The 144179-nt window shown below is 43.6% G+C and overlaps 1 protein-coding gene across 1 annotated transcript; it reads right to left on the bottom strand.

Annotated features, from left to right (window-relative positions):
* Window positions 1–68291: 68291 nt before the first annotated feature.
* Window positions 68292–127747, bottom strand: LOC115165292 (nociceptin receptor-like). Its single transcript, XM_029718337.1, has 4 exons — window positions 127216–127747; window positions 126094–126331; window positions 85846–86201; window positions 68292–68881 (listed from the first exon to the last, which is right to left on the bottom strand). The coding sequence occupies exons 2-4, from the start codon at window positions 126321–126323 to the stop codon at window positions 68355–68357; spliced, it is 1113 nt and encodes a 370-aa protein (XP_029574197.1). The 5' UTR covers window positions 126324–126331; window positions 127216–127747; the 3' UTR covers window positions 68292–68354.
* Between the last annotated feature and the right edge of the window lie 16432 nt (window positions 127748–144179).

Raw genomic sequence — 144179 nt, 5'->3', positions numbered from 1 at the left:
CTCCAAGTCATTAAGGTTTCGAGGCTGACGTTTGGCAACTCGAACCTTCAGCTCCCTCCACAGATTTTCTATGGGATTAAGCTCTGGAGACTGGCTAGGCCACTCCAGGACCTTAATGTCCTTCTTCTTGAGCCACTCCTTTGTTGCCTTGGCCATGTGTTTTGGGTCATTGTCATGCTGGAATACCCATCCACGACCCATTTTCAATGCCCTGGCTGAGGGAAGGATGTTCTCACTCAAGATTTGATGGTACATGGCCCCGTCCATCGTCCCTTTGATTTGGTGAAGTTGTCCTGTCCCCTTAGCAGAAAAACACCCCCAAAGCATAATGTTTCCACCTCCATGTTTGACGGTGGAGATGGTGTTCTTAGGGTCATAGGCAGCATTCCTCCTCCTCCAAACACGGTGAGTTGAGTTGATGCCAAAGAGCTCCATTTTGGTCTCATCTGACCACAACACTTTCACCAGTTGTCCTCTGAATCATTCAGATGTTCATTGGCAAACTTCAGACGGGCATGTATATGTATTCTTGAACAGGGGGACCTTGCGGGCGCTGCAGGATTTCAGTCCTTCACAGCGTAATGTGTTACCAATTGTTTTCTTGGTGACTATGGTCCCAGCTGCCTTGAGATCATTGACAAGATCCTCCCGTGTAGTTCTGGGCTGATTCCTCACCGTTCTCATGATCATTGCAACCCCACGAGGTGAGATCTTGCATGGAGCCCCAGGCCGAGGGATATTGACAGTTCTTTTGTGTTTCTTCCATTTGCGAATAATCGCACCAAATGTTGTCACCATCTCACCAAGCTGCTTGGCGATGGTCTTGTAGCCCATTCCAGCCTTGTGTAGGTCTACAATCTTGTCCCTGACATCCTTGGAGAGCTCTTTGGTCTTGGCCATGGTGGAGAGTTTGGAATCTGATTGATTGATTGCTTCTGTGGACAGGTGTCTTTTTTACAGGTACAGCTAGCGATCCTCAGGAACAACCACACCAACAGGACAGAGGAAATAAAGGTAAACTAACGATGTAATGGAAGGATGAGGAAACTAACACTAAAGAGACAGTTATAAATGTGACAGCTGTGGGGGCAATATCATACACCACAGTGTCACATACGTAAAGGTCAATGCGATAAACCAATATTGTTAATAGTGAAAAGAACCGGACCAAGAATTGATCCCTGTTATGTCCAGAAAACCTGATTTAACACCGTCAATAAAGACACACTGCATTCTTTAAATAATTGTCAAACCAGCTACACGCAGCCTGGTCCAGACCAATTTATGGAAGCCTCTGAATAAGTAATGGTCAATTCTAGTGTGGAAGGCTTTAGACAATTAAGAACATAATTTAAAACCCAAAGAATTAGCAGAGATGGTGATATGACCTGGTCTGAACCCTGACTGGTGTACATTTAGAATACATGTTATAGTTAAAAAGGGATCTAAATTGAGTATTTAACATGGCTTCTATCATTTTTTTCTAGTCAAAAAAAATAAAATATTTAGGTCACCCGGGTCACCACCCTTGTGATGAGGGAGTATATAGGCTGCCTTCCAGACCCGGGGAATTGTACCAGAAATAATTGTAAGGTACAACATATGTTTTAAAAGATTCTGCAATCAGAGGAGCAGAAATCTGCAGCAAGAAAGGATCAATCAAATCAAGAAAGGACCCAGTGGATTTTTTTTTTTACACCAATTTTGCACCAAAGGCGTCTAGCACATCTCAAGTAGAAAGTTGTTGAAATGAAAAAGTAGACAGAACTTCCATCCTGCCAATTAGCAGCTGGGGTTGGGGAGGAAGGCAGTCGACTCCAGGGTCAATTCAACCACCATTTATTTCAAATAAAAAGCCTGCTAAGATAAAATGCTGATTAAAAGCATTCACTTATTTAATTTGTCTCAGTAATGATGCAAGTCTGACTAAATTTGCTTGGGTAATAAAGGAGAGGAATCTAAACGCTTCAGTGCATGAACTGTTTTCCAAATTCACCAGCAGAATCTGAGATAAAACTTAGAAAGAAGCTAGATTCAGCTTTCTTGATTAAGGAAGTGCATGTATTTCTTAATTGCCTGAGAAGCTGCCAGACAGCTACAGAGTCAGTTTTTCTAACCTTGGCCCAGGAATGATTTCTCATCATAAGATCTGAAAGTTATATAGAGAATTTGTTCAATTTTTTTTTTTTTTACTCTAAGGCATTTAAAGGGTGCGTGTTTGTCTGCCAGAGAGATATCAATAGATGAGAACCATTGTAGATCTGATTCAGGGTCAGGATGCAGCTGATAGAGGAGAAGGCAGAGTAATACACGTCATGAAGAAAAGCTTGTGGGGAGAAATGTAAAAAATGTCTCTTCCCTAATTATATTAACTAATTGTACGAGGAAGTGTGTTTTTCTGTTTGGTATCACTAATACAATAGGACAGTGATCACTGATTAGTAAAGTCACCACTGGGGGTCAATCAGAGAAGAGTTTGCGCAATTTTTTAATTTTTTTTACGTTAATCCATGTAGGTTTTACAATCAGTTGAGTCAGGTTAAAGTCAAGACAAATATTCTTAAAATGTAACAGTTTTCTATCATACTGGAACAGTTTCACACAGTGGGAATTGATATATAGTCGAGGAGATAGGAAGAAGCTGCAATTGTTGCTATTTAGCACATTGCGGCAGTACGGTGCTTATTTCCTGATTCTACTTGTCTTCCAAACAGGATGTCTGGGAAAACCTGGGAATTTTGGGAAATCTGTCAGAATTTTGCAAACCAATACAGTCATTTTTTTTTTTTTGTTAATTGATTTATGTTTCTGTTTTGCAACCCTAGCAACAGTTCCATAGGTGGAAAACAAGAAATAGAAGCATGAATAAATAAACGAATCAATAGTACAACAGTATCGGACAGCATGTGAAGTTTATTCTCAGCAACACGTTACAGCAGTACAGAAAAATACATATATTTTTTAAATGTATAAATGAAGGAATAAGTAAAGAGTGTACCCCCTATGGAGTCGAGGCATTCATGTTTCTCTTTGATGTTTGTGGTAGCAGGAATAGCCTTCAGCTAGCTGTATGGCTCTGGCGCTGCCTCAGCACCCCTCTCCTCTCCCCAGTCGATAGTGCTGTGCCGTGTGTTTGTGTGTGTGTGTGTGTGTGTGTGTGTGTGTGTGTGTGCGCGTGCCTCTGCTTCCTCCCTCCCCAGTCGATGCTACCGTGTTGCTGTGGCTATAATGCCTACTCCACCATTTTGTTTTCAGATATGAGTTTGGAATACCATTTTTGAAGTCATTTCAAACACTTTCTGTCCTTAATTGAATTTAACACAACAAAAAAAAACAGTGTGAAGTGCAGTATAGGGGCTCTAACACTGTCTGATGGTGTACACAAGGGCTCTCCAACCCTGTTCCTGAAGAGATACCCTCCTGGAGAGCTACCTTCCTGTAGGTTTTAACTCCAACCCTGTTCCTGGAGAGATACCCTCCTGTAGGTTTACACTCCAACCCTGTTCCTGGAGAGAGACCCTCCTGTAGGTTTTAACTCCAACCCTGTTCCTGGAGAGATACCCTCCTGTAGGTTTTAACTCCAACCCTGTTCCTGGAGAGATACCCTCCTGTAGGTTTTAACTCCAACCCTGTTCCTGGAGAGATACCCTCCTGTAGGTTTTAACTCCAACCCTGTTCCTGGAGAGATACCCTCCTGTAGGTTTTAACTTCAACCCTGTTCCTGGAGAGCCACCCTCCTGTAGGTTTTAACTCCAACCCTGTTCCTGGAGAGCCACCCTCCTGTAGGTTTTAACTCCAACCCTGTTCCTGGAGAGCTACCTTCCTGTAGGTTTTAACTCCAACCCTGTTCCTGGAGAGATACCCTCCTGTAGGTTTTAACTCCAACCCTGCTCCTGGAGAGATACCCTCCTGTAGGTTTTAACTTCAACCCTGTTCCTGGAGAGATACCGTCCTGTAGGTTTTAACTCCAACCCTGCTCCTGGAGAGATACCCTCCTGTAGGTTTTAACTTCAACCCTGTTCCTGGAGAGATACCCTCCTGTAGGTTTTAACTCCAACCCCGTTCCTGGAGAGCTACCTTCCTGTAGGTTTTAACTCCAACCCTGTTCCTGGAGAGCTACCCTCCTGGAGGTTTTAACTCCAACCCTGTTCCTGAAGAGCTACCTTCCTGTAGGTTTTAACTCCAACCCTGTTCCTGGAGAGATACCCCTCCTGAGGTTTTAACTCCAACCCTGTTCCTGGAGAGATACCCTCCTGTAGGTTTATACACCAACCCTGTTCCTGGAGAGAGACCCTCCTGTAGGTTTTAACTCCAACCCTGCTCCTGGAGAGCTACCTTCCTGTAGGTTTTAACTCCAACCCTGCTCCTGGAGAGCTACCCTCCTGAAGGTTTTAACTCCAACCCTGTTCCTGGAGAGATACCGTCCTGTAGGTTTACACTCCAACCCTAATCTAGCACACCTGATTCTAATAATTAGCTGGTTGATAAACTGAATCAGGTTAGTCATAACTGCAGTTAGAGTGAAAACCTACAGGAGGGTAGCTCTCCATGAACAGAGCTAGAGAGCCCTGGTATAGTCTATAGTGTATCTGATATGGTAGACTGTACTGACCCTAGAACAGAGATAGAGAGCCCTGGTATAGTCTATAGTGTATCTGATATGGTAGACTGTACTGACCCTAGAACAGAAACAAACCAGATTCAGACCATTAAACAAATAACTGCTCAATGAATCAAATCAAATCAGTTTATTTGTTACATGCGCTGAATACAACAGGTGTAGTAGACCTTACAGTGAAATGCTGAATACAACAGGTGTAGACCTTACAGTGAAATGCTGAATACAACAGGTGTAGACCTTACAGTGAAATGCTTACTTATAGGCTAAAGAAATAAAAACAACAGTAAAAAGACAGTGAAAAATAACAGTAGCGACGCTATATACAGTAGAGAGGCTATATACAGTCGAGAGGCTATATACAGTAGAGAGGCTATATACAGTAGAGAGGCTATATACAGTAGTGAGGCTATATACAGTAGAGAGGCTATATACAGTAGAGAGGCTATATACAGTAGTGAGGCTATATACAGTAGTGAGGCTACATACAGACACCGGTTAGTCAGGCTGATTGAGGTAGTATGTACATGTAGATATGGTTAAAATGACTATGCATATATGATGAACAGAGAGTAGCAGCAGTGTAAAGAGGGGTTGGTGGGTGGCGGGACACAATGCAGATAGCCCGGTTAGCCAATGTGCAGGAGCACTGGTTGGTCGGCCCAATTGAGGTAGTATGTACATGAATGTATAGTTACAGTGACTATGCATATATGATGAACAGAGAGTAGCAGCAGCGTAAAAGAGGGGTTGGGGGGGGGGGGGGGCACGCAATGCAAATAGTCTGGGTAGCCATTTGATTACCTGTTCAGGAGTCTTATGGCTTGGGAGTAAAAACTGTTGAGAAGCCTTTTTGTCCTAGACTTGGCACTCCGGTACTGCTTGCCATGTGGTAGTAGAGAGAACAGTCTATGACTGCGGTGGCTAGGGTCTTTGGTGTAGAGGTCCTGGATGGCAGGCAGCTTAGCCCCAGTGATGTACTGGGCCGTACACAATACCCTCTGTAGTGCCTTGCGGTCAGAGGCCGAGCAATTGCCGTACCAGGCAGTGATGCAAACAGTCAGGATGCTCTCGATGTTGCAGCTGTAGAACCTTTTTGAGGATCTCAGGCCCCATGCCAAATCTTTTTAGTTTCCTGAGGGGGAATAGGCTTTGTCATGCCCTCTTCACGACTGTCTTGGTGTGTTTGGACCATTCTAGTTTGTTGGGGATGTGGACACCAAGGAATTTGAAGCTCTCAACCTGCTCCACTACAGTCCGATCGATGAGAATGGGGGCGTGCTCGGTCCTCCTTTTCCTGTAGTCCACAATCATCTCCTTAGTCTTGTTCACATTGAGGGAGAGGTTGTTATTCTGGCACTACCCGGCCAGGTCTCTGACCTCCTCCCTATAGGCTGTCTCGTTGTTGTCGGTGATCAGGCCTACCACTGTTGTGTCGTCTGCAAACTTAAAGATGGTGTTGGAGTCATGCCTGGCCATGCAGTCGTGGGTGAACAGGGAGTACAGGAGGGGACTGAGACCCCAGTGTTGATGATCAGCGTGGCAGATGTGTTGCTACCTTCCCTCACCACCTGGCCCGTCAGGAAGTCCACGATCCAGTTGCAAAGGGAGGTGTTTAGTCCCAGGGTCCTTAGCTTAGTGATGAGCTTTGAGGGCACTATAGTGTTGAACGCTGAGCTGTAGTCAATGAACAGCATTCTCACGTAGGTGTTCCTTTTGTCCAGGTGGGAAAGGGCAGTGTGAAGTGCAATAGAGATTGCATCATCTGTGGATCTGTTTGGGCGGTATGGAAACTGGAGTGGGTCTAGGGTTTCTGGGATAATGGTGTTGATGTGAGCCATTACCAACCTTTCAAAGCACTTCATGGCTACGGATGTGAGTGCTACGGGTCTGTAGTCATTTAGGCAGGTTGCCTTTGTGTTCTTGGGCACAGGGTCTATGGTGGTCTGCTTAAAACATGTTGGTATCTGAACTGGATGAAATGTTGCTTACCCCAAGGATTTTATCCACCTGTTGTTTTTGTCATTGTGATTCTGTTTGTGATTTAGATTGTTGTATGTATTTATAAAGTCAAGCACTATGTGTGGTGATGCTGTGCTGTTGAGTTTGAGATGAGACAGATTTCCCGACACAATAAAACAGTAACGCTTTACTTGACAACCAGTGTGATAACATGGTCATAACCATGTCATCATGTGTCATAACCATGTCATAATGTGTCAACCATGATGTCATAATGTGTCATAACCATGTCATAATGTGTCATAACCATGTCATAACGTGTCATAACCATGTCATTATGTGTCAACCATGATGTCATAATGTGTCATAACAATTTTATAATGTGTCATAACCATGTCATAACGTGTCATAACCATGTCATAATGTGTCAACCATGATGTCATAATGTGTCATAACAATTTTATAATGTGTCACAACCATGTCATAATGTGTCATAACAGCTGACATAACTTGTCATAACATGGTCATAACACTGTCTTGACCCATATATTTACAGGGTGTCAAAACTCACATTTATTTAAATTCATTTTTTCCCTGCCAAGAAGTTTCCTTTCGTTTGAAAGTTTGTTTCTTAAATCCTTTGTTATTGTTGTAATGAATTCTTTACATGTCACGGGCGTCGTAGTGATTGGACCAAAATGCAGCGGGGATGTGAATGCTCATTTTCTTCTTTATTAAATAAATGAACACTGAACAAAAAGAACGACGAAAACAGTCCTGTCAGGCACACAGCTAAACAAGGAACAACTACCCACAAAACCCATACAAAAACACCCCTACTAAATAGGACCTTCAATTAGAGGCAACGAGGAACAGCTGCCTCCAATTGAAGGTCAAAACAATAAACTAAACATAGAAATAGAATAACTAGAAAATAGAACATAGAAATACAAAACATAGAACACTACCCAAAACCCCCGACAACACAAAACAAACACACCCCTGCCACGTCCTGACCAAACTACAACAACAAATAACCCCTTATACTGGTCAGGATGTGACATTACAGTCATGTTTTTTAAGCATATTTTAAATAACTTGTAGAAAATACACTTTATGACACTGTCAAGAAGCATTATGACCGTCGTAATCATATAAGCCAGAGAGGCCAATCACGTACATGTTCTTATAACAGTCATCAGTCTAAAAGAGGGCGTCTTGTCCCGCTCCTGAAATCTGCTCCTGCATTCATCCCAGTCATCAGCAACAGAGCATTGGGGTAGGTGCAGGCGTCGGCGTAATTACAATGATAATTTAATATGGTCAATAAAAATAAAATGTACTGTGTATAACATAAATATACTGTTGACAAGTAGGCTATGGTGAACTGGAATGTTTTGCCTTGTGTGGTAGGATTTTGGGGGTTTTGACACTCTTATGTAGGTGTCATAACCAGCCATAAAATAACACAATATGTCACAACAGGTGTAAATATATGGGTCATGACAGTGTTATGATCATATTATGAAATGGTTATGACAAGTTATGTCAGCTATTATGACAGGTTATGACAATTTATGTCAGCTATTATGACAGGTTATGACAAGTTATGTCTGCTATTATGACATGGTTATGACCAGTTATGTCAGCTATTATGACAGGTTATGACAAGTGATGTCTGCTGTTATGACAGGTTATGACAAATTATGTCAGCTATTAGGACAGGTTATGACAAGTTATGTCTGCTGTTATGACACGGTTATTTTGACATGATCATTTTAGCAGACTCTCTTATCTAGAGCGACTTACAGTGCATTCATCTTAAGATAGCTATGTTGGACATACCACATATCACAGGCATTAACACAGCTAACAGTAAAGTCAGAGCTAGTGAAGTGTTACCCAATAAATAAATGATTAAAACCCAGTGTGAACCACAGTGCAGGGATGCTAGCTAACTCTGTCTATCTGTTGCAGTGCAGAGGAGACAGTACACAAGACAGGACACCTCCCCTCCTTCTCCATCCACTAAGGGACCTTACAGACCGAGACTCTGTTAGCTATAATTGCATGTTTAACATGGTTTTTTTTTTATGACTACCTCATCTCTGTACCCCACACATACAGATAATTGTAAGTTCCCTCAGTCAAGCAGTGAATTTCATACACATAGTTCAACCATAAAGACCAGGGAGGGTTTCCAATGCCTCGCAAAGAAGGGCACCAATTGGGTAAAAAATATAAAAAGCAGACATTGAATATCCCCTTTGAGCATGGTGAAGTTATTAATTACACTTTGGCTGGTGTATCAAAACACCCAGTCACTACAAAGATACAGGCGTTCTGTCACGGTTGTCATCTGGAATGGAGGACCAAAACGCAGCAGGAATGTGGATGCTCATCTTGATTTATTTATAAAATAAAGTGAACACCAAAATAACAAACAACGAAGACCTAACGATCAACACAACAGTCTTGTAAGGCTCACACAGGCAAAACAAGAAACAATCTCCCACAAACACTACACCAAACACATACCCATATATAGGACTCTCAATCAGGGGCAACGAGAAAGCACCTGCCTCCAATTGAGAGTCCAACCCCCCATTAACCTAAACATAGAAATACAGCAAACCAGAAAGAACATAGAAATACCAAAACATAGAACATAGACCAAAAACCCTGAAATAATAAATCAAACACCCTACTACATAAAACACCACCCCAAACCACATAAAACAAATACCCTCTGCCACGTCCTGACCAAACTACAATAAAAAATAACCTTTATACTGGTCAGGACGTGACACGTTCTTCCTAACTCAGTTGCCGGAGAGGAAGGAAACCTCTCAGGGATTTCATCATGAGGCCAATGGTGACTTTAAAACAGTTACAGAGTTCAATGGCTGTGAAAGGAGAAAACTGAGGATGGATCAACAACATTTTACTTACGCAACAATACTGACCTAATTGACAGAGTGAAAAGAAGGAAGCCTGTACAGAATAAAAATATTCCAAAACATCCATCCTGTTTGCAACAAAGCACTGTCAATGCCACTCCGACATTGCTCGATCTAGTATTTAAATATTAAATTAGTTCAATTTTTTTACTTTTAGATTTGTGTGTATTGTTGTGAATGATTTTTAGATACTACTGCACTGTTAGATACTACTGCACTGTTGGAGCTAGGAACACAAGCATTTTGCTACACCTGCAATACAAATCTGATAAATATGTGTATGTGACCAAGAATATTTGATTTTAAGTAATACTGTAAAAAAATGTGGTAAAGCAATTAACTTTTTGTCCAGAATACAATGTGTTTGGAACAAATCCAATGCAACACATTAGTGAGTACCACTCTCCATATTTTCAAGCATACTGGTGGCTGCATCTTGTTATGGGTATTCTTGTAATCATTAAGGACTGGGGAGTTTTTCGGGATAAAAAAAGAAAAATAATACAGCTAAACACAGGCAAAATCCTGGAGGAAAATCTAGTTCAGTCTGCTTTCCACCAGATACTGGGAGATGAATTCACATTTCAGCAGGACAATAACCTAAAACACAAGGTCAAATCTACACTGGAGTTGATTACCAAGAAGTCTGTGAATATTCCTGAGTGGCCGAGTTACAGTTTTGACTTAAATCTATGGCAAGACTTGAAAATGGTTGTCTAGTAATGATCAACAACCAATTTGACAGAGTTTTAAGAATTTTGAAAAGAATAATGGGCAAATATTGCAATATACAGGTGTGAAAAACTCTTAGAGACTTACCCATAAAGACTCACAGCTGTAATCACTGCAAAATATGCTTCTACAAAGTATTGATATGTCTGTAATTAATTTTCAATACATTTGCAAACATTTCTAAAAACATGTTTTCATTGTGGTGTATTGTGTGTAGGATGGGTGAGATTAATATTTTTTTTAATCCATTTTGAATTCAGGCTGTAAATGTAGAAAATGTAGAAAAAGTCAAGGGGTACGGAAAACTTTCTGAAGGCACTGTATATAACCATAGAAAGGTAATAAATGTGCGTATGTTGTGAATGTTGTGAATGTTGTGAATGTTGTGAATCTTGCGTATGTTGCGAATGTTGTGAATGTTGCGAATGTTGCGTATGTTGCTAATGTTGCATATGTTGTGAATGTTGTGAATGTTGCGAATGTTGTGAATGTTGCAAATGTTGCGAATGTTGTGAATGTTGTGAATGTTGCAAATGTTGCGAATGTTGTGAAGGTTGCGAATGTTGCGAATGTTGCGAATGTTGCGAATGTTGCCCTCAATGAAAGAAGACTGAACAAGATGAAATGGAGGTCAAATAGAGGACCAGAGATATTGGATCAATGACCAATCTTTTCTCTATAAAACATCTGCAGTAGGTAGGCCGCGAGTCTCCTGCAACTGGCTGACTGAATCTGTACGTTCCCTTTATACTTTCTGCTGATTCTCAGGAAGTGGCTTTCGGAAGCACAAAGAAAACATCAGGGGACCTCATTGTGTAGAAACTATTCTAAAATACTACGTACAAACAGAATTTAGAATGTTCATATGCATAGAAAAAGTGTGATTTATGAAACAATCCCACGAGCGTTATAGGAGATAACCATTGATATATACCAGTCGTTCTCATCCTCAGTGCTGGTGCACAAACTAGGATATTTGTATTCTCGAAAACTCCACTAGTTAACCATATACGGTCAAAATCATCCCTTTAATAAAGCCCGTGGAGATTATATACAACTCTGTACCATGAAATACATCACGACACCCAAAGAATCAATCAAAAAAAATCAAGGTTTTAATTTGACTCGTTCAGTTGTGGTTTGACCAGTAATAATAAAAACATAGCTACAAAGAGATGAACATTAGGACCATTCAATCTGCTTCAGCGATGGTAAATAAACTTCAAATGAGTAGTCAATAGTCACCAATTAAGCCATCCATCCTCAACTGCTTCCTCCTGTAGGTGTATAGGCCAACATTGCTGTTCTTGCCAACACATTTGTACATCACATAACCTACGTATCACCTGCACATTAAGGGGCAGTTTTCCCAGACACAAATTAAGCCTAAACATGCTGACCACACCGCTCACGTCGCCGTCCTCGAGCGTTGCAAAATCAATGTACACATACATGCTATTCAATGAAGTTATCCACACTGCTCACGCCTGACAGTCAGCGTCTGCATGGCCAGGCGCTAAAATAGTAATTGGTTCTATTTGTGACGCTCAACACGCTTCAAGTCCGGCCTTTCTCATCTCCTCGTCGGTTTATACCCACATCCCATCTCCTCATTGGTTTATAGGAGCATAAACCCACGTGCCATCTCCTCATTGGTTTATAGGAGCATAAACCCACGTGCCATCTCCTGATTGGTTTATAGGAGCGTATACCCACATCCCATCTCCTCATTGGTTTATAGGAGCGTATACCCACGTGCCATCTCCTCATTGGTTTATAGGAGCATATACCCACATCCCATCTCCTCATTGGTTTATACCCACATCCCATCTCCTCATTGGTTTATAGGAGTATAAACCCACGTGCCATCTCCTCATTGGTTTATAGGAGCATATACCCACGTGCCATCTCCTCATTGGTTTATAGGAGCATAAACCCACGTGCCATCTCCTCATTGGTTTATAAGAGCATAAACCCACATCCCATCTCCTCATTGGTTTATAGGAGCGTATACCCACGTGCCATCTCCTGATTGGTTTATAGGAGCGTATACCCACGTGCCATCTCCTGATTGGTTTATAGGAGCATATACCCACGTGCCATCTCCTGATTGGCTTATAGGAGCATAAACCCACATCCCATCTCCTGATTGGTTTATAGGAGCATAAACCCACATCCCATCTCCTGATTGGTTTATAGGAGCATAAACCCACGTGCCATCTCCTCATTGGTTTATAGGAGCATATACCCACGTGCCATCTCCTCATTGGTTTATAGGAGCATAAACCCACGTGCCATCTCCTGATTGGTTTATAGGAGCATATACCCACATCCCATCTCCTCATTGGTTTATAGGAGCATAAACCCACATCCCATCTCCTCATTGGTTTAAAGGAGCATAAACCCACGTGCCATCTCCTCATTGGTTTATAGGAGCATAAACCCACGTGCCATCTCCTCATTGGTTTATAGGAGCATATACCCACGTGCCATCTCCTCATTGGTTTATAGGAGCATAAACCCACGTGCCATCTCCTGATTGGTTTATAGGAGCATATACCCACATCCCATCTCCTCATTGGTTTATAGGAGCATAAACCCACATCCCATCTCCTCATTGGTTTATAGGAGCATATACCCACATGGGTGATTGAAAGATGATCTGAGGTCCTCACTCCTGTCGGTTTTAGCAATTTACCATAAAGTTGGTTGCCAACCGTCATATGAAGTCCAAAGAAGAAAAAGAAGCCTGAATGAAGGAGGCGAGATGATCGGAGAAACTAATATGGTTTAACGTTGTATCTGTGGATTAATAATCGGAGTTTGGACCTTGTTGCATTTCAGGTAAAATAACAACCCAATGTTTATATGCCAGGACAAATTAGGTAGCAACAGCAAGCTAGCTAGCTAAATAGGACAAATTAGGTAGCAACAGCAAACTAGCTAGCTAAATTGCCATAAATGTTTCATGTTTTTTTCGACCTGTCTACAAATTAATATAATTGGTTCAGAGTTCATTTTGATATTTCAACCTGCGTTTCAAAATAATTCAAATCAACGTGCGTGCGTTGGCATAAACCTATACTACAAATGATTTCCAATGGAGATTCTCCATTGCACATGCTTTTTTTTAGTCCAGGACTAGGATTAATCTACGTTTAACTGTTTTAAAGCCTTTTCTGCTCACAGAGTTGAACTCTGTTTTGGGATGGTGCTCTTTTATGGCGACGTTGGTGCAGTCTATTTCGCCGTTCGCATTTGGGAACCCGTTGATGACAACGAAACCCTTGTTGACATCAACCTGTCGTGCGATGGTGTACGGATGGCACTTGGATGTGCACCGGAATGGCATGTGTTTGCCTTTCTAAAGTAGTTGTCAAATTTGAGCAAAAAATGATATAAGATTGGTTTTGGGAAATTATATCTGATGAGCCAACATGTACTTTTTGCAACAACAACAAAAAAAGTCCCAAATCTTCCAGCAGAGCAGCATCAACGTCTCATCTCTGTCTTTTATAGGATCTCAACAATGGTTTCCCTTTCACACGTGCCTTTAATTTAACAAATGACTGTAATTTATATGGATTATTATCATTACAAATACACTTATGTGGTCAATTATATGCCTGTCAAGATATGTTGCAGGAATTCACAATGGAAATCAAAAAATGCTGTAATTATTTCTCACATTTTCCAGATATTTTCAACATATCTTTTCCCCATTCTACGCTTGACAAGCAGTTCCCTTATTCCACCACTTGGCACTGTGTGTATGCATGGTCATGGCTGTGCATAACTGCACACACTCTGAAAGAAAACGTTAATATTGATAAATCATACTTTGTATGGAAATTATTCCACGCATGGTTTATGCACAGATTTGTGCCTGATTGATAAATGAGGCCCAGGTCTTGTGACATGTTTCTCAGGAGGTTTGAAATAGAGGAGAAAAAAAATACAGATTTTTTTTGGGTGATCTGAAAATGTTGGATCTTAATTTGAGCCAGTTTGCTACAGCAGGAAAATAATCATACAGCTACAAGAAATGTAAATTATTATGTGGATTATAATAAATTAAACATTTTCGTAGGCATTGATACATCTTTCATTAGGACAAATCAATTCCGACATTTAAAGTACAAATTACAAACTTTAGAAGCCTTTATAAACCTTGAATAAACTACAAGTTTGCATTTTCATTTCTCAGCAACAAAAGAATGATCAAATTAAGATCCTACATCCGCAATGCTATCACCTCTAAAAGGTTTGCAAAATTACTGTAACTTTTCCAGAAATCCCAGTTGGAAGAATGAAGGGAATAGGCAAGAAGGGATTAGGCAGGAAATCTGAACTCTTCCAACCAGGATTTCTGGAAATTCTGTTAATGGAAATTTGCCACGCTAAACGGTCCTAACACGCTAATCACTAAAATAATCACCATGTCTTGCTTAATGTTCCAAGGTTGTGCTTTCGCATGCATCTTTTTATCAGCTGAGGAGGAAGAGGAGGAGGAAGGTGATGAGGAAGAGGATGAGGAGGAGGAATGGGGAGGAGGAGGAAGAGAAGGGGGTGAGAGTTAGGAGTCGGGGTGAGGTGGAGGAGAGAAGGAAGAGGAGTGGCTGAGTTAGAAGAGTGGAGGAGGAGGAGGAAGAGGAAGGGTGTGGAGAGGAGGAGTCGGGGTGAGGTGGAGGAGAGAAGGAAGAGGAGTGGCTGAGTTAGAAGAGTGGAGGAGGAAGAGAAGGGGGTGAGAGTTAGGAGTCGGGGTGAGGTGGAGGAGAGAAGGAAGAGGAGTGGCTGAGTTAGAAGAGTGGAGGAGGAAGAGGAAGGGTGTGGAGAGGAGGAGTGTGGGGAAGCAGAAGGAAGGACAGTAGGAGTGTGGAGAAGCAAAGGGAAGGAGAGGAGGAGTGTGGGGAAGCAGAGGGAGGGAGAGGAGGAGTGTGGGGAAGCAGAGGGAGGGAGAGGATGAGTGTGGGGAAGCAGAGGGAGGGAGAGGAGGAGTGTGGGGAAGCAGAGTGAAGGACAGTAGGAGTGTGGGGAATCAGAGGGAAGGAGAAGAGGAGTGTGGGGAAGCAGAGGGAAGGAGAGGAAGAGTGTGAGGAAGCAGAGGGAGGGAGAGGAGGAGTGTGGGGAAGCAGAGGGAGGGAGAGGATGAGTGTGGGGAAGCAGAGGGAGGGAGAGGAGGAGTGTGGAGAAGCAAAGGGAAGGAGAGGAGGAATGTGGGGAAGCAGAGGGAGGGAGAGGAGGAGTGTGGGGAAGCAGAGGGAGGGAGAGGAGGAGTGTGGGGAAGCAGAGGGAGGGAGAGGATGAGTGTGGGGAAGCAGAGGGAGGGAGAGGAGGAGTGTGGAGAAGCAAAGGGAAGGAGAGGAGGAATGTGGGGAAGCAGAGGGAGGGAGAGGAGGAGTGTGGGGAAGCAGAGTGAAGGACAGTAGGAGTGTGGGGAATCAGAGGGAAGGAGAAGAGGAGTGTGGGGAAGCAGAGGGAAGGAGAGGAAGAGTGTGAGGAAGCAGAGGGAAGGAGAGGAAGAGTGTGGGGAAGCAGAGGGAAGGAGAAGAGGAGTGTGTGGAAGCAGAGAGAATAAGAGGGAGTGTGGGGAAGCAGAGAGAAGAAGAGTGAGTGTGGGGAAGCAAGGAGAAGAAGAGGGAGTGTGGGGAAGCAGAGGGATGGAAAGGAGTGTGGAGAAGCGGAAAAAAGGAGGGGAGGAGTGTGGGGAAGCAGAGGGAAGGAGAAGAGGATATGGAAGGAGGCTGAGGAGATGAGGAGGAAGGAGGATAAGAAGGGTGAGGAGCAGGAATGAGGGGGTTAGGAGAGTTAGGAGCGGGAGAGGGGGTTGGAGGGTAAAAGGAGTGAGAGTTAGGGAGAGAGGGGTTGACTGATTCCCAATGCTAACTGACAAGCTGTGGGTGTGGAGGACTGGACCTCTGGCATCGTGACTGAAACGCTAATCAGACCAGCCAGCCGTTGTGTGTGTCTCAGGCCTGTCTGATGGGGTTCATTTAGAGCTGTTGAATGCAGAGTTGCAGCCCTGCTAGTGACGTGTGCTCTCTGCTCCCTCACATCCCTGGCAAATCAAAGGTAGCAAGGCTTTCATTTAATGTATGGTTTGTTGCATAGCCTGGTAACTCTTTTGTTTAATGTATGGTTTGATGCTTAGCCTGGTAACTCTTCAGTTTAATGTATGGTTTGATGCAAAGCCTGGTAACGCTTTAGTTTAATGTATGGTTTCAAATCAAAATCAAATAGAATCCCCCCCAAAATGACTTGTCACATGCGCCGAATACAATAGACCTTACAGTGAAATGCTGAAAACAACAGGTGTAGACCTTACAGTGAAATGCTTACTTACAAGCCGTTATTAACCAACAATGAAGTTAAAGAAATAGACTTTAATTTACTAAATAAACTAAGGTAAAAAAATTTAATAAAAAGTAACACAATAAAATAACAATAATGAGGCTATGTACAGGGTCACTCTGCGGGGGTACAGGTTAGTCGAGGGGTGACGTGACTATGCATAGATAATAAACAGCGAGTAGCAGCAGTGTAAAAACAAATGGAGGAGGGGGTGTCAATGTAAATAGTCCCGGTGGCCATTTGATTAATTGTTCAGCAGTCTTGGGGGTCGAAGCTGTTATTAAGGAGCCTTTTGGACCTAGACTTGGCGCTACAGTACCGCTTGCCGTGAGGTAGCAAAGAGAACAGTCTATGACTTGGGTGACTGGAGTCATTGACAATTTTTTGGTCCTTCCTCTGACACAGCGTAGTATGTAGGTCCTGGATGGCAGGAAGCTTGGCCCCAGAAATGTACTGGGCCATACACGCTACCCTCTGTAGCGCCTTACGGTCAGATGCCGAGCAGATGGCATACCAGGTGGTGATGAAACCGGTCAGGAAACTCTAGATGATCTGAGGACACATGCCAAATCTTTTCAGTCTCTTGAGGGGCAAAAGGCGTTGTCGTGCCCTCTTCACGACTGTCTTGGTGTGTTTGGACCATTATAGTTTGTTGGTGATGTGGACACAAAGGAACTTGAAACTCTTGACCTGCTCCACTACAGCCCTGTCGATGTTAATGGGGGCCTGTTCGCCCCTCCTTTTCCTGTTGTCCACGATCAGCTCCTTTGTCTTGATTCACGTTGAGGGAGAGGTTGTTGTCCTGGCACCACACTGCCAGGTCCCTGACCTCTTCCCTATAGGCTGTCTCATCATTGTCAGTGATCAGGCCTACCACTGTTTTGTCATCAGTAAACTTAATGATGGTTTTGGAGCCATGCAGTCGTGTGTGAACAGGGAGTACAGGAGGGCACTACGCACGCAACCTTGAGGGGCCCCATGTTTTTATTTTTTATTTTATTTAACCTTTATTTAACTAGGCAAGTCAGTTAAGAACAAATTCTTATTTACAATGATGGCCTACACCGCCCAAACCCGGACGACACTGGGCAAATTGCGCGCCGGCAGTGTTCAGGATCAGTGTGGCAAATGTGTTGTTGCCTACCTTTACCAGATGGGGGGCGGCTCATCAGGAAGTCCAGGATCTAGTTGCAGATTGAGGTGTTTAGTCCCGGGGTCCTTAGCTTAGTGATGAGCTTTGTGGGCACTATGGTGTTGAACGCTGAGCTGTAGACAATTTACAGCATTCTCACATAGGTGTTCCTTTTGTCCAGGTGGGAAAAGGCAGTGTGGAGTATGATTAAGATTGTGCTATCTGTGGATCTGTTTGGGCGGTATGTCAATTGGAGTGGGTATAGGGTTTCCGGGATGATGATGTTGATGTGAGCCATAACCAGCCTTTTAAAATACTTAATGGCTACTGACGTGACTGCTACAGAGTGGTGGTCATTTAGGCAGGTTACCTTCATTTTCTTGGGCACATGGTCCATGGCGGTTTGGAACATGTAGGTATTACAGACTCGGTCAGGGAGAGGTTGAAAATGTCAGTGAACACACTTGCCTGTTGGTCTGTGCATGCTCTGAGTACACCTCCTGGTAATCTGTCTGGCCCCACGGCTTTGTGAATGTTGACCTGTCTAAAGTTCTTGCTCACATCGGCTATGGAGAGCTTGATCGAACAGTCGTCTGGAACAGCTGGTGCTCTCATGCATGCTTCAGTGTTGCTTACGTCGAAGCGAGCATGAAAGGCATTTAGCCCATCTGGTAGGCTCCCATCACTGGGCAGCTCACGGCTGGGTTTCCCTTTGTAGTTCGTAATATTTTGCAAGCCCTGCCACATCTGACGTGCGTCGGAGCCAGTGTGGTAGGATTCAATCTTAGTCCTGTACTGATTCTTTTCCTGTTTGATTGTTCGTCTGACGGCATAGCGGGATTTCTTATAAGCTTCCAGATTAGTGTTCCGCTCCTTTAAAGCGGCAGCTCTAGCCTGTAGCTCGGTGCAGATGTTGCCTGTAATCCATGGTTTCTGGTTGGGATCTGTACGCACGGTCATTGTGGGGATGACGTCTTCGATGCACTTATTGATGAAGCTTGTGACTGAGGTGGTATACTCCTCAATGCCATTGGGAGAATCCCGGAACATATTCCAGTCTTTGCTAGCAAAACAGTCCTGTACCGTAGCATCCTTGTTTTCTGACCACTTCCGTATTGAGCGAATCACTGGTACTTCCTGCTTTAGTTTTTGCTTGTAAGCAGGAATCTGGAGGATAGAATTATGGTCAGATTTGCCAAATGGAGGGTGAGGGAGATCTTTGAATGTATATCTGTGTGTGGAGTAAAGGTGGTCTAGAGTTTTTTTCCCTCTGGTTGCACATGTGACATGTTGGTAGAAATTAGGTGACTCAGATTTATGTTTGCTTGCATTAAAGTCCCCGACCACTAGGAGCGCCGCTTCTGGATGAACATTTTCTTGTTTGCTTATGGCCTTAGGGCTCCCGAGTGGCACAGCCGTCTAAGAATGTGTTCTTAACTGACTCGCCTAGTTAAATCAAATATAAAGCTCGTTGAGTGCGGTCTTAGTGCCAGCATTGGTTTGTGGTGGTAAAAAGTCAGCTACGAAAAATATAGGTAGATAGTTGGTCTACAGCTTATCATGCGGTACTTTTCCTCAGGTGAGCAATACCTTGAGACTTCCTTAATATTAAACATCGCGCACCAGCTGTTATTGACAAATAAACACACACCCCCATCCCTCATCTTACCGGACGTAGCTGTTCTGTCCTGCTGATGCATGGAAAACCCAGTCAACTGTATATTATCCATGTCATCGTTCAGCCATGACTCGGTGAAACATAAGATATTATACATTTACATTTTTACATTTTAGTCATTTAGCAGACGCTCTTATCCAGAGCGACTTACAGTAGTGAATGCATACATTTCATTTCAAACCTGGCATTGCACACACCATGCTGGCGTTGCAAACACCATGCTCTACCAACTGAGCCACAGGGAAGACAGTATAGTTTTTAATGTCCCATTGGTAGGATAGTCATGAACGGAGCTCATCCAGTTTATTCTCCAGTGATTGCACGTTGGCTAATAGAACGGATGATAGAGGCGGGTTATCAACTCGCCGGCAAATTCTCACAAACCGAACTCCACCCCCTTTACCAGCGTCTTTTCTTCACAAGAATGATGGGGATTTGGGCCTGGTCTCTGAGAAACAGTATATCTATCACGTCGGACTCATTAAAGAAAAAATCTCTGTCAAGTTCGAGGTGAGTAATCTGATATCCAGAAGCTATTTTCAGTCATAAGAGAAAGTAGCATCAACATTATGTACAAAATAAGTTACAAACAATGTGAATTTAAAAAAATAAAAAATAGCACAGTTGGTTAGGAGCCTGTAAAATGGCAGCCATCCCCTCTGGCGCCATTCAGCCTTCCCTGTAGCTCAGTTAGTAGAGCATGGTGTTTGCAACGACAGGGGTGGGTTGTGGGTTTGATTCCCATGGGGGGCCAGCACAGGAAAAAAAAAAATATGTATGAAATGAAATGTATGCATTCACTACTGTAAGTCGCTCTGGATAAGAGTGTCTGCTAAATGACTAAAATGTAAATGTAAAGTATGCTTAGCCTGGTAGCTTTTTAGTTTAATGTGTGATTTGATGCTTAGCCTGGTAATGATTTAGTTTAATGCACAAAATGGTGATGCTTTATTTTAATGTGCAGTTTAATGCATGGTCTGGTGGTGCTGGTATTTTAATGTGCAGTTTAATGCATAGTCTGGTGGTGCTGGTATTTTAATGTGCAGTTTAAACGGATCCGCCCCTTTTTTTCAATTTTCACTTAAAATGACATACCCAAATGTACCTGCCTGTAGCTCAGGACCTGAAGCAAGGATATGCATATTCTTGGTACCATTTGAAAGGAAACACTTTGCCAAAGGCCATAATGTATTATTCCAGCCCAGGTGCAATTTAGATTTTGCCACTATATGGCAGTAGTGTATGTGCAAAGTTTTAGACTGATCCAATGAACCATTATATTTCTGTTCAAAATTCTGTATTCAAGACTGCCCAAATGTGACTAATTTGTTTATTAATAACTTTTCATGTTCAAAATTGTGCACTCTCCTCAAACAATAGCATGGTATTATTTCACTGTAATAGCTACAGTAAATTGGACAGCACAGTTAGATTAACAAGAATTTAAGCTTTCTGTCAATATCAGATATGTCTATGTCCTTGGACATTTTCTTCTTACTTACAAGCTCATGCTAATTGCATTAGCCTACGTTAGCTCAACCGTCCGCACGGTCTAGTGGCGCTGGTATTTTAATGTATGGTATAAAGCATGGTACTGTATAGTGACACTTCAGTTCAGGGGTGTCAAACTCATTCCACAGAGGGCCCAGTGTCTGCAGGTTTTTGTTTTTTCCTTTCAGTTAAGACCAAGACAACCAGGTTCGGCATATTTATTTGTTTATGTCCATCTAAATGTTAGCTATTAAAATCAGATCCAACAAGAACAGCAAGGGGTTAAAAATCCATCCGTTTCAAAAAAAGATGTCAATGTATGCCGATGACTTTTCTTAAGTCTGCAATCTGGATCCCTGCACGGTTTCATTGAAGATAACTTTTCTAGCCTCTCTGGACTAAAACCCAATTAAGTGTGACATATTAGGTATTAGAGCGTTAAAATAAACAATGTTTATACAACCTTGTAGTTTACCAATACAATGGGCTGATGGTGAAGTAAACATACTTGATATTCTTATCTCTAAAGATATAAATGAACTTACCAAAACCAATTTTAATAAAAAGGTGGCAAAAATAGACAAGATTCTGCAAACATGGAGAGGTAAATACAAGTCTATTTTATGGTAAAATCACAGTTTAATTATTTACTCATGGCGCTGCCTACTCCAGACAACTCGTTTTTTTAAATCATATGAGCAAAATATATTTCACTTAATTGGAACGCTAAGCCAGACAAAATTAAATTGACCTATTTACATAATTAATACGTGTTTGCGGGGCTGAAATGATTAAATATTAAAGCTTTAAACCTCTCACTTAAAGCTTCACTCATTGATAAATTATACTTAAATCCAAACTGGTTCTCCAGTAGATTATTAAGAAAGGCTCATCCTTTATTAAAAAAATGGCCTTTTTGTCTTTATACAGATTACAACTTTTAATTTCCAATTAATTGAAAATGAAACTTTGTTCAAAGTATTGCCCTTTCTTAAACAAGCAAAGCTGGTTACAATTTAAATGTTCTCCTCCAGAAAAGACAGAACAAATATTATAACAAATGTTATGGTTAAACTCAAATATACTGATAGATAAAAAAAAAATTCTTCATAGATTTAGAAAACTGAATGGTTTTGTATGTATTAACGATATTATGAATAGGAGGCGTTATGTCATACAGTACCAGTCTAAAGTTTGGACACACCTGCTCATTCAAGGGTTTTTCTTTATTTTACTATTTTCTACATTGTAGTGAAGACAACAAAACTATGAAATAACACATATGGAATCATATTTTAACCAAAAAAGTGTTAAACAAATCCAAATATATTTTATATTTAAGATTCTTCCGAGTAGCCACCCTTTGCCTTGACAGCTTTGCACACTCTTGGCATTCTGTCAACCAGCTTCATGATGTAGTCACCTGGAATGCATTTCAATTAACAGGTGCGCCTTGTTAAAAGTTAATTTGTGGAATTTATTTTCTACTTAATGCTTTTGAGCCAGTCAGTTGTGTTGTGACAAGGTAGGGCTGGTATACAGAAGATAGCCCTATTTGGTAAAAGGACAAGTTCATAAAATATAAAATATTGCAAGTCAGTTAAGAATTTTTTTTTATTTACAATGATTGTTTACCAAAAGGCAAAAATCCTCTTGCGTGGACGGGGGCTGGAATTATAGATTAAATAAATTACATAAAAATATAGGACAAAACACACATCACACATCACAACACAACACTACATAAAGAGAGACCTAAGACAACAACATATCATGGCAACAACACATGACAACAACATGGTAGCAACACAACATGGCAGCAACACAAAACTGGGTACAAACATTAGTGGGCACAGACAACAGCACAAAGAGCAAGAAGGTAGAGACAACAATACATCACGCAAAGCAGCCACAACTGTAAGCAAAGAGAAACTACAGTCCATCATTACTTTAAGACATGAAGGTCAGTCAATTCAGAACATTTGAAAGTTGAAAGTTTCTTCAAGTTCAGTTGCAAAAACCATCAAGTGCTATGGTGAAACTGAATCTCATGAGGACCGCCACAGGAAAGGAAGACCCAGAGATAAGTTCATTAGAGTTAACTGCACCTCAGATTGCAGCCAAAATAAATGCTTCACAGAGTTCATGTAACAGATACATCTCAACATCAACTGTTCAGAGGAGACTGTGTGAATTTGGCCTTCATGGTCAAATTGTTGGAAAGAAACCCTTACTAAAGGACAATGGACATTAAACCGGTGGAAATCTGTCCTTTGGTCTGATGAGTCCAAATGTGAGATTTTTGATTCCAGTGTCTTTGTGAGTTGCGGAGTAGGCGAACGGATGATCTCCGCATGTGTTTTTCCCACCATGAAGCTTGGAGGAGGAGGTGTGATGGTGTAGGGGTGCTTTGCTGGTGACACTGTCTGTGTTTTATTTTGAATTCAAGGCACACTTAACAAGCATGGCTACCACAGCATTCTGCAGCAATATACCATCGCATCTGGTTTGCGCTTTGTGGTACTATAATTTTTTCTTCAACAGGACAATGACCCAACACACCTCTAGGCTGTGTAAGGGCTTTTTGAACAAGAAGGAGAGTCATGGAGTCTTGCATCTGATGACCTGGCCTCTACAATTATCCGACCTCAACCCAATTGAGTTGGTTTGGGATGAGTTGAACCTCAGAGTGAAGGAAAAGCAGCCAATAAGTGCTCAGCGTGTGTGGGAACTCCTTCAGGGCTGTTAGACAAGCATTCCAGGTGGTTGAGAGAATGTCAAGAGTGTGCAAAGCTGTCATCAAGGGAAAGGGTGGCTACTTTGAAGAATCTAAAATCTAAAATATATTTAGATTTGTTTAACAATTCTTGGATTACTACATGATTCCATGTGTGTTATTTCATAGTTTTGATGTCTTCACTATAATTCTACAATGTAGAAAATAGTAAAAATAAAGAAAAACTCTTGAATGAGTAGGTGTGTCCAAACTTTTGACTGGTACTGTATGAGAATTGGGCTGCCTGTGTAAACACAGCCGTAGTGGTCTAAAGCGCTGACAACTCAATCGTAAAATCCCCTGAGGCAAAGAAATAGAACTATATATTTACAACATTGATTACTCTTTCCTAATTGGTTCCAGTGTGTGTGTGTGTGTGTGCGTGTGTGAAGACACGCACACACACACAAACAAACACACATATTTACAGGTTTCATCCCAAATAGCACCCTTTCCCCTTTGGGCCCTCATCCAAAGTAGTGCACTACATAGGGAATAGGGTACACACACACACACAAACACAAACACACACCCAAACAACCTTCATCCTCCATGCACGGCTCTATCGTTCAGTGGTCAGTACTCTGAAAACTAAACCAGTGTTACGGTTACTAAGACGTCTGTTACTAAGACGTCTGTTACTAAGACGACGGTTACTAAGACGTCGGTTACTAAGACGTCGGTTGCTAAGACTGTCACTGTGACACGAGTCCATCAAGATGAACACAGAAGACCTTGTGGATTGACACACATTCGTTGCGTCCTAAATGGAACACTATTCGTTACATAGTGCACTACTTTTGCAGCAGTTCCCAGCCAATAGTAGTGGTTTATAAAGTAAATTGTTAATTATATAATGAGATGCTTTTTACATGATGAGGGTCACTCTGAAATAACAAAAACACAACAGTAATCTACGACGAAGAACCCAGGTACATTACAGAGTCAGTCTGTATGGTCTAGCCAGAAAAGTCAGTTGGTGTCTTCGTGTGACTGATTGGCTGTGTGTATTGTCATTTTGCACGTTATAGTGGTTTGGTCAGAGCCTGGAGACTCCTTCAATAGTCGAGTGAACTCAAGTCTTTTGGCCTCGTCTCTTGTGGCGTCGTCTCTTGTGACCTCGTCTCTTGTGACCTCGTCTCTTGTGACCTCGTGTCTTGTGGCCTCGTCTCTTGTGACCTCGTCTCTTGTGACCTCGTCTCTTGTGACCTCGTCTCTTGTGACCTCGTCTCTTGTGACCTCGTCTCTTGTGACCTCGTGTCTTGTGGCCTCGTCTCTTGTGACCTCGTCTCTTGTGACCTCGTCTCTTGTGACCTCATCTCTTGTGGCCTCCAGGCTGGGAACGGTCATAGGGTATTCAGATGATACGGTAGCATCTTCTACGAAGGCCTCCCATGTCTTTAATTAGGATGCCATTTGGGAAGCAGATATTGTCTCAGATTTCATCTGCCTTGCCTGAATTCTGAAAACCAATTGTCAACAGATGAAAATGTGAAAGAAACCAATGTCATCCGTTACTTTGTCCTTAAATACCCAGAATGCCCTAAAGCTTGTCTTGTCTTGTCTTCAGCTTTACATACTACATCAGTTTCTCTACTCATCTAGCTGTTCATATTCCTTCCTGCATCAGTTTCTCTACTGGTCTAGCTGTTCATATTCCTTCCTGCATCCTTCCTAAACAGATGTCATTGTCTCTCAAGATATTGATATTCAGAACCTTTGCTCCTCCTTCCCTCCCCACATTCTAATGGATGTGTGTGTGTCTTAATGTCATTGGGAAGAGAATTTAAAATTGTACCTTTATTTAACTAGTCAAGAACAAATACTTATTTACAATGACAGCCTACCGGGGAACAGTGGGTTAACTTCTTTGTTCAGGGGCAGAGCAACAGATTTTTACCTTGTCAGCTCAGGGATTTGATCCAGCAACCTTTCGGTTACTGGCCCAATGCTCTAACCACTAGAACACCTGCCACCGGAATGGAAAATGTTCCAAAAGATGACAATATTCCATTCCTCCACCGTGGCTTATAGCTATGCATTATTCATCATGGGCTGCTGTGCCTGGGTGTTTGTGTTAAAATGTTTAAAAAGTGTGTCTTTCAATTTTTCTTCTTAAAATATGATATTAAACCTAACCCTAATCCTAACAGTAACCACACTGCTAAACTGAATGCCTAACGTTAAACTTAAATTAAGACCAAAAAGCTAATTTTTTGTTTTCATAAATATTTACGACATGGACAATTTCGACTTTGTCGCTTGCTCATACTGTTTAGTGGCAGCCCAAGGCTCAGGGAACGATAGATTGGCTATGGATGAAGTGTTCTGACATAATGAAGCTTCACACTTGGTACTTGACCTCTGACCTATGACCCTATTTGACTTAAGATACAAACAGAACCTAAATAGATGTAAGAAGATGACACGATATGGGCAGATCTAGCTATCTGTCCTCACGTCCGTTTGTCTGTCTTACCGTCTGTCCGTTATTGGTTCCCTGTCCTGACCAATAGGATGAAGAAAAATATAAAGAATAAATATACATGAGGGGCGAAGTTAGTTAAATTTATATTGTCCTTTAGAAGCTACTTATATAGGTCCAGAACCTTCTGTACTGTGAGAGATGATTGTTGTACTAACCCATGAATAACGCATGTAGCTAACCTCTGTGTTGTCATGGAGGCACAACAAATGAGCCCAACAAAATGCTGACGCAAAGACAACAAAGTGTAAGACGGTGTGTGGCAGAAAAGGTCCAGGCGGTGTGTGGCAGAAAAGGACCAGGCGGTGTGTGGCAGAAAAGGACCAGGCGATGTGATGCAGAAAAGGGCCAGGCTCTACGGGCCACGGTGGCAGTATTGAGAATTTTGAAAAAAATACGTGCCCATTTTTAACTGCCTCCTACACCAACTCAGAAGCTAGGATATGCATATTATTAACACATTCGGATAGAAAACACTCTGAATTTTCTAAAACAGTTTGAATGGTGTCTGTAAGTATAACAAAACTCATATTGCAGGCAAAAACCTGAGAAAAATAGATTTAAAAAAATGAGAATTTTGTGGCTGTACTATTTAGTGTCATTGTTTATTAGATACCATAGTGAGAAAGGATTCAGTTCGCAACTCCTACGGATTCCACTAGATGTCAGCGATCTTTATAAAGTTGTTTGAAGCTTCCATGATTAACAGGGAGCAAATTAGAATGCATTGAAGTTGACGTCCGTGGGATGTCGTCACTTCCATTATGGCCTGCACCTGCTCAATCATGAGACACGGGACATTTTTAAAAAACGTTTTTCTAGACACAGGTGAGGTCGGGTTGAAACATTACTGATGTTTCACGTTAAAAATGGCTCTAAAGATTGATGCTAAACAACGTTTGACATGTTTGAACAAACATAAATAGATTATTTTTGTAACTTTTTTAACTTTTTGCCGTGACTTCACACACCCCCCCGCGCTACTTTTTAGTAGCCACCGAAGCGCTAACAACATGGAACAACTTGGAGTTCTTTGGACATCAATTATGAACTTTGTCAAACGAAACCACATTTGTTGTGGACCTGGAATTCCTGGAACTGCCAATGGATGAAGATAATCAAAGGTAATGGATTATTGACAATAGTATTATTGATATTACATGGTTACAAGATGATGCTAAGCTAATTAGGCTAGCTTATTGTTCTTAGCACAGCACCTGGTTTATTGCAACTTGTGATTTCCCAGTAAAGTTATTTTGAAATCTGGCAAGACAGTATCATTTACGAAATGTTAAACTATAATTATTTGAATGACAATATTATAATTTACCAATGTTTTCGAATAGTAATTTTGAAAATTGTAACGTTGTTCACCGGAAGCATTTCAGAGAAGAAAAAAATCAGAATTTCACAGCTACTGTAAAATGCGGTTTTTGGATATAAATATGAACTTGATGGAACAAAAAATGCATGTATTGTATAACATAATGTCCTAGGAGTGTCATCTGATGGAGATTGTCAAAGGTTGGTGCATAATTTTAGTTGGTTTCTGCTTTTGGTGACGCCTGACCTTGAATTGAAAATGGATGTTTGTACTTTTGTGGCTATGTACTGTCCTAACATAATCTAACTTTATGCTTTTGCCGTAAAGCCTCTTTGAAAATCGGACAATGTGGTTAGATTAAGGAGATGTTTATCTTTTAAATGGTGTAAAATAGTTGATTGTTTGAGAAATTGAAATTATTAGATTTGATGTTTTGAATTTCCAGCCTTGCTAGCAATCCCGTCTCAGGGTTCATTGCTAACCCGTGGCCTCAACAGGTTAATCAACCTTTTTTAGTTGAGTTAATCCTCTATCATTTTAATCTATGTATGTTAAGTAATGCATGTGGAGCTGCTTTATACAGTTCCAGTCAAAAGCTTGGACACACCTACTCATTCAAGGGTTTTTCTTAATTTTTTTTCAAGCCATGTGGGCTGCCTGGGCTTCATGGTAGTAGTCATAGGCAGAAGAGGGGGCAGTCTTTCCATAGCCTCCATGAAGGCTGAGGCTGGGAGATGAAGACTTTGGGGACAAGAGTTCAGCAGATGGAGCAGAGAAACATAGATATATAATCTTGTCCTGTTGTGTGTCTGTATGTATGTACAGTAACAGTCAAAAGTTTGGACACACCTACTCATTCAATGGTTTTTCTTTATTTGACTATTTTCTACATTGTAGAAAAATAGTGAAGACATCAAAACTATGAAATAACACACATGGAATCATGTAGTAACCAAAAAAGTGTTAAACAAAATATATTTTAGATTTTAGAACCTTCAAAGTAGCCACCCCTTGCCTTGATGATAGCTTTGCACACTCTTGGCATTCTCTCAACCAGCTTCAACTGGAATGCTTTTCCAACAGTCTTGAAGGAATTCCCACATATGATGAGCACTTGTTGGCTGCTTTTCCTTCACTTATCCCAAACCATCTCAATTGGGTTGAGGTCCAATAATTGTGGAGGTCAGGTCATCAGATGCAAGACTCCATCACTCTCCTTCAAATAGCCCTTACACAGACTGGAGGTGTGTTGGGTCATTGTCCTGTTGTAAATCAACTGACAGTCCCATTAAGCGCAAATCAGATGCGATGGTGTATTGCTGCAGAATGCTGTGGTAGCCATGCTGGTTAAGTGTGCCTTGAATTCTAAATAAATCACTGACAGTGTCACCAGCAAAGCACCCCCACACCATCACACCTCCTCCTCCATGCTTCACGATGGGAACGACACATGCATAGATCATCCGTTCACCTACTCTGCATCTCACAAAGAAATAGTTATATACAATTAAAAACATTACATTTCACATGACATTAAGTGATAATGCCTGAGAAGCCGGCGTTTAGAGGATATATTGGCACAGGTATTTTCAAACCTTGCCAAGTTATCCTCCAAACACTGGCTTCTCAGGCATTATCACATAAGTAGAGTGGTGGCCTGAGGGCACACAGTTAATGTGTGGTGAATTCTGTTGTGAAATTTAATGTTTTTTTTAATTGTATATTACTGCCTTAATTTTGCTAGACTCCAGGAAGGGTAGCTGCTGCCTTGGCAGCAGCTAATGGGGATACATAATAAATACAAACTATAAACTCTATGGTACTATCCAGGAAACATAAATCCTAATTGAAGCATTTATTCAGTATGGATTAATGGTAGCATGGGTTTTGATAGACAACTGTTTTTTTTTGACAAATAGATACAGTACCAGTCAAAAGATTGGGCACACCAACAACGAGTTACCAACATATTCAAATAATGATTGACATATTTTCCTTAACTTTATTTTGAGTAATTTATTCATACTATTTCATCTATTCCACAAGACATAGTCCCGTCACAAATCTAGGGTTGCTCAAGGCGTGACCCAGTCGTTTTTGTTCTGTATCTATGGATGTGACCCAGTCGTTTTTGTTCTGTATCTATGGATGTGACCCAGTCGTTTTTGTTCTGTATCTATGGATGTGACCTTGTCATTTTTGTTCTGTATCTATGGATGTGACCCAGTCATTTTTGTTCTGTATCTATGGATGTGACCTTGTCATTTTTGATCTGTATCTATGGATGTGACCCAGTCATTTTTGTTCTGTATCTATGGATGTGACCCAGTCGTTTGTTCTAAATGTTCCATTGCCTTACTGGCTGGCAACGTTCTTTCCCCTTGCTTGCTAGCTAGCCAACTACGGCTAACTTACAGTCACGTCAAAAAGCCAGAATAACAGCAAAGTAGCTGCATTTGCATTTGTTTAAGCTGTTTTCTATTGACATTTATTTGGATACATGAGGCGCAACTTTGCCTGGCATTGAAAATGTTCTCGCTCGTCAGGACACTGTCGTTCAGAGGAGCTAGCCAACAACACAACTATAGTAACACAATCACTTAAAACTGAAGCTGGAAAGACTGCAAATTAGCTGGATTTTCATCGTTTTTTGTTGTTGTTGTATATATCCACAAAAATGACGCCAGCTGAATCATTATTTAGACTGGCTGAGAAACGCTGCCTGCCTGTCTGTCTCGTCCCGACTCCGACACGTTCTTAGGTAGCAGAATGACTTTTAATTCCCTCCAGGCCTGAGGGCACACACTCTCTAGTAGGCTTAGATTGAAGATATGGCCAATAGGAGTGGCAATATCGTCCGCTATCATCCTCAGTAATTTTCCATCCAAGTTGTCAGACCCAGAATAGACAACAATAATTATTACTCCTCTTCCACACTCACTTTACGAAATAAAAAAATTCCAATGCTTGTCGTTCATAATTTAGTCAGTTCCAGGATAGTACCATTGAGTAGAAATCACTGCATTTAGACATATTCTTCCCCTGGCTGCAGTCAACACATCCGTATCATTGAATACGTCCCTTCCTGACGTATGGTATTTCCTGTTCTGAGAACCTGGAGGTGTAGATGGCCATTTAAGTTAATGCTTCCTTCACATATGTGACTAATTTCAGGAAACTAGGCATATGTCACACGTCACTACTTCACAGGAGTCAAAAAAAAAAAAAAAAAAGGTAATCAAAATGCATATTTTGGGGGGGGGGGGGCAGAAATGCCTTGTGGAATATGTGAACTTTCATGTTACTTAATTATTCAAACTGTTGATGTCCAAGGGTCTCTCTGTGTTCCACAGTTTACATTCCAATCTCGAACACTACAGAGCATATGGACAGCGGATTTTATGACCGACCATAAAACAGTTGACCCACCCCCACCCCACCCACCGCCCCCCAGCCTGATCCTTCAGATCGTCAAGTTATAACATTACTCATTGTGTATTTATTCCTCATGTTATTATTACTAATTCTATATTTTTCTCTCCCCATTGTTGGGAAGGGCCCGTCAGGAAGCATTTCACTGTTAGTCTAAACCTGTTGTTTACGAAGCATGTGACGAATATATATATATATATTTATTTAGAACTGGTAGGTTCATATAGAAAGTCTTGCCTTCTTACATATTTTTAAAATCTCTATAGCTACTGTACTTACACATTTCCATCCATGGCTATACAGTGAACAGCTATTTTACGAGTATACCAAAACATTAGGAACACCTTCCTAATATTGAGTTGCACCCCCTTTTGCCCTCAGAACAGCCTCAGTTTGTTGGGGAATGGACTTTACAAGGTGTTGAAGGCATTCCACAGGGATCATGTTGACTCCAATGCTTCCCACAGTTGCGTCAAGTTGGCTGGATGTCCTTTGGGTGGTGGACCATTCTTGATTTAAACGGGAAACTGTTGAGCGACATAAACCCAGCACCGTTGCGGTGCATGACACACTCAAACCGGTGCTCCTAGATCCTACTACCATACCCCGTTCAAAGGCATTTAAAATGATATCCACCCGACCCCCCTGCTCACCCACACAGAATAACATCCACCCGACCACCCACTCACCCACACAGAATGACATCCACCCGCTCACCCACACAGAATGACATCTACCCGCCCACCCACACAGAATGACATCCACCCGACCCCCCCGCCCACCCACACAGAATGATATCCACCCGACCCCCCCCCGCTCACCCACACAGAATGACATCCACCCGACCCCCCCCGTCCACCCACACAGAATGATATCCACCCGACCCCCCCGCTCACCCACACAGAATGACATCCACCCGACCCCCCCGCTCACCCACACAGAATGACATCCACCCGACCCCCATGCCCACCCACACAGAATGATATCCACCCGACCCCCCCCCGCTCACCCACACAGAATGACATCCACCCAACCCCCCCGCTCACCCACACAGAATGACATCCACCCGACCCCCCCGCCCACCCACACAGAATGACATCCACCCGACCCCCCCCCGCTCACCCACACAGAATGACATCCACCCGACCCCCCCCGCGCACCCACACAGAATGACATCCACCCGACCCCCCTGCTCACCCACACAGAATGATATCCACTCGACCCCCCCCCGCTCACCCGCACAGAATGACATCAACCCGCTCAACCACACAGAATGACATCCACCCGATCACCCGCTCACCCACACAGAATGATATCCACCCGCACACCCACACAGAATGACTGACAGACAAACAGATCAAAACAGAACATAAACAACACACACTGATTTAAAGGCCTGATTGGAAGGTTCACCCACTAGGAGACTGATTTAAATTCCTGATTGAATGGTTCACCCACTAGGAGACTGATTTAAAGGCCTGATTGGAAGGTTCACCCACTAGGAGACTGATTTAGATTCCTGATTGGAAGGTTCACCCACTAGGAGACTGATTTAAAGGCCTGATTGGAAGGTTCACCCACTAGGAGACTGATTTAAAGGCCTGATTGGAAGGTTCACCCTCTAGGAGACTGATTTAAAGGCCTGATTGGAAGGTTCACCCACTAGGAGACTGATTTAAAGGCCTGATTGGAAGGTTCACCCACTAGGAGACTGATTTAGATTCCTGATTGGAAGGTTCACCCACTAGGAGATTGATTTAAAGGCCTGATTGGACGGTTCACCCACTAGGAGACTGATTTTAAAGGCCTGATTGGAAGGTTCACCCACTAGGAGACTGATTTAAAGGCCTGATTGGAAGGTTCACTCACTAGGAGACTGATTTAAAGGCCTGATTGGAAGGTTCACCCACTAGGAGACTGATTTAAAAGCCTGATTGGAAGGTTCACCCACTAGAAAATGCAATCACTATGTTTTTGTATTTATTTTTTCTTTGTAATCCCTGCCAGCAATGCATAGACTTCAGAGCCTCACAGAAATCACAAGGACTAATGCAGAAGATCTGTCAGAGAGATAGCACATGGAAAGGTCTGTCAGAAAGATAAAACACAGGAAGGTGTTTCAGAGAGATAAAACATGTTCCCATCCATCATATCTCAGACTCCAGTACTGTTCAATTTCATCGCCATGATCTAAGGCATCACATCATCTAAGGCAGGGCTGGGGAAACTTTCTGCCATCAAGGGCCATTTGGATATTTATTAATTAATTCAGGGGCCATATTATTAAAATTGTCAATTTTCTGCTTTATTCATGTTTTAATGTGACATTAATCACTGATAGTGGTTTTATGGTTTAAAACATGACATGTATGATGTTTCTTGTGTCCTTGAGTATTTAGAAAAGTGCTAGTCCTATTTAAATATATATTAGTAAATAATGTTGTTGTTGTTATTATGATTACTTGTTCAAACTCACCTCTAATGCGATGGCTGAAACTGCTCATCTTTGACGAGGCGTTTGATGTCAGTTGGCAGTGAAGTTAACGCTACTCGCTTTCCGGGTTTTTCCCAGATTTGTGTCAGTCAGTCTTTGAGCGGAATCGAGTATTTTTTTTGCAAGAGTCAGTTTGAAAAAAGAACTGCTCACAGCAGTAGGTCGTCCCGCAAAAATAAATAATAAAAAATAAAGTACATGTCTTCTCAGAACAGGAAAATGCTCATCTTTAACGTACATTTTGTAGAACTCAAGGAGAGGGAGGTTGTTGTACCTGACTTTGAAAAGCTTGTCATTGCTCAATGACTTCGTGTTGTAGGCCATCCGGCACATCCGCTGGTTCGACCTTAAACGGGAGTTGCAAATATGTTCAACACCAGTTGTTTACTTTTCACATCCTTAAAACCTCTCACAAAATGACTTTGCGAGCTTTCCACACTCACTGGCATATTCCGACGTAATCTCAGGCTCTTGTCCTTGCAGAGTAGGAAAATGCACTGGTCATCAAAGTTAACCATTTTCACTGTAGTGTCCAAAACATCTTTCAAGTTGTCAGGCATTTGCTTGGCAGCAAGAGCATCTCCCCTTTCTAGTTGGACTTTAATTTAGCTTCGAACGATTTCACGTTTGACAGCAGATTGCTTAGAAGCTGGTTCGGCCCTTGGAACTTGACGTTCAAGTCAGACAGATACTTGGTTATGTCCACCATGAAGGCCAAATCACACATCCACTTGTTATCATTCAGTTCTGCGACAGGTTTCCCCTTCATCTCCATGAATTGTTTTACTTCATCCTTCAGTCCGTAAAACCGCGCGAGCATGTTTCCACGGCTCAACCAGCGGTAAACCAGATCACCATACTCCGATTCAAGATCACTCAATAGCTCCTTAAACTGGCGGTTGTTCAGCCCTTTGCTTTTGATAAAATTGATGGTCGACACTACAGTTGTATTACGTTGTAAAGATTTTTTTTTAAATTGTTTTTGTGAAAAAACAACATCTAGAAGTTTTTTTTAATTAAAAAAAAAAGGTATTTATGAATTGGCTCGGGGGCCAGATCAAACAGTCTCGTAGGCTGTATATCGCCCAGAGGCCTTACGACCCCCACCCCTGATCTAAGGCATCACATCATCTAAGGCAGTGGTTCCCAAACTTTTTATAGTCCCGTACCCCTTTAAACATTCAACCTCAAGCCGCGTACCCCCTCTAGCACCAGGGTCAGCGCACTCTCAAATGTTGTTTTTTGCCATAATTTGTAAGCCTGCCACAAACACACTATACCATACATTTATTAACCATGAGAATGAGTGTGAGTTTTTGTCACAACCCGGCTCGTGGGAAGTGACAAAGAGCTCTTATAGGACCAGGGCACAAATAATAATATAATAATAATCAATAATTTATTTAACCATCTTACATATAAAACCTTATTTGTTCATTGAAATTGACAGGAACTCACCACAGGTTAATGAGAAGGGTGTGCTTGAAAGGATGCACATAACTCTGCAATGTTGGGTTGTATTGGAGAGAGTCTGTCTTAAATCATTTTCCACACACAGTCTGTGCCTGTATTTATTTTTCATGCTAGTGAGGGCCGAGAATCCACGCTCACATTGGTACGTGGTTGCAAATGGCATCAGTGTCTTAACAGCGCGATTTGCCAAGGCAGGATACTCTGAGCGCAGCCCAATCCAATCCAGAAATCTGTCAGTGGCTTCTGATTAAATTTAATTTCACAGAACAGCTTATTGCAATATCGATGAGGCTCTCTTGTTCAGATATCGGTAAGTGGACTGGAGGCAGGGCATGAAAGGGATAACGAATCCAGTTGTTTGCGTCATCTGTTTCAGGGAAGTACCTGCGTAATTGCGCACCCAACTCACTCAGGTGCTTCGCTATATCACATTTGACATTGTCCGTAAGCTTGAGTTCATTTGCACAAAAAATCATGTTAAGACCTGTGTGTTGTCCTTGTTATTGCAGACAGAGAAGAGCTCCAACTTCTTAACCATAGCCTCAATTTTGAATATAGTTTCGGAGAGTCCCTGTAATCCTAGATTCAGATCACCCAGATAGGACAGTCGTGTGAGAAACTCGTCATCATGCAAGCGGTCAGACAAGTGGAAATTATGGTCAGTAAAGAAAACTTTAAGCTCGTCTCTCAATTTAAAAAAACTTGTCAATACTTTGCCCATTGACAACCAGCGCACTTTTGTATGTTGTAAAAGCATAACATGGTCTCTGCCCATATCATTGCATAGTGCAGAAAATATACGAGTTCAGGGGCCTTGCTTTAACAAAGTTAACCATTTTCACTGTAGTGTCTAAAACATCTTTCAAGCTGTCAGGCATTCCCTTGGCAGCAAGAGCCTCTTGGTGGATGCTGCAGTGAACCCAAGTGACGTTGGGAGCAACTGCTTGCACGCGCCTTACCATTCCACTATGTCTCCCTGTCATGGCTTTTGCACCATCAGTACAGATACCAACATGAGCAGCAGCTACGTTTGGCTACATACGGACCGTTAGTGGAATTCTCTCAAGAGAGTAACGGTTAATGTGATTGGATGTGAATTATTTGACTAGGCTTCCTGTTTTTGACATTGTGTTGTTATTTCGCTGAACACTAGATGGTTTCATTTTATTTTTGGCAGTGAAACGAGGCTACTCAGGCGAGAGAAAAAAAACTCACCCAAATGTACAGCCCCATTAGAAAATATAAATGGACAGTTTGAAAATGTGAAGATTGATCTAAAGGCATCACGTCACCTATGACATCCCCTATGGCTGGACCATCTGAAGCTACCAAGGTCAAGTTGTTATTTCTTTCTTTCTTCTCCCTCTTTCTTTTTTCTCCTGAATGACTGTCATATGAAGGAGAAAATACTATCTCAGAGAAGAACGAGGAGAGCTAAGGAAAGGGCATTCATCCGCTGTACTGTATATTACAAAAGCGTTACAGGGCCAGCACATCTCACCACCCCAGCGGGAAGGATGGATGAAAACCATGTCATACATACAGAGAGGGATGGGGAGGGAGAGGAGAAAAGTGTGTGAGACTGAGAGAAAGAGAGAGAGAGAGAGAGAGAGAAAAATAAACTCTTTCAAGTCCGTATGATATGAATTCGAGCCTGAAGTTCCAAACACAATCTGTTGGACAGATTGGAAGTTTGGATTAGAACTCTCTGTCATGGACATACCTCATTTCGAAAAGATCTTTTCACAAAATCGACTGTCCAGACCGAAGCTACAAACGCAGTAAAAATTCTCACAAATAGCCACAATATTCTTTATTAAGAGGAACTCGAGTAGCAGAACATTTGAGCTGCCCGTACTCAGCTCCGGAGAGCTTCTGCTCAAATCAAAGACTGGATAGTTAGTATAACTAAGCATCGCATCGGCTGTAGTTTGCTACTGTATGCAATACTCAAACTTAATGTCAGTGTCACGTTCTGACCTGTAAAGGTGTGATTTGTTAGTGTTTAGTTTGGTCAGGACGTGGCAGGGGGTATGTGTTAGTGTTTAGTTTGGCCAGGACGTGGCAGGGGGTATTTGTTAGTGTTTAGTTTGGCCAGGACGTGGCAGGGGGTATGTGTTAGTGTGTAGTTTGGTCAGGACGTGGCAGGGGGTATTTGTTTTATGTGGTTCAGGGTGGTTGTGTGTATGTGTCCATGTAGAGAGGGGTATTTGATTTATTAGTCCAGGGTTTTGGTTATTGTTCTATGTTAGTTTATTTCTATGTTCTGTCTAGTCATTTGTATTTCTATGTTTAGTTAATTGGTGTTGGGGCCTTCAGTTGGAGGCAGCTGTCTATCGTTGCCTCTGATTGAAGGTCCTATAATTAGGGGTGTGTTTGTATTGTGGATTGTGTGTAGTTGTATTCTGTTTTGTGCTTGTCACCTGACAGAACTGTTAGTGTTGTTGCTGTTAATTGTATACGTGTTTATTTTGTTTCTCCTTCTTATATATTAAAAAGAGAAGATGAGTATACACTTCCCTGTTGCGTCTTGGTCCTCCACACACGACACTCGTTACAGTCAGACTTGAACTCAGTTGGGTGAAAGCAAAATGTATCCTCTCTTCATAAGATACACCCAGAGACCTCCTTGACAGTACGTGTCAAGATGTGGACTACATCTGAAGAGAAATTATAAAAACCCGATGGATGATTCTGTCAAGTGTATAAAACTTCAGAACAAATTACACAGCGTTTTGTCTGATATACCCTTGAGTAACAGGTTGTCTATCAGTTTCAGGTGACAAATGATTTTCAACACTCCAGCACCATCACCTTCTGAAGATAATGACACTGAGCATTTTTCTAAGATATTGTATTGAGACTGGAGAACACATTGGGAGAAATCTTAGACCATTCCACCATACAGAATAGACTATCCTTTATGGACTGCCCTCTTCAATTCAAACCACAGGTTTGCAGTTGGGGTTCAAGTCTGGACACTGACATGAACATTGGCAAAATATAGATTGTTTTTCGTGGTCAATTAACTATTTTTTTGTGGATTTTGATTAGTGCTTGGGGTTATGTGATAAGTGATCCTGGCAGTGGCAACCCAGTTTTGGGTTAGAATGTCCTGGTGTGTCAAGGCTCAGGAGAAGACCAGATGCAGACCGCTTCGAAGAAACAACATTTTATTACAAAAACGGGGGGGGGGGGGGGGGCAGGCAAACAACAGGTCAAGGACAGGAAGAGGTCAGTAATCCAGAGCAGAGTCCAAAAGGTACAGAACGGCAGGCAGGCTCAGGGTCAAGGCAGGCAGAATGGTCAAAAACCGTGAAAGCTAGAAAACAGGAACTAGAGACAGACAAGAGCACGGGGGGGGGGGGGAACGTTGGTAGGCTTGATGAAACAAAACAAACTGGCAACAGACAAACAGAGAACACAGGTTTAAATACACAGGGGATAATGGGGAAGGTGGGCGACACCTGGATGGGGGGTGGAGACAAGCACAAAGACAGGTGAAACAGATCAGGGGTGTGACATGGTACTTGCTAAAGTTCATGATAACGTTGACCTTACTAACAAGGGCCCCACGCAGGACCAGTGGAAGCAAAATAGCCTCATAATATCAAAGATCCACCTTCACATTTGACCCGTAGGTATGAGGTACTTTTTTTAGCGTACGCTTCTGTTTTTCTGCTAATGTGCGTAGCCAAAGAGCTCTATTTTCATATCATCTAACCATCGCACCACCTGGAGTTTGATAAACAGCATTGGAAAAGGAGGAACAGGCCATGGGCCAGATGACATGAAAATAGACATAACCCACAGGGACCCTATAAAGGCAGCGCAGGCAGCACTCTCTGCAGAGCTGGTTGATGAGCCCTCTGGTCTCACTCACACAGAACTACCCTACGTCTTGATCTCTTTTCTCGCCTCTCTCTCTCTCTCCAGATGAAATCCTGCGATTAGTGACGTACGGATGACCAACAACCTGCCCGCTCGACCCCATCCCCTCCTCCCTTCTCCAGACCATCTCCGGAGACCTTCTCTCACTTCCCTCCTCAACTCATCCCTGACAACTGGCTACATCCCCCTCTGACTTTAAGATGGCCAGAGTCGCTCCACTCCTCAAGAAACCAACACTCTGACGTGTAAAACTACAGACACTCTCGTTATCTCTCTCACAACGATTTTCTTGACCCTAACCAGTCAGGCTTCAAGGCGGTTCACTCAACTGAGACCACTATCCTTTGTGTCGCAGAGGCTCTCCGCTCTGTCAAAGCTGACTCTCTCTCCTCTGTTCTCATCCTCATAGATCTATCCGCTGCCTCGACACTATGAACCATCAGATCCTCCTCTCCACCCTCTCAGGGCTGGGTGTCTCAGGCTCTGCCTCTTCTCCACCCTCTCAGGGCTGGGCGTCTCAGGCTCTGCACATTCTTGGATTGCATCCTACCTGGCAGGCCGCTCCTACCAGGTGAGATGGAGAGGATCTGTGTCTGCACCACGTACTCTCATTACTGGTGTCCCCCAGGGTTCAGTTCTAGGCCCTCTTCTTTACACCAAGTCACTCTGCTCCGTCATATCCTCACATGGTCTCTCCTATCATTGCTATGAGTAGGACACTCAACTACTTTTCTCCTTCCCCCCTTCTGACACCCAGGTGATGACATACATCTCTGCGTGCCTTGAAGATATCTCAGCTTGGATGTCACGCCCACCACCTCAAGCTAAACCTCGACAAAATGGAGCAGCTCTTCCTCCCGTGGAAGGTCTGCCTGCTCCAAAAACTCTCCATCATGGTTGACAACTCCTCGGTGTCCCACTCCCAGAGTGAAAACATCAAGCTAGTGACTCCCTCCTGCAGGGTCATGTCCTACGACATCCATAGAGTACGACCATTTATCCCACAGGAAGTGGCACAGGTCCTAATCCAGGCACTTGTCATCTCCCGTCTGGACTACTGCAACTCTCTGTTGGCTGAGTTCCCCGCTTGTGTCATCAAACCCCTTCAATGTATCCAGAACACAGCAGCCCGCCTGGTGTTCAACCTTCCCAGGTTCTCCGTCCGCACGCTCCACTGGCTTCCAGTCGAAAGATCGCATCATCTTCAAGACTCTGGTGCTTGCCTACAGAGCAGCAAAGGGGGAACTGGCCCTCCTTACCTTCAGGCTATGGTCAAACCCTATATCCCAACCGGAGCACTCTGTCCCCCCCCCTCTGGTCTCCTGGCCCTCCCACCCCTATGGGAGGGCAGCCCCCCCCTCAGCCCAGTCAAAGCTCTCCTCTATTCTAGGCACCTCAATGGTGGATCAAGCTTTCCCCTACAGTTAGGACAGTTAGGACGGTTAGGACGGTTAGGACGGTTAGGACGGTTAGGACAGTTAGGACAGTTAGGACAGTTAGGACAGTTAGGACAGTTAGGACAGTTAGGACAGTTAGGACAGTTAGGACAGTTAGGACAGTTAGGACAGTTAGGACAGTTGGGACAGTTGGGACAGTTAAGGACAGTTGGGACAGTTGGGACGGTTAGGATGGATAAAACAGTTGGGACGGTTAGGACAGTTAAGACAGTTAGGACGGTTAGGACGGTTAGGACGGTTATGACGGTTAGGACAGTTAGGACGGTTAGGACGGTTAAGACAGTTAGGACAAATCAAATCAAATCACATTTTATTTGTCACATACACATGGTTAGCAGATGTTAATGCGAGTGTAGCGAAATGCTTGTGCTTCTAGTTCTGACCATGCAGTAATATCTAACAAGTAATCTAACAATTTCACAACAACTACCTTGTACACACAAGTGTAAAGGAATGAATAAGAATATGTACATATAAATATATGGATGAGCGATGGCCGAACGGCATAGGCAAGATGCAGTAGATGGTATATAGTACAGTCTATACATATGAGATGAGTAATGTAGGGTATGTAAACATTATATAAAGTGGCATTGTATAAAGTGACTAGTGATACATTTATTACATACATTTTTTCATTAGTAAAGTGGCTAGAGATGAGTCAGTATATTGGCAGCAGCCACTCAATGTTAGTGATGGCAGTTAGGATGTTAGGACGGTTAGGACCGTTAGGACCGTTAGGACAGTTAGGACGGTCTCTGCTCATCTTCTGAAAATGTCTGAAACCCTACGTAAGAGTATCTTAAGGAGGTAGGGAGGGAGAGGGGTGGGGGGGGAGAGAGAGAGAGAGGGGGCTGAGGTAGGGAGGGAGGGAGGGGGTGGAGGTAGGGAGGGAGAGGGGTGGGGGGGGGAGAGAGAAAGGGGGTTGAGGTGGGGGGGAGGTAGGGAGGGAGGGGGGTGGGGGGAGACAGAGAGGGAGGGTTGAGGTGGGGGGTGGAGGTAGGGAGGGAGGAGGGGGTGGAGGTAAGGAGGGAGGGAGAGGGGTGGGGGGGAGAGAGAGAAAGGGGGTTGAGGTGGGGGGGAGGTAGGGAGGGAGGGGGGTGGGGGGAGACAGAGAGGGGGGGTTGAGGTGGGGGGTGGAGGTAGGGAGGGAGGAAGGGGTGGAGGGAGGAGGAGGGTGGGGGGTGGGGGGAGAAAGAGAGGGGGGGTTGAGGTGGGGGGGTGGAGGTAGGGAGGGAGGAGGGGGTGGAGGTAGGGAGGGAGGGGGTGGAGGGAGGGAGGAGGGGGTGGAGGTAGGGAGGTAGGAGGGGGTGGAGGTAGGGAGGTAGGAGGGGGTGGAGGGGCTATGATATCTCTGCAGAACTAACAGGTATGTTATTTCTGCTCTCCTGTTCTACATTTAAAAAGAACACCTTGTTCAGGGACTTCGTCCCACTTCTCTTCGTCAGAGAAGGTACACATTCATTTATTTTAATTTCTTCACAGTCTGTCTTCCACTGTGACAGCTCATGCTAGCTAATAGCTGGAGGTAGGGGCGTATATGGGGGGCATGTGGATGCTGAGAGTGAAGGAGGGGGAATGGAGGGATGAAGGGCTTGTCTGGAGTTCTGTGAGCGTCTTCTGAACAACATGAAAAACTGAGAGAGAGGAGGGAAAGAGAGGAGTAGAGGGAGGAGGGAGAGGGAGGAGGGGGAGGGAGGAGGGAGAGGGAGAGGGAGGAGGGAGTGGGAGGAGGGAGAGGGAGGAGGGAGAGGAGGAGAAGGGAGGAGGGAGAGGGAGGAGAGGAAGGGAGGAGGGGGAGAGAGAGATGAGGGAGAGAGAGGAGGGGAAGAGAGAGAGAGAGGAGGGAGAGAGTGGCGGGAGAGAGAGAGAAGAAGAGAGAGAGAGAAAGAGGAGGGATTTGGGTAAGAGAGAGAGAGAGAGAAAGAGGAGGGAGAGAGAGGAGGGGAGAGAGAGAGAGAGAGAGTGAGTATCAAGAATGGTCTACCAACCAAAGGACATCCAGCCAACTTGACACAACTGTGGGAAACATTGGGAGTCAACATGGGCCAGCATCCCTGTGGAACGCTTTCAACACCTTGTAGAGTCGATGCCTTGACGAATTGAGGCTGTTCTGAGGGGGTTGCAAGTCAATATTAGGAAGGTGTTCTTAATGTTTGGTAAACTCAGAGTATATTTTGTATCTCGACATCTGCTAAAGTGTTAGTTAAGATCAAAAGGCATGTGTTTGTATGTGTGAAAACAGGCGGAATGGATTCCATAAGAAACATTACTATGGCAACCCAACAACGGGAAATATCAAATACTGACGCGAAAATGCAACAGGCGGCCCATCCCCTGCATGAAACGTTACTGTGGCAACCTCCAACAGGCGGCCCATCCCCTGCATGAAACGTTACTGTGGCAACCTCCAACAGGTGGCCCATCGCCCTGCTGCGAAACGTTACTATGGCAACTTGCAACAGGCGGCCCATCGCCCTGCTGTTATACGTTACTATGGCATCCTGCAACAGGCGGCCCATCACCCCGCTGTGAAACGCTACTATGGCAACCCATCACCCTGCTGTGAAACGTTACTATGGCAACCTGCAACAGGCGACCACTTCGCCAGATGATTACATGACCCATCAAGTTAGCCAGGTGTATCTGGGGGTGAATACGGCCATCTATTGTATTTCATGAACACGTGTACAATGTCTAGACAATAGTGACTCATCCACTTGCCCAGATGTGGCTGGGGTGTGGTTATTGCATTTCCTTTCACATCACCCATCAATTTAGACAAGTGTATCAGGTAAGCGTCATCTAATAATTATGAATTATTTCTAAATTATTTTCATCTGGACACTTTCTGTTTTTGACATTGCTAATATGCAATTAACCATTTCACTGTACCGTTTACGCCTACCAGAGACAGTAATGTGAAGAACAACATGAAAGGCACCCAAGTCAGTTTAGGATATAGGCCAAGGGCGAGATAAATTGTATTTTTACCTGGAGTTTTTCCTCATTGTAGGCTACTACTTTTACCAGTTTTAGTCTTGGAAGCTTTGGTTGTTTATGAACTACTCTCACTGTTTAGCACATGGCCTCTTGTGAATCCTTAAAGAGATCGGTGGGGCTAAAGCTTAAGAGGGTGTGAACGATGCTGAATGGGTGGAGACAATGAAGAGCTCTCCAGCAGGTTTACCAAAACATTCAAGTGCCATTTTCTCAAAAGTGAGGTTACAACTTTATCAACTTTCAAAGCAGAATTACTTTCCCATTGTTTTTTCAACTGCAGTGCATAATATACCATTTTCTAGCTCTGAGTCTCTACAAAATGTTGCTACATAAGACCGAGTCACAAATGTGATTTTCCTTTTTTTGTATGATATTTTCACACTATGAGGTCGAAATAACACTTTTAAATGATATTGTAATGCCCTTTTTGTGTAAGAGCTGCCAGAAAAAAATGCCTGGAATTTCAGCCTGTTCAAGGTGGGATGGAACTTTTGACCCACATCATGACGTCACAATGTGATCTGATTACAATAGACCAATGACTGTTCATCTGGGTAAGGGGATGGGCTCTAGATCATAACATCAGCCAATCAGGGCTATGTATGTAAATATCTTCAAATTTGTTTTCTAATACCCACACGATCAGACTGAGCATTTTAAGGGCCAAAAGAGGCTCAGGGAAATAAATGATTTAAAAATATAGTTCTTTCCGTTAAATAACATACAGTGATTTATTAGACCTACTGTAATTATAGATAAAATATTTAAAGACTGCATTGGGGCTTTAAACTGTTTTGAATATAAAAGCGGAGAAATGAAATGACTTTTTTTTCATTGAAGAGTGTATTGTCACCATATCAATTTCAGAGACTAATGTGGCACTGCTTTGAAGCATATGTTTCCTTTGATATAATGTGATAGAATCTGAAAATAATGACTAAAACTCACAGACCAAACTAATCTTCAGTTGGGTAAATACACTGCATCTAACCCTAGCCCTAACCTCTAACCCTAACCCCTAACCCCTACCCCTACCCCTAACCCCTAACCCTACCCCTAACCCCTAACCCTACCCCTAACCCCTAACACTACCCCTAACCCCTAACCCTAACCCCTAACCCTAACCCTGACCCTTCCCCCTAACCCTAACCCTAACCCTACCCCTAACCCCTAACCCTAACCCTAACCCTACCCCTACCCCTAACCCCTAACCCTACCCCTAACCCCTAACCCTAACCCTAACCCTACCCTAACCCCTAACCCTAACCCTAACCCCTAACCCTAACCCTAACCCTGTTACATTTTAGTTACCCTAACCCTAACCCTGTTACATTTTAGTTACCCTAACCCTAACCCTATCCTAACCCTAACCCTGTTACATTTTAGTTACCCTAACCCTAACCCTAACCCTAACCCCTAACCCCTAACCCTAACCCTAGACGTTCCTATTATCTGATCTATATACAGCAGCTAAGGCTGCAAAATTCAACTCTATCTCAAGCTAACGAGGAGATACCGAGAGAAACGCTGCTTGTGAATAATGTAAAGTCTACCCTAGCCGGAGGAGGCTGGTGGGAGGCGCTGTAAGAGGACTGTCTCAATGTAATAGCTGAAATGGAATTAATAAAACACATCATTTAATTGAAACCAACTCATGTTTGACTCTGTTCCATTCCAGCCATTACGACGAGCCCGTCCTCCTAAAGCTCATCCCACCAGCCTCCTCTGTACCCAGCAGGCATTCAATCGCCTGGCTATTCTGGGGCATTAATACCACGGTATCGAGCAGAGACATGTATACTGTATACAACCTGTATATTGTATATATACATATATATGTATATATGTATATTGTATATATGTGGCTCTGGGACCATATTCATAAAGTAGAATGCTGATCTAGAATCAGATGCCCCTCCCCCCCATCCATTCATTATAATCTAAAAGGACAAACTGTTCCTAGCTCAGCTCTCCTACTCTCAGGAGATCTATGAATATTATAGACTCAACGATAGTCACGTCTATATTAGAGAGGGGGGGGGGGTTGAATTATTTGCATTATCTCACAGGCAGTTTTGAAAAAACGACCAAGAAATTCCAGAAAAGTTGTCAGCAGTGACAGTCGAATCACAGAGAACGGAGTAATTATGACCGCTTGAATGACTTTGTGGAAGGTTGGCAGAAGGAAGGGGGTATCTGTGTTGATCCTCCTCAGTCTCCTCATGCAGTGAAGATGGTCTTGGAGTAGGCCAAGCTTCAGGTAATGTCACGTTTCAGTGATACGAACACGCTGTATCTGAAGTGGAATCTTGGTGACCATTAATTCTGAGCCTTTGGTTGTCATCCTCAGTGGTACACTGTCACCGTGATCCCCTGATCGGGTCAACATACAGCTTAGTGGTACACTGTCACCATGATCACCTGATCGGGTCATTCTCGTCACACAGCTTAGTGGTACACTGTCACCATGATCACCTGATCGGGTCAACATACAGCTTAGTGGTACACTGTCACCATCTGAAAAGACATATACACTACATTGCCAAAGGTACAGTATGTGGACACCCATTCATATGAGTGGATACGGCTATTAGAGCCTCACCCGTTACTGACAGGTGAGTATAATCGAGCACACAGCCATGCAATCTCCATAGGTAAACATTGGCAGTAGAATAGCCCGTAATGAAGGGCATCAGTAACTTTCAACATGGCAACAACATATTTCTGCCATGCTAGAGCTGCCCCCCTGGTCAACTGTAAGTGCTGTTATTGTGGAAGTGGAAACGTCTAGGAGCAACAACTTCCAAATGCTGAAGCTCGCGGCGCTTAACAATTGTCTGTCCTCAGTTGCAACACTCACTACCGAGTTTCAAACTGCCTCTGGAAGTGAAGGGAAAGTCTTAACAGTACAGCATACAATGACATTCTAGATGATTATGTGCTTCCAACTTTGTGGTAACAGTTTGGGGAAGGTCCTTTCCTGTTTCAGCATGACAATTCCCCCGTGCACAAAGCGAGGTCCATACAGAAATGTTTTGTCGAGATTGGTGTGGAAGAACTTGACTGGCCTGCACAGAGCCCTGACCTCAACCCATCAAACACCTTTGGGATGATTTGGAACGCCGACTGTGAGCCAGGCCTAATCGCCCAACATCAGTGCCCGTCCTCACTAATGCTCTTGTGGCTGAATGGAAACAAGTCCCCCGCAGCAATATCCCAGCAAAGGGGGGACCAACTCCGTATTAATGCCCATGACTTTGGAATGAGATGTTTGATGAGAAGGAGTCCACATACTTTTGGTTATGTAAATACAGGTATGATTTTATTGATAAGGAATCAGTAGAAGTACAGGTATAGCAGCAAGGAATGAGGTAAGGTAGCCTCGTAGTTAGGGCGTTGGGCTTGTAACCGCAAGGTTGCTAGATCAAATCCCCGAGCTGACAAGAATCTGTCGTTATGCCCCTGAACAAGGCAGTTAACCCACTGTTCCTAGGCTGTCATTGTAAATAAGAATTTGTTCTTAACTGACTTGCCTAGTTAAATAAAAACATACTAAATATAAAATAAATAAATAAAATAATAACAATACGGCAACAGAATTGTCTAAAAACAGAATAACGAGCTGAATGGAGGACAAGTTGAACAGGCATTAGACACGGGAACGATTGTTCGTGTGCGTTTGTGTCACAGTTTGATATTTTGTGTCTTTGTGTGTGTCTCACAGTGTCTGTCACCAGAACGAAGCCCTCTCTGCTGCTGTTTCCTCTGTCCCAGTTCTGATTGCTTTGTCTGTGAATACACACACACACACACACACACACACACACTTTAATACTCAAGGCTAAAATGCTTTGAACAACATTTGTACTCCTCACTTACCATTCGTTTCTGAGAGAGAGAGAGAGAGAGAGAGAGAGAGAGAGAGAGAGAGAGAGAGAGAGAGAGAGAGAGAGAGAGAGAGAGAGAGAGAGAGAGAGAGAGAGAGAAGCAGTGCCTTTGGAATAATACTTTTTTTTCCCCTCAGCAATCTACACACAATACCCCATAATGACAAAGCAAAAACAGGTTGTTGAATATTTGTAAAATAATAAATAAATAAAAAATACCTTATTTAAATAAGTATTCAGACCCTTTCGCTATTAGATTTGAAATTGAGCTCAGCTGCATCCTGTTTCCATTGATCATTCTTGAGATGTTTCTACAACTTGATTGGAGTCCACCTGTGGTAAATTCAATTGATTGGACATGATTTGGAAAGGCGCACACCTGTCTATATAAGGTCCTACAGTTGACAGTGCATGTCAGAGCAATAACCAAGCCATGAGTTTGAAGGTATTTTCCGTAGAGCTCCGAGACAGGATTGTGTCGAAGCACAGATCTGGGGAAAAAAACTTCTGCAGCATTGAAGGTCCCCAAGAACACAGTGGCCTCCAACATTGTTAAATGGAAGAAGTTTGGAACAACCAGGACTCTTCCTAGAGCTGGCCGCCCGGCCAAACTGAGCAATCGAGGGAGAAGTGCCTTGGTTAGGGAGGTGACAAATAACCCAAAGGTCACTCTGACAGAGCTTGAGGACAACCATCTCTGCAGCACTCCACCAATAAGGCCTTTATGGTAGAGTGGCCAGACAGAAACCACTCCTCAGTAAAAAGCACATGACAGCCCTCTTGGAGTTTTCCAAAAGGCACTTAAAGTATCTCAGACCATAAGAAACAAGATTCTCTGGTCTGATGAAATGAAGATTGAACTCTTTAGCTTGAACGCCAAGCGTCACGTCTGGAGGAAACCTAGTATCACTCCTACAGTGAAGCATGGTGGTGGCAGCATCATGCTGTGGGGATGTTTTTCAGCGGCAGGGACTGGGAGACTAGTCGGGATCGAGGGAAAGATGAACGGAGCAAAGTACAGAGAGATCCTTGATGAAAACTTGCTCCAGCTCCCTCAGAACCTCAGACTGGGCCGAAGGTTCACCTTCCAACAGAACAACAACCCTAAGCACACAGCCAAGACAATGCAGGAGTGCTTTCGGGACAAGTCCTTGAGTGGCCCAGCCAGAGCCCGGAGTTGAACCCGATCTAACATCTCTGGAGAGACCTGAAAATAGCTGTGCAGCGATGCTCCCCATCCAACCTGACAAAGCTTGAGAGGATCTGCAGAGAAGAATGGGAGAAACTTCCCAAATATAGGTGTGCTAAGCTTGTAGCGTCATACCCAAGAAAACTTGAGGCTGCAATTGCTGCCAAAGGTGCTTCTACAAGGTACTGAGTAAAGGGTCTGAATACTTACAGAAATGTAATATTTCATTTTTTCATGAGGGGGGAAAAAAACAATTGAATCCATTTTTTCGAATAAGGCTGTAAACGTAACAAAATGTGGAAAAAGTCAAGGGGACTGAATATTTAACCCCAATGCACTTTAACTGTAAATCAACCACACACTAACACTATCCACAAACAATTAACAAACCAATCAGTAGGAAATTATGATTCATCATAACGAGATAGGAAAGCGAGTACTGAACGACTTCATCAACACAGCATCACTGAGACAGAGTTGTACTGGCAGCGTGAGGTCATAATGAGGTCACGAAGACAGACGGAGACGTGCTCTCCTCCACTTGCCGTGACTCCACCTCTTTCTTCCCTTTTTTTGTTGAAATGTTATTTCCTGTTGCCCGCTCCTGAATGAGAGGTTTCATTACACTCCAGTGAACAACAACGGCAGATCGGTCCAGTATATCACCCTCCAGGACTGTCTACTGATGGTCACTTAGATCAGTCCGTTACGCATCGCCACCACCGTGTGTATTCCACCAGCGTGTGTCCTGATGACGATGATCAGTGAAGTGGAGCTCATTACAGTATAAACAGCCTTTACGCTACGGAGAGGGAGAGGAGGGGGAGAGAAAGAGAAAGAGAGAGGGAGAGGAGGGGGGGAGAGAGAGAAAGAGAGAAAGGGGAGGGAGGGAACGAGGGAATGGGAGAACATGACAGAGATGATCAATCAGTGAGAGATAAAGATAGTAACACCCTCCTAGTAACAGACAGAGATGATCGGTGAGAGATAAAGACAGTAACACCCTCCTAGTAACAGACAGAGATGATCGGTGAGAGATAAAGACAGTAACACCCTCCTAGTAACAGACAGAGATGATCGGTGAGAGATAAAGACATTAACACCCTCCTAGTAACAGACAGAGATGATCAGTGAGAGATAAGAGGGGAAGAGGGATGTCTTTATCCTCCCTGTAGAGGGGAAGAGGGATGTCTTTATCCTCCCTGTAGAGGGGAAGAGGGATGTCTTTATCCTCCCTGTAGAGGGGAAGAGGGATGTCTTTATCCTCCATGTAGAGGGGAAGAGGGATGTCTTTATCCTCCCTGTAGAGGGGAAGAGGGATGTCTTTATCCTCCCTGTAGAGGGGAAGAGGGATGTCTTTATCCTCCCTGTAGAGGGGAAGAGGGATGTCTTTATCCTCCCTGTAGAGGGGAAGAGGGATGTCTTTATCCTCCCTGTAGAGGGGAAGAGGGACATCTTTACCCTCCCTGTAGAGGGGAAGAGGGATGTCTTTATCCTCCCTGTAGAGGGGAAGAAAGAGAAAGGGGGAGAGATGCTAGAGTGTGTGTGCGTGTGAATGTATACATGTCTATGAACACCTCACACCAATACAGTTTTGACAAAATGTACAGTATGTCTGTGATTCCTTTTGTAACCCACCTGGAAGAGTATATTGCCTCTCTCGTTCCTGTCACCTCTCCCTCTTAGATCACGGCACTGTTCTCATCTCTTACCATCATCGTTCTCCAGGTGAGAAAAGATGGAAGTCCAAAAAAAAGTTCACTCCAGGTTTCCAAAAATCACCTGGATGATCATCAAGACTCTTGGGAAGAATGTTCTATGGACAGACGAGTCAAAAGTAAAACTTTTTGAACGACACGGGTCCCTGGCAAAAACCAAACACTGCATTCCACAGTAAGAACCTTAAGCATGGTGGTGGTAGTGTGGTGGTTTGGGGATGTTTTACTGCCTCGGGACCTGGACGACTTGCCTTAATAGAAGGAACCATGGAAGTCTGCTCTGTATCAGAGAATTCTACAGGAGAATATCAGGCCATCGGTCTGTGAGCTGAAGCTGAAAAACAGCTGGGTCATGTAGCAAGACAACGATCCAAAACACACGATCATGTCAACATGAAAATGGCGAAAAAGTAACACATTTTTACATTTTGGAATGGCCCAGTCAAAGTCCAGACATAATTCTAATTGAGATGTTGTGGCAGGATTTGAAAGGAGCAGCTCATGGTTGAAAAGCCACAAATGTCTCTGAGTTAAAGCAGTTCTGTATGGAAGAGTGGGCCAACTTCCTCCATAGTGACGTGAGAGACTGATCAACAACTACAGGAAGTGTTTGGTTGGAGTCATTGCAGCTAAAGGTGGTACAACCAGTTATTGATTGTAATGGGGGAAATTACTCTTTCACACAAGGGGCATCGGGTGTTGCATTACTTGTTTATGAAATAAGCCTGTAATAGCTGCGGTTTTTGTTCACTCAGGTTCCCTTTACCTAATATTAGGTTTTAGTTGAGGAAACATTAAGTATCAAAAAAAATATGCAAAAGTAGAGAAAATTTGAAAAGGGGGCAAATACTTTTTCACGTCACTTTAGATTGTCACACCCTGAACGTAGAGATACTTATTTATTCTCTATGTTTGGTTAGGTCAGGGTGTGACTCGGGTGGGAAAATCTGTTTTCTGTTTCTTTGTTTTTGGGCCGAGTGTGGTTCCCAATCAGAGGCAGCTGTCTATCGTTGTCTCTGATTGGGAATCATACTTAGGCAGCCTGTTTTCTTCCTGTCTTTGTGGGGAGGATGTTTTCTGTTTAGCCTCTGTTGCCTGACAGAACTGTACGTTTTCATTTTTCGCTTTTTGTTATTTTGTTTGAGTGTGTTGTGATAATAAAGAATCATGAGCACATACAACGCTGCGCTTTGGTCCACTTCTCCATCTTACGACGACCGTTACATAGATATCATCAGTTGAAAGGTCTTTCCTGCCCTACCGGCTACCGATGTCATTCTTCTGCGATCTGCTCCATGCGACAACCAGTTGAGAGCTGTGCTCTCCCGCTGCCTGCAGATGACATTCCACTGAAACTAGGCCGTGTGTGCGGCAACACATGTGAATATATTTCAGGTGTTTTGTTCTTGATTTCATAATCGATAAGTTGTATCCCTCCGCTAGACTACTTTGATACGCAACAGAAGGGATTAAGAAGAGAGTATAGGCAACGTCCACTGAAAACAGCATGGGTACAGCTGCGTATAGCCTCCACTACACATCTGGCCCTTTGTGTTGTACTAAAAATGCTCTCTCCTCCATGAGTGTGCCGGTATAACACTTGCTGTCCTTTCAGCATTACGAGCCTGTCATCCACTGAAGGTCTGTAGGTTCACCACTGATGACCAATAGGTTCACACCTGCACTAACCTGTATATTCTAAACTCAGCAAAAAAAGAAGCATCCCTTTTTCAGGTCCCTGTCTTTCAAAGATAATTCGTAAAAATCCAAATAACTTCACAGATCTTCATTGTAAAGTGTTTAAACACTGTTTCCCATGCTTGTTCAATGAACCATAAACAATTAATGAACATGCACCTGTGGAACGGTCGTTAAGACACTAACAGCTTACAGACGGTAGACAATTAAGGTCACAGTTATGGAAACTTAGGACACTAAAGAGGCCTTTCTACTGACTCTGAAAAACACCAAAATAAAGATGCCCAGGGTCCCTGCTCATTTGCGTGAATGTGCCTTAGGCATGCTGCAAGGAGGCATGAGGACTGCAGATGTGGCCAGGGCAATAAATTGCAATGTCTGTACTGTGAGACGCCTAAGACTGCACTACAGGGAGACAGGACGGACAGCTGATCGTCCTCACAGTGGCAGACCACGTGTAACAACACCTGCACAGGATCGGTACATCCGAACATCACACCTGCGGGACAGGTACAGGATGGCAACAACAACTGCCCAAGTTACACCAGGAACGCACAATCCCTCCATCAGTGCTCAGACTGTCTGCAATAGGCTGAGAGAGGCTGGACTGACCGCTTGTAGTGTAGGCCTGTTGTAAGGCAGGTCCTCACCAGACATCACCGGCAACTACGTCGCCTATGGGCACAAACCCACCGTTGCAGGACCAGACAGGATGGCAAAAACTGCTCTTCACTGACGAGTCAGGGTTTTGTCTCACCAGGGGTGATGGTCGGATTCCCGTTTATCGTCGAAGGAATGAGCATTACACCGAGGCCTGTACTCTGGAGCGGGATCGATTTGGAGGTGGAGGGTCCGTCATGGTCTGGGGCGGTGTGTCACAGCATCATCGGACTGAGCTTGTTGTCATTGCAGGCAATCTGACTTCCTCCTCCCTCATGTGGTACCCTTCCTGCAGGCTCATCCTGACATGACCCTCCAGCATGACAATGCCACCAGCCATACTGCTCGTTCTGTGCATGATTTCCTGCAAGACAGGAATGTCAGTGTTCTGCCATGGCCAGCGAAGAGCCAGGATCTCAATCCCATTGAACACGCCTAGGACCTGTTGGATCAGAGGGTGAGGGCTAGGGCTATTCCCCCCAGAAATGTCCGGGAACTTGCAGGTACCTTGGTGGAAGAGTGGGGTAACATCCCACAGCAAGAACTGGCAAATCTGGTGCAGTCCACAAGGAGGAGATGCACTGCAGTACTTAATGCAGCTGGTTGCCACACCCAGGTTTCAATAGGCCATAAGATATGAATGTTTCAAAATCCACTGTAAACTGCTGAGGGGAGAACGGCTCATAATAATGGCTGGAACGGAGCAAATGAAACGGCATCAAACACCTGCTAACCATGTGTTTGATGTATTTGATACCATTCCACTGATTCCGCTCCACTCATTACCACGAGCCCGTCCTCCCCAATTAAGGTGCCACCAACCTCCTGTGGAGTTGTGTGTATATATATATATATATATATATTTGTCTTTGCGAAACGCTTTAATGAGCTGACTGAATGGAAGCTGATAATTCTAAGTTATTTTACTCTTCTGGTCTAGGCTGGTCTCAGGAAGAAATGACAAGTCCTCTCTGTCCGAGACCAATTCAAGACTGAGACACTCAATATGTGGTCTCGAGACCATACCACAACACTGTATTCTGTATAGCAAAATGTAATGTGTCACCCAATTAGTTATGCAAATATTTAAAAAAAAACATGCCTTATTACTAGGCTATTTTAAATCAAATACAAATTCACTAATTGAAAGCCGACTATCACGGATCCTTCCGGAACTTTCATTACACACACCTGGTCCTTATTTCCACTGATTAGTATTTGTATATATATGCGCCATTTGGTTCACCATGGTCTTGTTCGATTTATTGTTCCAACGTCTGTTGGTTCGTGTGAGTACCTGTGTTGTTTTGCCCTTGTGGATTGTGCAGATGGTTACGGGTTTCGTCCCGTGTGTTAATCATTGTGTGCGATTGTGTTATTTATTCGAGGTATTCCTCGCCCTTTTGTTTTGGGTTTCTACCCTGTGTTTTGTATACATGTGTGTCTGGTCTTCGTCCCCCGTGCCTTTACACGACACGCTGTAATTTGGGAAATAAAAACCCCTATTAAGCATTCCTGCACCTGTCTCATGATCCCTTTATACCAACGTGACACCGACCTGCACAACCAGTGAACAACACATTTTTCGGGTTTGAGCTCATAAGACCATGCATATGCGTAAGCTCTGATATGCATATGCGTAAGCTCTAATATGCCTTTGCGTAAGCTCTAATATGCATATGCGTAGCTTTAATATGCATATGCGTAAGCTCTAATATGCCTTTGCATAAGCTCTAATATGCATATGCGTAAGCTCTGATATGCATATGAGTAAGCTCTAATATGCATATGGATAAGCTCTAATTTGCATATGCGTAAACTCTAATATGCATATGCATAATCTGTAATATGCATATGCGTAAGTTCTAATATGCATATGCGTAAGCTCTGATATGCGTATGGGTAAGGTGTAATATGCATATGCGTAAGCTCTGATATGCATATGAGTAAGCTCTAATATGCATATGCGTAAGCTCTAATATGCATATGCATAATCTGTAATATGCATATGCGTAAGTTCTAATATGCATATGCGTAAGCTCTGATATGCATATGCGTAAGCTCTAATATGCATATGCGTAAGCTCTAATATGCATATGGTGTTTTGAATGAATGATCTTAGAAAGCACCTTCCATTTCGTTGTTTTAGGCTTTGAAACAATGTCCAGAACAGTCATGTTTTACACTGTTTCAACTTGCTGTTGAACTTCTTTCTTCAAATTGATCATCACAGCGAGTTTAGTTTTAAATGTACTATATGCTACTGTTTCGATTATTTTTTAAATGTGATTTTTTTTTTTTACGATTGCAATTGCATTAGAGGGACAGTAGAGCCCTGAGTACCAGGTCATTAGGACCTGATGGTCATTAGCAAGTTGGGTACTACCAAAGCATGTCCAGAGTGCATAAAAGGAGATCACCGTGACTCAAAGGTCACATGGAATTTGACTCATGACTGCCAGTGTGGCGGTAATATGGTCACCACAACAGCCCTAGTTACAGCATAACGACAAAGTGAAAACATGTTTTTATAAATGTTTGCAAACGTATTGTAATTAAATAGAGAAATAACTAATTTACATAAGTATTCACACCCCTGAGTCAGTACTTTGTAGAAGCACCTTTGGCGGTGCTTACAGCTGTGAGTCTTTCTGGGTAAGTCTCTAAGAGCTTTCCACATCTGGATTTTACAATATTTGCACATTGTTATTTTTTTTAATCTTCATGCTCTGTCAAGTTGGTTGTTGATCATTGCTAGACAGTCATTTTCAAGTCTTGCCATAGATTTTCAAGCCGATTTAAGTCAGAACTGTCAGTAGGCCACTCAGGAACATTCCATGTCGTCTTGGTAAGCAACTCCAGTGTAGATTTTCCCTTGTGTTTTAGGTTGTTGTCCTGCTGAAAGGTGAATTAATCTCCCAGTATTTGGTGGAAAACAGACTGAACTAGTGCTTATAGCTGTATTTCATTTCTTTTTATCATAAAAAACTCCCTTTTTCTTGCAGATGACAAGCATACCCCTAACATGATACAGCCACCACCATGCTTGAATACTTATTGACTGAAGATATTTCAGCTTTACATTTTTAATTAATTTCGAAAAATGTTCTACAAACAAAATTCCACTTTGACGTTATGGGGTATTGTGTTTAGATCAGTGTCACAACTCAATTGAGTCCATTTTAAATTCAAGCTGTAACACAATACAATGTGGAAAACGTTCACGGGTGTCACGTCCTGACCAGTAAAAGGGGTTATTTGTTATTGTAGTTTGGTCAGAGTGTGGCAGGGGGTGTTTGTTTTGTGTGTTTCGGTGTTTTTGGTTTAGGTTCTATGTTTTCTATTTCTATGTTTAAATCTAGTTTTCTATTTCTATGTTGGGGTTTTGGTAGGACCTCCAATTAGAGCCAGCTGGTTGTCGTTGCCTTTAATTGGAGGCCATATTTAGTTGGGGTTTGTTTCACTTGTATTTTGTGGGTGATTGTTTTCCTGTATAGCCTGTGTTGCCTTACGGAACTGTTTCGTCGTTTTGTTTATTTTGTTTAAGTGTTCACGTTACTTCAAATAAAGAAGATGAGCACTTTACCCGCTGCGCCTTGGTCCAATCCTTACGACGCCTATGACAACGGGCTATGAATACTTTCTGAAGGCACTTTATCAAGATTAAGACCACTGAACAGATTCCCAGATTGCATGTCTGTCTTACAGGGAAAAAAACTAGTTTACATTACCAAGTACATTAATGGGGTATAAATCTACTCTAAGAGCGTGTTAGTCTGTTCCAGAGGTTTGAATCCTAATCAACCCATCCAATGTGAGAACATCTGTTGTTGAAGTACAGTAGCTCAATAAAGCTACCTTACTCTAGCAGTAGCTCAATAAAGCTACCTTACTCTAGCAGTAGCTCAATAAAGCTACCTTACTCTAGCAGTAGATCAATAAAGCTACCTTACTCTAGCAGTAGATCAATAAAGCTACCTTACTCTAGCAGTAGATCAATAAAGCTACCTTACTCTAGCAGTAGATCAATAAAGCTACCTTACTCTAGCAGTAGATCAATAAAGCTACAGTACTCTCTAGCATGCGTCAAATCAAATCAAATTGTATTTGTCGCACCCGACGAACAGGTGTAGACCTTACCGTGAAATGCTTACTTTAAGGAAAATATTTAGTAATATTTTTTTATCAAGCATCATACGTTGACAAATCGTGTTAGCCCATAGGTCAAATTCTATTTTGAATATACTTTTTTTGTTGTTGCTTCAGACAAAAGCTAATACTTCACTTAACCTCTCTAGGGTCGGCGGGACGAAATCGTCCCACCTACGTAACAGCCAGTGGAATCCTGTGGTGCGTTATTCAAATACCTTAGAAATGCTATTACTTCAATTTCTCAAACATATCAAATCAAATCAAATCAAATCAAATCAAATTTATTTATATAGCCCTTCGTACATCAGCTGAAATCTCAAAGTGCTGTACAGAAACCCAGCCTAAAACCCCAAACAGCAAGCAATGCATGTGAAAGAAGCACGGTGGCTGGGAAAAACTCCCTAGGAAAAACTCCTGAGAAAGGCCAAAAACCTAGGAAGAAACCTAGAGAGGAACCAGGCTATGAGGGGTGGCCAGTCCTCTTCTGGCTGTGCCGGGTGGATATTATAACAGAACATAGTCAAGATGTTAAAATGTTCGTAAATGACCAGCATGGTCAAATAATAATAATCATAGTAATTGTCGAGGGTGCAACAAGCACGTCCGGTGAACAGGTCAGGGTTCCGTAGCCGCAGGCAGAACAGTTGAAACTGGAGCAGCAGCATGGCCAGGTGGACTGGGGACAGCAAGGAGTCATCATGCCAGGTAGTCCTAGGGCTCAGGTCCTCCGAGAGAAAGAAAGAAAGAAAGAAAGAGAGAATTAGAGAGAGCATATTTACATTCACACAGGACACCGGATAAGACAAGAGAATACTCCAGATGTAACAGACTGACCCTAGCCCCCCGACACATAAACTACTGCAGCATAAATACTGGAGGCTGAGACAGGAGGGATCAGAAGACACTGTGGCCCCATCCGATGATACCCCCGGACAGGGCCAAACAGGCAGGATATAACCCCACCCACTTTGCCAAAGCACAGCCCCCCACACCACTAGAGGGATATCTACAACCACCAACTTACCGTCCGAAGACAAGGCCGAGTATAGCCCACAAAGATGTCCGCCACGGCACAACCCAAGGGGGGGCGCCAACCCAGACAGGAAGACCACGTCAGTGGCTCAACCTACTCAAGTGACGCACCCCTCCCATGGACGGCATGGAAGAACACCAGTAAGTCAGTGACTCAGCCCCTGTAAAAGGGTTAGAGGCAGAGAATCCCAGTGGGAAGAGGGGAACCGACAAGGCAGAGACAGCAAGGGCGGTTCGTTGCTCCAGCCTTTCCGTTCACCTTCACACTCCTGGGCCAGACTACACTTAATCATAGGACCTACTGAAGAGATAAGTCTTCAGTAAAGACTTAAAGGTTGAGACTGAGTCTGCGTCTCTCACATGGGTAGGCAGACCATTCCATAAAAATGGAGCTCTATAGGAGAAAGCCCTACCTCCAGCCGTTTGCTTAGAAATTCTAGGGACAATTAGGAGGCCTGCGTCTTGTGACCGTAGCGTACGTGTAGGTATGTACGGCAGGACCAAATCGGAAAGATAGGTAGGAGCAAGCCCATGTAATGCTTTGTAGGTTAGCAGTAAAACCTTGAAATCAGCCCTTGCCTTAACAGGAAGCCAGTGTAGGGAAGCTAGCACTGGAGTAATATGATCAAATTTTTTGGTTCTAGTCAGGATTCTAGCAGCCGTATTTAGCACTAACTGAAGTTTGTTTAGTGCTTTATCCGGGTAGCCGGAAAGTAGAGCATTGCAGTAGTCGAGCCTAGAAGTAACAAAAGCATGGATTAATTTTTCTGCGTCATTTTTGGACAGAAAGTTTCTGATTTTTGCAATGTTACGTAGATGGAAAAAAGCTGTCCTTGAAGCAGTCTTGATATGTTCTTCAAAAGAGAGATCAGGGTCCAGAGTAACGCCGAGGTCCTTCACAGTTTTATTTGAGACGACTGTACAACCATCCAGATTAATTGTCAGATTCAACAGAAGATCTCTTTGTTTCTTGGGACCTAGGACAAGCATCTCTGTTTTGTCCGAGTTTAAAAGTAGAAAATTTGCAGCCATCCACTTCCTTATGTCTGAAACACAGGCTTCTAGCGAGAGCAATTTTGGGGCTTCACCATGTTTCATTGAAATGTACAGCTGTGTGTCGTCCGCATAGCAGTGAAATTTAACATTATGTTTTCGAATGACATCCCCAAGAGGTAAAATATATAGTGAAAACAATAGTGGTCCTAGAACGGAACCTTGAGGAACACCGAAATTTACAATTGATTTGTCAGAGGACGAACCATTCACAGAGACAAACTGATATCTTTCCGACAGATAAGATCTAAACCAGGCCAGAACTTGTCCATGTAGACCAATTTGGGTTTCCAATCTCTCCAAAAGAATGTGGTGATCGATGGTATCAAAAGCGGCACTAAGATCTAGGAGCATGAGGACAGATGCAGAGCCTCGGTCTGACGTCATTAAAAGGTCATTTACCACCTTCACAAGTGCAGTCTCAGTGCTATGATGGGGTCTAAAACCAGACTGAAGCGTTTCGTATACATTGTTTGTCTTCAGGAAGGCAGTGAGTTGCTGCGCAACAACTTTTTCTAAAATTTTTGAGAGGAATGGAAGATTCGATATAGGCCGATAGTTTTTTATAATTTCTGGGTCAAGATTCGGCTTTTTCAAGAGAGGCTTTATTACTGCCACTTTTAGTGAGCTTGGTACACATCCGGTGGATAGAGAGCCGTTTATTATGTTCAACATAGGAGGGCCAAGCACAGGAAGCAGCTCTTTCAGTAGTTTAGTTGGAATAGGGTCCAGTATGCAGCTTGAGGGTTTGGAGGCCATGATTATTTTCATCATTGTGTCAAGAGATATAGTACTAAAACACTTTAGTATCTCCCTTGAGCCAAGGTCCTGGCAGAGTTGTGCAGACTCTGGACAATGAAGCCCTGGAGGAATACCCAGATTTAAAGAGGAGTCCGTAATTTGCTTTCTAATGATCATGATCTTTTCCTCAAAAAAGTTCATAAATTTATTACTGCTGAAGTGAAAGCCATCCTCCATTTGCGAATGCTGCTTTTTAGTTAGCTTTGCGACAGTGTCAAAAAGAAATTTCGGATTGTTCTTATTTTCCTCAATTAAGTTGGAAAAATAGGATGATCGTGCAGCAGTGAGGGCTCTTCGATACTGCACGGTACTGTCTTTCCAAGCTAGTCGGAAGACTTCCAGTTTAGTGTGGCGCCATTTCCGTTCCAATTTTCTGGAAGCTTGCTTCAGAGCTCGTGTATTTTCTGTATACCAGGGAGCTAGTTTCTTATGACAGATGTTTTTAATTTTTAGGGGTGCAACTGCATCTAGGGTATTGCGCAAGGTTGAATTGAGTTCCTCGGTTAGGTGGTTAACTGATTCTTGTCCTCTGACGTCCTTGGGTAGGCAGAGGGAGTCTGGAAGGGCATCAAGGAATCTTTGGGTTGTCTGAGAATTTATAGCACGACTTTTAATCTTCCTTGGTTGGGGTCTGAGCAGATTATTTGTTGCAATTGTAAACGCAATAAAATGGTGGTCCGATAATCCAGGATTATGAGGAAAAACATTAAGATCCACAACATTTATTCCATGGGACAAAACTAGGTCCAGAGTATGACTGTGGCAGTGAGTAGGTCCAGAAACATGTTGGACAAAACCCACTGAGTCGATGATGGCTCCGAAAGCCTTTTGGAGTGGGTCTGTGGACTTTTCCATGTGAATGTTAAAGTCACCAAAAATTAGAATATTATCTGCTATGACTACAAGATCCGATAGGAATTCAGGGAACTCAGTAAGGAACACTGCATATGGCCCAGGAGGCCTGTAAACAGTAGCTATAAAAAGTGATTGAGTAGGCTGCATAGATTTCATGACTAGAAGCTCAAAAGACGAAAACGTCATTGTTTTTTTTTTTGTAAATTGAAATTTGCTATCGTAAATGTTAGCAACACCTCCGCCTTTGCCGGATGCACGGGGGGTTTGGTCACTAGTGTAACCAGGGGGTGAGGCCTCATTTAACACAGTAAATTCATCAGGCTTAAGCCATGTTTCAGTCAGGCCAATCACATCAAGATTATGATCAGTGATTAGTTCATTGACTATAACTGCCTTGGAAGTGAGGGATCTAACATTAAGTAACCCAATTTTGAGATGTGAAGTATCACAATCTCTTTCAATAATGGCAGGAATGGAGGAGGTCTTTATACTAGTAAGATTACTGAAGCGAACACCGCCATTTTTAATTTTGCCCAACCAAGATCGAGGCACAGACACGGTCTCAATGGGGAAAGCTGAGCTGACTACGCTGACTGTGCTAATGGCAGACTCCACTAAGCTGGCAGGCTGGCTAACAGCCTGCTGCCTGGCCTGCACCCTATTTCATTGTGGAGCTAGAGGAGTTAGAGCCCTGTCTATGTTCGTAGATAAGATGAGAGCACCCCTCCAGCTAGGATGGAGTCCGTCACTCCTCAGCAGGCCAGGCTTGGTCCTGTTTGTGGGTGAATCCCAGAAAGAGGGCCAGTTATCTACAAATTCTATCTTTTGGGAGGGGCAGAAAACAGTTTTCATCCAGCGATTGAGTTGTGAGACTCTGCTGTAGAGCTCATCACTCCCCCTAACTGGGAGGGGGCCAGAGACAATTACTCGATGCCGACACATCTTTCTAGCTGATTTACACGCTGAAGCTATATTGCGCTTGGTGACCTCTGACTGTTTCATCCTAACATCGTTGGTGCCGACGTGGATAACAATATCTCTATACTCTCTACACTCGCCAGTTTTAGCTTTAGCCAGCACCGTCTTTAGATTAGCCTTAACGTCGGTAGCCCTGCCCCCTGGTAAACAGTGTATGATCGCTGGATGATTAGTTTTAAGTCTAATACTGCGGGTAATGGAGTCGCCAATGACTAGGGTTTTCAATTTGTCAGAGCTAATGGTGGGAGCCGTCGGCGTCTCAGACCCCACAGCGGGAGGAGCAGAGACCAGAGAAGTCTCGGCCTCCGACTCCGACTCGCTTAACGGGGAGAACCGGTTGAAAGTTTCTGTCGGCTGAATAAGCGACACCGGTTGAGCATTCCTACAGCGTTTCCCTCCAGAAGCCATGAGAAAGATGTCCGGCTGCGGGGACCGTGCGAGGGGGTTTATACTAACGTTACTATCTGTACTTGCTGGTGGCACAGACGCTGTTTCATCCTTTCCTACACTGAAATGACCCTTGCCTAACGATTGCGTCTGAAGCTGGGCTTGCAGCACAGCTATCCTTGCCGTAAGGCGATCGTTCTCCTGTATATTATGAGTACAACGACTGCAATTAGAAGGCATCATGTTAATGTTACTTAGCTTCGGCTGTTTGAAGTCCTGACGAACCATGTCCAGATAAAACCTCCGGGGTAGGAAAGTTGAAAAAAAAAGTTGAGTGAGGGAAAAAGTAAAAATATACGGTAATGAAAAAGTAAAAACCGTCAGGTAGCAAAGTAAAAACGCACAACAGCGTAAACAAGTCTGCAAGTTGTGACCGGAAGCAGGAAACAGGAAACAGGAACAGGAAAAAACCAACATATGACTATTTTACAGCATTTTAAAGACAAGACTCTCGTTAATCTAACCACACTGTCCAATTTCAAAAAGGCTTTAAAACGAAAGCAAAACATTAGATTATGTCAGCAGAGTACCCAGCCAGAAATAATCAGACACCCATTTTTCAAGCTAGCATATAATGTCACAAAAACCCAGAAGACAGCTAAATGCAGCACTAACCTTTGATGATCTTCATCAGATGACAACCCTAGGACATTATGTTATACAATACATGCATGTTTTGTTCAATCAAGTTCATATTTATATCAAAAACCAGCTTTTTACATTAGCATGTGACGTTCAGAACTAGCATACCCCCGCAAACTTCCGGTGAATTTACTAAAAATGTACTAAATTACTCACGATAAACGTTCACAAAAAGCACAACAATTATTTTAAGAATTATAGATACAGAACTCCTCTATGCACTCGATATGTCCGATTTTAAAATAGCTTTTCGGTGAAAGCACATTTTGCAATATTCTAAGTAGATAGCCCGGCATCACAGGGCTAGCTATTTAGACACCCAGCAAGTTTAGCCTTCACCAAACTCCGATTTACTATTAGAAAAGTTTGATTACCTTTGGTGTTCTTCGTCAGAATGCACTCCCAGGACTTCTACTTCAATAACAAATGTTGGTTTGGTCCCAAATAATCCATAGTTATATCCAAATAGCGGCGTTTTGTTCGTGTGTTCAAGACACTATCCGAAGTGTAAATAAGGGACGCATTTCGTGACAAAAAATGTCTAAATATTCCATTACCGTACTTCGAAGCATGTCAACCGCTGTTTAAAATCAATTTTTATGCCATTTTTCTCGTAAAAAAGCGATAATATTCTGACCGTGAATCTGCGTTTAGGTAAAAAGACGAAAGAAAATAACTCGTGAACGCGCCTAAGCCCATTGTCCTCTGATCGGCCACTTTCCAAACGCGATAATGTGTTTCAGCCTGGGGCTGCCTCGATATCATTCAGCTTTTTCCCGGGCTCTGAGAGCCTATGGGAGCCATAGGAAGTGTCACGTTACAGCAAAGATCCTCAGTCTTCAATAAAAAGAGCCAAGATGAACAAGAACTTGTCAGACAGGCCACTTCCTGTTCAGAATCTTCTCAGGTTTTTGCCTGCCATATGAGTTCTGTTATACTCACAGACACCATTCAAACAGTTTTAGAAACTTTAGGGTGTGTTCTATCCAAAGCCAATAATTATATGCATATTCTAGTTTCTGGGCAGTAGTAATAACCAGATTAAATCGGGTACATTTTTTATCCGGCCGTGTAAATACTGCCCCCTACCCCCAACAGGTTAAAACATTGTTTTTTGTATTAATTGTATTACAGCTCTGGTGTTGAGTAACAGACATTTTCATCTGCTGGTGTACACTCTTAGAAAAAAGGATTCCGAAACGGTTAGTCAGCTGTCCCCATAGGAGAACCCTTTTTGGTTCCAGGTAAATCTCTTTTTGATTCTATGTAGAACCCTCTGCGGGAAAGGGTTTTACATGGAACCCAAAAAGGGTTTTTACCTGGAACCAAAAAGGGTTCTTCAAAGGGTTCTCCTACCGTTTTAGGTTCTAGATAGTAACTTTTTTTTAAGAGTCTATTAAGTCACTTGCATCATTCAAAGCAACACGAAAAGGGAGAGCTCATCTAAGTTGTACGCTGTTTTGAACTTATTTTAGATGTGTTTATTAATTAAGACTAGGGTTGCAAAATTCCGGGTAACTTTCCCAAAATCCACAGGTTTTCTAGAAATCCTACCTAGTTGGAGGATTCACGGATTTCCTGCTTATTCCTTCCTGGTTCCGAAAATCTTCCAACCACGATTTCTGGAAAACCAAGTTACCAGAAATTTGCAACCCTACTCCGGACAAGTTTGAATGTCCGTTAGCATTGTATTTAGCATTGAACACCATCTCCTGTCTAGCATTTTTGGAGTATGTAGCAATGCTAATGGTAATAGATGGACGCAGCTAGCGGTGCTCTCAAAAGCATGAGGTAAATCGAAATATAATGTCCAACTTTATTTTAGATGAACTAGCCCTTTAAGTGGTTATGCTTCGGGATGATAATAAAGGTTATATTATCTGATTAGTAGAGAGAATAAAACAAAAACAAAGGATACTTCCCATCACAACCATTTTATTCATATGCAGATAAAAATATAACATTTTTAAATTCAAGCTTCTGCAAATGTTCTTTAGCATCAACAAGAAGCTGGCTACCATATAAACTGTCTTTAGCATCAACAACAAGCTGGCTAGCATATAAACTGTCTTTAGCATCAAATACAACCTGGCTACCATATAAACTGTCTTTAGCATCAACAACAAGCTGGCTAGCATATAAACTGTCTTTAGCATAAAAAACAAGCTGTCTAGCATATAAACTGTCTTTAGAATCAACAACAAGCAGGCTTGCATATAAAATGTCTTAAGCATGAACAAAAATAGGTCTAGCATATAAACTTAGTTCTTCATCAGCAAATGAACCACAAATGAATCATAATAAATAGCTACGTAAAATGCAGTTCACGAGTAAACATACTGTTACAATCTTCATTACAGCAACAACCATTTATGCAAAAACACTGTTTTGATCTTTAATAATAATGGCAATAATAATTTTGCTAGATTTGGATTTTTGATAATATTCTGTTGACATTCAAGTGGTCTGGACATGTAAACTAATGGAAAGACGGGTTGCAAAAATTCCAGTAACTTTCCCTGAAATCCCTGGTATTCTAGAAAACCTGGTTAGAAGATTCCCGGAATACCCAACCAGGATTCTCGAAAGACCTGGTAATTTTGGTAAAGCTACCGGAATTTTGTAACCTTGGAAAGATTCTCCCTGTACAAGCAGACTCATGTAGTACATATACACCAATAACGTGATTACTAAACACATACAGAAGTTTTACAAGTGTCTTAGATAGATGATTGGAACAATACTTTTACATACTTTTATATAGCATGTCTATATATACAGAGTAACACCATGTTATATTTACAGAGTAACACCATGTTATATATACAGAGTAACACCATGTTATATATACAGAGTAACACCATGTTATATATACAGAGTAACACCATGTTATATATACAGAGTAACACCATGTTATATATACAGAGTAACACCATGTTATATATACAGAGTAACACCATGTTATATATACAGAGTAACACCATGTTATATATACAGAGTAACACCATGTTATATATACAGAGTAACACCATGTTATATATACAGAGTAACACCATGTTATATTTACAGAGTAACACCATGTCTATATATACAGTGCATCCAAAAAGTATTCACACCCCTTGAAATTGTCCACATGTCATTGTTTTACAAAGAGGGATTAAATTGATTGAATTGAATTTTTTTTGTTGTCAATTAACTACACAAAACACTCTGGAAGAAGAATTCTAACATTTGTTAAAAACAAATCATGAAAAATAAAACACTAATCTATCTTGATTAGATAAGTATTCAACCCACCAAGTCAATACATCTTAGAATCACCTTTAGCAGCGATTACAGCTGTGAGTCTTTCTGAGTAAGTCTCTAAGCGCTTTCCACATTTGGATTGTGCAACATTTGCCCATTATTCTTTCAAAATTCTTCACGCTCTGTGAAATTGGTTGTTGATGATCGCTAAACAACCATTTTCAGGTGTTTTTCAAGCAGATTTAAGTAAAAAATGTAACTCGGCCACTCGGGAACATTCACTGTCTTCTTGGTAAGTAACTCCATTGTAGATTTGACCTTGTGTTTTAGGTTATTGTCCTGCTGAAAGGTGAATTAATCTCCCAGTATCTGTTGAAAAGCAGACTGAACCAGGTTTTCCTCTAGGATTTTGCCTGTGCTTAACTCCAACTCATTTATTTTTTACCCTGAAAAACTCCCCAGTCCTTAACGATTACAAGCATACCCATAACATGGTGCAGCCACCACTACGCTTGAAAATATGGAGAGTGTTACTCAGTAATGTCATCTATTGGACTTGCCCCAAATATAACATTTTGTATTAAGGACAAAAAGTGATTTGCTTTGCCACATCTTTTGCTGTATTACTTTATTGCCTTGTTGCAAACAAGATGCATGTTTTGGAATATTTTATTCTGTACAGGCTTCCTTTTCTTCACTCTGTCAATTAAGTTAGTGTTGTGCAGTAACTACGATGTTGTTGATCCATCCTTAGTTTTCTCCTATCACAGCCACTAAACTCTGTAACTGCTTTGAAGTCACCATTGGCCTCATGGTGAAATCCCTGAGTGGTTTCCTTTCTCTCCGGTAACTGAGTTAGGAAGTACGCCCGTATCTTTGTAGTGACTGGGTGTATTGATACACCATCCAAAGTGTAATTAATAACTTTACCATGCTCAAAGGAATATTATATTTCTACCAATAGGTGCCCTTCTTCGCAAAGCTTTGGAAAACCTCCCTGGTCTTTGTGGTTGAATCTGTGTTTGAAATTCACTGCTAGACTGAGGGACCTTACAGATCATTGTATGTGTTGGGTACAAAGATGAGGTAGTCCTTAAAAAATCTTGTTAAACACTATTACTGCACACAGAGTGAGTCCATGCAATTTATTATGTTCCTTTTTAAGCACATTACAAAAGGGTTGGATACTTATTGATGTTTCAGCTTTTCATTTTTAATACAGTTTTTTTTATTCAAAAAACACAATTCCACTTTGACACTATGGGGTATTGTGTGTGTAGGCCAGTGACAAAACAATCTCAATTTAATTTTAAATTCAGGCTGTAACACAACAAAATGTGGAAAAAGTAAATGGGTGTGACTACTTCCTGAAGGCACTGTATATAGAGGAAAACCATGTTATGTATCCAGGGTAACACCATGTTATGTATCCAGGGTAACACCGTGTTATGTATCCAGGGTAACACCATGGTTTGTATCCACGGTAACACCATGTTATGTATCCAGGGTAAACCCATGTTATGTATCCAGGGTAACACCATGTTATGTATCCAGGGTAACACCATGGTTTGTATCCAGGGTAACACCATGTTATGTATCCAGGGTAACACCATGTTATGTATCCAGGGTAACACCATGTTATGTATCCAGGGTAATTATTATACTTTTTTTATTTAACCTTCATTTAACTCGGCTAGTCAGTTAAGAACAAATTCTTATTTACAATGACGGCCCACACCGTCCAAACCCAGACGACGCTGGGCCAATTGTGCGCCGCTCTATGGGACTACCAATCACGGCCAGATGTGATGCAGCCTGTATTCAAACAAATTATAGACAAAATATATTTGCTTCATTTTTACAGGACGACAAGCAGAAATATTCATACACGGAACATCAGGCGGCATCATCATCTGCCGTTATTTCATCGTAACAATGAATAATAAAGGCTTCAACATGCAAGTGTCTGTTGTGATGTGTTGCCCGTTCCTACACAACACCTGCAAGGTGATACAAAACAAACAAGGAAACTTACAGTACAGCACCATCAAGGACTGACACACTTTATCCAGGATAGTGGATAGTATTTATACAGACTTTGTTTGGTATTTAAGGCCATGGAATCAGACAAATTGTTTCTCTCTCGAACAAAATAAAACAGAAATAAACTAATAACATCCACTTAAAGTAATTACCTACAGCGTAGAAACAGACAATAAAGCATCTATACAACACAATGAAAAAAATGACAACGACAACATAATTAATCATCCAATCAACAGACTCAGAGTTGAGATAAGTGTGAGCAAAAACTGTTGACATTCGCGGAAATTGTCCTTGACACACACAGACCTAAACTCTGAACTTAAATAGACCTGAAAATGATTAAACCAACTAAATAAAGACAACATGACATCCATGTAAATAACATCCATGTTCACTAAAGACACAGAGAAGCCCCTTAGTCCCTAGTAGAAGGTCCGTTAGACTGCTGTTCGGCCTCCAAACAGCTCCGGCCTAGATCCGGCCCCAACCAGGCCATTCGGACAGTGTCCCTGCCCCTGCCTTGGGCCACCTCCAGTCCTCTTCCTCGGCCTGTCCTCGTTCGGCCCCAGCCCAGGGGGCCGACAAGCTGCTAGAGGGTAGTGATCTGGGTGAGCTCCATGTTGGAGTTCCCTGTCCCTTGGTGGTGGTTGTTCTGGGGTTCCTGGCAGACCAGGGGCAGCTCCACGCCTAGTCATGCGGGGTTTGTATTCCCATCCGCCGTCTTGCAATTGTAGGCCACCTCGCGGGCGATGCTCCTCATCCGACCCGACTGCTGCCGGCTGTCCAGGCGGAATGGACCCGGGTGGCAGAACTCCCTGAAGCACCTCTTGAAGTTCTCGTCCAGGAAGGCGTAGAGGACTGGGTTAAGACTGCTGTTGACGTAGCCCAACGCGATACAGAAGTGCATCAGGGCCATGGTGAGGAGGCTACTCAGGTTGAAACCTAACGACTGGGCCAGAGCCATGATCTGGACGGGGGTCCAACAGACCACGAAGGCTGCCACGACTACCAGGACCATGCGAGTGATGCGGCGCAGGTTGCGGTCCTTCTCCTTGGAGCCGGACAGGATGCGGACGCTGCGAAGGCGCTTCACCATCAGGCTGTAGCAGACACTGATGATGGCCACCGGGATGAGGAAGGAAAAGAGGAAAACGCAGGTGCCGAACACCGGGTCCCAGTAGCTACGAGGGTCTGGGAGGACTACGATACACTCTACACCTAGGAGGAGGACAGGGCATATGTTAGGGGTTAGGACACGAGGGTTAGGACATAGGGTAGGGGTTAGGACACAAGGGTTAAGGGTTAGGACATAGGGTAGCAGTTAGGACACAAGGGTTAAGGGTTAGGACATAGGTTTGGAGTTAGGACACGAGGGTTAAGGGTTAGGACATAGGTTAGGGTTACTGTATGGGTTGGGTTTAGGACACGAGGGTTAAGGGTTAGGACATAGGTTAGGGTTACTGAAGGGGTTGGGGTTAGGACACCACACCTACAGGGACAGGACACAGAAGAAGACCATTGCCCAATATCTACAACTGTCCAACAGAAATGTGTGTTCTGCCCCCAACCCCACATCCTGTACACACACCTAGGACCAAGGGTCTAGCACATAGAACCAAGGGTTTAGCACATAGAACCAAGGGTTTAGCACGTAGAACCAAGGGTTTAGCACATAGGACCAAGGGTTTAGCACATAGGACCAAGGGTTTAGCACATAGGACCAAGGGTTTAGCACATAGGACCAAGGGTTTAGCACATAGGACCAAGGGTTTAGCACATAGGACCAAGGGTTTAGCACATAGGACCAAGGGTTTAGCACATAGAACCAAGGGTTTAGCACATAGAACCAAGGGTTTAGCACGTAGAACCAAGGGTTTAGCACATAGGACCAAGGGTTTAGCACATAGGACCAAGGGTTTAGCACATAGGACCAAGGGTTTAGCACATAGAACCAAGGGTTTAGCACGTAGAACCAAGGGTTTAGCACATAGGACCAAGGGTTTAGCACGTAGAACCAAGGGTTTAGCACATAGGACCAAGGGTTTAGCACATAGGACCAAGGGTTTAGCACATAGGACCAAGGGTTTAGCACATAGAACCAAGGGTTTAGCACATAGGACCAAGGGTTTAGCACATAGGACCAAGGGTTTAGCACATAGGACCAATGGATTAGTACACAGGACCAAGGGTTTAGTACATAGGACCAAGGGTTTAGTACATAGGACCAAGGGTTTAGCACATAGAACCAAGGGTCAGGTACATAGAACCAAGGATTTAGTACATAGGACCAAGGGTTTAGTACATAGGACCAAGGGTTTAGTACATAGGACCAAGGGTTTAGCACATAGGACCAAGGGTTTAGCACATAGGACCAAGGGTTTAGCACATAGGACCAAGGGTTTAGCACATAGAACCAAGGGTTTAGCACATAGGACCAAGGGTTTAGCACATAGGACCAAGGGTTTAGCACATAGGACCAAGGGTTTAGCACATAGGACCAAGGGTTTAGCACATAGAACCAAGGGTTTAGCACGTAGAACCAAGGGTTTAGCACATAGGACCAAGGGTTTAGCACATAGGACCAAGGGTTTAGCACATAGAACCAAGGGTTTAGCACATAGGACCAAGGGTTTAGCACATAGAACCAAGGGTCAGGTACATAGAACCAAGGAATTAGTACATAGAACCAAGGATTTAGTACATAGGACCAAGGGTTTAGTACATAGGACCAAGGGTTTAGTACATAGGACCAAGGGTTTAGCACATAGAACCAAGGGTTTAGCACATAGAACCAAGGGTCAGGTACATAGAACCAAGGAATTAGTACATAGGACCAAGGGTTTAGTACATAGGACCAAGGGTTTAGTACATAGGACCAAGGGTTTAGCACATAGAACCAAGGGTTTAGCACATAGAACCAAGGGTTTAGTACATAGGACCAAGGGTTTAGTACATAGGACCAAGGGTTTAGCACATAGGACCAAGGGTTTAGCACATAGGACCAAGGGTTTAGCACATAGGACCAAGGGTTTAGCACATAGGACCAATGGATTAGTACACAGGACCAAGGGTTTAGTACATAGGACCAAGGGTTTAGCACATAGGACCAAGGGTTTAGTACATAGGACCAAGGGTTTAGCACATAGGACCAAGGGTTTAGCACATAGGACCAAGGGTTTAGTACATAGGACCAAGGATTTAGTACATAGGACCAAGGGTTTAGCACATATGACCAAGGGTTTAGCACATAGAACCAAGGATTTAGTACATAGGACCAAGGGTTTAGCACATAGGACCAAGGGTTTAGCACATAGGACCACTGGATTAGTACACAGGACCAAGGGTTTAGTACATAGGACCAAGGGTTTAGTACATAGGACCAAGGGTTTAGCACATAGAACCAAGGGTCAGGTACATAGAACCAAGGATTTAGTACATAGGACCAAGGGTTTAGTACATAGGACCAAGGGTTTAGTACATAGGACCAAGGGTTTAGCACATAGGACCAAGGGTTTAGTACATAGGACCAAGGGTTTAGCACATAGGACCAAGGGTTTAGTACATAGGACCAAGGGTTTAGCACATAGGACCAAGGGTTTAGCACATAGGACCAAGGGTTTAGCACATAGAACCAAGGATTTAGTACATAGGACCAAGGGTTTAGTACATAGAACCAAGGGTTTAGTACATAGGACCAAGGGTTTAGTACAGCAGGAGGATTGAGCAGAGAGGATAATCAATCAAATCACTGCTAGGAATCCCGTCTCTTTGCATCACTCAAAAACACACTGCACTGGGCGAAAGGGGGTCAATATCAGGGGTTACCTGTATCTATATATTTCCAGATAGCTGACATTTTATTAAATATAAGGACTAGATATTCTCCAGATACTCATGTCCTAAATTCATTTAATATGCGGAGCTAGGATATTCTCTGTAAATGGGACCTCTGAAATCTCCCTGCTACTGTATGACTCCAAAAAGATATCTGGGGTTAGACACGTTCAAGGCACACACATGATGCGCATGCCGCAGACCATTATTCCTCCTCCACCAAACTTTACAGTTGGCACTATGCATTTGGGCAGGCAAAGTTCTCCTGGCATCCGCCAAACCCAGATTCATCCATCGGACTGCCAGATGGTGAAGCGTGATTTCTCACTCCAGAGAATATGTTTCCACTGCTCCAGAGTCCAATGGCGGCGAGTTTTACACCACTCCAGCTGACGCTTGGCATTGCGCATGGTGATCTTAGGCTTGTTTGCGGCTGCTCGGCCGCGGAAACCCATTTCATGAAGCTCCCGACAAACAGTTCTTGTGCTTATGTTGCTTCCAGAGGACAGACAATTTTTACGTGCTAACCGCTTCAGCACTCACCGGTCCCGTTCTGTGAGCTTGTTGTGGCCTACCACTTCGCGGCTGAGCCAATGTTGCTCCTAGACGTTTCTACTTCACAATAACAGCACTTACAGTTGACCGGGGGGGGGGGGGGGGGGGGGGGCAGCTCTAGCAAGGCAGAAACTGACTTGTTGGAAAGGTGGCATCCTATGAACGTGCCACGTTGAAAGTCAATGAGCTCTTCAGTAAGGCCATTCTACTGCCATTGTTTTTTTTTCGCTATGGAGATTGCATGGCTGTGTACTAAATGTTATACACCTGTCAGCAACGGGTGTGTCTGAAAAAGCCGAATCGAAAGATTTGAAGGGGTTTCCGCATACTTTTGTAATAGTATATTTGTCTAATATTCTAACCCCGGAAAGGGTCAACATGCTGACGTATCTAAGCATTTCTACTAAAGTATGAAGGAATACACACGTTTTCAGAAACGTATCAAAATCTGTAACCATTACCTGATCATGTATGTATTGATATTTATCAATAAATGTCTAATTTCAATTGATATCCTTACATGATATGTAATATTCATCCTCGTATGTCTGATCAAAAAAAAAAATGGGCTAAATCCGACTCATTAAATGTCCACATCCCAAATAATTTGACTTGTTCAGGACAATTTGGTTTGAATGTAGCAAGTGGAGAGGAGGGCAGTTCCCTGACAAGTGGACGGCCCTTGATAAGGGTGTGTTCCCTGACAAAGCCCCTTCTTTCTTCTCATTGGCTCTAAGGCCGACTATATGGCCCCCAAGACAGACAGTCCCTTCTCACGACAGTTAGACTTTGCTCGTCACGCATAATAAGGAAAATGAACAAGAATCAGCTGGAGCTCGTGTACAACGTCGTCACTAAGTTACGACAGCCACAAAGTCATAATTATGGCTAAACTGCAAGGAGAGTGATGGAGTGCTGCATCAGATGACCTGGCCTCCATAATTGCCCGACCTCAACCCAATTGAGACGGGTTGGAACGCAGAGGGAAGAAAAAGCAGTCAAAAAGTGCTCAGCATATATGTGGGAGCTCCTTCAAGGCTGTTGGAAAAGCATTCCTCATTTTATCTGTCCACGGTCAACAACAGAAGAGTGTCTATTTGGGAGTCATTATATCTTCTGTTGTTGACCGTAGACAGATAGAATGACTCCCAAATAGACACTCTCTTCTGTTGTTGATGCCTTTTCACTCACAAAATAAACAAATCAACATATAAATAAATGATATAACACAATCCAAAATACACTCAAAACTCAACACCTTGAGGTTGAAGAGCTGTCTACAAGCTTTTAACTCTGTTTTTTCCACCCTCAGGGTATAATCACTTTGACTGTGACATTTGCTTTGACTTTTCTGACAGCCTGCCTTTTCAAACTGCCTCTAAATCCAAGCAGCTGAGAACTCATGACAGCCCTTTAGCTCTGTAATACAAAACACAATTCAGTTCAGGGGATTTTTTTTTTTACGAACCCTGGCTGGCAGCCTGAAGGGAGCCTGAATCAAATCAACTTCAAAAGATGATTTCTAAGTGAATATTTTTTTTTAAAGAACCACTTGTCATTGGTGTGAAGTCTGTCTCTCTCTGTCTCTCTCTGTCTCTCTCTCTCTCTCTCCCCCTACTCTCTCTCTCTCTCTCTCTCTCTCTCTCTCTCTCTCTCTCGTGATTATGAAGACGCTCACAAATCCAGTTCAAAGCTTCTATCTAGGATGCATCCCAAATGGAACCCTATTCTCTATAATGTGCACTACTTTAGTGCCATTGGCAAAGGTAGTGCACTGAATAGGGTTTCATTTGGGACACAACCACTCGTCTACAGTACATTACATTATCCATGTCTTCCCACTCCGTAGTTCTGAGAGCTCATCCGAACCTGAATGTCTTCTTACCCTTTAGGATTATTATTAACACGCTAGCGTTGTCCCAAAATGGCATCCTATTCCCTATTTAGTGCACTACTTTTGACCAGAACCCTATGTCAAAAGTAGTGCACTACATAAGGAATAGGGTGCTATTTGGGATTAATCCTCACATCTACTCCAGTAAAGTGCCTCTCCTGACAGCTGGATCACTGGGACGTCCTGTTCCTGCAGTACAGTAGGAAACAACAGTACAATCTTACACCTCACTAACCTCAATGGTCACACCTCAGACTCCACTGCAGTTACAAAAGGAATCCCCCAGGGCTCTCTGCAGGGTCCCTTACTGTTCATCATCCAACCTTGCCTTGCTGCAGTACAGTACAAAGCCTGTCTGTTTGTCCCTAAAAAAAACCTCCTTACTTGCTACAGTAGCTAGATGAGGACGAGATCATTTTCACACTGCGATCAATGCTCCCTTGTTGTTTGTCTGTGACAAAGTTGAAAGTTGATTGCGGATGTAATCAGCGTCACTGTGCTGCTAACAGTATCGTTTCCTTCACTGTCCCTGTCCGTACCTCGGCTTGAACTAGTGTCCCTCTGCTCGCTAAAAAGGATCCCAGTGGCAAGATAAATCCACTTCAATTTCAATCCGTGACATGGAGTCTCTCCTTGTTATTTGCTGAACTCAACATATACAGTACCAGTCAAAAGTTTTAGTAGACCTACTCGTTCAAGGGTTTTTCTTTATTTTTACTATTTTCTACATTGTAGAATAATAGTGAATACATCAAAACTATGAAATTACACACATGGAATCATGTAGTAACCAAAAAAGTGTTAAACAAATCAAAATACACTGCTCAAAAAAATAAAGGAAACACTAAAATAACACATCCTAGATCTGAATGAATGAAATAATCTTATTAAATACTTTTTTCTTTACATAGTTGAATGTGCTGACAACAAAATCACACAAAAATAATCAATGGAAATCCAATTTATCAACCCATGGAGGTCTGGATTTGGAGTCACACTCATAATTAAAGTGGAAAACCACACTACAGGCTGATCCAACTTTGATATAATGTCCTTAAAACAAGTCAAAATGAGGCTCAATAGTGTGTGTGGCCTCCACGTGCCTGTATGACCTCCCTACAACGCCTGGGCATGCTCCTGATGAGGTGGCGGATGGTCTCCTGAGGGATCTCCTTCCAGACCTGGACTAAAGCATCCGCCAACTCCTGGACAGTCTGTGGTGCAACGTGGCGTTGGTGGATGGAGCGAGACATGATGTCCCAGATGTGCTCAATTGGATTCAGGTCTGGGGAACGGGCGGGCCAGTCCATAGCATCAATGCCTTCCTCTTGCAGGAACTGCTGACACACTCCAGCCACATGAGGTCTAGCATTGTCTTGCATTAGGAGAAACCCAGGGCCAACCGCACCAGCATATGGTCTCACAAGGGGTCTGAGGATCTCATCTCGGTACCTAATGGCAGTCAGGCTACCTCTGGCGAGCACATGGAGGGCTGTGCGGCCCCCCAAAGAAATGCCACCCCACACCATGACTGACCCACCACCAAACCGGTCATGCTGGAGGATGTTGCAGGCAGCAGAACGTTCTCCACGGCGTCTCCAGACTCTGTCACGTCTGTCACGTGCTCAGTGTGAACCTGCTTTCATCTGTGAAGAGCACAGGGCGCCAGTGGCGAATTTGCCAATCTTGGTGTTCTCTGGCAAATGCCAAACGTCCTGCACAATGTTGGGCTGTAAGCACAACCCCCACCTGTGGACGTCGGGCCATCATACCACCCTCATGGAGTCTGTTTCTGACCGTTTGAGCAGACACATGCACATTTGTGGCCCGCTGGAGGTCATTTTGCAGGGCTCTGGCAGTGCTCCTCCTGCTCCTCCTTGCACAAAGGCGGAGGTAGCGGTCCTGCTACTGGGTTGTTGCCCTCCTACGGCCTCCTCCACGTCTCCTGATGTACTGGCCTGTCTCCTGGTAGCGCCTCCATGCTCTGGACACTACGCTGACAGACACAGCAAACCTTCTTGCCACAGCTCGCATTGATGTGCCATCCTGGATGAGCTGCACTACCTGAGCCACTTGTGTGGGTTGTAGACTCCGTCTCATGCTACCACTAGAGTGAAAGCACCGCCAGCATTCAAAAGTGACCAAAACATCAGCCAGGAAGCATAGGAACTGAGAAGTGGTCTGTGGTCCCCACCTGCAGAACCACTCCTTTATTGGGGGTGTCTTGCTAATTGCCTATAATTTCCACCTGTTGTCTATTCCATTTGCACAACAGCATGTGAAATTTATTGTCAATCAGTGTTGCTTCCTAAGTGGACAGTTTGATTTCACAGAAGTGTGATTGACTTGGAGTTACATTGTGTTGTTTAAGTGTTCCCTTTATTTTTTTGAGCAGTGTATATTTTATATTTGAGAAATTATTCAATGCAGCCACCATTTGCCTTGATGACAACTTTGCACACTCTTGGCATTCTCTCTAAGTCTAGTTATTAGTCTTGGTCGAGAATAGTATATTTCCAATTTAAGGAAAATTGCACATTTTTATGAAAAGGTAAACAATGAAAATCACTTTGTAACAGAAACAATTACCATTCATATATCATTCAACAGTAAAGTGAGAAAGTCAGCATAAAGACTACAGGTTAGGACAGTACCTACAGTATAAAGACTACAGGTTAGGACAGTTCCTACAGTATAAAGACTACAGGTTAGGACAGTACCTACAGCATAAAGACTACAGGTTAGGACAGTACCTACAGCATAAAGACTACAGGTTAGGACAGTACCTACAGCATAAAGACTACAGGTTAGGACAGTACCTACAGTATAAAGACTACAGGTCAGGACAGTACCTACAGTATAAAGACTACAGGTTAGGACAGTACCTACAGCATAAAGACTACAGGTCAGGACAGTACCTACAGTATAAAGACTACAGGTTAGGACAGTACCTACAGTATAAAGACTACAGGTCAGGACAGTACCTACAGCATAAAGACTACAGGTTAGGACAGTACCTACAGCATAAAGACTACAGGTTAGGACAGTACCTACAGTATAAAATCCATATGTGGAGACTAGAACCTCCTTTGTGGCTGGAGGATGAGCGGTGCTTGATGTACCTTCCTTTTCTCTCATCCTTCCTGCTAATTGTTTATTCTCTTCTTTTCTCCCACCCCCTCCTCCCCTCTCATCTCCTCCTCTCTCCCACCCCCTCCTCCACTCCTCTCCCACCCCCTCCTCCCCTCTCATCTCCTCCTCTCTCCCACCCCCTCCTCCACTCCTCTCCCACCCCCTCCCCTCCTCCTCTTTCCCACCCCCTCCTCTCCTCCCCTCTCCCACCCCCTCCTCCCCCCCTCTCCTCCCCTCTCCCACCCCCTCCCCTCCTCCCCTCTCCCACCCCCTCCTCCCCTCCTCTCCTCCTCTTTCCCACCCCCTCCTCCTCTCCTCCCCTCTCCCACCCCCTCCTCCCCTCCTCTCCCACTCCCTCCTCTCCTCCTGTGGGTATGCACTCCGTTCATTCAGTCGTAAACAACCACATAAGAACCATTTCTTCTCTTTCTTTCTTTCTCTCTTTGTTTGTTTCTCTCTCTCTCTCTCTCTCTCTCTCTCTAGACGTTGTGTTTGTGTGAATCACTGAGGAGTGTGTGTGTGTGTGTGTGTGTGTGTGTGTGTGTGTGTGTGTGTGTGAATCACTGTGTGTGAGTGGGCGTGTTATATGATCAACATTACATATCAATGACGTGGTCTCTTACCTAATAGAGTGAGCATACTATTTTAACGGGCTTCCATTCATTCATTTGTAATGATAATACAGGTTTCTATTAAATTGCTTTTACTTAATTTCAGAAGTCTAAACATTGTATTGCGGTAAATTATCCCCTGTTTAACACCCTTCATGTATCTCCATTGTCCAGCCCTCATATTTAGCCTCATAATGAAGTGTTTAACCATGTTCTGTTCAGGACAACCAGGGTTACAAGTAGGACACAAATCTATTTGAAATAAACAGTTGAATTCATGAGTTTCAATGACAAATGTTAATTAAAACACTATGTCCTGGGTATTTACTATGGTCTTCTAGGTAGAAGGACCCCTTACAGTATTATAGACACTATGTCCTGGGATTTACTATGATCTATGTAGAAGGACCCCTTACAGTATTATAGACACTATGACCTGGGATTTACTATGGTCTATGTAGAAGAACCCCTTACAGTATTATAGACACTATGACCTGGGATTTACTATGATCTATGTAGAAGAACCCCTTACAGTATTATAGACACTATGACCTGGGATTTACTATGGTCTATGTAGAAGAACCCTTACAGTATTATATACACTATGTCCTGGGATTTACTATGGTCTTCTAGGTAGAAGAACCCCTTACAGTATTATAGACACTATGTCCTGGGATTTACTATGGTCTATGTAGAAGAACCCCTTACAGTATTATATACACTATGCCCTGGGATTTACTATGATCTATGCAGAATAACTTCTTATCTTCTAACACAGCGTTTCCCAAACTTGGTCCTCGGCACCTCAAGGGGTGCACGTTTTGTTTTTTTGGCCCTAACACTACACAGCTGATTCAAATGATCAAAGCTTGATGGGTTAGTTGATTATTTGAATCAGCTGTGCAGTGCTAGGGCCCCCCACCAAAAAAAAAATTCTATAAAAAAAATTCTATATTCTATAATTGATCATCCCTCAGAAATCTACACACAATACCCAATAATGACAAAGCAAAAACAGAAATACATTATTTACATAAGCATACGGACCCTTTACTATGAGACTCGAAATTGAGCTCAGGTGCATCCTGTTTCCATTGATTATCCTTCAGATGTTTCTACAACTTGATTGGAGTCCACCTGTGGTAAATTTAATTGATTGGACATGATTTGGAAAGGCACACACCTGTTGAAATAAGGTCCCACAGTTGAAAGTGCATGTCAGAGCAAAAACCAAGACAGGAGGTTGAAGGAATTGTCTGTAGAGCTCCGAGACAGGATTGTGTCGAGGCACAGATCTGGGGAAGGGTACCAAAACATTTCTCCAGCATTGAAGGTCCCTAAGAACACAGTGGCCTCCATCAATCTTAAATGGAAGAAGTTGGATGTAACGCGGGTCGTATAAAGGGGACCAAGGCGCAGCGGCGTGTAGAGTGCTCATTTCTTTAATGAAGACACTTAAACAAAACAACAAAACGACAGCCAACAGTTCCGTCAGGTACACTTGACAAAACGGAAAACAACTACCCACAAAAACCCAGGAAGAAAAAACCTCTACTTAAATATGATCTCCAATCAGAGGCAACAAGGACCAGCTGCCTCCAATTGGAGATCAACCCCAAAAAAACTACATAGAAATAGAAAACCTAGAACACAAACATAGAAATAGAAAACATAGAAAAACCCAAAACACCCCCTGTCACGCCCTGACCTAGTCTTCTATAGAAAATGACATCTTACTAGAGTCAGGACGTGACAGTATCCCCCCCCCCCCAAAGGTGCAGACTCCGAATGCAACAAACGAAAAAAAAAAAACACAAAACAAAAGGGAGGGTAGGGAGGGGGATAATTGTCTATGGCGGCTCAAATGCAGTCCACATGACCTTAACCTCCAGCAGAGGAGGCGGCTCCAGTTCGGGGCGGACTCCCCGCTCCACCCGCTGATCCTTCTGCTTTATTACCACCTGACCATGGATCGTCGTCGAAGGAACCGGACTGTAGATCATTGCTGGAGGTTCTGGGCTGCAGGCCGCCGCTGGAGGCTCCGGACTGGGGAGCGTCGCTAGAGGCTCCGGACTGAGGAGCGTCACTGGAGGCTCCGGACTGAGGAGCGTCGCCGGAGGCTCTGGACGGAGAAGCGTCGCTAGAGGCTATGGCTGAGGAGCGTCGCTGGAGGCTCTGGACTGAGGAGCGTCGCTGGAGGCTCCGGACTGAGGAGCGTCGCTGGAGGCTCTGGCTGAGGAGCGTCGCTGGAGACAGTGGACTGAGGAGCGTCGCTGGAGGCTCCGGACTGAGGAGTGTCGCTGGAGGCTCCGGACGGAGAAGCGTCGCCGGAGGCTCCGGACGGAGAAGCGTCGCTAGAGGCTCTGGACTGAGGAGCGTCGCTAGAGGCTCTGGCTGAGGAGCGTCGCTGGAGGCTCCGGACTGAGGAGCGTCGACGGAGGCTCTGGACTGAGGAGCGTCGACGGAGGCTCCGGACTGGGAGGTGTCATACTAGGTTCCGGACTAGTGACCGTTGCTGCTGGCTCCATGCCATGGATCATCTCTACAGGTTCCGCGCCATGGATCATCACTGGAGGCTTCTTACCATGGGTTATCTCTACAGGTGCCGGGCCATGGATTATTCCTACAGGCTGCATGCCATGGTTTATCCCTACAGGCTCCGGACCATTTATAATCCCTCCAGGCTTTTTGCCAAGGATTATCTCAACAGGCTCCGGGCCATGGATCATCACTAGAGGCTTAGTGCCATGGATCATCACTAGTGGCTTAGTGCCATGGATCATCTCTACAGGTGTCGGAACCATTGATTATCACTGGAGGCTTTGTACGTGGAGCAGGAACCGGTCTCACCGGACTGGGGAGACGCACTGAGGACCGAGTGCTCAAAACAGGCACCGGCCGTACTGGGTTATGGATGCGCACTGGAGGGAGAGTGCGAAGAACAGGCACAGGACGTACTGGGCTATGGAGGCGCACTGGAGAGAGAGTGCGAGAGGCAGGCACATGCTCACCACACAAAGCACGGGGAGTTGACTCAGGCCTCACCCCTGGCCCAGCCAAACTACCCGTGTGCCCCCCCAACATTTTTTTGGGGGGCTACCTCTCGTTCTTCCCAGGTAGGCTCCGGTATCTCTCGATACCTGACCCCAGGTCCAATCTCTCCTCTCCGTCCACTCACTATGTGACCAGGTGTCCATTTCAGCCCGGGCACGCCGCTTGATTCAATCATGGTGGGTAGTTCTGTAACGTGGGTCGTATAAAGGGGACCAAGCGTGTAGAGTGCTCATTTCTTAACTTTAATGAAGACACTTAAACAAAACAACAAAACAACAGCCAACAGTTCCGTCAGGTACACTTGACAAAATGGAAAACTACCCACAAAAACCCAGTAAGATAAACCCCTACTTAAATATGATCTCCAGTCAGAGGCAACGAGGACCAGCTGCCTCCAATTGGAGATCACCCCCCCCCCCAAAAAACATAGAAATAGAAAACCTAGAACATAAACATAGAAATAGAAAACATAGAAAAACCCAAAACACCCCCTCTCACGCCCTGACCTACTCTACTATAGAAAATGACATCTTACTAGGGTCAGGACATGACATTTGAAACCACCAAGATTCTTCCTAGAGCTGGCCGGCCGGCCAAACTGAGCAATCTGTGAAAGGCCTTGGTCAGGGAGGTGACCATGAACCCAATGGTCACTCTGACAGAGCTCCAGAGTTCCTCTGTGGAGATGGGAGAACCTTCTAGTAGGACAACCATCTCTGCAGCACTCCACCAATCAGGCCTTTATGGTAGAGTGGCCAGATGGAAGACACTCCCCAGTAAAATGCATGTGACAGCCCACTTGGCGTGCCAAAAGGCACCTAAAGACTCTCAGACCATGAGAAACAAGATTCTCTGGTCTGATGAAACCAAGATTGAACACTTTGGCCTGAATGCGTCACGTCTGGTGAAAACCTGGCACCATCCCTATGGTGAAGCATGGTGGTGGCAGCATCATGCTGTGGCGATATTTTTCAGCGGCAGAGACTTGGAGACTAGTCAGGATCGAGGAAAAGATGAACGGAGCAAAGTACAGAGAGATCCTTGATGAAAACCTGCTCCAGAGCACTCAGGACCTCAGACTGGGTCGACTTTTCACCTTCCAACAGGACAACGACCCTAAGTACACAGCCAAGACAATGCAGGAGTGGCTTCAGGACAAGAATGTCCTTGAGTGGCCCAGCCAGAGCCTGGACTTGAACAAGATCTAACATCTCTGGACCTGAAAATAGCAGTGAAGCAAAGCTTCCTCTAACTGGTACCTCTAACAGTCGGATGTTTAATTCATTGTCTTAAAATATGCTTGTGAATCATTAATGAGTTCTCTATGAGCCCTGCAGGGACTGGGTCTACAGACTATAGAGAGATCACATTCAGCCTACGGTACTGCCTCTCTCTGTGCCTCTCTCCCTCTCTCTCTCTCCTCTCTCGCTACTGCCTCTCCCTCTCTCTCTCTTTCACTCCTCTCTCGCTACTGCCTCTCCCTCTCTCTCTCTCCTCTCTCTGTGCCTCTCTCCCTCTCTCTCTCTCCTCCCTCTCTCTCTCTCTCCTCTCTCTGTGCCTCTCTCCCTCTCTCTCTCTCTCCCTCCCTCCCTCCCTCCCTCCCTCCCTCCCTCCCTCCCTCCCTCCCTCCCTCCCTCTCTCTCTCCCTCCCTCCCTCCCTCCCTCCCTCCCTCCCCTTTGCTTTCTTCTCATTCTCTGCCTTTCTCCTGTCCACTCCTCCTCTCCCTCCCTCCCTCCCTCCCTCCCTCTCTCCCCTTTGCTTTCTTCTCATTCTCTGCCTTTCTCCTGTCCACTCCTCCTCTCCCTCCCTCCCTCCCTCTCTCCCTCCCTCCCTCCCTCCCTCCCTCCCTCCCTCCCTCTCTCTCTCCCTCTCTCTCTCCCTCTCCCTCCCTCCCTCCCTCCTCTCCCTCCCTCCCTCCCTCCCTCCCTCTCTCCCCTTTGCTTTCTTCTCATTCTCTGCCTTTCTCCTGTCCACTCCTCCTCTCCCTCCCTCCCTCCCTCTCTCCCTCCCTCCCTCCCTCCCTCCCTCCCTCCCTCCCTCCCTCCCTCCCTCCCTCCCTCCCTCTCTCTCTCCCTCTCTCTCTCCCTCTCCCTCCCTCCCTCCCTCCCTCCCTCCCTCCCTCCCTCTCTCTCTCTCTCCCTCCCTCCCTCCCTCCCTCCCTCCCTCCCTCCCTCCCTCTCTCTCTCCCTCTCCCTCCCTCCCTCCCTCCCTCCCTCCCTCCCTCCCTCCCTCTCTCCCTCCCTCCCTCCCTCTCTCTCTCTCTCCCTCCCTCCCTCCCTCCCTCCCTCTCTCCCTCCCTCCCTCCTCACTCCTCCTCTGTTCATGAGGAACCTAACTTCCCAACTCTTCTAGCGTACAGAGCACCAGTGCTATTATGTCTATATTAAAACACAGAATCTGTTAAATATACTGTATACTGTGAATACTGCATGAAAGTGCAGTTATGAATGAATGAATCATGGTGAATAAGTGTTGCTGTACGAGGTACTGAACATACTATCAGTAACGTGCTATTTTATATTCCCAGCTTCTAATTGAGTTACATCCGTTCCTCACCTGGTTGTCCTGAAAATAAAAGGCTAAAAAAACGAAGGAACGGACATGAAGATAAATGAAAGTAGTGAAGAACAACAACAACAAACAAAAACACAGATATTATCTAAAGGGGTCCTCGGGACCTGATGAGGTTAAACATTATGAGACAGACGTTGGGTTTTCTACTGGAGCTCCAGGTCTGTTTCAGAAGCACGGAGTGACAAACTGTTAACGGCATTGTCCTTTAGTGGCTTTTTGAAGTGGAGGAGAACAGATGGCGATTCTCTTCGTGTGTCTTGGTGTTGTTGCACTGAACTAGACTGTAAACAGTCTCTATTTCCACTGACCTAATGGGAAGGACTTTATCACAGTCTGTAGCTGTTGTGACCTTTTCACTGTTACTGCTATGTTCACTATCTCCACACACAAATACACACACACACACACACACACACACACACACACACACACACACACACACACACACACACACACACACACACACACACACACACACACACACACACACACACACACACACATTTTGATTGTTCAAAGGCATTACTTTGGTCAGTGTGGCCTTGTCCCTTTTTAAAGCCTCTCCTCCTCTGTGTGTGTGTGTGTGTGTTTGATACTTCCAGGATAGGCCTGAAGTGAGGCTGTGATTGGATGCCCCTGGTCATATCACACATATTGCATTACACTCCCCCTAGTAACCAGACCACATGACACTCCCCCTAGTAACCAGACCACATGGCACTCCCGTTAGTAACCAGAACACATGACACTCCCCCTAGAAACTAGACCACACGACACTCCCCCTGGCAACCAGACCACATGACACTCCCCCTAGTAACCAGACCACATGACACTCCCCCTAGTAACCAGACCACATGACACTCCCCCTAGTAACCAGACCACATGACACTCCCCCTAGTAACCAGACCACATGACACTCCCCCTAGTAACCAGACCACATGACTCTGCCCCTAGTAACCAGACCACATGACATTCCCCCTAGTAACCAGAACTCATGACACTCCCCCTAGTAACCAGACCACATGACTCTGCCCCTAGTAACCAGACCACATGACATTCCCCCTAGTAACCAGAACACATGATACTCCCTCTAGCTGACCCAGGAGTAACCAGACCACATGATACTCCCTCTAGCTGACCCAGGAGGAACTAGACCACATGATACTCCCTCTAGCTGACCCAGGAGTAACCAGACCACATGATACTCCCTCTAGCTGACCCAGGAGGAACCAGACCACATGATACTCCCTCTAGCTGACCCAGGAGTAACCAGAACACATGATACTCCCTCTAGCTGACCCAGGAGGAACTAGACCACATGATACTCCCTCTAGCTGACCCAGGAGTAACCAGACCACATGATACTCCCTCTAGCTGACCCAGGAGGAACCAGACCACATGATACTCCCTCTAGCTGACCCAGGAGGAACCAGACCACATGATACTCCCCCTAGGTGACCCAGGAGGAACCAGACCACATGATACTCCCTCTAGCTGACCCAGGAGGAACCAGACCACATGATACTCCCTCTAGCTGACCCAGGAGGAACCAGACCACATGATACTCCCTCTAGCTGACCCAGGAGGAACCAGACCACATGACACTCCCTCTAGCTGACCCAGGAGGAACCAGACCACATTATACTCCCTCTAGCTGACCCAGGAGTAACCAGACCACATGATACTCCCTCTAGCTGACCCAGGAGGACCCAGACCACATGATACTCCCTCTAGCTGACCCAGGAGGAACCAGACCACATGATACTCCCTCTAGCTGACCCAGGAGGAACCAGACCACATGATACTCCCTCTAGCTGACCCAGGAGGAACCAGACCACATGATACTCCCTCTAGCTGACCCAGGAGGAACCAGACCACATGATACTCCCTCTAGCTGACCCAGGAGGAACCAGACCACATGATACTCCCTCTAGCTGACCCAGGAGGAACCAGACCACATGATACTCCCCCTAGCTGACCCAGGAGGAACCAGACCACATGATACTCCCTCTAGCTGACCCAGGAGGAACCAGACCACATGACACTCCCCCTAGCTGACCCAGGAGGAACCAGACCAACAGGCTGCAGTATAATGATATACAGTAGATGATCTACTCAGAGATGAAGGGAGAGAGGGAGGGAGGTAGGGAGAGCAAGATGAGAGAGGAAGAGAGAGGGAGGGCAGGAGGGCGGGCGGAAGGGAGGGTGGGAAGGAGGAAGGTAGGGAGAGCAAGATGAGAGAGGAAGAGAGAGGGAGGGAGAGAGAGAGAGATGAGAATATCTGAATAGATTAATTTAGAGGTCAATCTGACAGTAGAACAGATAAATCAGACTTAATAATGAACCAAACTAAATCCACTTTCTGTTGTTTCACAGACAGACAGACAGACAGACAGACAGACAGACAGACAGACAGACAGACAGACAGACAGACAGACAGACAGACAGACAGACAGACAGACAGACAGACAGACAGACAGACAGACAGAACGAACATAGACGGACGGACAGACCCAATATAACCTACTGTTATGTTCAACCTCCACATCTCCCAACACCATGGCCGGTACCCCTATCGCCGACGCCAGGACCCACACACAGATGTTGACCACCTTGGCCTTGTGGGGCGTCCTCATGTCCAGGGCTTTGACCGGATGGCACACGGCCACGTAGCGATCCATGCTCATCACGGTCAGAGTGAAGGTGCTGGTGAACATGTTGTAGTAGTCGATGGAGACCACGGCCTTGCAGAGGGCGTTACCGAACGGCCAGAAGCCCAGGAACAAGTCTGTTCCCTGGAAGGGTAAGGTAGCGAGAACCAAGGAGTCAGCCAGGGCCAGGTTAAATATGTAGATGTTGGTGGCTGTCTTCATCTTAGTGTACCTGGAGAAGAGGAAAGAGGGGAAGAGAGGGGAAGAGAGGGGAGGAGAGGGGAGGAGAGGGGAAGAGAGGGGAGGAGAGGGGAGGAGAGGGGAAGAGAGGGGAAGAGAGGGGAGGGGAGGGGAGGAGAGGGGAAGAGAGGGGAGGGGAGGGGAGGAGAGGGGAAGAGAGGGGAAGAGAGGGGAGGGGAGGGGAGGAGAGGGGAAGAGAGGGGAAGAGAGGGGAGGGGAGGGGAGGAGAAGAGAGGGGAGGGGAGGAGAGGGGAGGAGAAGAGAGGGGAGGTGAGGAGAGGGGAGGGGAGGAGAAGAGAGGGGAAAAGAGGGGAAGAGAGGGGAGGAGAGGGGAAGAGAGGGGAGGAGAGGGGAAGAGAGGGGAGGAGAGGGGAAGAGAGGGGAGGAGAGGGGAGGAGTGGGGAAGAGAGGGGAGGAGAAGAGAGGGGAGGAGAAGAGAGGGGAAGAGAGGGGAAGAGAGGGGAGCAGAGGGGAAGAGAGGAGATGAGAGGGGAGGAGAGGGGAGGAGAGGGGAGGAGTGGGGAAGAGAGGGGAGGAGAAGAGAGGGGAGGAGAAGAGAGGGGAAGAGAGGGGAAGAGAGGGGAAGAGAGGGGAGGAGAAAAGAGGGGAGTAGAAGAGAGGAGAGGGGAAGAGAGGAGAAGAGAGGGGAGGAGTGGGGAAGAGAGGGGAGGAGAAGAGAGGGGAAGAGAGGGGAAGAGAGGGGAAGAGAAGAGAGGAGAGGAGAAGAAGAGGGGAGGAGAGGAGATGGGGAGGAGAGGGTGGGAGGAGAGGGGGATGGAGAGGGAGGAGAGAGGAGGAGAGAGGAGGAGAGAGGGGGAGAGAGGGGGAGGAGATAGGAGGAGAGGGGGAGAGAGATGAGGGGAGGAGAGAGGAGGGGATAGGAGGGGAGAGGAGGAGAGAGGGTGGGAGAAGGAGAGGAGAGGAGGAGAGAGGGTGGGAGGGGGAGAGGTATGCATAAGGGTGATTGATTGTGATCACATTGAGATAGTTTTCCTTTTAAAAGAGTGTGAAAAATCCTTTGATTTGTTCAAATGGAACATGTAAAGTCAGTCTGCTGCTGCTGTGGTCTGCTGGTCCAAGTCAGTCCAAGCCTCAAACCGTCTTGTTGACAATCTTTGATTCAGTTCATCTCAGTTCCTACAATGTGATAAAAACCTCACACACAGCTGACTCCTGCTTTCAATTCAAAATGGAACAGAGTTACAAGGTTTACTTCTGACAGCAACCATAAGAAGCTATGGGAACATGCTGTGGGTATATAATTATAACAAGACTTCCTGTTACATAAGAAGTGGTGGATCTATTTTAAACCCTGTGTTACCAAGCAGGCCAAAATAACCCTGATCAACTAACCGATAGATATATAGATATATAGAGAGGATGAAAGCCTTTACGAAAGGTGTCGGACTAAATATTCAGACACTGGAAGTAGGTCTTTGGTCTCACTGAGCTGCATAGTCAACACTGACAGATCAGGGGATCTAAACTCTGGTCCAGAAAACCAGAAACCTGCAGTGGCTTCCAATCTATAACGTGAAAATACCCCCCCCCCCCCTTCCTTCTCCTCCCCTCTCTTCTCCTCTCCTCGACCTATCTTCCGTTCTCCTCTCCTCTCATCTCCCCTCCCATCTCTTCTCCTCCCCTCTCTTCTCCTCTCCTCGACCTATCTTCCGTTCTCCTCTCCTCTCATCTCCCCTCCCATCTCTTCTCCTCCCCTCTCTTCTCCTCTCCTCGACCTATCTTCCGTTCTCCTCTCCTCTCATCTCCCCTCCCATCTCTTCTCCTCCCCTCTCTTCTCCTCTCCTTGACCTCTCCTCTCCTTTCTTTTCCTCTCTTCTCCTCTCTTCTCCTCTCTTCCCCTCTCTTCTCCCATCTCTTGTACTCTCTTTTCCTCCCCTCTCTTCTCCTCTCCTCTCCTCCCCTCTCTTCTCCTCTTCTCCCATTTCTTCTCCTCCCTCTCCCCCTCCCTCTCACTCCCCCTTTCCTTCCCCTCTCCCTGTCTCCTCCCTCTCCCTGTCTCCTCCCTCTCCCTCCCCCTTACCTCCCCCTCCCTACCTCTCCCTCTTTCCTCTCTACCTCTCCCCCTTTCCTCCCTCTGTCTTTCTCCTGCCACCACTCTGTCGTCTCTCTCCCCCTCTCCTCCCTCCCTCCTCTCCACCACTTCTACACATTTTGAAGATTTGCAGAGAGTCTCTTCTACAAAGAGAATATTTAATGTCTGTTCTGCATCCCCTTTTTATTTGGGACTGTCTATATGAGTCTCGTCTCTACACAGCCTGACTACGTACACACTGCACTGGGCAAAAAGGGTCACAATCAGGGGATATCTTTATCTATATATTTCCAGATAGCTGACATTTTATTAAATATAAGAAGTAGACATTCTCCAGATACTCATGTCCTTAATTAATTTCATATACGGAGCTAGGATATTCTCTGTAAATGGGACAGTTTCTACATGCATCCAATCCAGACCTCAGAAATCCCCCTACTACTGTATTGCTCAACCCTAATTGATGTGTTCTTTGTCCCCTGGAGCAGCATGGGAAATGTCCCAGGAACAAAGGACAATGCCCAAGGACTAGTCAGCCCTTCCCTCTCTGAGGGGCCAAAAATGTATCTCTCTGTTACAGTATCCAGAGGATACTGACTATTGTAATAGAATAAGGTCCTAGTATCCGTGTCTGGTATTGATCTGAAATTTGTTCACTGAGGATATAATGCTGATGATATCTATATTGATGTCAGTGACGGTCAGTTACGTCTATGATGAGGGAGGACTATTTTTTTCATCTCATGAGCACGGCCTTGTTTCTATTGCAGCATATTGGATGACTGTCCTTCAAATTCCATTCACCCAGTTCAATGTAAACAGCGTTCGGTTTAAGCTACTACATGATACTCAAATGATGTGCCTATACGCATCATGAGGTTGCTACAACCTAGCCAATGAATGAAAGTTTATAATGTAGGTGCACACAGGTTTGAGAGAAAAATTAGAGATGACAGAAAGTGACACATGGACAGACAATGACACATTCAATAGTGCCTTGCACACTCTTGTCTGCAACTAGCTGATATAGGGTGTAAGCATTGGTCCAACAGTTGCAAACAAGACTTTCTATTGGACAAAATTAAAATGTTAGCTGTCATCTTGAGGCTTAATAGGGGGCAAAAATGTTTTTTTTTTCCTTGAAGGGAAGGCAATTTTGTTATTTGTTAGCTAGCTAGGCTAACGTTACCAGTTAACTTTTACACCCCCCCCCCCCCTATTTGCTGGCCAAATTAGCTAGCATTCTTGCTTCTAGTGACTAAGATACAAAAAAACTAAAATGAACTACTCACTTTAACTTCGTTTAGTTTTTTATCTGAACAGCTTCTCAATTCCTTGTTTCTCCAGTTGTCAGTTCAACCACACACTGTTTATACACTCATTTCTAGTGGTGGGGAGTCGACTCCAAAATAATCGATTCCTCAACTTCTTGGCCGCCAACTCCCGGTGTCGACTCGCATTTCTGTGTGTCAAGCTTAGATTCCGTTAGGAATCGGACTCCTCGACCCCTAAGATTCAGTCTTTTTTTTTGCAACAGAGGAAACAATTTGCCGTAGTGTGCATCGAGAACACAAACTCTCCCATCTTTCACAGTGAAGAAAGAGTGAGTTAGCGAGGGAGAGAGATGTGTGCTTTCAGTAGTGGCTAGGGGTATTACTGTGAATAAGTATTGAGGGTGACAAGGGGAAACCATGATGAGTCTATTAAAAGTATTTATCCTAATGAAGAGCTTTTTCATTGACTCATACATGATACTTGTTTAAAAAATACATTGATTTATATTGGATTCTCTACTGAACCACCTCTCAGTCTGTCTCTCTCTCTCCCTCTTTCTCGTTCATTCTCGCCGTGAAATCAAATGTTCAGCAACCAGGTAGAGCAAAGACATCAAACAGTCAGGAGGAAGAGAGAGAGAAGAGAGAAGAGAGAGGAGAGAGAAGAGAGAAGGAAGAGAGGAAAGAGGAGAGGAGGGAGAGAGACGAAAGAGAGAAGAGGAGGAAGAAAGAGGAGAGAAGAGATATGGAAGAGAGGAGGAAAAGAGAGAAGAGAGGAGAGAAATGGAAAAGAGGAGGAAGAGAGATGGAGAGAAAGGTGAAAAGAGAAGGAGAGACAGTGGAGACAGTGGAGTAGCAGTGGGCACAGTGGAGACAGTGGAGACAGTAGAGACGGTGGAGTAGCAGTGGGGACAGTGGAGACAATGGAGACAGTGGAGACAGCAGAGTAGCGGTGGCGACAGTGGAGTAGCAGTGGAGACAGTGGAGAGAGTGGAGTAGACGTGGAGACAGTGGAGCTAGTGGAGATAGTAGAGGCAGTGGAGTCAATGGAAACAGTGGAGACAGTAGAGTAGCAGTGGAGACAGTAGAGACAGTGGAGACAGTGGAGTAGCAGTGGAGTGGAGTAGCAGTGGAGAGAGTGGAGGGGTGGAGACATTGGAGACAGTGGAGAAGCAGTGGAGACAGTAGAGACAGTGGAGTAGCAGTGGGGACAGTGGAGACAGCGGAGACAGTGGAGTAGCAGTGGAGACAGCGGAGAGGCGGTTGTGACAGTAAAGATAGTAGAGTAGCAGTGGAGTAGCAGTGGAGACAGTGGAGTAGCAGTGGAGACAGTGGAGAGAGTGGAGACAGTGGAGACAGTGGAGGCAATGGAGCAGCAGTAGAAACAGTGGCGACAGTAAAGGGGGTGGAGACTGTGGAGTAGCAGTGGATAAAGTGGAGGGGGTGGAGTCAATGGAAACAGTAGAGAGAGTAGAGTAGCAGTGGAGACAGTAGAGAGAGTGGAGACAGTCGAGTAACAGTGGAGACAGCAGAGATAGTGGAGACAGTCGAGTAGCAGTGGAGACAGCAGAGATAGTGGAGACAGTGGAGTAGCAGTGGAGTAGCAGTAGAGACAGTGGAGAATGTGGTGACTGTGGAGGGGGTGGAGACAGTGGTGACAGTGGAGTAGCAGTGGAGGGGCGGAGACAGTGGAGACAGTCAAGACGCAGTGGAGTAGAAGTGGAGACAGTGGAGAAAGTGGAGACAGTGGAGTGGGTGGAGACAGAGGAGACGGTGGAGAGGGTGGAGACAGAGGATACGGTGGAGAGGGTGGAGACAGAGGAGACGGTGGAGAGGGTGGAGACAGAGGAGACGGTGGAGAGGGTGGAGACAGAGGAGACGGTGGAGTAGAAGTGGTGTAGCAGTGGGGTAGCAGTGGAGGGGGTGGAGTCAGGGGAGACAGTGGAGTAGCAGTAGAGACATTGAATACAGTGGAGTCAATGGAGACAGTACAGACAGTGGAGACAGTGGAGTAGCAGTGGAGACAATGGAGGGGGTGAAGAAAGTGGAGAGGGTGGAGTAGCAGTGGAGACAATGGAGGGGGTGGAGACAGTGGAGAGAGTGGAGTAGCAGTGGAGACAGTGGAGTAGCAGTGGAGACAATGGAGACAGTGGAGTAGCAGTGGAGACAATGGAGACAGTGGAGTAGCAGTGGAGATAGTGGAGGGGGTGGAGGCAGTGGAGACAGTGGAGTAGCAGTGGATACAGTTGAGTCAGTGGAGTAACAGTGGAGACAGTGAGGCAGTGGAGACAGTGGCAACAGTGGAGACAGTGGAGTAGCAGTGGAGACAATGGAGTAGCATTGGAGACAGTGGAGTAGCATTGGAGTAGCATTGGAGACAGTGGAGGCGGTAGAGACAGTAGAGACAGTGGAGTAGCAGTGGAGTAGCAGTGGAGACAGTGGAGTAGCATTGGAGACAGTGGAGGCGGTAGAGACAGTAGAGACAGTGGAGTAGCATTGGAGTAGCAGTGGAGACAGTGGAGTAGCATTGGAGACAGTGGAGACAGTGGAGTAGCATTGGAGACAGTGGAGGCGGTAGAGACAGTAGAGACAGTGGAGTAGCATTGGAGTAGCAGTGGAGACAGTGGAGTAGCATTGGAGACAGTGGAGGTGGTAGAGACAGTAGAGACAGTGGAGTAGCATTGGAGTAGCAGTGGAGACAGTGGAGTAGCATTGGAGACAGTGGAGGTGGTAGAGACAGTAGAGACAGTGGAGTAGCAGTGGAGTAGCAGTGGAGACAGTGGAGTAGCATTGGAGACAGTGGAGGCGGTAGAGACAGTAGAGACAGTGGAGTAGCAGTGGAGTAGCAGTGGAGACAGTGGAGTAGCATTGGAGACAGTGGAGGTGGTAGAGACAGTAGAGACAGTGGAGTAGCAGTGGAGTAGCAGTGGAGACAGTGTAGACAGCAGAGACATTGGAGTAGAAATGAGTGACTGCAGTGGTTGGCTTTCACCCAGCTCTCTGTGTCTCCATGGAGGCCAGCCCTGGTGCGTGTGTGTGTGTGTGGTAGCTGCAGCATTATGATGTAGTTGGAGATATTATCAGACAACTTTTTGCATGATAGTCTCAGTTTAGATCTTTCTACTGTTGCCTCCAGACAGACATACCGTCCACAGGTCCAATTCCTGTATCTCCAAGCTTCATCCTTCGTCTCCATACATGTCAAGTTTAAATGCATTCCTGGTCATTTTGTTAACTTGTTAATTAACTGGTAGACAGATTCCTTGGATGCATCCCAAAAGGCTCCCTATTGACTATATATAGCCCTGCTTTTGACCAGACCCATAGACCTTCTCTCTGTGGTAACTATGTAGAGCAGTCCCCCTAGCTGAGAGGACATCTACAGTGCCTTGCAAAAGTATTCATCCCACTTGGCGATTTTCCTATTTTGTTGCATTACAACCTGTAATCTAAATTGATTTTTATTTTTATTTCATGTAATGGAAATACGCAAAATAGTCCAAATTGGTGAAGTGAAATGAAAAAAATAACTTGTTTCAAAAAATGATTAAAAAAAAATCAACTGAAAAGTGGTGAGTGCATATGTATTCACCCCCTTTGCTATGAAACTCCTAAATAAGATCTGGTGCAACCAATTACCTTCAGAAGTCACACAATTAGTTAAATAAAGTCCATCTTTGTGCAATCTAAGTGTCACATGATCTGTCACATGATGTCAGTATATATATATATATATATATATATATATATATATATATATATATATATATATACATACATACATACACCTGTTCTGAAAGGCGTCAGAGTTTGCAACACCATTAAGCAAGGGGCAACACCAAAGCAAGTGGCACCATGAAGACCAAGGTCTCCAAACAGGTCAGGGACAAAGTTGTGGAGAAGTACAGATCAGGGTTGGGTTATAAAAAAATACCTGAAACTTTTAACATCCCACGGAGCACCATTAAATCCATTATTAATTCTGAGGGCTAGGCCCTTTTTTTCTCAATTTCCATCTGAATGATGTGCCCAAAGTAAACTGCCTGTAGCTCAGGCAGAAAACACTTTGAAGTTCGTAGAAATGTTAAAATAATGTAGGAGAATATAACACAATAGATGTGGTAGGAGAAAATCCAAAGAAAAACCAACCTGAATTGTTTTCCCTCTTAGAATGGCAAGTATAAGGTCATATTGAAAATTAGCTCCTATTAGCTGCAATTCCTATGGCTTCCACAGGGTGTCAGCAGTCTACGTTCAAGGTTTCAGTCTTGTAACTTCAAAAACGAATAAGACAAATCAGTTTTAGCGCAGGGACACAGTCTTGGAAATTCGTGTTTGCTCACGCCATGAAGACCTGCTAAAATCGGTTTCCTATTGAACATACTTCTTTCCGTAAGAAATATTATAGTTTGATTACATTTTAGGTTATCTGAGGAGTAAAAAGAAACCTATTTTGACTTGTTGAAACATAGGTTAGGGGTAGATTTTCAGATTCCTTTCTCTGCATGTTGAACGAGTGGATTACTCAAATCGATGGCACCAACTAAACAGACTTTTTGGAATATAAAGAAGGGTTTTATCTAACAAAACAACACTACATGTTATAGCTGGGAGCCTTTGGATGACAAATCAGAGGAAGATTTTTAAATAGTAAGTGAATATTTAATCGCTATTTGGGAATTTATGAAACCTGTGCCGGTGGGTCGCCATTCTCAAACAATCGCATGGCAGGTTTTCGCTGTAATAGCTATGGGAAATCAGACAGAACAGTTAGATTAACAAGAATTTAAGCTTTCAGCCGATATAAGACAATTATATGTACCTAAATGTTTAATATCCATAATGTTTTTAAATTATTTATTTGAATTGCGTTCCCTCCAGTTTCACCGGAAGTTGCCCCGCTAGCGGGACGGCTAGCCCTAAAAAATTGAAAGAATTTGGCACCACAACAAACCTGCCAAGAGAGGGCCGCCTCCAAAACTCACGGACCAGGCAAGGAAGGCAATAATCAGAGAGGCAACAAAGACACCAAAGATAACCCTGAAGGAGCTGCAAAGCTCCACAGTGGAGATTGGAGTATCTGTCCATAGGACCACTTTAAGCCGTACACTCCAGAGCTGGGCTTTACGGAATAGTGGCCATAAAAAAGCCAAGCTGAGCTTTTTGGCCATCAAGGAAAACGCTATGTCTGGCCCAAACCCAACACCTCTCATCACCCTGAGAACATCATCCCCACAGTGAAGCATGGTGGTGGCAGCATCATGCTGTGGGGATGTTTTTCATAGACAGGGACTGGGAAACTGGTCAGAATTGAAGAAATTATGGATGGCGCTAAATACAGGGAAATTCTTGAGGGAAACCTGTTTCAGTCTTCCAGAGATTTGAGACTGGGACAGAGGTTCACCTTCCAGCAGGACAATGACCCTAAGCGTACTGCTAAAGCAACACTCGAGTGGTTTAAGGGGAAACATTGAAATGTGTTCGAATGGCCTAGTCAAAGCCCAGACCTCAATCCAATTGAGAATCTGTGGTATGACTTAAAGATTGCTGTACACCAGCAGAACCCATCCAACTTGAAGGAGCTGGAGCAGTTTTTCCTTGAAGAATGGGCAAGAATGGCTGACAGAGACATGCCCCAAAAGACTTGCAGCTGTAATTGCTGCAAAAGGTGGCTCTACAAAGTATTGACTTTGGGGGGTGAATAGTTATGCACGTTCAAGTTTTCTGTTTTTTTTGTCTTATTTCTTTTTTTTTCACAATAAAAAAATATTTTGCATCTTCAAAGTGGTAGGCATGTTGTGTAAATCAAATGATACAAACCCACAAAAATCCATTTGAAAAACAAAATAGGAAAAATGCCAAAGGTGTGAATACTTTCACAAGCCAAAGTATAGTGATCTATTGTGATTTAATGATAATCTCCTGATGTAGAGTGATTTACAGTATCTCGTATAATTGCTGTATTTTCAGCCTTGCCTGAAGCCATGAAACTCCATTAAATGGTGATTTACAGCATCTCATATAATTGCTGTATTTTTTTGCCTTGCCTGAAGCCATGAAACTCCATTAAATTGTGATTTACAGCATCTTGCATAATTGCTGTATTTTCAGCCTTGCCTGAAGCCATGAACCTTCATTAAATGGTGATTTACAGCATCTCGTTTAATTGCTGTATTTTCAGCCTTGCCTGAAGCCATGAAACTCCATTAAATTGTGGTTTACACCATCTGGTACAATTGCTGTATTTTCAGCCTTGCCTGAAGCCATGAAACTCCATTAAATGGTGATTTACAGCATCTCATATAATTGGTGTATTTTTTTGCCTTGCCTGAAGCCATGAAACCCTATTAAATAGTGATTTACAGCATCTCGTACAATTGCTGTATTTTTCAGCCTTTCCCGAAGCCATGAAACCCTATTAAATAGTGATTTACAGCATCTCGTACAATTGCTGTATTTTTCAGCCTTTCCTGAAGCCATGAAATTCCATTAAATAGTGATTTACAGTATCTCGTATAATTGCTGTAGTTTTCAGCCTTGCCTGAAGCAATGAAACTCCATTAAATTGTGATTTACAGCATCTCGTATAATTGCTGTAGTTTTCAGCCTTGCCTGAAGCCATGAAACTCCATTAAATTGTGATTTACAGTATCTTGTATAATTGCTGTAGTTTTCAGCCTTGCCTGAAGCAATGGAACTCCATTAAATTGTGATTTACATCATCTAATGTAATTGCTGTATTCTTCAGCCTTGCCTGAAGCTATTAAACTCCATTAAATAGTGATTTACAGCATCTAATGTAATTGCTGTATTCTTCAGCCTTGCCTGAAGCCATGACACTCCATTAAATAGGAGGAAGAAAGGTTCAACTGATTCTCTTTCATCTGTCCATACGATAATGTGTTAACAGACGCGTGCACATACACACGTACGCACGCACGTACGCACGCACGATCTCATGCACACACACACACACACACACACACACCCATAAGGTAGTGCTTCAAATATTAACAGTCAGATTTAATCATTCAGACAATGAGCATGGATACCGCAGCAGGACTGCCATGGGCAATTCACAGCAAAAGACTCCATATTTCATCTAAGAAATACACACATGCGCACGCACGCACGTACGCACACAAACACACACACACAGTGTCCTGCCAGCCGAGGAAGGGGTACCAACATCGACAGCAACAGACATCAATACACCAAGAGATGTGTGACAGCGTCTAGCTAGTGCTCCGCTGTCATTAAACATCCAATCCATTATACTGAGAACCAAACCAAACTATCCATCAGCCATTTTTTTGGGGGTAAAAGACTATATTTCCTAATTAAGACGAACAAGTTGAGTTTGCTGAAGTGAACGCTGTATTTCGAAGCAGGCAGGCAGGCATTGCTTAGAGAACACTGCAATGCATGATAGTGTTTTTTTTTTAAAGATAATGATTCAGAGAGAGAGAGAGAGAAAGTAAAGCTCCTTCATAAAGAAACATCTGCTCCTGGATGGGCTCTCTCAGTCTCACTTCAACACAGCGCCTACTTAGATCCACAACAGAGAGGGAGAAAAGCTGAATAAAGGCTTTAAAAAAAAAAAAATTTAAAAATTTTGTTGGGGGGGATGAAAGTTGTCTCCCAAATGACAGCCTATTTTCTATGTAGTGGAACAGGGAACAGGGTGTCATTTAGGTCGCAGAAACAACATCTCTTCAGCTTTTAGCTCCGTGTCATCAATAGGGGAAGAAAGGAACAATGCAGCGATGATTTACCTTCCTCTTCTTCGTCCTTGTCGAATGAGTCATTTGGCAATTCAGAGGAGAATAGAGGAAAGGGAACAGTGTCAGTAAACGACAGTTCACCGACGTGGCAATTCAATCTCATTTTATCCTTAGTTTGTCAGAGATTGTAGACAGCCATAGTCTTCTTTCTCTCTCCATAGATAATAGATCCTGCCTGTTGCACTTAACTAGCTACTCTCTGTTTCATTCAATGCCAAAACCCCAAATAGCCAATATCCTTATGCAGTCTCCATTGATTCTATAAATTGAGGAGAGTTATGAAACAGCAAGTGTTTACAAGGTTGTCTCGTTCCTTGGCAACCACTGACATCTTCAGTGTCATGTAACGTGAGCCCACACAGAGGTTGGATAACGAACGAGTCAGGCTACATATACTACAGGCCTGCAGCTCAGCATCCATGTTGGATCCCAGTGACAGGTTTACATATACTACAGGCCTGCAGCTCTGCATCCATGTTGGATCCCAGTGACAGGTTTACATATACTACAGGGCTGCAGCTCAGCATCCATGTTGGATCCCAGTGACAGGTTTACCCATACTACAGGCCTGCAGCTCAGCATCCATGTTGGATCCCAGTGACAGGTTTACATATACTACAGGCCTGCAGCTCAGCATCCATGTTGGATCCCAGTGACAGGTTTACCCATACTACAGGCCTGCAGCTCAGCATCCATGTTGGATCCCAGTGACAGGTTTACATATACTACAGGCCTGCAGCTCAGCATCCATGTTGGATCCCAGTGACAGGTTTACCCATACTACAGGCCTGCAGCTCAGCATCCATGTTGGATCCCAGTGACAGGTTTACATATACTATAGGCCTGCAGCTCAGCATCCATGTTGGATCCCAGTGACAGGTTTACATATACTACAGGCCTGCAGCTCAGCATCCATGTTGGATCCCAGTGACAGGTTTACATATACTACAGGCCTGCAGCTCAGCATCCATGTTGGATCCCAGTGACAGGTTTACCCATACTACAGGCCTGCAGCTCAGCATCCATGTTGGATCCCAGTGACAGGTTTACATATACTACAGGCCTGCAGCTCAGCATCCATGTTGGATCCCAGTGACAGGTTTACCCATACTACAGGCCTGCAGCTCAGCATCCATGTTGGATCCCAGTGACAGGTTTACATATACTACAGGCCTGCAGCTCAGCATCCATGTTGGATCCCAGTGACAGGTTTACACATACTACAGGCCTGCAGCTCAGCATCCATGTTGGATCCCAGTGACAGGTTTACATATACTACAGGCCTGCAGCTCAGCATCCATGTTGGATCCCAGTGACATGTTTACATATACTACAGGCCTGCAGCTCAGCATCCATGTTGGATCCCAGTGACAGGTTTACATATACTACAGGCCTAATACTGTTGAAGTGTTGCGGTTGCAGGTTCACCTGCCTCATCTGAAGCCTCTTCTTTTTCTGTTGTGCTGTTATAGGCCGCCAAGTGCTAACAGTCAGTATCTGGATAAAATTGATGTGAAATGATTGATAATATGTGTGTGATGGTTACAGAGAGGTCTATTTTCTGGGTGACCTGAATATAGACTGGTTTTCATCGAGCTGTATGCTCAAGAGGAAGCTGTGCTTGTAATCTGGTTCAGGTTATTAATCAACCTACTAGAGTGTTTACAAATAGCACAGTACAGGTATGGCTGCGGCCAACTCTGTATGGCTGTAACCAACTCTGTATGACTGGGGCCAACTCTGTATGGCTGTAACCAACTCTGTATGACTGTAACCAACTCTGTATGGCTGTAACCAACTCTGTATGGCTGTAACCAACTCTGTATGGCTGGGGCCAACTCTGTATGGCTGTTACCAACTCTGTATGGCTGGGGCCAACTCTGTACGGCTGTAACCAACTCTGTATGGCTGTAACCAACTCTGTATGGTTGTAACCAACTCTGTATGGCTGTAACCAACTCTGTATGGCTGTAACCAACTCTGTATGGCTGTAACCAACTCTGTATGACTGTAACCAACTCTGTATGGCTGTAACCAACTCTGTATGGCTGTAACCAACTCTGTATGGCTGTAACCAACTCTGTATGGCTGTAACCAACTCTGTATGGCTGTAACCAACTCTGTATGGCTGGGGCCAACTCTGTATGACTAACCAACTCTGTATGACTGGGGCCAACTCTGTATGACTAACCAACTCTGTATGACTGCGGCAAACTCTGTATGACTAACCAACTCTGTATGACTGCGGCAAACTCTGTATGGCTGTAACCAACTCTGTATGGCTGTTACCAACTCTGTATGACTGGGGCCAACTCTGCATGGCTGCGGCCAACTCTGTATGGCTGTAACCAACTCTGTATGGCTGTAACCAACTCTGTATGACTGTAACCAACTCTGTATGGCTGTAACCAACTCTGTATGGCTGTAACCAACTCTGTATGGCTGTAACCAACTCTGTACGGCTGTAACCAACTCTGTATGGCTGTAACCAACTCTGTACGGCTGTAACCAACTCTGTATGGCTGTAACCAACTCTGTATGGCTGTAACCAACTCTGTATGACTAACCAACTTTGTATGGCTGTAACCAACTCTGTATGGCTGTAACCAACTCTGTATGACTGGGGCCAACTCTGTATGGCTGTAACCAACTCTGTATGGCTGTAACCAACTCTGTATGGCTGGGGCCAACTCTGTATGGCTGTAACCAACTCTGTATGACTGGGGCCAACTCTGTATGGCTGTAACCAACTCTGTATGGCTGTAACCAACTCTGTATGGCTGTAACCAACTCTGTATGACTGGGGCCAACTCTGTATGACTGGGGCCAACTCTGTATGGCTGTAACCAACTCTGTATGGCTGTAACCAACTCTGTATGGCTGTAACCAACTCTGTATGACTGTAACCAACTCTGTATGGCTGTAACCAACTCTGTATGGCTGTAACCAACTCTGTATGACTGGGGCCAACTCTGTATGGCTGTAACCAACTCTGTATGGCTGTAACCAACTCTGTATGGCTGTAACCAACTCTGTATGGCTGCGGACAACTTTGCATGACTTCATTTAAAAAGGAGGATACTTTAAAAAGGGGATCCATTGTCAATCCAACAGAAATGTGTGGTTTTAATCTGTAAAAAGGCAAAGAGCCGCTCTTAAACAGGGAATGTGCTTCTCTCAGTAGCCTGGTGGAAACCTAGTTTGGATTTAGATACAATTTCTGTATACTGGAGGCTTTAAGAGAGAGATAGGTTTAATGACTTTATATTTAATAGTTTTAGCCCTCCAAACTCATGTTTCTTAAATAAATATGACTAATTTCTTTCATGATTTAAAAAAAGGATTATCTTAGAGTCGGTAGAGCCATTAACAAATATGTAAAGTGTGATGTCTCTAGAGAGTTAATCAGGGTAATATTCTTATAGATGGACAGAGGTTTTCCTCTCCATTGTTCCAAGCAATTTTTTGTTACATTTTCAATAATGAGAAACCACCTGGTATTGACAACTTAGATGGAAAGCTACTGAGGATGGAAGAGGACTATATTGCCTATCCTATCTTTAATCTGAGCCTTAGGAAAAGTGTTAGTGTCCAGGAACCTGGAGAGAAGTTGAAGTTATTCCGCTTCCCAAGAGTGGTAAAGCACCCTTTAATGGAATCTTCTGGAAGATTCGTAAAACAAATAAAGAGTGGTATACAGCAAGGCAGCTGTCTCGACCCTTCACTGTTCTCAATTTTTTTTTACTAATGATCTACCACTAGCCTTAAAACAAAGCCATTGTGTCTATGTACACAAATGATTCAACACTATACATGTCAGCTCCCACAGCTAGTGTCACGTTGGCATAAAGGGATCGGGAGACAGGCACAGGAATGCGTAATAGTTTTTTTTTTAATTGACCCAAATTACAGCGTGATGTGTAAAGGCACGGGGATGAAGACCACACAAACACGTATACGAAACACAGGGTTGAAACCCAAACAAATGAGTGAGGAGTACCTCGAATAAATACACCGGGACAAGACCCCGTAACACAATGATTCTACACAAGACGAGACCCGTAATCATCTGCGCAATACAAGCGGCACGAAAGCCAAAACCACATAGCACAGGTACTCACACAAATCAACAGACATTGGAACAATAAATCGACAGGACAATGGTGAACCAAATGGCACACTTATACAATTACTAATCACTGGGAATAGGGGCCAGGTGTGCGTAATGAAAGTTCCGGAGGAATCCGTGACTTGCTAGTGAAATCACTGCAACTCTAAACAAGAGTCCCAAACATATTAAAAACTAAAATCATTGTATTCGCTACAAATCACTCCCTAAGTAGTAGATCTGAGCTGAATCTGATAATGATAAATCTCTCATTCAAGAAGGCATTCAATTTTATTTTTTTATTTTTTTAAAGAAGCTACTTTGAAGTAGGAACTGGTGTCAAACACCTTAGATCCTAAAACCGGTCACAGATGTTCTGATGATGAAGAGAGAAAAGGAGAACCGTTGACAAACAGGACAATACAGGACATAGACAGTTTGGTCCCGGATTTACTGTTAGATCAACAACAAAAACAATACTTTTCAAGAAAGACACACTGTAGGAGAGACGTGGTGTTAAGTTAAGTCAAAGGGGTAAGTTGAGTCACCCTTGTTTCTAGGAAACCATTTACAAATAATTTGACCAAAATATTTAGGAAGAGGTTATCATTTCATGGAGTCTGTGAAGAAAGAAACCACATGGAAAAAAGTGGTAAGGAAAACTGATTTTCACCAAGTAAAATTAATTATATTGTGTTAGAGGTGCTTGTTTTAAAGTAGATCATTTTAAGATTGCTGGGGTCTCTATATGCGTCAATATGAGGTCCTAAACCTAGTATGGAAGTGCATCTTTGTAGCTGGTTGGGCTAATATAGTCCAAATGTTTGTCTTGGGGTAAGTTGAGCCAATGGCCATGGGGTAAAAGTTGAGCCAATGTTTGAGCCAATGGCTATGGGGTAAAAGTTGAGCCAATGTTTGAGCCAATGGCCATGGGGTAAAAGTTAAGCCAATGTTTGAGCCAATGGCCATGGGGTAAAAGTTGAGCCAATGGCTGAGCCAATGGCCACGGGGTAAAGGTTGAGCCAATGTTTGAGCCAATGGCTATGGGGTAAAAGTTGAGCCAATGTTTGAGCCAATGGCCATGGGGTAAAAGTTGAGCCAATGGTTGAGCCAATGGCCACGGGGTAAAAGTTGAGCCAATGGTTGAGCCAATGGCTATGGGGTAAAAGTTGAGCCAATGGCTGAGCCAATGGCCACGGGGTAAAAGTTGAGCCAATGGTTGAGCCAATGGCAAGTTGAATCAATTGAAATGTTTTCTTCCCATGGCCTAATGCATAGCATTATCACTTGGATATGAGGTAATAACAGGGCCTGTGTTAAAAGTGTTTGTTAGGTGTAAGCCTGGCAGATGAGGTGTATGCCTCCAGACCCCAGGAGCAGCCATCTCAGCTTCACCACACACATTGGGATACATTTCAACTTTTTATCTGACATGGTACAGGTGTCTTCTTTTTTTTTTTTTAAAGCCCATAACCATGTCTGTGAGGTGTATACTCTGGTTTCAAAGTAGATTTGTTTAAGACTAACAAGAATCCCTATGTGTGACCCACTGCAGTAAAAGGCAGAGATTGCATTTGATTGCTGATTTTCTTGTCTTGGCTGAATGCAGAGAGAGCATTATCATCAAGCAAACCAAGCTCTCTCTGCTCCTCTCTCTCATTCGCCTCTCTCTCTCTCTCTCTCTCTCTCTCTCTCTCTCTCTATTTCTCTCTCTGCTCCTCTCTCCTTCACACTCTCCCTCTCTCTCATTCACCTCTCTGTCTCACTCTTTTTCTCTCTAATTTACCTCTCTCTCTATGTACCTTCCTTCATCCCTCCCTCCCTCCCTCCCTCCCTCCCTCTCATTCCCTCCCTCCCTCCCTCCCTCCATCTCTCTCTCTCTCTCTCTCTCTCTCTCTCTCTCTCTCTCTCTCTCTCTCTCTCTCTCTCTCTCTCCACCTTCCCCCACCCTCCAGTTCCCAGCCCCTATGATAAACAACAGCTACTGATCAGTTGGTTTCTTCCCTCCTTCTCTCCCTACCTCCCTCCCTCCCCTTCCAGACTGTTCCCTTGAGAGCCAAGAGGCAGATATCTCGAGGGTTAAACGACGGTGATGGTGATGGCTGGTGGCTGGTGGCTTGTAAAAGAGTGGGATATAAAACTAGCAGCATATTGCGGCTGAGGCCTTGTGTGCCTGGTGAAATTACCCCAAGATTAAATAAATATCTGGCTCCATAAAGGGACATCTGAGGCCTCTTTTCCGTTCAATGGCCCTGACGATGGTGAAGACGGGAGTCAACCGGTTAATTAACACCTCACAGCCAGCCAGGAGGTTAACCAAGGGTAATACATCATTATAACCCCTATATAAAGCTACATAGACTCTTTATAAAGCCTCGTTATGTTCGACGGTGACAATGGTGATGATGGTGACGACTCTGTATTTTCACCCACAGAGGCCAATCCACCATTCATTCTGATCTTAACTCCAACCCTTCGATGTCCACAGATGAACCCATCTTTCCCAGGTATAATACAATTTTGCTATTTCCTTTTGCACCCCTCCATTTTACTGTGATGTCTTACGAGGGTCCTGAATGTCACCTATTTGTAAAATGTCTACCGGATACTGCCCTAAAAATAAAACATTTACTCAATAGTATAATGATATTTCCCATTGACTAATCGTGGTTTTTCAGATCCCTTATCAATACAGTTTGCAGGTCCTCCTGAACTCTGATAATATGACATAACAACCATTCCTGGGCCTGACTCCAAAAGCGATGGACAATACCAAAAGATATGATCCATCGATACCAAAAGATATGATCCATCGAACTCTGATAATATGACATAACAACCATTCCTGGGCCTGACTCCAAAAGCGATCCATCGATGGACAATACCAAAAGATATGATCCATCGATACCAAAAGATATGATCTATTGATTCTGTTTCCTCGTGAAAGAGTGACTGTTCTGTGCCCTGTATATTGAGCATTCTTTTCTAGCAAGTATTTTATATAATAGCTTAAACTTATGTGTAAATTGTGTAAAATATCAGTTGCCAAAGTTTTCGGACATCACAGACCTGTTCCCAATTGACTTTCATTTTATGCAGCATGGCCCTCAAACATTTTGATTTTATATGGCTTTTTTTTTTTAAATGTACCTTTATTTAACTAGGCAAGTCAGTTAAGAACAAATTCTTATTTTCAATGACAGCCTAGGAACAACAGATTTGTACCTTGTCAGCTCGGGGATTTGAACTTGCAACCTTTTGGTTACTAGCCCAATGCTCTAACCACTAGGCTACCCTGCTGCCCCAATTGCCCTCAAACGTTTTGATTTTATATGGCGTTGCCCTCAAACGTTTTGATTTTATATGGCGTTGCCCTCAAACGTTTTGATTTTATATGGCATTGCCCTCAAACGTTTTGATTTTATATGGCGTTGCCCTCAAACGTTTTGATTTTATATGGCGTTGCCCTCAAACGTTTTGATTTTATATGGCGTTGCCCTCAAACGTTTTGATTTTATATGGCGTTGCCCTCAAACGTTTTCACTTTAAGTGAAACTGATACATTTTTAAATATATATACGAATCATTTTAAGCCATTCATGTTTTTTAATGGGTGGCAGACAGACTAATTCTTCCATTTCTTCTTTAACCCTTCACACCCGTGGCAATTTGTTAAATATAAATAGGGCTAAATTGAAATGTTTCTTGCAGACGGTAACAATTGAAAGGTAACAGTTTGGAGGTAATGGTGAAATGATCAGACCAAAGGTGAGGACACAACAGTTCACGTGACATAAGACTGAATCCAAACATTACACTGTTGATTTGATGTTCATTTTACATTTACTGTACTTTTTGCTGCATTTGTTGATAATGAAATCTGAAAATGCAAAAAAAGGAAAGAATTTCTGCACAAACTTTCAGAAACCCTCTCAGGGAAGTTCATCTGCGTGCTCGTCGCCCTCACCAGGGTCTTGATCTGACTTCAGTGTGGTCTTCACAGATTGACTGTAACCGATATCATGGTGTGCTCTTCACAGAGTAATCCTGTTTCAACTGTACCGGGCAGATGGCAGACAGTATGTATGGCATCATGTGGGCGAGCGGTTTGCTGATGTCAACGTTGTGAACAGAGTGCCCCATGGTGGCGGTGTGGTTATAGTATGAGCAGGCATAAGCTACGGACAATGAACACAATTGCTTTTCGTTGATGGCAACATGAATGAACAGAGATACAGTGATGAGATCTTGAGGCCCATTGTCGTGCCATTCATCTTCCGCCATCACCTCATGTTTCAACGTGTCACAAGGATCTGAACACAATTCTTGGAAGCTGAAAATATCCCATTTCTTCCATGGCCTGCATACTCACCAGACATGTTACCCATTGAGCATGTTTGGGATGCTCTGGATCGACGTGCACATCAGCATGTTCCAGTTCCCACCAATATCCAGCAACTACACACAGCCATTGAAGAGTGAGACAACATTCCACAGGCCACAATCAACAGCCTGATCAACTCTATGTGAAGGAGATGTGTCACGCTGCATGAGGCAAATGGGGATCACACCAGATACTGACTGGTTTTCTGATCATCGTCCCTACTTTTTTATTTTAAGGCATCTGTAAACAACTATTCTAAATCGCAACAAGAAGTTGAGACCACGAGGACCGCCACTTATCAAGGCCCAAATCTACTATTTTCAACCCGTGTATGAGTATGAGCGTAAAAGGCGAAGTAATAGCCTCTTCCAGAGCCACTATGAGTTGTTTACAATGTCCTTCATAGATATTATACCCTTCTTGTACAGTTTGTTTTCCAAGAAAATTTATTTTATTCTCAAATCATTACGTTGGAGTAATGATTTGCTGGAATATTTGATCTGCCTTTACTGGAGGATGATATTTAAACTGTGGCCAACTCTGTATGGCTGTAAACAACTCTGTATGGCTGGGGCCAACTCTGTATGGCTGTAACCAACTCTGTATGACTGTAACCAACTCTGTATGGCTGTAACCAACTCTGTATGGCTGTAACCAACTCTGTATGGCTGTAACCAACTCTGTATGACTGTAACCAACTCTGTATGGCTGTAACCAACTCTGTATGACTGTAACCAACTCTGTATGGCTGTAACCTACTCTGTATGGCTGTAACCAACTCTGTATGGCTGTAACCAACTCTGTATGGCTGTAACCAACTCTGTATGGTTGTAACCAACTCTGTATGACTAACCAACTCTGTATGGTTGTAACCAACTCTGTATGGCTGTAACCAACTCTGTATGGCTGTAACCAACTCTGTACGGCTGTAACCAACTCTGTACGGCTGTAACCAACTCTGTATGGCTGTAACCAACTCTGTATGGCTGTAACCAACTCTGTATGGCTGTAACCAACTCTGTATGGCTGTAACCAACTCTGTATGACTGTAACCAACTCTGTATGGCTGTAACCAACTCTGTATGGCTGTAACCAACTCTGTATGGCTGTAACCTACTCTGTACGACTGTAACCAACTCTGTATGGCTGTAACCAACTCTGTATGACTGGGGCCAACTCTGTATGACTGGGGCCAACTCTGTATGACTGGGGCCAACTCTGTATGACTGTAACCAACTCTGTATGGCTGTAACCAACTCTGTATGGCTGTAACCAACTCTGTATGGCTGTAACCAACTCTGTATGGCTGTAACCAACTCTGTATGACTGTAACCAACTCTGTATGGCTGTAACCTACTCTGTATGACTGTAACCAACTCTGTATGACTGTAACCTACTCTGTATGGCTGTAACCAACTCTGTATGGCTGTAACCAACTCTGTATGACTGGGGCCAACTCTGTATGGCTGTAACCAACTCTGTATGGCTGTAACCTACTCTGTATGACTGTAACCAACTCTGTATGACTGTAACCTACTCTGTATGGCTGTAACCAACTCTGTATGGCTGTAACCAACTCTGTATGACTGTAACCTACTCTGTATGGCTGTAACCAACTCTGTATGGCTGTAACCAACTCTGTATGACTGGGGCCAACTCTGTATGGCTGTAACCAACTCTGTATGGCTGTAACCAACTCTGTATGGCTGTAACCAACTCTGTATGGCTGGGGCCAACTCTGTATGGCTGTAACCAACTCTGTATGACTGGGGCCAACTCTGTATGACTGGGGCCAACTCTGCATGGCTGTAACCAACTCTGTATGACTGGGGCCAACTCTGTATGACTGGGGCCAACTCTGTATGACTGGGGCCAACTCTGTATGACTGGGGCCAACTCTGCATGACTGGGGCCAACTCTGTATGACTGGGGCCAACTCTGTATGACTGGGGCCAACTCTGTATGACTGGGGCCAACTCTGTATGACTGTAACCAACTCTGTATGGCTGTAACCAACTCTGTATGGCTGTAACCAACTCTGTATGGCTGTAACCAACTCTGTATGACTGTAACCAACTCTGTACCCCCCCCCCCCCCCCCCACCTAGTTTTACGAGCAACATTTTTAAACATGTAAAACATGTGTGTGGAATTTTCATTGTTGGACATAAAAGAATGTAAAAACATCAGGAAATCAGCTCCAAGTGATTTTAATTTAAGAAATCTGTTCCTAAGTATTCCCACACATAATATAGACAAGTGATCATATCAACTCAGCAAAAAAAAGAAACGTCCTCTCAATGTCAACTGCGTTTATTTGCAGAAAACTTAACATGTTTAAATGTTTGTATGAACATAAGATTCAACAACTGAGACCTGCACAGAACAAGTTCCACAGACATGTGACTAACAGAAATGGAACTGGATGGAATGGAAATGGAAATGGACCGATCCTGTGCAGGTGTTGTTACACGTGGTCTGCCACTGGGAGGACGATCAGCTGTCCGTCCTGCCCCCTGTAGTGCTGTCTTAGGTGTCTCACAGTACGGACATTGCAATTTATTGCCCTGGCCACATCTGCAGTCCTCATGCCTCCTTGCAGCATTCCTAAGGCACGTTCACGCAGATGAGCAGGGACCCTGAGCATCTTTCTTTTGGTGTTTTTCAGAGTCAGTAGAAAGGCCTCTTTAGTGTCCTAAGTTTTCATAACTGTGACCTTAATTGCCTACCGTGTGTAAGCTGTTAGTGTCTTAATGACCATTCCACAGGTGCATTTTCATTAATTGTTTATGGTTCATTGAACAAGCCTGGGAAACAGTGTTTAAACACTTTACAATGAAGATCTGTGAAATTATTTGAATTTTTACGAATTATCTTTGAAAGACAGGGTCCTGAGTTTACAAATGTAAGCAACGTTTTAAAATTATTATGTTTTAGTCCAATATTATATCTGTTTGGGCTTCTTGCAGTCTATCAATTATTTGTAATTATGTTCCGGCCCCCGAACATCCGCTCCAGAAGAAATCGGCCCGCGGATTAATCTAGTTGATGATCCCTGTCCTATAAGGTAACAGACATTGGTGTTAAGGTTTATAGACACCTTCACAGCCACTAAATAAAGCCTACATAAACATCTCAAAAGTCAATATAGGTGCCTCATCAAGCATACATAAATGTCTTAGAAATAATTTTTTACCTTTATTTAACTAGGCAAGTCAGTTAAGAACAAATTCTTATTTTACATTGACGGCCTACCGCTGCCAAACCCAGACTATGCTGGGCAAATTGTGCTCCGCCCTATGGGACTCCCAATCGCTGCCGGTTGTGATACAGCCCGGGATCGAACTAGGGTGTCTGTAGTGACTCCTCTAGCACTGAGATGCAGTGCCTTAGAACCGCTGACCCACTCTGGAGCCCATTGATGTAATATATTCCTTATTTTCCCCAATGTGAAATGTAACTCTTACAAATACAGACGGCTGCTTCCACATAAAATCCATAAAATACTTGAGCCAAATACACAGACTTCACAAAAGAAGGGTTGGCTGAGAGGACACAGAGATCTGGTTTCTAGAAACGATGATGGCGTCCAAAATAGCAACACGTGGAGAGATAAGAGGATCAGATATCAGTGAATTAATGATGTGTAAAAGAAACATTATCCTGTATATTTTCAGCGTACTAATGGATAAGATGGACGGGGGGGGTTGGAATATTGGTTCATTGGGAATGACACACCTGATCCTTCTAATGAGTTTTTCCTAGCCTCTGTGCTTCTGCCTCTGTGCTTCTGCCTCTGTGCTTCTGCCTCTGTGCTTCTGCCTCTGTGCTTCTGCCTCTGTGCTTCTGCCTCTGTGCTTCTGCCTCTGTGCTTCTGCCTCTGCATTGCTCTTTGGGGTTTTAGGCAGGGTATCTGTAAAGCACTTTATGAAGGGCTTTATAAAATACATTTCATTGATTTTAAATTAATTGAACCTGGTAGGGTTGGTATTTTGCTCCCCCTGGCTCACTGTGAGGGGCTCTGATGCCTTAACTTAATGAGGTTTTACCAAGCATTTATGTAGGCTTTATGAAGAATCTATGTAGGCTTTATGAAGAATCTATGTAGGCTTTATGAAGCATTTATTTAGGCTTTATGAAGCATCTATGTAGAGTTGAAATATAATGTACGTAGGCTTTAAGAAGCATTTATGTAAGCTGTATGAAGCTTTTATGTAGGCTTTATGAAGCATCTATGTAGGCCTAATGAGGCATCTATGTAGGCTTTATCTACGGGGCTCCCGAGTGGCGCAGTGGTCTAAGTACTAGAGGCCTCCAGCACTGCATCTCAGTGCACGAGGCGTCAGTACAGACACCCTGGTTTGAATCCAGGCTGTATCACAACCAGCCTTGATGGGGAGTCCCATAGGGCAGTGCACAATTGGCCCTGCGTCGTCCTGGTTTGGCCAACGTAGGCCGTCATTATAATTAAGAATTGGTTCTTAACTGACTTGCCTAGTTAAATAAAGGTTAAATAAAAATATATATATATAATAAGGGACATATCTGGTAAACCAAACCAAACTGAAAGCCACCCTGTCATAAGTGTGAATAAAGGAAGCATGGAATCCATGTCAAGTATCACATAACCAGAGCACATCCAGCAATCAAGGGCTTGGGAGTGACTTAAAGTGGGCCCTGGGTAGTTGAGAGGTGGGTCGTGACTTTATGACAACACATCTATAATCATACACTATTTCTTCTTAATTTGGGTCGTTGGAGGGAAGTCATTTTCTCGAGATGAAAAAAAGTTTAAGAACCACTGCACTAAAACAATGGGCCATCTCAGTTCAACGACAAGCCAATAGAAATCCCAAACAACTGTGCCAGGAGACATCTCTCTCTCTCTCTCTCTCTCTCTCTCTCTCTCTCTCTCTCTCTCTCTCTCTCTCTCTCTCTCCATATTTATTGTCCACTGTAATGTCATCATCCTAATTTTCTCATAAATTCTTGTGTCTATCAGCAGAACTCAATAATGTATTCCAAGAAGGACTTCCCTCCCTCCCTCCGTTCCTCTCTCTCCCTCCCTCCTTCCCTCCCTCCGTCCCTCTCTCTCTCCCCCTCCCTCCTTCCCTCCCTCCGTCCCTCTCTCTCTCCCCCTCACTCCTTCCCTCCCTCTCCCATCAGAGCTGCTACCCTCCCTTTCTTCCTAATCCATCCCGTCCCTCCTCTTCCACCTCCCTTTCTCTCCCTCTCTCTCGCTTCCTCATTCCTTTCCTCATCTCCCATCACCCCTTCATTCCCCCCCTTCCCATCAAACCTGCCCCAAACACAGCCCCCCATCAGACCTGCCACCCCTCCCATCAAACCTGTCCCAAACACAGCCCCCCATCAGACCTGACCCCCCTCCCATCAAACCTGTCCCAAACACAGCCCCCCATCAGACCTGCCACCCCTCCCATCAAACCTGTCCCAAACACAGCCCCCCATCAGACCTGACCCCCCTCCCATCAAACCTGTCCCAAACACAGCCCCCCATCAGACCTGCCACCCCTCCCATCAAACCTGCCCCAAACACAGCCCCCCATCAGACCTGACCCCCCTCCCATCAAACCTGTCCCAAACCCAGCCCCCCATTAGACCTGCCCCCCCTCCTAACAGACTTGCACCCAATGCATAGAATTCATTAACAAGAGTGAAAATTCACAAATTCTACAGCACATCGCTAGAGTCATGTCTTAAGTCTAAAACGAATCATGACTCAATGTTATCAAGTTCGGAGGTTGCGGGCGGAGTTAGAATGTTAGGTGTCAGAAGTATTAAAATGTAAACGTATTTTTAATCCGTCTGTCTGCAAAATTCAAGACATGACATATGTGGTGGTGTAATGAGATACCCAATGGGCTGGACGATTCATATTTGAAAACATTGAAGGCATATAGGGGTGTATCAGTTTTCTACGGTAACTGTAACTAACAGTTTTCTACGGTAACTGTAACTAACAGTTTTCTATGGTAACTGTAACTAACAGTTTTCTACGGTAACTGTAACTAACAGTTTTCTACGGTAACTGTAACTAACAGTTTTCTATGGTAACTAACAGTTTTCTACGGTAACTGTAACTAACAGTTTTCTATGGTAACTGAACTAACAGTTTTCTATGGTAACTGTAACTAACAGTTTTCTACGGTAACTGTAACTAACAGTTTTCTACGGTAACTGTAACTAACAGTTTTCTATGGTAACTGTAACTAACAGTTTTCTACGGTAACTGTAACTAACAGTTTTCTACGGTAACTGTAACTAACAGTTTTCTATGGTAACTAACAGTTTTCTACGGTAACTGTAACTAACAGTTTTCTATGGTAACTGAACTAACAGTTTTCTATGGTAACTGTAACTAACAGTTTTCTACGGTAACTGTAACTAACAGTTTTCTACGGTAACTGTAACTAACAGTTTTCTATGGTAACTTTAACTAACAGTTCTCTATGGTAACTGAACTAACATTGTATATTGATTATTGATTGATCATACATTACCTTATTCCTATATCTACTTTAATACAAGTCAAACATAGACTGGGCCAACCCTTGTATGCGGTTTATTATTGTGCACAGCAGTACTACACATCACAAGTGCTACAAGCATGTTGTTAACGAGTTGTTAACACGTTAACTTTTTACTGCATTTCAAAAGTGATATTGAAATTTGCTTGGTTGTCAACGCAACCAAATATGAACATTTGAAGGAGATGTATATTTTGTGCCACTGACTTTTAGTCTGACTTTATTTCCAGTTTGTTTACAAATGAATAATTTATATGTGGGATTCATGTCTCTATCTCCACCAATAAGCAAAGTTAAAGAATAGGAGTAAATCAAATCAAACTTTATTTAAAGTACATTAGTTTTCTTTAACTTAGATTTTAGTTTAAGATGGAGACGTGATTCCAACATAGCAACGATTATTTTTTGCAGACTGGAATTAAATCCAGACTAAGTCACTATCCAAGCACAAGATACACTATGTATACAAAAGTATGAGGACATCCCTTCAAATTAGTGGATTCGGCTATTTCAGCCACACCCGCTGCTGACAGGTGTTTTAAATCGAGCACACAGCCATGCAATCTCCATAGTCAAACATTGGCAGCAGAATGGCCTTACTGAAGAGCTCAGTGAATTTCAACGTGGCACCATCATAGGATGCCAACTTTACAAATAGTCAGTTCTTCAAATTTGTGCCCTGCTAGAGCTGCCCCGGTCAACTGTAAGTTCTGTTATTGTGAAGTGGAAACGTCTAGGAGCAACAACGGCTCAGCCGTGAAGTGGTAGGTCACAACAAGCTCACAGAACGAGACCGCCGAGTGCTGAAGCTAAGTTCAAAACTTCTTCCATTTAAGAATGATGGAGGCCACTGCATTCTTGGGGACCTTCAATGCTGCAGACATGTTTTGGTACCCTTCCCCAGATCTGTGGCTCAACACAATCCTGTCTCGGAGCTCTACGGACAATTCCTTCGACCTCATGGCTTGGTTATTGCTCTGACATGCACTGTCAACTGTGGGACCTTTATATAGACAGGTGTATGCCTTTCCAAATCATGTCCAATCAATTGAAGTTACCACAGGTGGACTCTAATCAAGTTGTAGAAACATCTCAAGGACGATCAATGGTAACAGGATGCACCTGAGCTCAATTTCGAGTCTCATAGCAAAGGGTCTGAATACTTATGTAAATAAGGCATTTCTGTTTTTTTTTTTTAATACATTTGCAAACATTTCAAAAAAACTCTAATCACTTTGTCATTATGGGGTATTGTGTGTAGATTGATTTTTTTATTGATTTTTTATTTCACCTTTATTTAACCAGGTAGGCTAGTTGAGAACAAGTTCTCATTTACAACTGCGACCTGGCCAAGATAAAGCAAAGCAGTTCGACACATATAACATCACAGAGCTACACATGGAGTAAAACAAACATACAGTCAATAATTCAGTAGAAAAATAAGTCTATATACAATGTGAGCAAATGAGGTGAGATAAGGGAGGTAAAGGCAAAAATGCCATGGTGGAAAAGTAAATACAATATAGCAAGTAAAACACTGGAATGGTAGATTTGACAGTAGATGAGTGTGCAAAGTAGAAATACTGGGGTGCAAAGGAGCAAAATAAATAAATAAATACAGTAGGGGAAGAGGTAGTTGTTTGGGCTATTTATAGATGGGCTATGTACAGGTGCAGTGATCTGTGAGCTGCTCTGACAGCTGGTGCTTAAAGCTAGTGAGGGAGATAAGTGTTTCCAGTTTCAGAGATTTTTGAAGTTCGTTCCAGTCATTGGCAGCAGAGAACTGGAAGGAGAGGAAAAGGACTGTTTTTAATTCATTTTAGAATAAGGCTGTAACGTAAAAAAATGTGTAAAAAGTCAAGAGGTCTGAATTCTTTCCGATTCCACTGTATGCCATTTGGCAGACATGCTATTTTATCCAAGCTACGGTACAGTCACTGCATACATAAAACAAGCAAAGAAAACAGCTTACTCTGAGTCTGCAGTAAACCAGGTTTACAGTATTGAAAAGAGCGTACTCTGAGTCTGCTGTAAACCAGGTTTACAGTATTGAAAGAGCGTACTCTGAGTCTGCAGTAAACCAGGTTTACAGTATTGAAAAGAGCGTACTCTGAGTCTGCTGTAAACCAGGTTTACAGTATTGAAAAGAGCGTACTCTGAGTCTGCAGTAAACCAGGTTTACAGTATTGAAAAGAGCATACTCTGAGTCTGCAGTAAACCAGGTTTACAGTATTGAAAAGAGCATTCTCTGAGCCTGCGGTAAACCAGGTTTACAGTATTGAAAAGAGCATTCTCTGCAGACTCTGACAGGGAACACTTCCTATAACCTCTCAGCTTTCATCACTCTGATTCCTCCCACTTTCTCACACCTCACTTCCACGTTCCAAATAGTAAACAAAAGTGGCAGCGTTACCGAGGTAACGGTGTTTTTAATCGAGAACCTCTGTAAAGGGATAAATACATGGACAACCCTGGTTTGTGCATCATACCGTGTGTGCTGGATTTTCTAAAACATTTGTTGTGTCAAGTCATTGAAAAGCTACACTCCCACTCCTTGACATTCATAGCAGCTTGAGAGGAAATATGAGAATATTTGGTGACATTTTATTTGGAAACTCCAGATGCTCTACAGATGGTCACAAACTATCTGTTGATAAGCAACTGCTCGCTAGGGTTGTGGTTAGGGTAAGACTAAGGGTTAATAAGGTTAGTTGAGATGTTACTGATAGTCTCTAGGAATATACAAATAAAGTGTTACTGAAGATTTCAGATAAGATCATCGCATTGGATGCTCTCTCTCTCCCTCAATTCAATTCAAGGGGCTTAATCTGGAAAGGGAAATACCTAGTCAGTTGAACAACTTCAACCGAAATATGTCTTCCACATTTAATCCAACCCCGTTGAATCAGGTGCGGGGAGCTGCCTTAATCGACATCCACAGCACAGTGGGTTAATTGCCTGGTTCAGGGGTAGAACAATATATTTTTACATTGTCAGCTCTGGGATTTGATCCAGCCACATTTCAGTTACTGGCCCAATGCTCTAACCACTAGGCTACCTGCCATACATGGGAACCATATGATTACACTGCCAAACCAAGTTAAATAGATGATAAACAAAGTTTGATAAACAATAAAAATGAACACTAAACATTACACTCACAAAAGTTCCAAAAAGAATAAAGACATTTCAAAAGTCATTTTATATCTATATACAATGTTTTAACAATATGCAAATAGTTGGTGTTTGTTCGACACTGGTTGGTTCTCTTGTGGCAACAGGTCACAAATCTTGCTGCTGTGATGTCACACTGTGGTATTTCACCCAGTAGATATGGAAGTTTATCAACATTGGGTTTGTTTTCAAATTCTTTGTGGATCTGTTTAATCTGAGGGAAATATGTGTCTCTAATATGGTCATACATTTGGCAGGAGGTTAGGAAGTACAGCTCAGTTTCCACCTCATTTGATGGGCAGTGTCCACATAGCCTGCCTTCTCTTGAGAACCAGGTCTGCCTACGGTGGCCTTTCTCAATAGCAAGGCTATGCTCACTGAGTCTGTACATAGTCAAAGCTTTCCTTAAGTTTGGGTCAGTCACAGTGGTCAGGTATTCTGCCACTGTGTCCTCTCTGTTTAGGGCCAAATAGCATTCTCGTTTGTTCAGTTTTTTTGTTAATTCTTTCCAATGAGTCAAGTTATCTTTTTGTTTTCTCATTTGGTTGGGTCTAATTGTGTTGCTGTCCTGGGGCTCTGTGGGGTCTGTTTGTGTTTGTGAACAGAGCCCCAGGACCAGCTTGCTTAGGGGACTCTTCTCCAGGTTCATCTCTCTGTAGGTGATGGCTTTGTTAAGGAAGGTTTGGGAATCGCTTCCTTTTAGGTGGTTGTAGAATTGAATGTCTCTTTTCTGGATTATGATAAGTAGCGGGTATCGGCCTAATTCAGCTCTACATGCATTATTTGGTGTTTTACATTGTACACAGGATATTTTTGCAGAATTCTGCATTCAGAGTCTCAATTTGGTTTTTGTTCCATTTTGTGAATTCTTGGTTGGTGAGCGGACCCCAGACCTCACAACCATAAAGGGCAATGGGTTCTATAACTGATTCCAGTACTTTTTGCCAGATCCTAATTGGTATGTTGAATTCCTTTTGATGGCATAGAAGGCCCTTCTTGCCTTGTCTCTCATATCGTTCAAAGCTTTGTGGAAGTTACCTGTGGTGCTGATGTTTAGGATGAGTTATGTATAGTTTTTTTGTGCATTCTAGGGTAATGGTGTCTAGATGGAATTTGTATTTGTGGCCCTGGAAACGACCTTTTTTGCAAGACCATTATTTTAGACTTACTGAGGTCTGCAGACTGCTCTAGTGCCATCGCCAATTCATTGATATATATATATATATATATATGAGAGAGAGATGGAGGTAGAGGAGAGAAAGAGTGATAGAGAGAGAGCGAGAGAGAGAGATGGAGGAGAGGTAGAGGTGGAGGAGAGACATAGAGCTGGAGGAAAATGGAAACAAAGTTTGCACTGCAGTTGTGAAATACGAGTGTCTTGCTGTTTTCTCATTCAAACCCCATCCACTCTCCTGTCTCCTGACAGGGTGGTTTTCCACAAGTACCCTACATCACTGTCAATTCCCAGCATGCAACACTACAGCTCACTATATAATGCACTACTTTTGACCAGGGCCCATCTTAGCGGACTATACAGTGAGGGAAAAAAGTATTTGAGCCCCTGCTGATTTTGTACGTTTGCCCACTGACAAAGAAATTATCAGTCTAAAGTTTTAATAGTAGGTTTATTTGAACAGTGAGAGACAGAATAACAACAAAAAAATCCAGAAAAACGCATGTCAAAAATAAGTATTTGACCCCCTCTCAATCAGAAAGATTTCTGTCTCCCAGGTGTCTTTTAAACAGGTAACGAGCTGAGATTAGGAGCACACTCTTAAAGGGAGTGCTCCTAATCTCAGTTTGTTACCTGTATAAAAGACACCTGTCCACAGAAGCAATCAATCAATCAGATTCCAACCTCTCCACCATGGCCAAGACCAAAGAGTTCTCCAAGGCTGTCAGGGACAAGATTGTAGACCTACACGAGGCTGGAATGGGCTACAAGACCATCGCCAAGCAGCTTGATGAGAAGGTGACAACAGTTGGTGTGATTATTCGCAAATGGAAGAAACAAAAGAACTGTCAATCTCCCTCGGCCTGGGGCTCCATGCAAGATCTCACCTCGTGGAGTTGCAATGATCATGAGGAACGGTGAGGAATCAGCCCAGAACTACACGGGAGGATTTTGTCAATGATCTCAAGGCAGCTGGGACCATAGTCACCAAGAAAACAATTGGTAACACACTACGCCGTGAAGGACTGAAATCCTGCAGCGCCCGTAAAGTCCCCCTGCTCAAGAAAGCACATATACATGCCCGTCTGAAGTTTGCCAATGAACATCTGAATGACTCAGAGGACAACTGGGTGAAAGTGTTGTGGTCAGATGAGACCAAAATGGAGCTCTTTGGCATCAACTCAACTCGTCGTGTTTGGAGGAGGAGGAATGCTGCCTATGACCCCAAGAACACCATCTCCACCGTCAAACATGGAGGTGGATACATTATGCTTTGAGGTTGTTTTTCTGCAAAGGGGACAGGACAACTTCACCGCATCAAAGGAACGATGGACGGGGCCATGTACCGTCAAATCTTGGGTGAGAACCTCCTTCCCTCAGCCAGAGCATTGAAAATGGGTCGTGGATGGGTATTCCAGCATGACAATGACCCAAAACACACGGCCAAGGCAACAAAGGAGTGGCTCAAGAAGAAGGACATTAAGGTCCTGGAGTGGCCTAGCCAGTCTCCAGACCTTAATCCCATAGAAAATCTGTAGAGGGAGCTGAAGGTTCAAGTTGCTAAACGTCAGCCTCGAAACCTTAATGACTTGGAGAAGATCTGCAAAGAGGAGTGGGACAAAATCCCTCCTGAGATGTGTGCAAACCTGGTGGCCAACTACAAGAAATGTCTGACCTCTGTGATTGCCAACAAGGCTTTTGTACTAAGTCATGTTTGTACTAAGTCATGTACTGAGTCATGTTTTGCAGAGGGGTCAAATACTTATTTCCCTCATTAAAATGCAAATCAATTTATAACATTTTTGACATGCGTTTTTTCTGGATATTTTTGTTGTTATTCTGTCTCTCACTGTTCAAATAAACCTACCATTAAAATTATAGACTGATCATTTCTTTTTTTTTTTTTACTGGACAAATTCAGGTAGGTCCCTTCCCGTTTCGTTCCGTTTGCTTCTGTTTGTTTCTATTTGGTTCCTAGTGAATATACCCCTGGTCTCGTCAAGTAATGGTTGCATGCTATATCATCGACTGGACTGTCGACAATCTGGCATCAGATTGCTATATAATATGACGTGGTTAGCTGATATGTAAAACACCTATCCAGGTGTTGTGAAATCTGGGCTCGTATCCACAAAGCATCTCAGAAAAGGTCATAGGACTCCTGTTTTTAAGACAACAACAAACGCACCTCAGCTCAGACTAGGCGTTAGGATGATAAGACACTGCTCAGACTAGGCGTTAGGATGATAAGACACTGCTCAGACTAGGTGTTAGGATGATAAGACACCGCTCAGACTAGGCGTTAGGGTGATAAGACACTGCTCAGACTAGGTGATAAGACACTGCTCAGACTAGGCGTTAGGGTGATAAGACACTGCTCAGACTAGGCGTTAGGGTGATAAGACACTGCTCAGACTAGGTGATAAGACACTGCTCAGACTAGGCGTTAGGATGATAAGACACTGCTCAGACTAGGCGTTAGGATGATAAGACACCGCTCAGACTAGGCGTTAGGATGATAAGACACTGCTCAGACTAGGCGTTAGGATGATAAGACACTGCTCAGACTAGGCGTTAGGGTGATAAGACACCGCTCAGACTAGGCGTTAGGGTGATAAGACACTGCTCAGACTAGGCGTTGGGGTGATAAGACACTGCTCAGACTAGGCGTTAGGATTATAAGACACTGCTCAGACTAGGCGTTAGGGTGATAAGACACTGCTCAGACTAGGCGTTAGGATGATAAGGCACTGCTCAGACTAGGCGTTAGGATGATAAGACACTGCTCAGACTAGGTGTTAAGATGATAAGACACTGCTCAGACTAGGCGTTAGGATGATAAGACACTGCTCAGACTAGGTGATAAGACACTGCTCAGACTAGGCGTTAGGATGATAAGACACTGCTCAGACTAGGCGTTTAGGATGATAAAGCACTGCTCAGACTAGGTGATAAGACACTGCTCAGACTAGGCGTTAGGATGATAAGACACTGCTCAGACAAAGGTACCACAATGGAAAGATAGTGATTACGCTCATTGACATTTGTGTTGAATAAAATCGAATTGGTTGCGTACACATATTTAGCAGATGTTATTGCAGATGTAGCAAAATGCTTGTGATCCTAGCTCCAACAGTGCAGTACATTCGGAAAGTATTCAGACCCCTTGACTTTTTCATTTTTTACATTTTTTACATTTTAGTCATTTAGCAGACGCTCTTATCCAGAGCGACTTACAGTAGTGAATGCATACATTTCATACATTTAAAAAAAAAAAAAATTGGGGGCCCCTCCATTTTACACAGAAATACCTTACTTACATAACTATTCAGACACTTTGCTATGAGAAAGAAATTGAGCTCAGGTGCATCCTATTTCCATTGATCATCCTTGAGATGTTTTTAAAACTTGATTGCAGTCCACCTGTGGTAAATTCAATTGATTAGACATGATTTGGAAAAGTGCACACCTGTCTATATAAAGGTCCCACAGTTGACAGTGCATGTCAGAGCAAAAACCAAGCCGTGAGGTCGAAGGAATTCTCTTAAGAGCTCCGAGGCAGGATTGTGTCGAAGAACAATTCTGGTGATGGGTACCAAAACATTTCTGCAGCATTGAAGGTCTCCAAGAACACAGTGGCCTCCATCATTCTTAAATGGAAGAAGTTTTGAACCACCAAGACTTTTCCTAGAGCTGGCCGCCCGGCCAAACTGAGCAATCAGGAGAGATTGGCCTTGGACAGGGAGGTGACCAAGAACCCAATGGTCACTCTGACAGAGCTTCAGAGTTCCTCTGTGGAGATGGGAGAACCTTCCATAAGGACAGCCATCTTTGCAGCACTCCACCAATCAGGCATTTATGGTAGAGTGGCCAGACGGAAGCCACTCCTCTGTAAAAGGCACATGACAGCCCGTTTGGAGTTTGGCAAAAGGACTCTCAGACCATGAGAAACAAGATTCTCTGGTATGATAAAACCAAGATTGAACTCTTTGGCCTGAATGCCAAGTGTCACGTCTGGATGAAACCTGGTTCCATCCCTACGGTGAAGCGTGGTGATGGCAGCATCATACTGTGGGGATGTTTTTCAGCGGCAGGGACTGGGAGACTAGTCAGGATTGAGGAAAAGATGAACGGAGCAAAGTACAGAGAGATCCTTTAGTAGTGGTTTCTTTGCAGCAATTAGACCATGAAGGCCTAATTTACACAGTCTCCTTTGAACAGTTGATGTTGAGATGTGTACTTGAACTCAATTATTTGGGCTGCAATTTCTGTGGCTGGTAACTCTAATGAACTTATCCTCAGCAGCAGAGATAACTCTGGGTCTTCCTTTCCTGTGGCGGTCCTCATGAGGCTGGTAACTCTAATGAACTCATCCTCTGCAGCAGAGGTAACTCTGGGTCTTCCTTTCCTGTGGCGGTCCTCATTAGAGCCAGTTTCATCATAGCTCTTGATGGTTTTTGTGACTGCACTTGAACAAACTTTCAAAGTTCTTGACATTTTCCAGATTGACTGATCTTCATGTTTTAAAGTAATGATGGACTGTCGTTTCTCTTTGCTTATTTGAGCTGTTCTTGCCATAATTTGGACTTCGTGTTTTACCAAATAGGGCTATCTTCTGTATACCTCCCCTACCTTGTCACAACACAACTGATTGGCTCAAACACGAATAAGGAAAGAAATTCCACAAATGAACTTTTAACAAGGCACACCTGTTAATTGAAATGCATTCCAGGTGACTACCTCATGAAGCTGGTTGATAGAATGCCAAGAGTGTGCTAAGCTGTCATCAAGGCAAAGGGCGGCTACTTTGAAGAATCTCAAATATAAAATATAGTTTGATTCGTTTAACACTTTTTGGATACTACATGATTCCGTACGTGTTATTTCATAGTTTTGATGTCTTCACTATTATTTCACAGTACACTGTAGAAAATAATAAAAAATAAAGAAAAACCATGGAATGAGTAAGTGTATCCAAACTCTTGACTGGTACTGTACGTAGTCAGCCTGGAACGTGGCCTCTGGAAACAAAGCGATGCACCTACCTACGTTTAAAAAAAAAAGCATACAGTAAGGTGTCCTACAGAAATGCAAAGTGTGCTCCCTCTCTGGCCTCTAGGTCACCAGGCTCCTCGTTATGGCGCACACCTGTCACCATCGTTACGCGTACCTGCGCGTCATCAGACTCACCTGGACTCCATCACCTCCCTGATTACCTTCTCTATATACGTCACTCCCTTTGCTTCCTTCCCCAGGCGTCTTTGTTTCTGTGTTCCAGTGTTAAGTCTGAGCGTTGCTCTTGTTTTATGTTACGTTTTATTTATTAAAAACACTCACTCCGTGAACTTTCTTCCCGACTCTCAGCGCACATCGTTGCATGAAAGGGAATGGACTGTGTCCCAAATGGCACCCTGGTCCCTATGTAGTGCACTACTTTTGACCAGGACCCCTATGGGCTTACATAAGAAGTAGTGCACCATTTGGGAAGAACACAGGTGTAATACCGTGTGGAGAGCCAGACACAGGTGGTTAATTCTCTAGATATTGGACATGAATCTGTAGCCTGATAGTAGCACCATTATATTTCACAGAAATCCTTTTTTTCTATGATAAAGTGGGTGAAATATGTGGCAATTTTTCTCTACCCTTTCCTATCTAGGGTTGCTGAATTTGTCATAACAATTCTACTGCCGATATGTAAAGAGTGGATGACGGTTGGTTGGAAACACGTGGCCCTGTCTGGAATTGGATCCTTTCTCCTGCCTAAAGAAGATATGAATAAAGAAGTGTTGTACTGCTTGCTAATTGTACAGTTACCCAGTTAGCTAAATACTCATTCCAATAACTCCATGAGAAGCATCGTGCCGTTTTTGGAAGTTAATAACAAAGGCAAAAGGTTGTGGTAAAGTTACAGAGACAAGAGTACAGAATGTCCTTCAAAATAACTGTATTAAATGTAGGAAATAAAGTTACTAAAATGCAATACTTGATATTGCTGAGCTAGTTGTCCCTATGGATAACAGCACAGAAGCTGATGCTAAGTAGCTAAAAGCTAACTAAATGTTTTGATATTTACAGAAACATCAAAAACAATGGTGGATAAAGATTAATATTGTGTTAATTAAAAAAATGTACTTATAGACATTACATCTTACAAATCTTCTACAGAAGGATGTTGATAGATTGTAACTACTCTGTCACACTTTCACATCGTACAAATTAGTTAAATTTCACATGACACAAACAGGTAAATTCTGCACTGCCTCATTTAAACTGCCACTAGGTGGTGCTAAAACAACTAACAGGGGTTTCTATTGAAACTAAGGTTCAAAAAGACATGTATGTTTAAGGTAAGAGGTGTTAGGTAGCCTGAACAGTGTTGCAAAATGTGGCGAGGAACTTCTAAGTAATCGGTTTTCATTGTTGTATTTCCCATGTTCATATCATAAAAGAACACACTGAGCAGTGGCATGTATTCATGGGTGCCAAGGGAAGCCAAGCGTCGTCCGTCCCCCCAAAAAGAAAAATAGATTTCCTTCAATTTGCAAGAGGCTGAATGTATCTCGCCAGAGAAAGCATCCAAGAGGCTGAGGCTGAATGCAAGAGGCTGAATGTATCTCGCCAGAGAAAGCATCCAAGAGGCTGAGGCTGAATGCAAGAGGCTGAATGTATCTCGCCAGAGAAAGTATCCGAGCGAACGAAACATCGCCCCTCTGTCTCAGTATGTGTAGCGTATCTATCTGATGCTGTCTGGTCAAAAAGAGTGACATTGTTGCAGCCTGTAGCATTGAATAATAATAATAATAATAATAATAATAATAGCCAATCAGCGTGTCTGCATCAACTGTGTGAGCTCAACTGTGAATGGTCCTGGCCCACCAAAAACAAAGTGTCAAGGGAAGCCAGTTTGGATTTGGCTTCACACCCATCACATCAGAAGCCAAACGTCATTGACAGAAAACAACTTGAACTGTTGCATCTCGATGTGTTGTTGTCCTCCAGTGTGTAGTTAGCTAAAAGTATCCCTTTCCTAAATTAGCCATGGATGTAAATAGGGATTTGGACTTGTGGTTTTACTTAATTCTCCATACTGGCCAATGATTATAGCGAGCAAGCATTTTACCCAGGTAACCTTGGACAACAAAAACTAGAAGTGTGCACTGTATGACAGAGTCATAGATCATTTAGGCAACATGAAAGAGGAGGATGGCATTGGCGTTTCTCTGCAAGTAGGGTGAGTCATGTTTTCTACTTGTGTGCACACACACACACACACACAGAAATCAGTATCATGGACAGCCACATCACAGAGGTGGCAGGTAGCCTAGTGGTTAGAGCGTTGGGCCAGTAACCGAAAGATTGCTAAATTGGATCCCCGAGCTGACAAGGTAAAAAAAATCTATCGTTCTGCCCCTGAACAAGGCAGTTAACCCACTGTTCCTAGGTCGTCATTGTAAATAAGAATTTATTCTTAACTGACTTGTCTGGTTAAAAAAATATGTAGCTTAGATTGATTGGACTAAATTGTTTTTTGGTTTCTTTTAGTTGTCACTGTATTAGACTAAGCAGAGGTGATTTGATGATGTTGAAATGGTGTTGGAATAATGGAGGCAGCTCCTGTTTACTTTGCGACTTGCGGTAAACTCTCTGTGGTTTTAAATCAGCAGTTGTTTAGTCCTCGGAAAATGTCGGAAACATGAACTCGTTTGACCATACAGTAGGTCATGTAACTGTTTGTTACATTCAACATGTTATGTGGACTTCGCCAGACAGATGTCGCCAGACAGATGTCGCTCTCCAGTTTTGTGATAAAACAAAGATGGTGGTTGAATTTATTCTACCACTGTGTTTTCTTATTGTCTCGGCCTTTAGGCCTCTATATCACGGTGGCAAGGCATATGAATTAACAGGTTATAGAGCAAACAGCACAATTTTCAACACATAGGTGGTAAAATGACTTATTTTGGGGGGGGCTGTTTGGCTTCCCTGGTGACACTAAAGTGTTTCGGGCCCTCATATTGCCACACAAAAGTATTTTAATCCACATATTGCCACAGACCCTAAAACAGAAACAAGTGCTTTTATTTATTTACCTAGGCAAGTCAGTTAAGAACAAATTCTTATTTTCAATGACGGCCTAGGACTACAGATTTTTACCTTCTCAGCTCGGGGATTGAAGTCCAATGCTCTAACCACTAGGCTACCTTCCGCCCCTACACTCTAACCACTAGGCTACCTGCCGCCCCTACACTCTAACCACTAGGCTACCTGCCGCCCCTCCACTCTAACCACGAGGCTACCTGCCGCCCCTACACTCTAACCACTAGGCTACCTGCCGCCCCTACACTCTAACCACTAGGCTACCTGCCGCCCCTACACTCTAACCACTAGGCTACCTGCCGCCCCTACACTCTAACCACGAGGCTACCTGCCGCCCCTACACTCTAACCACTAGGCTACCTGCCTCCTCTACAATCTAACCACTAGGCTACCTGCCGCCCCTACACTCTAACCACTAGGCTACCTGCCGCCCCAACACTCTAACCACTAGGCTACCTGCCACCTCTACACTCTAACCACTAGGCTACCTGCCGCCCCTACACTCTAACCACTAGGCTACCTGCCGCCCCTACACTCTAACCACGAGGCTACCTGCCGCCCCTACACTCTAACCACTAGGCTACCTGCCGCCCCTACACTCTAACCACTAGGCTACCTGCCGCCCCTACACTCTAACCACTAGGCTACCTGCCACCTCTACACTCTAACCACTAGGCTACCTGCCTCCCCTACACTCTAACCACTAGGCTACCTGCCGCCCCTACACTCTAACCACGAGGCTACCTGCCGCCCCGACACTCTAACCACTAGGCTACCTGCCGCCCCTAAATCCTGTACCTGCATAGATGTTGATTTCTAACTCAGGAATTGAAATTAGCGCTCTCTCTCTCTCACACAGACAGACAAACACACAAACACACACAAAAACACAAACAATTATACCAATGTTTTTTTCTTGAAAAATGACTACTCCTGATTGATTTATTTGGTTTGTCTGAGTGAGACCCAACTGTTTATTCCAACAATAAATGTTGAGTGAAGGCAATCGCTGGCTAGATGGAGGCAACAACTTGTTGGTTTAAAGCATCACCAGAAACCAGCGGTCACTCTGAAGGCATAACAGCACAGACACACACACACACACACACACACACACACACACACACACACACACACACACACACACACACACACACACACACACACACACACACACATATTGCCCTTATACACATTTTGTTCCATTATTACAGTGTCACCGATAAACACAGGTGAGGACTACCAATCCTACCAGGTAGAGAGAGGAAGCCACCGTGAGCCCTTACCTGATGATGACGTACATGACCAGACAGTTACCCACAAGCCCCACCACGCAGACCATCATGTAGACTGCAACGATGGTGATCTTGACACCGGCAGGCAGGAAGGCGTCGGTCTCGTTGTACCCGCCGCTGAAGTTGTTCTGGAAGAGCAGAGAGTCGTTGTAGAAGTGGAGGGCTCTCAGGTCCAGGTCCAGGTCTGATCCACTGACCAACGAGTCGTTTAGGAACTCCATGACAAATGCTGCCATGACAAGAGACAGCATAGTAAGAGTCAGACACGTGAGAAAAGACAGGTGTGTGACGTGCCACCTGATGAGCAATGAAAGGAATGGGGAGAGGAATGGGGAGGGGAATGGGGAGAGGAATGAGGAATGAGGAGGAGAATGAGGAGGGGAATGAGGAGAGGAATGAGGAGAGGAATGAGGAATGAGGAGGAAAATGAGGAGGGGAATGAGGAGGAGAATGAGAAGGAGAGTGAGGAGAGAAATGAGGAGAGGAATGAGGAATGAGGAATGAGGAGAGGAATGAGGAGAGGAATGAGGAAAGGAATGAGGAATGAGGAGAGGAATTGGGAAAGAAATGAGGAGATGCATGAGGAGATGCATGAGGAGAGGCCCACACACTAGAGTTTTGCTGCTCTCCAGTGCTATATTCCTGCACCCAAACATATCATTTCAACTTTACAGATGTCTTCATCAGGTGGAGAAACATCACAGACAGAAGTGTGCATTGTGTGTATTATATTCAGTGCAGACAGGTCTGGTCTGTATGTCTGTGGATAGAGACAAACACACAGACAGGCACACATACCGCTGTTCACAAGCCAACACTCCGTAATATATGTGTCATACTGATGCGATGCCCGAACATGGGTTGCCTGGTATTACTAAATCAGTTGGTTTTAACCCGCAACAGTTCCAAATGTCCAAACTATGTGTGTGATCATAGCAGAGGAATAGGATACATACAGCTACATTAACATCACCATACATATATATATATATATATATTTTTTTTTACACAGACTGAACTGCGGAATGTGACGAAACCCATGAATAGGCTACATTTATAAGCAGGTAAGCATTCTCACACGGTACAGTCTCATGTAGCATACAAACACCTTACCGTTATTCACGATGCTATTACAACGGTCTGTTATGAGTCTTCCTAGCGCAGTCCCCTCTTGTGCATTCCCAAACGGTTCCGATAACTTGTTTATTTTTGGGGGGGTTGTTGCCTGTTCGGTATCTCAGTCTCTGGCTGTCCCGTTTCCCATAGTTACCAGCGGTACAGATTTCCGTTAGTGTAGGTCTAGGACGGGAGAAAACATTATCCCGACCCTTAATAACAACAGACGAACTATAAAGGCGAGAGGAGTGGTTGGTTCCTCCGGTTTTAGATGATTTTTTTCCCCTCAGGCGAGGAGATATAGTTCTCGGTGTCTTCACCTTGTTTTTTTTATCTTCCTCTCTCTTCTCTTCTTCCCTCCATTTACCTTCCTTCCTCTTGCGTCCTCTTATCAGATTCGCGCACCGTAGTCTACGAGCCCTGTGTGTTTTCTGGAGATATTGTTTGTAGTCTACCGACATGATGTGTCTGGCTAACCTCTGTCTGTCACGGGAAACATGTAAATGCTTCTGTTAGCAAGAGTCCAAAAGTGATTTACAGATAATATCAAATATATTGGAGTATATATATACAATGGACTGCAACGGTGCAGAATGTTCCGTTTTTTTGTTCCCTTTTAAAACTGGTTTAATGGCCATAGGATACCAAAGGTGAGATACATTACACAGTTAACTAGAACCATTGCCTCTAACCAATTTCATTGGTATTTTGAACAATTTAGTCAAGGCCGTTTTTTTAAATTTATTTTGAAGTTACTATCTTCCTCTGGTCTGTTCAGTTGTAACTGAAACATACATGTTTGAGGGCCGGCCTTATGCTGTTTATGCCTAAAACCACCGCCGACAAAAAAACTCAGCCTGGGTCTTAAACTTACTGTTTAAAGTAACAATAGTAGAATACAGATGGTGTCATTTCTAAATTGAGTTGTGCATCTGCAGTTTTTTTTCTCTTGTTATGTTAGTCACTGACAGTCACTCAATTAACCATGTCAGCTAACATATTTTAGATCAGTAAATTAGTCTAGCTAGCTATATAAACTCACAGTAGTCATGGTCGAATTACCGACCAGGTAGACAGCCCCCCCAAAGGCTAGGGCTGGCCAGGTCTATGCAGGTATAGACCATGGATATCCGTATACAGTTTATAGTTGAAGATCCCTGTGGGGAAAATACAATTATCCTATTCTATTTTAGTCCATTCTATTCTATTGTATGAGGCTATCTTTATTTCCGGCACTTCACGGGGTATACATGGTGTGCTTAACCTTTTACATTATAATGTATTAAAGAGGTTAAATGAATGTTTACAGGTTTTGTTGTTGTTTATGTATATTTCATTTAACGTATTGTTTATATCACATGTTCTCGTGTTTGTACCACCTAAACAAAATTGATTGCAGACCAGGCACGTTTCTGTACGTTTCAGAACTATTTTAGGCTACTCTTCTTTTCAACGTTTATGCTATATGCCTAAAGCCTGCCTGTGAGGTTTAGTTTAGTTTTGTTGATTTGGAGTTGTGTTTGTTTGAAAAGTGAGCTATTCCGATCAGTTTTACGTTGATGCGATTTTATCGATAAAACAGAGTGTTCTAGTTTCAAACCGACGACGGATGGAGCGAGTGACCGCCGCGCAGCCTTACCGTTGTCCATGGTGCTGATTCTCAAAACAGCCGCCGTCTGCGTGTGTCTGTGGTCTGTCTGCTCTGCACTGTGCGTCACCAGAAAAGCAACGATTACCTCTGAACACAAAGGACACTTAAATTAGTATATTATTTCCAGAGGTAGCCTAACTAATCAGTGCCGTGACATTTTATATTTCATTACGTTAGTGATATAGGCTTAGGCTACACACTGTCAGGTTAAACGCAGGTAAATATCTTTGTTCGGTCAAAGCACAATGGTCCAGTGAAATTAGTCACTGTCCAGAATGAAATGCAAGATAATAGCCTTGGGGACGTTATCAATGTAATGCCAATTAGTGGATTGATCCAGAACAGAAAGACTGCGCCCCAAATAGTACTGTAATGAACAGGCAGGGAGCAGGTCTCGAACCCTCGACCTTCAAGCCCGAAGTCCGGCGCGCTATCGACTGTGCCGCAAAAGCATGTTCGAGCGGCAGAGTCGATTTCCGCGCTTATAAACCGAGGGTCGTTACAGTACCATATACCCTTCAAAAGTAGTGCACTCTATAGATAATATCATATTCCCTTCAAAAGTAGTGCACTGAATAGATAATATGGTGTCATTTAATTAGGACACGTAGTCATTTAATTGCTCATAGTCTAAGGTGTGATAGCTTTAATTAAATAAATACAAAATGTGCATTAATTCAGAGGAGATAGAATCCACAAGGTTTCATCGCTGTCATTGGACAGAACAGGTCAGTTAACGTTACCTCTCCTCTGCAACAAGTTAAGCTAAAATATATTTTACAACTTTTAGATTTTGATAATAATAAACCAAAACATAAAATGGACAACAACAATAGACAACTGAACATTTACATACAGTAACATACTTTTCCACAAACGTTAAAGACATCACGCTTGCTCAGACCACCATGTTCCCCCCTTATCTACACCCAGTGTCGTCTCTAATGCCTGTAAAACTCTGCTCCATATGATTTTACATTTGTGTAATGTTGTTTCTGTCTGTAGCTAGATTGTTTTCAATATTTAAATAGTAAATCATTTGAGGAAAAGAGTATTGTCCAACCCATTGGGTGCTTCAGTGCCCCCCCCCCCATATGCCCTGTCTTGAAATATGCAGAAAGACGGATTAAAAGTACATTTACATTATAAAACTTATTATAGCCAGCTTTCTAACTCTACCCATGAAGTTTGGACTTTATACCACTCCCAGAAGGCATGAATTATTGACTCATTGTTCGTTGACTCTGCCTTTGTGCTGTATAATTTGTGAAGTTTGTCTCTTGTATAATAGTTTCTATACATTAGTTTGTACTGGATTAAGTTTACATTTTTGTTACCTGCAATTCCGTTCGATATGTTCCAACACTCCCTCCATCTTCTTCCCAATTCAGTTCTTTTTAAGTCTTGGTTCAAATAGTTTTTTTGTTTTTCTAAGACATTGTCAGTTTGATAGGCTCTCTGTAAGGTTTTATATATTTTACCTGTCATATGAGTATCCATTACTGACACAAATAGGATTCCCTCAACATTGCTCTGATGTCCAAAAGCTTTTAGGTCGAAATTTCGTGATACAAAACGTGTAAGTGTAACGGCCGTCATAGGAATTTGACCAAAATGCAGTGGGTACTGAATGCTCATCTTTATTTTATTTTATTACACTATACAAAAACAACAAAACTAAAAAACGAACGACAGCTAGACAGTCTTGCAGGCTAAACATAACAATGCAAAAACAATCTCCCACAATTCCCATAACAAACACACCCCTATACATTGGACCTTCAATCAGAGGCAACGAGGAACAGCTGCCTCCAATTGAAGTCCCAATCCCAATAAACTAAACATAGACTAGACTGAACATAGAAATCCACTATCATAGAACATAGACCAAAACCCCGGAAAATCTAAACAAACACCCCTCTACATAAACACACACCCCGAACCACATAAAACAAATACCCCCTGCCACGTCCTGACCAAACTACAATAACAAATGACCCCTTTACTGATCAGAACGTGACAGTCCCCCCCCCAAAGGTGCAGACCCCGGATGCACCTCACACAAAACACAAAAATACCCCCCCCCCAAAAAATTAAATAATCCCAACTAAAGGGAGGGAAGGGAGGGTGGCCACCGTCACCGACGGTTCTTGTGCTACACCCCCCCCCTCCCCAACCCACCTACTGTGGAGGTGGCTCAGGCTCTGGCCTTATTCCCACACCTAACCTGTCCACCCCCGCTGAATGCCTCGGGCTGAAGCGCTTCGCTGTAGACCTCTGACTGAAGGATGATTCTGGGAGCTCCGGACTGTAGGCCGTCTCACTCGGTTCCGGACTGTAGGCCATCTCTAGATGGGGCACTGTCGCCGGACGCTCTGGACAGGGTACTGTCGCCGGAAGCTCTGGACGGGGTACTGTCGTCGGAAGCTCTGGACGGGGACTGCGCACTGAAAGCCTGATGCGTGGGGCTGGTAGTGGAGGTGCCAGACTGTATACACGCACCTCAGGGCTAGTGCATGGAGCAGGAACAGGACGAGTTGGACTGGGCTGACGCACTGGAGGCCTGGTGCTGGTAGTGGAGGTACCAGACTGGAGACACGCACCTCAGGGCTAGTGCGAGGAGCGGGAACAGGATACACTGGGCCGTGAAGATGCACTGGCGGTCTTGAGCGCAGAACTGGCACCACCCTTACTGGCTGGATGCCCGCTTCCCCCTGGCGAATGCGGGGCGCTGGCACCTCGCACACCGACTTTTGAATGCTCGGCTTCGACGCCGTGCGCATCACTCCGTAGGACGGGACCTGACCAGTAATAGGCTGCCTCCGATAAGCACGGGGAGTTGGCCTGGGGCTCAACCCTGGCCCAGCCAAACTACCCGTATGCCCCCCCCAAAAAAAATTATTGGTGCTGCCTCTCAGGCTTAAATGCCAACCGTGTGTATAGAGCCTCATACCGGCGCCGCTCCGCCTTGGCTGCCTCTATCTCCTCCGGTGGGTCCAGCCCTCCGCCACGGTCCAGCCCCGTCCAGGATCTCCTTCCATGTCCAAGTTTCCATATAGTCCATATAATTCCTTTGTAGCTCCTTCCCCCGCTGCTTGGTCCGTTGTTGGTGGGAGGTTCTGTAACGGCCGTCATAGGAAGTGGACCAAAATGCAGCGGGTACGTGAATGCACATCTTTATTTTATGACGCACACTATACAAAAACAACACACCGAAAAAACGAACGCCAGTCTTGCAGGCTAAACATAACAATGCAAAATCAACCTTCCACAATTCCCATAACAAACACACCCCTATACATAGGACCTTCAATCAGAGGCAACGAGGAACAGCTGCCTCCAACTGAAGGCCCAATCCCAATAAACGAAATATAGAAATAGCTAGACTAGACTGAACCTAGAAATACACTAACATAGAACATAGACCAAAACCCCGGAAACTCTAAACAAACACCCCTCTACATAAGCACACACCCCGAACCACATAAAACAAATACCCTCCCTGCCACGTCCTGACCAAACTACAATAACAAATGACCCCTTTACTGGTCAGAACGTGACATTAAGTTGCATATATTAGAAAATGTCTACATTGGTCAGTCCAAAATTGCTTTCTACTTCTGTCAATGAAATAATTGTATTTCCTATTAATGCGTCATTTACGGTTTCTATGCCTTTAGTTTTCGAATTGATCAGTGAATTCTGAAAAGCTATCCAATGATTGTTCAACAGGGGTGTGATATTGGTTCTTGTAGAATCCGTTTCATTTTTATTCCTGTTGCTATGGTGTTCTAAACTATGAAGTTGTTCATGCTCTTAGCGTCATCCTTTTGAAAACAGACACTTGAAAAGATTCTGGGAGGATCCTGCACATCTTCAATATGTATCCATTGTTCCTCTTTGGTTCATTTAACTGTATGTCGCAGGTAAAGACAGACCTTGGGTGGTGAGTTGATACAATTCCAAAATGCTGGAAGGTTCAAACCAGGGGCGCAACTTTAGTTTTAGAAGTGGAGGGGACATTATTATTATTAGTAGGTATTGTTTTTATCCAGTCGGATAAACACTCCAAGCAGCCAACCCGGCCGCTCGGAGGCGTCTGCATGGTCCTAAAGCACACCGTTGCCTCGTTTTGTATTACATTCCAATGATAAAATGGGGGGGGGGGGGGGGACAAAAATGCAATTTTGGAATGAATAAATTGGAAATTTGGAATGAATAAATTTAGGGGACATGTAAAACTTTCCTATTTATTCTAGGAGTTTTATTTGCCCACATGAAGTGTGTAATGACTGAGCATATATTTTTAAATAATGTCTTTGATTCTATTCAAGTAAAGGCCAATAAAATCCAACTTATTACATGGAATGTGATATGGGCTTCAAGATAGGTCAACAAAAAGCATATGGTTCTTGAACATTTAAAGAGATTTTTTATTTTATTGGTATTACCGAAAATAAATATGAAAACTTTGGGAGCCATGCCATTCTAAAGAGGTTTATTCTACCTGTATGATTTATGGGGAGAATGTTCCATTTAATTAGATCTGCTTTCATATTGTTGAGTAATGGGATGAAGTTATCTGTATATATTTGTTTTTTAATGTCACTTATTAAGCATCCTAAGTATTTAATATGTTGTGTGTGTGCCACACCCTGATCTGTTTCACCTGTCTTGTGCTTGTCTCCACCCCCCACCAGGTGTCTCCTATTTTCTTCATTATCCCCTGTGTATTTATACCCGTGTTCTCTGTTTGTCTGTTGCTAGTTTGTCTTGTCAGGTCTTGCCAGCGTATTTCCCGTTTCTCTAGTTCTTGTTTTCTAGTCTTCCCGGGTTCCACTATTTCTGCCTGCCCTGTCCCTGATTGACTCTGCCTTGGATTACAAAACTCTGCCTGCCCCTTTGCCTGTAATAAATATTCTGAGAACCGAATGTATCCTCCTGTGTCTGCATCTGGGTCATATCCTGAGTCATGATAGTGTGGTCCACGTAAGTCCATGAGTTATTTTTTTTATTTATAATTTTTATATTTACATTTTTGCATGTTCATTTTGCATGTCGAGATTTTAGAGTATTTTTAAAACAAGGGGGCTATGAGTGGTCAATATTAGTCAGGTATATCAGAAGCTCATCTGCAAATAAATGTAGTTTATATTCACATTTACAATTTTTTTTTCTGCAAGCGGTTCAATTGCCAGTGCTAACAGGACGGGGGATTTAATCAGATAATATATGATTTGTGTATATTTTTCCTTTAGGATATTTATATAATATTTTTATGAAATGTATTATTTCAGATGGAACTTTAATGCTTCCTATATTTTGAATAGAAATGTCCTCTCACGATGGTAGAAAGCCTTGTCGGCATCAACAGCCATTGCGGATAAATCTACATCTTGTTTTTTAGTGTATTGTAATATCCTGAAATATGTTCTTGTATTTGTTTGTAAGTGTCTATTTTTAATAAACAGTGTTTAATTAATTAATTAATTAATTTAATTAATTTTAAAAAACATAAAGCAAATGCTGTGTCACGTCCTGGCCAGTATAGGGTTAATTAGTATTGTAGTTTGGTCAGGACGTGACAGAGGGTATTTGTTTTATGTGGTTCGGGGTGGTGTGTTTTTGTTAAAGGGCATTTGGTTTAAGTATTCCGGGGTTTTTGGGTACTGTTTGGTGTTCTGGTATTCTATGTCTAGTCTAGTATGTCTGTTTCTATGTCTGGTTAATTGGGGTTGGGACTCTCAGTTGAAGGCAGGTGTTGTCTATCTGCCTTTGATTGAGAGTCCCATATATGAGGGTGTGTTTGTGTTTGATGTTGTGGGTGATTGTTCTGTGTTCAGCCCTAGGCTTTGCCAGACTGTTTGTGGTTGTTAGCTCGTTCTCGTTTCGTTTTGTTATTTTTTGTACGTTCATTGTTGATAGTAAATAAAAGTCCAAATGAGCATACACGTACCTGCTGCATTTTGGTCCTCATTCACCGACGACAACCGTGACATGCTGGCATTTTAGGGCTTTCAAGCTCCTACTCCTCCCCTAATGTACCAACAGTCTGGGGGTTATATCATTGTAGATACATTGGAGAAAAACTGCCGCTGTAACGGCCGTCGAAGGGAGTAGACCAAGGCGCAGCGGGTCGAGTGCTCATTTTTAACTTTTATTGAACATGAAAACAAAACAAGAAACGAACGACAGCTGAACAGTTCCGTCAGGTACAAAACACTAGACTGAAAACAACCACCCGCAAACACAAGCTGAAAAACCTCTACTAAATAGGACCTCCAATCAGAGGCAACAACAAACAGCTGCCTCCAATTGAAGGTCAAACAAAAACTCTAAATATAGAAATAGAAAAACTAGACACGGACATAGAAATATACTAACATAGAACATATACCAAAACCCCCAAAACACATAAAACAAACACCCCCTGACCAAACTACAATAACAAACAACCTATTTTACTGGTCAGGACGTGACATCCGCTTTAATACTGTGGTCAGTTCGTAATCCTTGTGAATTAAATTAAAGTTGTGGCTGGTGGAGCTCTACCTGGGGAGAGTGGGGTCCACCGAGAGACTGAAGTGAGATGAGTGAAGGCCCCACACATACTTCCGGGAAGAGTCTGATGCCCTGCCAGCTCCCCTGTCCCGGCCCCCCTCGGAGAGAGCCCATCTCCACTCTCACCAATAACCACCACTGGATCCTAACTATAATGGCAAACAAGGAATAATAAGTGTCTTGACATCCTGTCCAGAACTCTTATTCATTTTACAGCAGGTTTACAAGTCACAAAAAAGGAATAAAATAACATTGGAGTATATAGATAAATCCTTCCCTCGTTCTCAACCCAAGCTTGTCCCTCTCCACCTCCCCTTCCCAGTCCCCCCCGCTCCTTTACCCCCTCCCCTCAAAGCCAAGCCTGTCCCACCCTCCTGTATTTTCTCACCCTTCCTTCTTCTCAGACACATTTACACCCATCCATCAACTTACTCGTCCGTTCTCATTCATTCACGCCGAACATATACCCTTTGCATCCACACACACACACACACACACACACACACACACACACACACACACACACACACACACACACACACACAGAACAGTTATTGACATACATGCTATATTTCCCCCTTTGTATTGTCTTTTTTAGTGTCCATGAAGCACTATTGGCATCCGCCTACGTCTATCCTTACTTCTTAGAGAAGGACAGTTACTTGGAGAAAGTAGAGTATAGACTGTATATTGGGGAAAGATTATTCTCTCTATTTCCGATAAGCTGGTCTTTCGTAGACATCACTTTATGTAGCCTAGTGTCATTTTCTCTTTTCACTCTTCTTCTCCTCAGGGCAGGGGGCTCTCCTTCAACTGGAAAGCTTTCTTGCAGTTTGTTTAGGGCTTCATCGTTGCTTGTTTAGGGCTTCATCGGTGCTTGTTTAGGGCTTCATCGTTGCTTGGTTAGGGCTTCATCGGTGCTTGGTTAGGGCTTCATCGGTGCTTGTTTAGGGCTTCATCGGTGCTTGTTTAGGGCTTCATCGGTGCTTGTTTAGGGCTTCATCGGTGCTTGTTTAGGGCTTCATCGGTGCTTGGTTAGGGCTTCATCGGTGCTTGTTTAGGGCTTCATCGTTGCTTGGTTAGGGCTTCATCGTTGCTTGTTTAGGGCTTCATCGTTGCTTGGTTAGGGCTTCATCGTTGCTTGGTTAGGGCTTCATCGTTGCTTGGTTAGGGCTTCATCGGTGCTTGTTTAGGGCTTCATCGGTGCTTGTTTAGGGCTTCATCGGTGCTTGGTTAGGGCTTCATCGTTGCTTGTTTAGGGCTTCATCGGTGCTTGTTTAGGTCTTCATCGGTGCTTGTTTAGGGCTTCATCGGTGCTTGTTTAGGGCTTCATCGGTGCTTGTTTAGGGCTTCATCGGTGCTTGTTTAGGGCTTCATCGGTGCTTGGTTAGGGCTTCATCGGTGCTTGTTTAGGGCTTCATCGGTGCTTGTTTAGGGCTTCATCGGTGCTTGTTTAGGGCTTCATCGGTGCTTGGTTAGAGCTTCATCAGTGCTTGTGAATTCCATCCTTTGCGTTCCCTTCCATACCCACAGCACTGCCGGTATGCGGAACTGAGATTTCATTCCTTTTTCAATCCTGTGACCGTATGATCGGAATGTATTCCTTGTATCTCTTTCTCAGCCTAGCAGACAGGTCCTGGACGAATCAAATGGACTGACCGTGGATTTTGATCTCCTTTCCCCCACTGTGCTTTCAGAATGTTGACTTTGGTCTGATAGTTCCACATGCTTGAACATTACCATGTGTGGGTTATTTAGCGTTGTTCTGTTTCACACCAATCCTTTGGCATCGTCCCAGATCCTCTGATCCTCTGATATTAGTTTCACCACGTAGCTGTAAAAGGTCTCATTTCTTTTCTCCCTCATCTTTAAAGGACAATTTTCCTTTGTTGCTTAGTTTAATTCTGTTTTCATGCTTGTCCAATTCATCTTCTTTCCAAAAGACTAACTTTGACGTTTTGTTCGTTCATTCGAACGCCTTGTTTGTGCACATCTGACATGATAGCCTCTACTTTCTCTTAGAGCTAATCTACTTTTTTTTTAAACAACAGATCATAGCAGTTAGTTTGTTGTGGTGAGCATTGAGAGCATTTTAGCAATGTTTTCCTAGATATCCTACAGCTGTTCATTGCTCTCGTTTGCTCCTGGTCTTTATGTCTGCGGGAAGCCACGGCTTGTTGGATTCGTGTCGCCGCGCCGCTTTACCAACTGATTGGTTCTCTGTTGTGCAGAATTTGTTGTCTTTGGTTTCTAAGTATAACCATCATTTTGTCAATCCAAAACGGAGCTACTCACACCCCCATGCATGCTATCGCTACGCGCATGTGCCTCTAGATTTTACTTTGATCTGACTTAAGCTAACATCAAAGATGACTAGCCTATAACTGATAATGCAGATGAATAGCCTATAACTGATAATGCAGACGGCTAGGCTATGACTGATAATGCAGACGGCTTGGCTATGACTGATAATGCAGACGACTAGCCTATAACTGATAATGCAGATGAATAGCCTATAACTGATAATGCAGACGGCTAGGCTATAACTGATAATGCAGACGGCTAGGCTATGACTGATAATTGAGATGCCTAGTTACGACTGATAATGCAGACGACTAGGCTATGTTTGATAATGAAGATGACTAGGATATGACTAATAATGAAGATTGACTAAGCTATGTCTGATAATGCGGATAAATCATTTAAAGGCTTTAGGCCTCATTCCATAATGCCTCTTGTTGATTCATGTCTGAACTCAAATCCTTTATGAAATATGGCCTGTGTGGTAATAAAGCTAAACAGCTCCACTTGTTGTGTATTTCAATTTCGAGACTAATCAACTGAAAGTACATTGGATGCAGAGAGAAAAGGACAGAAATGGAGAAGGTTTGAATTGACAACAGTTTGTTTTCAGCAGCACCAGAGAGATGGACAGCTCTCCCACCATATGCCAGCATTGGTGGTATTCATTATTGCACGTAACAAAAACGTAACAAAAATGTTTTGCAACGGGAAACGGAAACGAGCGTCACTTACTGGACAAGTTCAGGGGGTCCCTTCCTGTTGCAGTCTGTTTTCCTTCGTTGGGTGCCTAATGAACAAGACCCCGATTGCCTCTCTGATAGGCTCCAGCCATGTGCTCTAATTCCGCAAACGCCACGTTCCACTTATCCTGATGAGAACCAGAACCACTTTGACAGGGGTCATCGTTCGATAGCACCTCAGTATTTCAATTCTGACAGCCTGGGAGACACACACAATGTGCATTGGACAACAGTGCCATCAATAGTTATAGGAATACAATGACAGCTGGCATTAGAATGCCAACCATTGTACTGAAATGTCCTACCTCAAGGTAATGTGGTAGCTAGCATCAAAATGACCCAGACTAGATGACCCAGACTAGATGACCCAGACTAGATGACCCAGACTAGATGACCCAGGCTAGATGACCCAGGCTAGATGACCCAGGCTAGATGACCCAGGCTAGATGACCCAGGCTAGATGACCCAGGCTAATTGAGCCAGGCTAATTGAGCCAGGCTAGATGACCTAGGCTAGATGACCTAGGCTTATTGAGCCAGGCTAGATGACCCAGGCTAATTGAACCAGGCTAATTGAACCAGGCTAATTGAACCAGGCTAGATGAGCCAGGCTAGATGAGCCAGGCTAGATGAGCCAGGCTAGATGAACCAGGGCCAGATGACCCAGGCTAAAGGACCTAGGCTACATGACCCAGGCTAGATGACCCAGGAATATCCATTGTGGTGTGTGACGCAGCCTAATTGTATTTACACCATCCCAGCAGCTATCTTAGAAATATAACATTGCTCTGTGCTTCTATAGGCTATTGATAATTGGATTGAGATCACACTATAAACAGCCTCCAGGTGAACTTGATATTGCTCGCCCAGCGTAAAATCAGCGATGAGGGGCGGCATTGGGCACACATCGATATATAGCTTGACGAGCAACTAATTCTAAAACACTGAGAAATGGACAAAAAGCATGACCCTCCCCCATTTTCCTACGGGTAACCAAACGGTTCAGTAAATGTCAATCCGTCCATTATCTTGACAGTGAGTCACGCTGAATACCAAGGTGTCTTTTCCAGGTGTCCCAAGGTGTCTTTTTGCATACAGATCAATACACATCAATATACACTATACACATCAATATACACTATACACATCAATATACACCATACACATCAATATACACTATACACATCAATATACACTATACACATAAATATACACCATACACATCAATATACACCATACACATCAACAGACACCATACACATCAATATACACTATACACATCAATATACACTATACACATCAATATACACTATACACATCAATATACACCATACACATCAATATACACTATACTCATCAATATACACCATACACATCAACATACACATCAATATATACTATACACATCAATATAAACTATACACATCAATATACACTATATACATCAATATACACTATACACATCAATATACACTATACACATAAGTATACATCACTATACACATCAAAATACATCAATATGCACTATAGACATCAATATACACTATAGACATCAATATACATCAATATACACTACACACATCAATATACATCAATATACATCAATATGCACTATACACATCAATATACATCAATATGCACTATACACATCAATATACATCAATATGCACTATAGACATCAACATACACGATACACATCAATAAATATTATACACAGCAATATACACTATACACATAAATATACACATCAAAATACACTATACACATCAATATACATCAATATACACTAAACACATCAATATACACAACAATATACACTATACACATCAGTATACACTATACACATTAATATACATCAATATGCACTATAGACATCAATATACACAATACACATCAATATACATCAATATACATCAATATGCACTATACACATCAATATACATCAATATACATCATTATACACTATACACATCAATATACACATTAATATACATCAGTATGCACTATACACATCAATATACACGATACACATCAATATACATCAATATGCACTATAGACATCAATACACATCAATATACACTATAGACATCAATATGTGAGAGGTGAGACTCTCACAAACGTAAATGTTTTGCGCTAGGATGTCCACAGCCCTCACAAGACTCGTCTGAAGTTCATTCGGTACCAGTTGACTCATCTGAAGGTCATTCGGTACCAGTTGACTCGTCTGAAGGTCACCCGGTACCAGTTGACTCGTCTGAAGGTCATTCGGTACCAGTTGACTCATCTGAAGGTACCCCGGTACCAGTTGACTAGTCTGAAGGTCACCCGGTACCAGTTGACTAGTCTGAAGGTCACCCGGTACCAGTTGACTCGTCTGAAGGTACCCCGGTAACAGTTGACTCATCTGAAGGTCACCCGGTACCAGTTGACTAGTTTGAAGGTCACCCGGTACCAGTTGACTCGTCTGAAGGTCACCCGGTACCAGTTGACTCGTCTGAAGGTCACCCGGTACCAGTTGACTAGTCTGAAGGTCACCCGGTACCAGTTGACTCATCTGAAGGTCACCCGGTACCAGTTGACTCGTCTGAAGGTCATTCGGTACCAGTTGACTCATCTGAAGGTGGTGTTTAGAAGAATTTCAAAATGTGACGTTTGAGAAGCAAGGATGAATGTTTAATTCAGACATGATACTGTGAGAGCTTGTTAGGCTGGGTTTCTGTACAGCACTTTGAGATATCAGCTGATGTAAGAAGGGCTAAATATAAATACATTTGATTTGTTGTAAAATGGAACATAATAACCCTTTTTTTTGCACTTTTCTCTCTATGCATATTCTGACCTTGAACTCATGCATAAGTTCAAGGTCATAATGCCACCACTTTAATGCACGAGGAACCCTACTGGTTCCAAGTGGAAAAAAGTGTCTACTTAAATTTTTCCTGTACAAATAACACCATTCTCCATAAACTGTAATTTACAGCTTGATAAGAGCTATTGATAGGCGCTAGGTAAATTGGTAATATGTTTTGATAAGGGAATTGTACAATCAAATGACAATTGTTTTAGAGCTACTTGACCTTATGATCGCTGGAGACAAATGTGAAACTAGTCATATGGCAGCAAACTGAAGCAGATCCACATGTCAATTTTCCCACAGTGACGTTTATTAAAATAAACGTCTACACAACAGAACCACTCCACAAATTTCTTGTTAACAAACTATAGTTTTGGCAAGTCGGTTAGGATATCTACTTTGTGCATGACACAAGTAATTTTTGCAACAATTGTTTACAAACAGATTATTTCACTTATAATTCACTGTATCACAATTCCAGAGGGTCAGAAGTTTACACACACTAAGTTGACTGTGCCTTTAAACCTGACCCCGACAAGTCTGAAGGTATCACATTCATCTGTACAAACAGTAGTACGCAAGTATAAACACCATGGGACCACGCAGCCGTCATACCGCTCAGGAAGGAAACGCGTTCGGTCTCCTAGAGATGAACGTACTTTGTAGCGAAAAGTGCAAATCAATCCCAGAACAACAGCAAAGAATCTTGTGAAGATGCTGGAGGAAACAGGCACAAAAGTATCTATAACCACAGTAAAACGACTCCTATATCGACATAACCTGAAAGGCCGCTCAGCAAGGAAGAAGCCACTGCTCCAAAACCGCCATAAAAAAGCCAGATCACGGTTTGCAACTGCACATGGGGACACAGATCGTACTTTTTGGAGAAATGTCCTCTGGTTTGATGAACCAAAATTTGAACTGTTTGGCCATAATGACCATCGATGTGTTTGAAGGAAAAACGGGGACGCTTGCAAGCCGAAGAACACCATACCAACCGTAAAGCAAGGGGGTGGCAGCATCATGTTGTGGGGGTGCTTTGCTGCAGGAGGGACTGGTGCACTTCACAAAATAGATGGCATCATGAGGAAAGAAAATTATGTGGATATATTGAAGCAACATCTCAAAACATCAGTCAGGATGTTAAAGCTTGGTCGCAAATGGGTCTTCCAAATGGACAATGACCCCAAGCATACTTCCAAAGTTGTGGCCAATTTGCTTAAGGACACCAAAGTCAAGGTATTGGAGTGGTCATCACAAAGCCCTGACCTCAATCCTATAGAACATTTGTGGGCAGAACTGAAAAAGCGTGTGCAAGCAAGGAGGCCTACAAACCTGACTCAGTTACACCAGCTCTGTCAGGAGGAATGGGACAATTCACCCAACTTATTGTGGGAAGCTTATGGAAGGCTACCCGAAACATTTGACCCAAGTTAAACAATTTAAAGGCGATGCTACCAAATACTAATTGAGTGTATGTAAACTTCTGACCCACTGGGAATGTGATGAAAGAAATAAAAGCTGAAATAAATCATTCTCTCTACTATTGTTCTGACATTATTCTGACATTGCAGGCAGTTTTTTAATGATTCTAAAATACTTTCCTAAACCTAAATAATCTACAAGATCAGAGTATTTTTCAATCTATCAATTGGTGCTGAAATGGAGACGAGTATGCATATACACTACCTTTCAAAAGTTTGGGGTCACTTAGAAATGTCCTTGTTTTTGAAAGAAAAGCACATTTTTTATCCTTTAAAATAACATCAAATTGATCAGAAATACAGTGAAGACAATGTTAATGTTGTAAATGACTGTTGTAACAGGAAACGGCAGATTTTTTATGGAATATCTACATAGGCGTCCAGAGGCCCATTATCAGCAACCATCACTCCTGTGTTCCAATGGCACGTTGTGTTAGCTAATCCAAGTTTATCATTTTAAAAGGCTAATTGATCATTAGAAAAACCTTTTGCAATTATGTTAGCACAGCTGAAAATTGTTGTTCTGATTAAAGAAGCAATAAAACTGGCCTCCTTTAGACTAGTTGAGTATCTGGAGCATCAGCATTTGTGGGTTCGATTTACAGGCTCAAAATGGCCAGAAACAAAGAACTTTCTTCTGAAACTTGTCAGTCTATTCTTGTTCTGAGAAATGAAGGCTATTCCATGCGAAAAATTGCCAATAAACTGAAGATCTCATTCAACGTACTACTCCCTTCACAGAACAGCGCAAACTGGCTCTAACCAGAATAGAAAGAGGAGTGGGAGGCCCCGGTGCACAACTGAGCAAGAGGACAAGTATATTAGAGTGTCTTGTTTTAGAAACAGACGTCTCACAAGACCTCAAACTGGCAGCTTTATTAAATAGTACCCGCAAAACACAAGTCTCAACGTCAACAGTGAAGAGGCGACTCCAGGATGCTGGCCTTCTAGGCAGAGTTACAAAGAAAAAGCCATATCTCAGACTGGCCAATAAAAAGAAAAGATTAAGATGAGCAAAAGAACACAGACACTGGACAGAGAAACTCTGCCTAGAAGGCCAGCATCCTGAAGTCACTTCTTCACTGTTGACGTTCAGACTGGAATTTTGTGGGTACTTTTGTATATATAGTGTATATAGGTAGCACAGGTGACCAGGAAGTATTAGCGTAGATGAGTAGAGGGTATACAGTTCTTACTGTATCACAGATACAGCTTATAGAATGCATTTCTCTGCACCTGTTGTAAAGGAATATGTGTATCAGAGCTATTTATATACTCAAGAAATGGGAACTCTTTTCGAGTGAAGTAACATTTGGTTAGCTGATTCTTGTGGAAATGTTATGGAGGGCTCTCTCCTGGCTTTTCAT

This window comes from Salmo trutta, chromosome 28 (assembly GCF_901001165.1).
Source record: "Salmo trutta chromosome 28, fSalTru1.1, whole genome shotgun sequence".
Lineage (NCBI taxonomy): Eukaryota > Metazoa > Chordata > Actinopteri > Salmoniformes > Salmonidae > Salmo > Salmo trutta.
Note: the sequence above shows the minus strand (reverse complement) of the source record. Positions and strands in the feature narration are given on the sequence as shown.

Coding starts and splice junctions, on each gene's coding strand:
- LOC115165292 (XM_029718337.1), bottom strand. CDS start 126,323: ATGGAGTTCCTAAACGACTCGTTGGTCAGTGGATCAGACCTGGACCTG. Junction 86,202..126,093: donor GTCATGTACGTCATCATCAG/GTAAGGGCTCAC, acceptor CCTCTTCTCCAG/GTACACTAAGATGAAGACAG. Junction 68,882..85,845: donor TGTGGAGGTTGAACATAACA/GTAGGTTATATT, acceptor TCCTCCTCCTAG/GTGTAGAGTGTATCGTAGTC.